We start from the raw sequence: 144179 nt of genomic DNA on the forward strand, positions 1-144179 counted from the left end.
CATAGGTAGCTCATCCCAGTCTTCAATACTCTTAATCTTAAAAAAAAAAAAAAAAAGACAATTCACTAAGTGGTCATCCTTGAATACACTACTGATCCTGAATGCATTTTTACCAAATAAAGTCGCCCAATAGCTATAAACCAAAAGCCAACAACAGGCTTACCCACCTAATATTACACTCAGCCCCGAAATACTGAGCAGTTTCATCAGTTCCTCAGAATGTAACTATGCTGTGAGGACTAACGATAGGACTGCCCATATTTTAATTATCAATACACTGCACAGCTAATAAAGCAGATGCTGTCTCTGGCCCACAAAAGGAAACAGTTTCCCTGCAAGGTTAACCACAATCGGGAGACATTTTGCACCTGATGGAACCCACAGCAGGACAGCCTTGAGCCGGCTCCTCTGCTCCCCTTTGACCTTCGTTCCTGGATGGGCCTGAGACCACACACAGGAGGTGCCACCAGTCACCTGTGTCTCCCTGTCCACCTGCAATGCTCCTGGGAGGCAGGTGCCACAGAACAGTGATTTGTTCCATGATTGTCACTGTGCGAGGTCAGCCCATCATGAGAAAATGACCATGGACTCGAATGAGATATCAACCGCAGAAGCACTGCCCCCAGCAGCAGTGCAGGAGGGTGGATGACGGAAGGCACAGCATGGCCAGGATCTCTAGGGACCCCGCAGGACTCTGCTGCCTTGGATGCCTAGAACAGGCAGCTGCACGAGGGCCCAGTGTGACTCCAGTGCCCTCCTACCAAGCCCTTCCCCCATCTGCCCATGCAGACCACACAGATGCTGCATCAGTGAGCAAATCAGCACCACACACTTGGTTTTCCTGCTGAGACTTGACCTTCATTGCTTCCCCAAGTGCAGCACATGCTGCAAGCCTCAGCCAGTAGGGCTGGTGGGAGAGGTGGATGGTCGCACTCATCAGGTCTGTCTCTTCTTCTCCTGCCCCTCCTGACTCTCGGGCCACCACCTGCGTTCTAGCCCCAAGGTACGAAATGGCCAGGAACCTAACACCACCCACATCACCTGCACACACCACAACTACCAGCTGCCCACCAATGACCACTGCCTTTATAGCCAGCCCAGCATGGGGCAGGTCTGGCAATGCCAGTCCTGCCCCAGGGCAGTGAGGATTGGCCCGAGGCCCACCACCGAGCCGAGCCTGAGCTGCCCTGCAGCAGATTCTGGAAGCAAGGGAGCTGCTGATGGCTGAGGCCCTGGCTCAGAGCACACTTAGGGAGACCCCATGCCCGGCAAGGGTGCTGGGGCCCTGGACTTTCCCAGGCTGCAGTCCTAGGGTAGAGGCTGGCTTGGCCCTTCTTCCCCCAGCCCTGCCTGCAGGTGGAGTGGGGTTCCCACGAGGTCATCTTCCTTTGTGGGAGAGCGGGTGAACCCCAAATGCCGCGACTCCCGGTGCTGGGTGCTGGCCTGCAGTCTTCTGGGAGGGAGTAGGAGACAGTGACTTTGTGCGGAGGTGACACTTGAGCTGGGCCTGTATTTTGGGTTAGCTCTGGACGCACATCCCAGTGCACCTGGACCTGCAGGGCTGCTGCAGGCCTCCTGGAGGCTCAGGGAGCTGGGCATCCTGGTGGCAAGGGCAGGAGGGTGGGAGGTCAAGGTGCTGAGCTCCCACTGGGTGCACCAGGCACTTTGGAGCTGTTCAGAGTAAGGAGTCGAGGTCACCTCCTGAACCACTCCAGGTCCCAAACTCCCGGTTTGGGATTTGCCAGAACCCTGAATTAGGGGTGTGGTGGGGGTGGTAGTGGTTGGTTTCGATGCACTTTATTTGTGAATTCTTCAAACACAACTTCTCCCTACACCTGCAGGCTTTCAGGTGATTGATGAGGACAGAGTCCCTCAGCTGCAAAGTGACTGAATTTTGCAAATTACGTCCAGAACTTCACAGTATGTTATTTAGGTGGTCATCCTTCAAGCCTGCAGGTGGACAGCAAGAGCAACAGTAAGACATTAATTACTGTAGATACTCTCCTTTCTTTCCGGTAGACCCACCAAAAGAGAATGGGAGATGAGTACTTGAACCTTGGAAGCAGTCAGCATGCTAGGGTGAGCTGCCAGTACTTGCAGCTCAGGAGTGGACATGGAGAGCAAAACATGCATTGTTACCAAAGATGACAGTTAGGTATTTTACTGTGAAAAGGGAAATCATTTAGATGTGAGCAAGACACCTTAAGAAAAGGTCTGTATATTTATTTTTGTTTATTTGCAAGGCAGAGAGAGCCCTTCCATTTACTGCTCATTCCTCAAATGTCTGCACCGACCAGAGCTGGGTCAGGCTGAAGTCAGGAACTCAGTGTGGGTCCCCCACATAGGTGGCAGGGACTCAAGTAGTTGAGCCATCAGCTGCTGCCTCCCAGGGTTCTGTTAGCAGGAAGCCAGAAGCAGAAGCAGTGCTAGGGCTTGAGCCCCGGGCATTCTGACTGGGATGTGGAAGGCTTTACCACTATGCCAAACACATGCTCCAGTAAGGTGTTTCAACACGTTTGCAAAATGTAAGAACGTGGTTTTAAATATATGCTCTTCATCTTAAAAATTTGCATAATCTTATATTCAGTTTTATATGATTCAATACTTATTAAATACAAGTAACATTTAGACACATGCTTTACTCACCAATACAAACCTCAGTAACTTTTTCACTTGGAACCTTGAATATTAGCATTCATTCAGACTGAAGTTCACACATAGGCTGGGAATTCTGACAAAGAGACAGTAGGGAAAAAAATCTAGATGTGTATCTGATACCTAATAAGATTCTGAACCTGACTGATAGAATCTGAGTAACTGTTCGAAGAGTCACTTCATACCTCTCCCCTCTGTAATGAGAAGACTGTGTCCTTTGGCCACTTTCACATGATGTTATGTAAATCCTACCTGAAAAGCCTTTTATAAATTCTGAAGTACCATACAGAAGCATATTATGCATTTCCATATGTGTGAAAAAAGGCAATGTCAAAGGCATAGCTATTCCAGAGAAAAGTTAGGAGGATTCGCTCAGTTTGTAAGTGTGTAAGTACCATTAAATATCAACATATTTGAAACAGATTTATAGAGTGTGGAGTTCATGATAGATATTTAATAAATGCACTCTGGATAATAAGCAAATATCAGAAATAACGCCACACCCATCAGTGTTTAAACTCTTCAGACAGCTCCATGCCAGGGAAGTGCAGTGATCCCTGTAAATTAACAAAAATCAATCTGTGTATACCCATGGAAGCAACTGGTTTATATGCAGCCTATACTAGAGGTTTTTGTGTTTAGTAAAATTACTTGATTTTTTTAATGAATGCTTTCAGACTGATACCTGATGCTGAGTGGCAGACAATTTTTTCTGAAAAGTATGTGGTTGAGAAATATAAATATAAATCAGTTTATAATTTTTGTGTCTGAATATTTTTATGCATTGAGACAATACCTGCAATAATCTTTTCCTCAAAAAGTTGCTATATTGATGCATTTTCATTTATTTATGTAATGTATGTTTAGGAAAAAGGAAGAGAGAGCGAGAGAGAGAGAGAGAGAGAGATCTCTATCTTTCATCTGCTGGCTCACTTCCAGATGGCCACAATAGGTGGGGCTGAGCCAGGCTGAAGCCAGGACCCTGGAACTCTGTCCCAGTCCCCCATGTGGGTAAAGGAACCCAAACTCTTGGGCAATCTTTGCTGCTTTCCCAAGAAAAGAGCTGGATGAGAAGTGAAGGAAGTGAGTCTCAAAGCAGTGCCATAAGGCATGCTGCTGTTGCAGTTGGCAACTTACCCCTTTGTGCCACAATGCTGGCCCTGGGTTGATGACATATTTAAGTGCTGCCACTGGCTTTTGGCTAAATAGGATGACTTAACATGTTTTCCACTCTGTGGAAGAGGAACAAATAAGGCAGTTTGTTGTAAAAGTTGCCCATGGAAACCACAGCCTGAGAAAGATGAATCAACTCACCTTGCATTTTCCATGTTGCATCTACACCACCCTTTTCTGGACAAACATCTGATTGTATAACCTTGTGATGGAGGTTCTCAGGGTGCTGGAACTTTTTGTAATTTTTTAAAAATATAGATTAAGAAGAAGGCAAATAAACAAAAAGTTACAAACTGCTGCCAATACCAAGAAGAGATTATTGAGAGTAAAAGGTCACCTGTTGGGGCCAGCACTGTGGCACATCAGGTTAAAGCCTTGGCCTGAAATACAGGCATCTCATATGAGTGCTGGTAGAGTCCCGGCTGCTCCACTTCCAGTCCAGCCTCCTGCTAATGCACCTGGGAAAGCAGTAGAGGATGGCCCAAATCCTTGGGCCCTTTCGCTCATGTGGGAGACCCAGAAGAAGTTCCTGGATCCTGGCTTCAGATCAGCTCAGCTCTGTCCATTGTAGCCATTTGGGGAGTGAACCAGCAGACAGAAGATTCTCTCTCTCTCTCTCTCTCTCTCTCTCTCTCTTTCTACCTCACTCTCTACCTCTCTATATAACTTTTTCAAATAAATAAAATATTTTTTTAAAAGATATCCTGCCATACTTCTTTCTTCCCTGTTAATTACTAGGAATTAAAAATTGTTATGGGGCCAGCACTGTGGCAAAATGGGTTATACCAACACCTGCAGCACTAGCATCCTCTATGGGCACCAATTGCATGTTCTACTTCTAATCCAGCTCCCTGATAACATATCTGGGAAAGGAGCAGAATATGGTACAAATCCTTGGGTCTTGCACCCAAGTGAGAGACCTGGATGAAATTTCCCTGACTCCTGGCTTTTTTTTTTTAAAGATTTATTTATTTATTTGAAAGAGTTACACACACACACACACACACACACAGGGGGGGGGGGATGTCTTCCATCCGATGGTTTACTCCCCAACTGGTTGCAATGGCTGGAGCTATGCTGATCGGAAGCCAGGAACCAGGAGCTTCTTCCAGGTCTCCCACTTAGGTACAGGGGCCCAAGGACTTAGGCCATCTCCTACTGCTTTCCCAGGCCATAAGCTGAAAGCTCGATCAGAAGTGGAGCAGCTGGGTCTTGAACCAGCGCCCTTATGGAATGCTAGTGCTTCAGGCCAGGGCGTTAATCAGCTTTGCCATAGCACTGGCGCCTACTCCTGGCTTTGCCCTGGCCCAGCCCCAGGTTTTCAGTAATTTGGGGAGTGAACAGGCAGATGGAAGACCTTTCTCAAGTAAATAAAATAAATCTTAAAAATATATAAATATATTTATGTAATAATCATGTTCATGGTTTAGAAATTTAGGGACCAAAATATATGCTTTTAAAAACCCACTCAATATCATTCTGTATATTGCTCTTTGCTTTTATTTTTTCAATCATTAAGATGTTTTAGGTCCTGAATTTATCAGTGCTGTAAGCTTCTTTCTTATATACCTTTGAAAGTTTAAGTGGTTTTTATTTTTATTTTTTAAAGGAAGATTCATGCACGTATTTGAAAATGTAGCAGAGTGGAAGAGACAGATTATCTATCTGCTGGTTTACTCCTCAGGTGGCTGCAGTGGCCTGGGCTGGGCCAGACTGAAGATAGGAACTTCACCTGGGTGTCCCATGTGGGTGGTAGGGCCCCAGTTATCTTCTGTTGCTTTTCTGGGACCATTAGCAGGAAGCTGGATTAGAAGGGTGCTGCCAGGACTCAGCTAGCATCCATATGGGATACCAGCATTGCAGGCAGCGTCTTACCTCATGCTATAGCACTGGCACCAAGTGGTCATATTTTACCTAGGGAAAAGAAAAATTAAAACCTAGGAAATTAAATTACATGGTTAAATGCCATGGGCAAAGGATGTGGTGAGTGGAAACAATGAAAACTTTTAGTACCTAGTGGTTGGTCATATGAAAGAAGTGGGACACTTACCTATATTATTACCTTTAGTCCAGTTTGAGTGTCTTTTTTTTTTTTTACTTAATTGGGAGGCAGAGGGAGAGAGAATGAAAATGCACTCTGATTCTCTGGTTTACTCCCCAAAATGCCTGCAACAGCCAGAACTGGGTCAGGCTGAAGCCAGGAGTGTGAACTCAATATTTTTTTTAATTTTTTTGACAGGTAGAGATAAAGATAGTGAGAGAAACAGAAGAAAGATCTTCCATCCCCAAATGTCCACTATAGCTGGCACTATGCCAATTCAAAGCCAGGAGCTAGGTGCTTCTTCTTGGTCTCCCATGAGACCATCTTCCTGGGCCACAGCAGAGAGCTGGACTGGAAGAAGAATAACCAGAACTAGAACCCGGCACCCAAATGGGATGCCAGTGCTGCAGGCAGAGGATTAACCAAGTGAGCCATGGCGCCAGCCCATGAACTCAATCTTAATCTCCCATGTGTGGGCAGAAACCTGAATATTTGAGTCATCAGTGCTGCCTTATAGGATCGGTATTTACAGGAAGCTGGAGTTAGGAACTAGAGCTAGGCACTGAACCCCAGTACTCTGATGTAAGACTTGGACATCTTTTTTTTTTTTTTTTCCAAAGATTTATTTATTTATTTGAAAGGCAGAGTTACATAGAGAGAAGTCTTCCATCTGCTGGTTCACTTTCCTGGCTGGAGCCAGGCTCATCTGAAGCCAGGAGCCAGGAGCTTCAAGGTCTCCCATGCATGTGCATGGGCCCAGGCACTTGGGCCATTTTCTACTGCTTTCCCAGGCCATAGCAAGGAGCTGGATCAGAAGTGGAGCAGCAAGGACTCGAACCAGTGCCCATATGGGATGCCCATCATGTTTGCTTTAATTGGAGAAATGTTCCTTTGATAGAATGAGCGTATGACCCCACAATATTCTCTACTTACTCATAATAGGGTCTGAGATGTAAAAGTCATGATTAATTTCTTAGAATAAAATTTACATACCCAGAAGCAAAGAGAGAAAATTAACCTTTTATTTTTCTCATGAATGAATCAAAATTTAAAAACTAATACTTTACTTGTATTTTAGAGGAGTTAATGACTTAACCAACTCTTCTATTGTGGGGATCAACTCGGACTAGACTAAGTTACTGGAATTAAGACTTATTCTATGCATCTGCTCTCCCACAATATGGCGCTGGGAGAGGAGGAAACAGCTTCTACTCAGCTGCCTCCAGTTCAACCAATAAACAGCAGGACCTGCTCCTGATTGGAGGAGAGCAGTGTACTCGGCGTGTGGGTAGCAGAGTTGGGATTGGTGGAAGAGGACTATAAAGGAGGAGAGAGACAACATGCACCAGGAACATCTATCCGAATAACATCTGAGCAGCCCCCGAGAGAGCCGGCCGGCGGTGTGCCGCTCCCCCACGGAAGTGGGGAAAGTGGCAGGGGGAACCGCCCTTCCATGGAGGTGGAAGGGTCGGTAGCCAACCTGGGAAGAACCAGCAGCAAACCCGGGAAGGGCCGAGCAGACGAAAGAACAATGCAGGGTCCTGTGTCATTCCTCCACGAATACAGGGAGCGACATCTATTAGAAATACTACGTTGTGGCCAGTGCTGTGGCACAGCTGGTTAAAGCACTGGCCTGAAGTGCCAGCATCCCATATGGGTTCCAGTTCTAGTCCCGGCTGCTCCTCTTCTGATCCAGCTCTCTGCTATGGCCTGGGAAAGCAGTAGAAGATGGCCCAAGTCTTTGGGCTGTTCTGAGGCTCTTAGCGTAGTGAAGATATCTTAGATTCTCATTAGTGAAATCTTTAGAAATGTCAGAAAGCATGTAACTTTCTTTAACAATCTGAAACAGAGATGAGATCCATAAGGGCAGAACTGCTCAGCAGCCACACTGCAGGAATATGTATCTTTCTGACGATATCTTCATCTGCTTCTTGCAGTTGCAGCCGGTCTATGAGCTCTTGGTCTGTTTTCTGCCCTTGGGAGGGCCTAGGGTGCTCTATATTATCTGCAAGGATTCAAAATTTGTTGTATATTAGTGTCTAATCATAAAATTTCCAAAGTGACAAGCTGGATGTAATAAACTATGCCAGACTGCAAAAAAAAAAAAAATACAAACATAGTGTACTGTCTGTAAAGTACAGCGGTACATCTGTATTATAGAGATACACATCTCTACACAATTCTCTGTTTCTTTCACTCTGAAAGTCTACATTCAGCTCTCGATGTTATGATTACTTAGGAATAGATTTCATATACTTACTTTCATAATCAGTGAACTCGGAATTGTTATTGTAGTATTGAGGATTGTACTGACTAAAACACTATGTTTATTCCATGTTAAGTAACATCATCGTATCTTTGGATTCCATTTGTCCTGCTACTGATGTATTCACAGGAGAGGGGAGGTGGGAGGAAAACCCAAGATCCATCAGGGTGGAGGAGGAATGTCAGAGGCTGTGGTTCTATTGTACTGCAGCTTTGGTTCTGGAAGGACACATTAATGGACCCAGATGGTTTGAAGCTAACTGAGGGCCTGTGTTCTGTACACTTGTCTGTGGTACTGCATTTTCATTAATGTAAAATTTATTTTCTTCAAGTAATATATTAATTCGGATGAAAATGAAGATGTTAAGGAATTTTCAGAATGGGTCTGTTTAACCCTCATTGGCTTTGATTTTAGGCACTTACCTCAGAAAAGAAAAGATAGAAAAATACATTTTGGGTTCTCTTCATCTCTACCACGGCACTCTTTGGTTAAGATTTGTCATTTTGTCATATTTGATTCTCTAGACTCCCTGAAAAATCCCCTACTTCATTAGATGGAGTCCGTGTCTCACCATGGTAGTGAAAAGTTTAAAATGTTCCAGCTTTGCATTTAGCTAGATCATGAACACATGCCATGGCACTTGCCAGCCAATTGTGTCAGGGGCATCATCTGAATCAGAATTACTTGCATGAAAAAAAAGGAGTTGCAGATTCTTCCAGTGAAAGTGGAGAGGAGCAGGAGCTGCAGAACATTGCCAGGGGTGAGTGTGCCATGGGATGCCATGTGGTGGCTGGTGTCTGGGGTGCTGGTTCTGCAGAAGATAGTGCTTATGGGGGCTGGTGCTGTGGTGTAGCAGGTAAGGCTGCCCCCTGCAGTGCCAGCATCCCATATGGTCACCGGTTCGAGTCCCGGCTGCTCCACATCCGACCCAGCTGTGCAATGGCCTGAGAAAGCAACAGAAGATGGTCCACATCCTTGGACCCCTGAACCCACATGGGAGACCAGTAAGAAGTTCCTAGCTCCTGGCTTTGGATCAGCTCAGCTCTGGCCATTGCATCCAATTGGGAGTAAACCAGCAGATGGAAGATTCCCTCTCTCTCTCTCTCTCTCTCTCTCTCCCTGCCTCTCCTCTCTCTGTGTAACTTTGACTTTCAAATAAATAAATCTTTTTTTTTAAAAGAGCTTATGCTTATGGGTAGTGGTCATGGAAAATGTATGGCACATTTTGCAGCAAGATTTTGGATGAATTTTTCAACCCCTGAATCTCCTAGAGATTAGAATAGACTTCTAATGCATAACTTCCTTTTATGCTTAATTAGGTTTTTGTTTTGAATTGTTTTTGATGAAACAGCAAGGAATTCTGAGTTTAATGGGATGGTTTAATGTGCGCAAAACAATCAATGTGATACAGCACATTAACAGACTGCAGAAGAAAAACCATATGATTATCTCAATAGACGCCGAGAAAGCATTTGATAAAATACAACACCCGTTCATGATGAAAACTCTAAGCAAACTGGGTTTGGAAGGAACATTCCTCAATACAATCAAAGCAATCTATGAAAAACCCACAGCCAACATCCTATGGAATGGGGAAAAGTTGGAAGCATTTCCACTGAGATCTGGTACCAGACAGGGATGGCCACTCTCACCACTGCTATTCAATATAGTTCTGGAAGTTCTAGCCAGAGCTATTAGGCAAGAAAAAGAAATTAAAGGGATACAAATTGGGAAGGAAGAACTCAAACTATCCCTCTTTGCAGATGATATGATTCTTTATTTAGGGGACCCCAAGAACTCTACTAAGAGACTATTGGAACTCATAGAAGAGTTTGGCAAAGTAGCAGGATATAAAATCAATGCACAAAAATCAACAGCCTTTGTATACACAGGCAATGCCATGGCTGAGGAAGAACTTCTAAGATCAATCCCATTCACAATAGCTACAAAAACAATCAAATACCTTGGAATAAACTTAACCAAGGACGTTAAAGATCTCTACGATGAAAATTAAAAAACCTTAAAGAAAGAAATAGAAGAGGATACCAAGAAATGGAAAAATCTTCCATGCTCATGGATTGGAAGAATCAATATCATCAAAATGTCCATTCTCCCAAAAGCAATTTATAAATTCAATGCAATACCAATCAAGATACTGAAGACCTTCTTCTCAGATCTAGAAAAAATGATGCTGAAATTTATATGGAGGCACAAGAGACCTCGAATAGCTAAAGCAATCTTGTACAACAAAAACAAAGCCAGAGGCATCACAATACCAGATTTCAGGACATACTACAGGGCAGTTGTAATCAAAACAGCATGGTACTGGTACAGAAACAGATGGATAGACCAATGGAACAGAATTGAAACACCAGAAATCAACCCAAACATCTACAGCCAACTTATATTTGATCAAGGATCTAAAACTAATTCCTGGAGCAAGGACAGTCTATTCAATAAATGGTGCTGGGAAAATTGGATTTCCACATGCAGAATCATGAAGCAAGACCCCTACCTTACACAAAAATCCACTCAACATGGATGAAAGACCTAAATCTACGACCTGACACCATCAAGTTACTAGAGAACATTGGAGAAACCCTTCAAGATATTGGCACAGGCAAAGAATTTCTGGAAAAGACCCAGGAGGCACAGACAGTCAAAGCCAAAATCAACTATTGGGATTGCATCAAATTGAGAAGTTTCTGTACTGCAAAAGAAACAGTCAGGAGAGTGAAGAGACAACCGACAGAATGGGAAAAAATATTTGCAAACTATGCAACAGATAAAGGGTTAATAACCAGAATCTACAAAGAGATCAAGAAACTCCACAAAAACAAAACCAACAATCCACTTAAGAGATGGGCCAAGGACCTCAATAGACATTTTTCAAAAGAGGAAATCCAAAGGGCAAACAGGCACATGAAAAAATGTTCAAGGTCATTAGTAATCAGGGAAATGCAAATCAAAACCACAATGAGGTTTCACCTCACCCGGTTAGAATGGCTCACATGCAGAAATCTACCAACAACAGATGCTGGCGAGGATGTGGGGAAAAAGGGACACTAACCCACTGTTGGTGGGAATGCAAACTGGTCAAGCCACTATGGAAGTCAGTCTGGAGATTCCTCAGAAACCTGAAGATAACCCTACCGTTCAACCCAGCAATCCCAAACTCCTTGGAATTTACCCAAAGGAATTTAAATTGGCAAACAAAAAAGAGGTCTGCAGCCTAATGTTTATTGCAGCTCAATTCACAATAGCTAAGACCTGGAACCGACCTAAATGCCCATCAACGGTAGACTGGATAAAGAAATTATGGGATATGTACTCTTTAGAATACTATACCGCAATAAGAAACAACGAAATCCAGTCATTTGCAACAAAATGGAGGAATCTGGAACACATCATGCTGAGTGAAATAAGCCAATCCCAAACGGACAAATACCATATGTTCTCCCTGATCTGTGACAACTGACTGAACACCAAAAAGGAAACCTGTTGAAGTGAAATGGACACTATGGGAAACGGTGACTTGATCAGCATAGCCCTGACTGTTAATGAACAACTTAACACATTATCTCTCTTAGTAGTTTTTTTGTCTGTTCTACTTAATATGACTGGTTTAATTCTGTAATTAATACACAGTTATTCTTAAGTGTTGAAAATTAACTGAAATGTGATCCCTGTTAAACATAAGAGTGGGAATAAGAGAGGGAAGAGATGTATAATTTGGGACATGCTCAAGCTGACTTGCCCCAAATGGTAGAGTTAGAAACATACCAGGGGATTCCAATTCAATCCCATCAAGGTGGAATGTACCAATGCCATCTCACTAGTCCAAGTGATCAATTTCAGTTCACAATTGATCATAATGAAAGGACTAAGAGTCAAAGGGAGCACATAAACAAGTCTAGTACCTGCTAACACTAACCGATAGAATAAATAAAGGGGAGAGTGATCCAACATGGGAAGTGAGATACTTAGCAGACTCATAGAATGGCAGATGTCCTAAATAGCACTCTGGCCTCAGAATCAGCCCTAAAGGAATTCGGATCTGGCTGAAAAGCTCATGAGAGTATTTCAGGCATGGAAAGCCAAGACACTCTGACAAAAGATCTCTGTGAGTGAGATCCCAGTGGAAAGAACAGGTCTTCAAAGAAGGAGGTACCTTTCTCTGAAGGGAGGCGAGAACCTCCACTTTGAATATGACCTTGTCTAAACAAGATAAGAATCAGAGAACTCAGAGGGCTTCCGTAGCCTTGGAAACTCATGACTGGAGCATAGAGAGATTACGGATGCCATAGACAGGAGTGTCAATTGGTAAAGTCAACAACAGGAGTCACTGTGCACTTACTCCTCATGTAGGATCTCTGTCCTTAATGTGCTGTGCATTGAGATTTAATGCTATAACGAGTACTCAAACAATATATTTCACTTTGTGTTTCTATGGGGGTGCAAACTGTTGAAATCTTTACTTAATGCATACTAAACTGATCCTCTGTAAAAAAATAAAAAGAAATTATCAACTCCCAACTTGACTCTCACTGGGATTAAACATGACAATAGGTCTGATCTGATTTCATCATCATTTTAAAAAAATCATCTATTATTTTTCACTTTATGTTTCTGTGTGGGAGCAAACTGTTGAAATCCTTACTTAATGTATACTAAGCTGATCTTCTGTATATTAAGATAATCAAAAATGAATCTTGATATGAATGGCACGGGAGAGGGAGTGGGAAAGGGAAGGGTTGTGGGTGGGAGGGACGGTATTGGGGGGAAGCCATTGTAATCCATAAATCGTACTTTGGAAATTTATATTCATTAAATAAAAGTTAAAAAAAAGAAAAAATAATATTCTGAATCCCAGTGAAAACTATCTTTAATAACATATGGGAATCTGAATTTCCCTTAAAATTAATAAAATAATTTTAAAATAAACTCTAATTAATCTAAAAAAAAAAAAGAAAGAAAATGGCCAAAGTCTTTGGGCCCCTGCACCTGCATGGAGACCTGGAAAATGCTCCTGACCCTTGGATTCAGATCAACACAGCACCGGCCATTGTGGCCATTTGGGGAGTAACCAGTGGATGGAAGACCTCTCTCTCTCTGCCTCTACCTCTCTGTAACTCTGCCTTTCAAATAAATAAACTGCAAAAAAAAAGAAGAAGTGTTAGCACTGATATAATAACACACACATAGTTCAATGGAAAGGAATAAGTAGCATAGAAATAAACCCACATTTCTACCAGCAACTCATATTTAACAAAGGAACTAAAATGAACTGGAGAAAGAAGAATCTCTTTCACAAGTGGTGCAGAGGAACTTGATTATCCATATGTAGAAGCCTGAAAATAGACTCCAACATCTCTTACACTCTGTGAAAGTGAACTCACAGCGAATTAAAAATGTAATCATAAGACCAAAACCCAAGTAAACATAGGGAAACTCTATATATAAATCAGAACACAATATCAGTCTCCAACACCTGTGGGAGAATACAGCGCTCAGGTTTTTATGTGTGCAGCAAGTGGGTTTAGAGGACCCTGTTCACCTCTGGAGAGCAGAGTCCACAGGGAGGTAAAGAAACCTTACTGCTTTCCTAATGGTCTTATTAAGTTCTCGACAAGTGCCTGTTAGTCTTGCCACAAACTTTCTAGTCTCACTACTTTCCTTCTTCTTCCTCTTCTCTGTGACTTGTAAAATAGTATACATTCTATATACTGTGGATACTTTTGATTTATTTTATTCCTTCGGTCTCTTATGAAGTTCCTCCACAAAAGCACAGCCCTCACAATACTCATTCATTTATGCAGTCTGCAGATTTCATGAGCTACTAAATTCCAAGTAGTATGTCAAAGGCAAGATCTAGGCCTAAGAGAAAAGTGGTCTGAATTCTGTGCCTAGAAGAGGATTTGGGACATAGTAGAACTTCAATGAAGTGCTATGTGAATGACATACACTCAGTAAATGAGTAATCTAAAGCATACACTGCAGTTAAGCAACACAGCAGCCCTACTCACCTCAGGTAGAGCAATTGAGAAGAATAATGTGAACAAAAATAAAACATCAGTAAGTTGAATAATAACAGAGAAGAAACAAAATGAGATAGATGCCAACATTACTGACCTATTTTTGATTAATTAAATTGATCGAGGGGCTGGCATTGTGGCTAAGTGGGGTAAGCTGCAATCTGTGAGGCCAGCATATCATGTGAGTTCCACTTTGAGTTTAGGAATCTCCACTTCCAATTTAGCTCACTGCTAAACACCTGGGAAACCAGCAGAAGATGGACGAAGGACTTGGGTCCTTGCCACTCACGTGGGAGACTTGGATGAAGCTCCTGACTTCAGCATGCCCCAGGCTCAATTGTTGAAACTCTCTGGGGTGTGAGCCAGCAGATGAAAGCTATCTTTGTCTTTCCCTCTTGCTCTAAATCCACCTTTCAAATAAACAATATTTAATAAATAAATTAACTGATTTCAAAATACACAAAAACATGAACAATAACTATATCATCTTTATGCCAAAATGATAAAAAATAACAAATGTTAGAGAGCATATGGGAAAAGAAAACCTTCATATATGGTGGGTGAAAACACAAATTAGTACAGATGTTATGGAGAACAGTATGGTCATTCCTTAAAAAGGATAAAAATTGGGGCTGGTGCTGTTGTGCAGTGGGTTAAAGCCCTGGCCTGAAGGGCCAGCATCCCATTTGGGTGCCAGTTCTAGTTCCAGCTGCTCTTCTTCCAATCCAGTTCTCTGCTATCTCCTGGGATAGCAGTAGAAGATGGCCCAAGTCCTTGGACCCATGCACCCATGTGGGAGACCCAGAGGAAGCTCCTGTCTCCAGGCTTCAGAATGGCATAGCTCTGGCCTTTGTAGTCATCTGTAGAGTGAACCAGCTAATGGAGGACCTCTCTGTGTCTCTACCTCTACTGTAACTCTTTCAAATAAATAACAAAAATTTAAAATAAAGATAAAAATTGACCTACCATTTGAAAGTTATCTTGCTCTTGGCTATATATAATAAGGAAATTTTATTAGAAGGAAAGCAGAAGAGCATATCAAAGATACAGCAATTTTCCCATAACACAGCCACTATAACACAGTTCACTGCAGCCATGATTTGAAACCAATCTAGCTTTCCATCAATGAAAAAGAAATGGACAGGGGAACTTCATTTAGATACAAAAAAGAACAAAATATTATTAAATTAATGGAAATAAGCCAGAAACAGGAACACAAATGTCACCTGGTCCTTGTCACATGTGGAAGTGAAAGAAAATAATGGATCTGAACACAGAACTGTGATTACTAGCAGCTGAGAAGGGAAGCAGCTAGGGATAGAGGGGGATTGGATAATAGGTAACAAAATACAAAGAGGCAGAAAGAACTTCTGGTGTTCCATAATATCATGAGATGACTACATTCAACCATATTAGGTTCTGTGTAAAGAACTGAAAGAGAGGAGCTGGTAGTCTCAAATCATGGAGAAGAATTAGAAACTATAGTTGCTTGGGGGCCAGCATTGTGGCAGAGTGGGCTAACGCCCTGGCCTGAAACACCAGCATCCCATGTGGGTACCAGTTCTAGTCCTGGCTGCTCCTCTTCTGATCCAACTCTCTGCTATGGCTTGGGAAAGCAGTAGAAGATGGCCCAGATCCTTGGGTCCCTGCACCCAAGTGGGAGATCTGGAAGAAGCTCCTGGTTCCTGGCATCAGATTGGCAGAGCTCCAGCCATTGCAGCCATCTGGGGAGTGAACGAGCAGAGGAAGACCTCTCTCTCTCTCTGCTGCTACTTCTCTCTGTAACTCTGTCTTTCAAATAAATAAATCTTTAAAAAATTAAGAAAACTGTAGTTGCTTAGCTTGATCAGTTTTTACTGCATAAATGTGTGCAAGTATTGCACTACACCCTGTAATAATGCATGGCTAGTACACATTAATCACAAATTATTTAAATGAAATTTTAAAAATTAGAAGCATTTCTTTATATTAACAATGAACTATTTGAAAATGAAATTAGAAAAACATTTCCATGCATAGCAGCATAAGAACCAGGAACCAATGTCTTCAGTGTTATCAGTGATGAATCAGATTCACAGCCCTCAGCACTCAGTTTTTGCCATAGACCTTACCATGGCAATTGTGGGCTTATAGTAGTAAATCAATGAACAGGAATCCTTTGTCTCTAAATCTGTTAAATAAATAAATAAGGAATTCATCAAAGAAAAAGAGATATCAATTTTGATGCCTGGTCACAAAAACACATGCACTTGAGCTATCCTCCCCTTTGTGATGCCAACAAATCTTTCAGACATGTTACATTTTCAGAGACTTTTCTGTAATCTTGCTAAGCTTTCTGGAAATCTGCCTTATAGCAAAGGGTCTCCCAGTTCCATTACTCTCATGATTTTTCTTTTGTGTGAGTTATTAGTTTACCATCTAGAGATAATTTACGGTACAAAACTTTTCTATGCATGCATGTTTTCTCATTTGTGAGTCTATTCATGGGAATTGAAGACTGATTTATAGCAGAAATACTTTTTCCAAATTCATTGCATAGACTTTTGTTCCTTATAAATTCTCTGAAGTCTATTGATGTCTAATTCCTGGCTAAAGGTTTTATCCTATTTACAGCATGCAAAGAATATCACCTTTTGTGAATTCTATATCTATACAAGCCTGAAATAAAGAAAATGTTTCTACACAATCATTACACTCCTAAGAAACCACCTGTGTCACTTCTCTGATGTACCATTGACTTCTGACAAACAACATTTTCACACTAATAATATTTATAAGCTTTCTCCTTTACATGAGTCTCTGTTGGATAGGATGTGATTTCCAGCAAAAGGTTTTGTCACAATACTTACACGAATTTTGGAGAAAAGCTCTTCCACATTCATTATATTGTTAAGGTCTCTCCCTTGTTCAAATTCCATGATGGATTATGAGGCATTACCTATGTGAAATGACTTTCTCACATTTATTTCATTCATTAGATATATGTGTTGTGCATTCTGATATAAGGAGAGATTTGGGCAGAGCTTTCCAACACTCACTACACCCATAAGGTTTCTCTCCCATGTGAATTCCCTGTTGTCTTATGAGGTATGGCTTCTAATTAAAGGGATTTTACTTTCAAAGGAGTTTTTCCCTATATGAATTTGATGATGTACAATGAGGGCTGAATTATGGTAAAAGGCTCTGAGTCATTACATTCATAAAATTTCTCCCCATGAGAATTCTTTTATGTTTGATGAGGTCTGATTTGCACCACAAAGGCTTATTCACATTTATTACATTCATGCATTTCTCCCCTTGGTGAATTCTCTAATATTTCATGAGATATAACTTGCACAAAAAGGTCATGTAGAAATTTCCCTGTGTTAATTCTGTGATATCTTATGAGTTATGAATCACAGCAAAGAGGCTTTCCACTATCCTTACATCCATAAAACCTACCTAAATTGAGCAACAAAGATATAGAAAACCTAAACACACACAGAACCAGATGGAAATGATATCAGTAATAAAGACCCTCGCTGCAAAGAAAATCCCAGGACTGGATGGCTTCACTGCTGAATTCTAACAGACATTTAAAGAACGAACTACAATTCTTCTCAAGTTATAAAAAGCAATTGAGAGAGAGGCGATTCTCCCAAATTCTTTCTATGAAACCAGCATCACCTTCATTCCTAAACCTGAAAAAAGTGCAACAAAGAAAGTAATTATAGACCAATTTCCCTGATGAACATACATGCAAAGATCTACAACAAGATTCTGGCCAATTGAATCCAACAATGCATCAGAAAGATCATCCACCCAGACCAAGTGGGATTTATCCTTGGTATGCAAGGATGGGACCAAAGGCTTTTCCACAGTCATTTCATTTATAAGCTTTCTCCATGGTGTGAAGTCTCTGATACTTTCTGAGGGTTGACTTCTCAGCAAAGGTTTTTTCACAGTTATTGCATTCATAAGGTTCCCCCCCAGTACAAATTGTCTGATGCTTTGTGAGGTTTGACTTCTCAGCAAAGACTTTTCCAGTCATTACATTCATAAGGTTTCTCCCCTGTGTGAATTCTCTGATGCATTTTGAGTTGTGATTTCTGGCCAAAGGTTTTTCCACAGTCATTGCATTCATAAGGCTTATCCCCTGTGTGAATTCTCTGATGATTTATGAGGTGTGGCTTCTGGCCAAAGGCTTTTCCACAGTCATTGCACTCATAACACTTATCCCCTGTGTGAATTCTCTGATGCTTTCTGAGGTTTGAATTCTGGCCAAAGGCTTTTCCACAGTCATTGCATTCATAAAGTTTCTCCCCTGTGTGACCTCTCTGATGATTTACGAGGTTTGACTTCTGGCCAAAGGCTTTTCCACAATGATTACATTCATAAGGCTTACCCTCTGTGTGAATTCTCTGATGATTTATGAGGTTTGCCTTCTGGCCAAAGGATTTTCCAGTCATTACATTCATAAGGTTTCTCACCTGTGTGAATTCGCTGATGATTTATGAGGTGTTTCTTCTGGCCAAAGAACTTCCCACAGTCATTACATTTATAAGATTTCAACCCTGTGTGAATTCTCTGATGTCTAATGAGGTCTGACTTCTGGTGAGTGGTTTCTCCACAATCATTACACACATGAGGGTTTTCTACTATATGAGTACTGTGATGGAGGGTATGGCAGAATTTAATACTGAATGACTTCCCACAAGGTTTACATGCATAGGATTTCTTCCCTATATTTGGTCTATGATTCATTCTAACATGTGATTGGTAAATGATAGGTTCCACAGGCCCAATATACTTAAAAATGTTCTCTCTTTTGGGACTTTGTTTATGTATACTAAGGTTAGAATTCTTATGGAAATCTTGCACTATTTGAGTTGTCTTGCCAAAAGTGGCAGTTGACTTATTACAGGTTTCTACCATAAAAAGCTTCTCAGATTCACAGAATATATTCTTCCTTTTGAAGACTTTCCCTTGTCCAATTTGTTCAAGTGCCTGCTCCATGGTCTGAATTTTGTGCTGTTGATTAAGAGGTTCACAGAACTGGAGAGTGTTCCCAGCTACCTTAGTAGCATGAAATTTCTCTCCAGCTTGTAGTTGATCAGGCCCACAATGGGGACACACATTGTGACATATACTGCATTCTTCAGATTTTATTCCTGAATAGTTACCCTTTTTGATACTCAGTTTGGGAATATGGCTTATACTTAAATTAAGGGTTTTTCTGAATTCAACTCCCTTGGGAGTTAATGTCTTATTATTTTTCATAACATCCTGATTCAGATTTTTCTCCAGACTTTTCTGGTTGGTCTTAATAAACTCATCCAGTTTCATGGCAACTGAAGTGAGAAAAAAAATGATGTCAGTAAATCAAATACAATTGTTTCTTCTAGCATACTCATGTAAAAGGAATGAAGTTACTTGTATTTAAGAGGGATAAGATGTTAGGAAAAGGTCTGCATTGGTGCCTCCTCACACAAGGCACCAAAGAGTTGTAGAATAGAGGAGAAAGTGTATGAATTTACAGCCAGATAGAATTTATTCAGAGAAAATTAATCCACAGAGGTGGGTGACCAACTGCCTGTGCGTACAAGATGGAGCATGAAGGCCTCAACTCCCAGGGGCCAGACCTTTTTAAGAAGGGCTAAGGCTGGGCATGAGGGTAGGGGGCAGCAGTGGAGGGGAATTCCAGGAACTGGGTGGGGGCCTTAGGAACCTAGAAAATAGTGCAGGGTGGGGTATGAAGGCAATAGGCTGTGAGACCCAATTGAGTTTCAAAGGGCAAGGAATACATTCCAAAGTTTATCTACTTTGGGCAATAAGGGAGAATGGCTCAGGCTTATATCCTCGTTCCATCATTTTTTAAAAAATGATTAGAAGATACATATTTATGAATATACAGGTTTTCTCCATAATACATTAATATATTCAATTGTATCCATAGATTTTCCAATGTTCATCCATGATCCTATTTACTACCAGAATTTTTTTCAAGTATGATTGAATGGTTTTTGTGGTAAGATGACTTAAGTCACTGCTTGGGATGCCTGTATCTCAAAACAGTGCCAGTTTAAGCCGAGGCTACTCTGCTTCCAATACAGCTCTGAGATAATAGATACTGGAAAGCAGCAGATAATGGTTCATGTGCTTGGGACCCTGTGATAGAGATGAGTAGGTGAAATTCCAGGCTTCTGGCTTCAGATTAGTCATAACTGTTGATAGTATTTGGGGAGAGAGTTAATAGAAAATCTATTTCTCACTGTTTCTCACTTTCTACTTTCACAAAAATGAATAAGACTTCCCTGAATTGATACTCAATAGGAATTTTAGAAGAATTCCAAAATATGTATCAGAATAAAAATAAATACTTTACTTGGTACACCTCATTTTAACTATACTATTGTCTAAATTTCCAATTGTCAGATGTACTAAAAAAATCCCAGAAGCAGCAGAGTTGGTCCAACATGATGAGAAATAAAATAAAGTTTTTCAGTTACAACTTGCCTAGAGAAAATGAGAATTCGCAGATCCCAGATTAAAATAACCAAGAAGGCCCAATAAAAGAAAACTCAATGTCTTCATACACTAACATTTATAACCTCAGATTTATTTAACAAAAAGGTGATTATTCCAGCTATATCCCATTAGGTATCCCAATTTTACCTGCTGAATCCAGTAAAAAAAAAAAAAGCACCTCATGATATATTACTAAAATCATATTGCTATATGCCATCCACCATGTCCACTGTACCTTATACCTAATGTTAACAGATCTGATGAAAATCAATAGATAAATGATGTGTCTTAACCAAGTGTGGCAAGTGTGTTTTGTTCAAAGCTTTTCGAAAAACCCCTAAGTCTCAGTTTACCTTCACCTTGAAAAGACACTTCTGAGGTTTACAAATCAGTCCAGCTTCTTTGGGCCTCCCTCCAATGAAAGGGGCTAAAATCCACCAAAATAAACTCTAGGCACTGTCCTTGTGCTCCCAGTGACTTTTTCACTCTAGGGGCTCACAAACCTTCTAAATTCTTTACATCACCTGTGATGTCCATTAGTTCTCAAAGACTATGATGCAAGTAATTTCCCCTCTTGGAACCTTGTTACTAACTGTGCTGTATGAGAAATGAAGTCTCCTACACACCTTGTGCTTACGATTCTCCAAACCATGTTGTCTGCTAGGACTTTGGCCATGAATATAGGACAGCAATACCTGAACATGATTACTGAGATCTCCTTAATAAAGGATAGACTGGGGCCAGCACCGTGGTGCAGTGGTGTAATTCTTTACCTGCAGTGCTGGCACCCCTTATGTGCACCAGTTCTAGTCCCCATTTCTCCTTTTCCCATCCAGCTCTCTGCAATAGCCTGGGAAAGCAGTAGAAGCTGTTCCAAGTGCTTTGGTCCCTGCCAAAATGTGGGAGAACTGGAAGCTCCTAGCTCAGATTGGCCCAGCTCCAGACATTGCAGTCATTAGGGGAGTAAATGAGCATATGGAAGACCTTTCTCTCTGTCTCTTCCTCTCACTGTCTGTAAGCACACCTGTCAAATAAATAAATAAATTCTTTATATATATATATTTACATTTATTTCTCTATATTTATGCATATAAATATATTCGTATATAAAATATATTATAATTTATAATATATTATATAATATATAATAATTATAAACAGATAATATTATATAATTTATTATATGTATTATATATATGTAATATATATATATATATATATTATTGAGATGACTTCAATAGCCAGAGTGTGGCCAGGTTGAAGCCAGGAGCTTCTCCTCCGATGTGTGTGGCAGCAACCCAGGCACTTGGACCATCTTTCACTGCTTTTTCAATCCATTGGTAAGGAGCTGGATCAGAAATAATTATATATTTAGATATAAATAATAAATTTATATGTAATAATTTTATATAATTATATATTATATATTTATAATAATTATATGTAATTCTATATTATATATAGAAATATATAATATAATATGTATTATAATATATAAATATATATATATATATGATGGACCAAAATGTGGCATTCTCCATTTGGCAGAAGGAACAGGCTCCAATATCTACTGTCTATGTCAGTATGTCAGTATAATGCAGGAGGTAACCCCTCTACCAAATAAGAAAAGCTATTTCAGTTCAGCTGGACATCATTCTGCTGACTGTTGACCTTAGTACTGTTAGTCTGGATGCTTTCATTGGTCGCAATCCAGAGACCCAATTTTCCCATAGATATAAACATCAGCAAACATGACAATTTGGTAAGAAAAGCTTAAACTGAGAGTTATGATTAATAACTATTTTAACAAAATTTGTCAGAACCCATCTGATCCAAACCTTGGGCAATTGGAAGCTGTTGTACTTGGCCCACCCATAATCAAAATGGATTCTAAATCCTTTAACTGCAAGGAGAGTATCATAGACATTAATGCTCCAAACTGATCCAGTTCCCTGCTAATGTGTCTGGAAAAGCAGCACAGGATGACTCAAATATTGGGGCTCCTGCACCCATGTGAGAGACTTGGAAGAAGCCCCTGGCTCCTGATATCAGTCTGGCCTAGCCACAGTCATTGCAGCCATTTGAGGAGTGACCAAACCAGGAGGAAGATCAATCTCTTCCACTCTCTCTTTCTAGTGCTGCCTTTCAAATTCATAAATAGATCTTTAAGAAAGTAGATCACTTCGGGGGGACGAGGCAAGATGGCGGAATAGGAAGGGAGCACACTGATAGTCAGGGGAGAGATAGTTTAATAAAAGTGGAGATACTGCAGATTCAAGGAAGACTAGGGGAGGAAACAGCAGAAGAAACTCTTCCGGAATGCATGATTCACAGTGGACCTGCGTGGAGAGCGTGGGAGCCCACAGTTCAGGACACCAGCAGCAGACTCAACACACCAGCACTGGAATGCGAGGTGAGCCGAACCTCAATAGCCCGAGACACCAGCAGGCAAGCAGAGAGAGGAGACTAGAGGGAACAACGCCCGGGGGGGGGAGTTCACCAGGCTAACTGGAAGAGAGAGAGAGAGAGAGAGAGAGAGAGAGAGAGAGAAAGGTGACTGGTACGGACACGGGTTTCTCTCTCTCTGCTCACCTCTCAAGGGCGAGCAAGACAAAGAGCAGGCGCCATCTTGGACATACGTCATAAGCAGAGTGACCTCAGGTCTGCACCGGCCCTGAGCCTAGCAGAAAAACCTGACTCTGGGCAGGGCGAATTAACAGGAGATTAGGACCTAGTAAATTTGTGGTGCTACTGAACTGAGACTGTGAAAAAAGAGACGGTGGGGGAGAGAACTCATGGAATTCACGTGAGCACTCTCCAGAGACGCTACAATTCCATAACTTTGGCAACCCAGTGGGAGACTGAAGGAGAATCTGAGCCCACCCTGAGGGCAGAACAGATTCCCTGTAAGGTCCTTGGGAAAGAGCTTCCGATCTCTGGCTCCTGTGGATATATCATTTGCCTGCTAACTACCTCCACCTTCATTCAGCTGTGGGGAATTACTTCCCCTTTGAATCAAAAAAAGAAAGAAAGAGAGAATGAGAGGTCTATCACGCCTTACCTGGGAGTGTCACCTTTGGCACACCAAACAGAGCTCTCAGGCCACACCCATCTCAAGCCTCTAAGGCTCCATCAAAAACAGACAGTCCACTTAATCTAGAGTCATAGTATAACAAGAAAAAGCACCACAGTGAAGAAACCAAATATCTCCAATATGCCAAATAACAAACGCAAAAACCGAGATAATAGAAACAAGGAAGTCACCATGACGCCCCCAAATGAAAAACACACCCCCATTCAAGATTATGAAGATGATGAGATAGAAGAAATGCAAGAAGCAGATCTCAAAAAATTGATAAGAACATTAAGAAGTTCTCAAAAACAAATTCTTGAACTACAGAAATCCTTAATGGACAAGGTAGAAAATCTCTCTAGTGAAAATGAAATATTAAGGAGGAATCAAAATGAAACAAAACAACAAGTACAACAGGAAACTGTTATAGTGAAGAGAAATCATAATGATGTGAAGAATTCAATAGATCAAATGAAAAACACAAGAGAGAGCCTTACAAACAGAATGGGTGAAGCAGAAGAGAGAATATCGGACTTAGAAGACAGAGAACAGGAAAGGATACAGTCAGACCAAAGAAAAGAAGAGGAAATTAGAAATCTAAAGCATATTGTCGGGAATCTGCAGGATACTATTAAAAAACCCAACATTCGGGCTCTAGGAGTTCCTGAAAGCATGGAGAGGGAGAAAGGATTAGAAGGCCTTTTTAGTGAGATATTAGCAGAAAATTTCCCAGGTTTGGAGAAGGACAGAGAAATCCTAGTACAGGAAGCTCACAGAACCCCTAATAAACACAACCAAAAGAGATCCTCACCACGACACGTTGTAATTAAACTCTCCACAGTGAAACATAAAGAAAAGATCCTAAAATGTGAAAGAGAGAAATGTCAAATTACTCTCAGAGGATCTCCAATCAGACTCACAGCTGACTTCTCATCAGAAACCCTACAAGCTAGGAGGGAATGGCGAGATATAGTCCAGGTACTAAGAGAGAACAACTGCCAGCCCAGAATATTATATCCTGCAGAGCCATCATTTGTGAATGAAGGTGAAATAAAGACTTTTCATAGCAAACAGAAATTGAAAGAATTTGTTGCCACTCGTCCAGCCCTGCAAAAGATGCTTAAAGATGTGTTACACACAGAAACACGGTCATCAATGTGAAAGAAGGTAAAGGAAGGAAAGCTCACAGCAAAAGATCACAGGGAATTCAAAGCATATATTAGAACTTATCTTTGGCAAATGGCAGGGCAAAGTTACCACTTATCATTAGTCACATTGAACGTGAATGGCCTGAACTGTCCAGTTAAAAGACACCGATTGACTGATTGGGTTAAGGAACAAAACCCATCTAGTTGCTGCTTACAAGAAACACATCTTTCCAACAAAGATCCACACAGACTGAAAGTGAAAGGCTGGAAAAAGATATACTATGCCAACAGAAATGAAAAAAGAGAGGGCGTGTCCCAAATTATATATCTCTTCCCTCTCTTATTCCTACTCTTATGTTTAACAGGGATCACAATTCAGTTAAATTTCAACACTTAAGAATAACTGTGTATTAATTACAGAATTAAATCAGTCATATTAAGTAGAACAGACAAAAAAACTACTAAGAGGGATAATGTATTAAGTTGTTCATTAACAGTCAGGGCTATGCTGATCAATTCACCATTTCCCATAGTGTCCCTTTCACTTCAACAAGTTTCCTTTTTGGTGTTCAGTCAGTTGTCACCGATCAGGGAGAACATATGGTATTTGTCCCTTTGGGACTGGCTTATTTCACTCAGCATGATGTGTTCCAGATTCCTCCATTTTGTTGCAAATGACTGGATTTCGTTGTTTCTTACTGCAGTATAGTATTCTAAAGAGTACATATCCCATAATTTCTTTATCCAGTCTACCGTTGATGGGCATTTAGGTTGGTTCCAGGTCTTAGCTATTGTGAATTGTGCTGCAATAAACATTAGGCTGCAGACCGCTTTTTTGTTTGCCAATTTAAATTCCTTTGGGTAAATTCCAAGGAGTGGGATGGCTGGGTCTTCAAAGAAGGAGGTACCTTTCTCTGAAGGGAGGAGAGAACCTCCACTTTGACTATGACCTTGTCTAAACAAGATAAGAGTCGGAGAACTCAAGGGGCTTCCATAGCCTTGGAAACTCATGACTGGAGCATAGGGAGATTACTGATGCCATAGACAGGAGTGTCAATTGGTAAAGTCAACAACAGGAGTCACTGTGCACTTACTCCTCATGTAGGATCTCTGTCCTTAATGTGCTGTGCATTGAGATTTAATGCTATAATGAGTACTCAAATAATATATTTCACTTTGTGTTTCTATGGGGGTGCAAACTGTTGAAATCTTTACTTAATGCATACTAAACTGATCCTCTGTAAAAAAAAAAAAAAAAAAAAAAAAAAAAAAAAAGAAAAGAAAAGAAACTATCAACTCCCAACTTGACTCTCACTGGGATTAAACATGACAATAGGTCTGATCTGATTTCATCATCATTAAAAAAAATCATCTATTATTTTTCACTTTATGTTTCTGTGTGGGAGCAAACTGTTGAAAGCCTTACTTAATGTATACTAAGCTGATCTTCTGTATATTAAGATAATCGAAAATGAATCTTGATGTGAATGGAAGGGGAGAGGGAGTGGGAAAGGGGAGGGTTGTGGGTGGGAGGGACGGTATGGGGGGGAAGCCATTGTAATCCATAAATCGTACTTTGGAAATTTATATTCATTATATAAAAGTTAAAAAAAAATAAAAAATAAATAAAAAATTAAAAAAAAAAAAAGAGAGGGCGTGGTCATCTTAATATCGGACAACATAAACTTTACCACAAAAACTGTTAAGAGTGTCAAAGAGGGACACTATATAATGATTAAGGGATCAATACAACAAGAAGATATAACAATTATCAATGTATATGCACCTAACTACAGGGCACCGGTTTATCTAAAAGATTTGTTAACAGACTTAAAGGGAGACTTAGACCCCAATACAATAGTACTGGGGGACTTCAATACTCCACTCTCAGAAATAGACAGATCAATAGGACAGAAGAACAACAAGGATACAGTAGATTTAAATGACACTATAGCCCAAATGGATCTAACAGATATATACAGAACTTTCAATCCTACAGCTAAAGATTTTACATTCTTCTCAGCAGTACATGGAACCTTCTCTAGGATTGACCACATACTAGGCCATAAAGCAAGTCTCAGCAAATTCAAAAGAATTAGAATCATACCATGCAGCTTCTCAGACCTTAAAGGAATGAAGTTGGAAATTAAGCAGTGTTAAGAGGAAAGTTTATATCAATAGGTGCCTACATCAAGAAATTGGAAAGGCACCAAACAGATGAGCTTTCAATTCACCTCAAGGATCTAGAAAACCTACAGCAAACCAGACCCAAATCTAGTAGGAGAAGAGAAATAATTAAAATCAGAGAAGAAATCAACAGGATTGAATCAAGAAAAACATTACAAAAAATCAGCCAAACGAGGAGCTGGTTTTTTGAAAAAATAAACAAAATTGACACCCCATTGGCCCAACTAACTAAAAAAAGAAGAGAAAAGATCCAAATCAATAAAATCAGAGATGAAAAAGGAAACGTAACAACAGACACCACAGAAATAAAAAGAATCATCAGAAATTACTACAAGGACTTGTATGCCAGCAAACAGGGAAACCTATCAGAAATGGATAGATTCCTGGACACATGCAACCTACCTAAATTGAACCAGGAAGACATCGAAAACCTAAACAGACCCATAACTGAGACAGAAATTGAAACAGTAATAAAGGCCCTCCCAACAAAGAAAAGCCCAGGACCAGATGGATTCACTGCTGAATTCTACCAGACATTTAAAGAAGAACTGACTCCAATTCTTCTCAAACTATTCAGAACAATCGAAAAAGAGGGAGTCCTCCCAAATTCTTTCTATGAAGCCAGCATCACCTTAATTCCTAAGCCAGAAAAAGATGCAGCATTAAAAGAGAATTACAGACCAATATCCCTGATGAACATAGACGCAAAAATCCTCAATAAAATTCTCGCCAATAGAATGCAACAACACATCAGAAAGATCATCCACCCAGACCAAGTGGGATTTATCCCTGGTATGCAGGGATGGTTTAATGTGCGCAAAACAATCAATGTGATACAGCACATTAACAGACTGCAGAAGAAAAACCATATGATTATCTCAATAGATGCCGAGAAAGCATTTGATAAAATACAACACCCGTTCATGATGAAAACTCTAAGCAAACTGGGTTTGGAAGGAACATTCCTCAATACAATCAAAGCAATCTATGAAAAACCCACAGCCAACATCCTATGGAATGGGGAAAAGTTGGAAGCATTTCCACTGAGATCTGGTACCAGACAGGGATGCCCACTCTCACCATTGCTATTCAATATAGTTCTGGAGGTTCTAGCCAGAACTATTAGGCAAGAAAAAGAAATTAAAGGGATACAAATTGGGAAGGAAGAACTCAAACTATCCCTCTTTGCAGATGACATGATTCTGTATTTAGGGGACCCAAAGAACTCTACTAAGAGACTATTGGAACTCATAGAAGATTTTGGCAAAGTAGCAGGGTATAAAATCAATGCACAAAAATCAACAGCCTTTGTATACACAAGCAATGCCACGGCTGAGAAACAACTGCTAAGATCAATCCCATTCACAATAGCTACAAAAACAATCAAATACCTTGGAATAAACATAACCAAGGACATTAAAGATCTTTACGATGAAAATTACAAAACCTTAAAGAAAGAAATAGAAGAGGATACCAAGAAATGGAAAAATCTTCCATGCTCATGGATTGGAAGAATCAATATCATCAAAATGTCCATTCTCCCAAAAGCAATTTATAGATTCAATGCAATCCCAATCAAGATACCAAAGACCTTCTTCTCAGATCTAGAAAAAATGATGCTGAAATTTATATGGAGGCACAAGAGACCTCGAATAGCTAAAGCAATCTTGTACAACAAAAACAAAGCCGGAGGCATCACAATACCAGATTTCAGGACATACTACAGGGCAGGTGTAATCAAAACAGCATGGTACTGGTACAGAAACAGATGGATAGACCAATGGAACAGAATTGAAACACCGGAAATCAATCCAAACATCTACAGCCAACTTATATTTGATCAAGGATCTAAAACTAATTCCTGGAGCAAGGACAGTCTATTCAATAAATGGTGCTGGGAAAATTGGATTTCCACGTGCAGAACACATCATGCTGAGTGAAATAAGCCAGTCCCAAAGGGACAAATACCATATGTTCGCCCTGATCGGTGACAACTGACTGAACACCAAAAAGGAAACCTGTTGAAGTGAAATGGACACTATGGGAAACGGTGACTTGATCAGCATAGCCCTGACTGTTAATGAACAACTTAATACATTATCCCTCTTAGTAGTTTTTTTGTCTGTTCTACTTAATATGACTGGTTTAATTCTGTAATTAATACACAGTTATTCTTAAGTGTTGAAATTTAACTGAAATGTGATCCCTGTTAAACATAAGAGTAGGAATAAGAGAGGGAAGAGATGTACAATTTGGGACATGCTCAAGCTGACTTGCCCCAAATGGTAGAGTTAGAAACATACCAGGGGACTCCGATTTAATCCCATCAAGGTGGCATGTACCAATGCCATCTCACTGTTCCAGGTGATCAGTTTCAGTTCACAATTGATCATAATGAAAGGACTAAGAGTCTCAAAGGGATCACATAAACAAGTCTAGTACCTACTAATACTAACCAATAGACTAAATAAAGGGGGCCGGCGCCGTGGCTCAATAGGCTAATCCTCCACCTTGCGGCGCCGGCACACCGGGTTCTAGTCCCGGTCGGGGCACCGGATTCTGTCCCGGTTGCCCCTCTTCCAGGCCAGCTCTCTGCTATGGCCAGGGAGTGCAGTGGAGGATGGCCCAGGTGCTTGGGCCCTGCACCCCATGGGAGACCAGGAAAAGCACCTGGCTCCTGGCTCCTGCCATGGGATCAGCGCGGTGCACCGGCTGCAGCGGCGGCCATTGGAGGGTGAACCAGCGGCAAGGGAAGACCTTTCTCTCTCTGTCTCTCTCTCACTGTCCACTCTGCCTGTCAAAAAAAAAAAAAAAAGAATAAATAAAGGGGAGAGTGATCCAACATGGGAAGCGAGATACTCAGCAGACTCATAGAATGGCGGATGTCCTAAACAGCACTCTGGCCTCAGAATCAGCCCTAAAGGCATTCTGATCTGCTGAAAAGCCCATGAGAGTATTTCAGGCATGGAAAGCCAAGATACTCTGGCAAAAAAAAAAACCAAAAACCCTAAATGAAAGATCTCCGTGAGTGAGATCCCAGTGGAAAGAACAGGTCTTCAAAGAAGGAGGTACCTTTCTCTGAAGGGAGGAGAGAACTTCCACTTTGACTATGACCTTGTCTAAACAAGATAAGAGTCGGAGAACTCAGGGGGCTTCCATAGCTTGGGAAACTCATGACTGGTGCATAGGGAGATTACTGATGCCATAAACAGGAGTGTCAATTTGTAAAGTCAACAACAGGAGTCACTGTGCACTTACTCCTCATGTAGGATCTCTGTCCTAAATGTGCTGTACATTGAGACTTAATGCTATAATGAGTACTCAAACAGTGTATTTCGCTTTGTGTTTCTATGGGGGTGCAAACTGTTGAAATCTTTACTTAATGTATACTAAACTGATCTTCTGTGAAAAAAAAAAGAAATTATTAATTCCCAACTTGACTCTCGCTGGGATTAAACATGACAATAGGTCTGATCTGATTTCATCATCATTTAAAAAATCATCTATTATTTTTCACTTTATGTTTGTGTGGGAGGTAACTGTTGAAATCTTTACTTAATGTATGCTAAACTGATCTTCTGTATATAAAGAGAATCAAAAGTGAATCCTCATGTGAATGGAAGGGGAGAGGGAGTGGGAAAGGGGAGGGATGCAGGTGGGAGAGACGATATGGGGGGGAAGCCATTGTAATCCATAAGCCGTACTTTGGAAATTTATATTCATTAAATAAAAGTTAAAAAAAAAGTATCAATTTCATGCGAGAAATTTTCTTTCATTTCATGTATGTATTTCATTAATTCATGCATCTTCCTGTGATTACCTCTAAGTAATCCTATGATCAATGTTTTTAATTCCATTTCAGATATTTCTTCAATCTCATCATCCTCACAATCTAGTACTGAAGTGTTGTGTTCTTTCAGTGGTTTCACATTGTCTTCCTTATTCATTTTTTTTTGAAAGATGTATTTCTTTCTTTTTTCTTTTTTTTTTTTTTTTGACAGGCAGAGTGGACAGTGAGAGAGAGAGACAGAGAGAAAGGTCTTCCTTTTTGCCATTGGTTCATCCTCCAATGGCCGCCGCAGCCGGCGCACCACGCTGATCCGATGGCAGGAGCCAGGAGCCAGGTGCTTTTCCTGGTCTCCCATGGGGTGCAGGGCCCAAGCACCTGGGCCATCCTCCACTGCACTCCCTGGCCACAGCAGAGAGCTGGCCTGGAAGAGGGGCAACCGGGACAGAATCCAGTGCCCCAACCGGGACTAGAACCCGGTGTGCCGGCGCCGCTAGGCGGAGGATTAGCCTAGTGAGCCACGGCGCCGGCCCGAAAGATGTATTTATTTCTTTAAAAGTCAATGTTACACACAGAGAGAAAGAGGTGCTGAGAGAGAGAGAGAGAGAGAGAAAGAGAGAAAGGTCTTCCATCTGCTGGTTCACTCCCCAATTGGCCACAACAATTGGAGTTGTGCTGATCTGAAGTTAGGAGCCAGGAGATTCTTGCAGGTCTTCCACGTGGGTGCAGGGGCCCAAGGGCTTGGGGCATCTACTGCTTTCCAAGGCCATAGCAGAGAGCTGGATCAGAAGTGGTGCAGCTGGGATGCAAACTGGCACTCACATGGAATGCTGGCACTGCAGACAGCTGCTTTACCTGCTATGCCACAGTGCCATTCTTCCTTATTGCTTCTTGAATTGATGCATTTGTTATTTGGCATTTGTGGAGATAATCACTGTTTTCTTCTTTGTTTTTTTTTGTTTGTTTTGTTTTGTTTTGTTTTTGCTGCGGCAGCTTTTATCTTTGGACCATGTCTGAGTGGATTAGTAGAGTGTCTGCTTTCAGGGAATAACTAGAGGCATATGGTGAGTGTGGCTAGGGATCTTGTTCAGTGCTCCAAGATGGAAGTTGTTTCTGAGGTGACACATCCTGGTAAACCTCCTTTTTTCTTCTTAGCAGGGTGGGGATTTTCTTCTGTCTGTTGGTGTAGACCAGCTGAGTACCTCTCTTTGAAGGAGACCAGTGCCTGGGCATATTATTTATCTACTCTGCCACAAGCACCACACAAAGGTTCTGTGCAGTCCTCAGGGTAAGCTAAGATTCCCCAGCAATGTCCCTTTCCAAGTAACCAGAAAGCCCTGATCATGTGGAGCCTCCCATGGTGACTGCCTAATGTCCCAGCTGCACCCTGAGTTCTGCTGCACAGCCTGAGTTTTCACAGTCCTGGCACACAAGCCTCCCACATTCCCAAGCACCCCGCATCCTGTCTGTTGTCCCCACTAGACTCAGGAGAATCTGCTTGGCTCATTGCTGGGTGGGGACACCAGCTGGTGCAGCTGTTATGAATGTCTCATAATGGTGCATGCTATCTCTCAGCTTGTTACAGCATGCTGTTGCAGGGTGATCAGGGAGAGAGAAATATGCCTTCCCCCTTATTTTTTCTCTAGTGTTATGGGTACACTATTCTCCACAGGGCTCCAAATGGATTCCCTCTATCCTCTTCCTGCAGCTTTTTTTGCCAGTGGATTGGGCTGCTGCAGTCTGGTCTCTCCTCACTCTCCAACCCTGTTGTGGAGGCTCTTGGCTGTTAGTCCTAAGCTCTGCACATCCTCACCTTCCATGTAGATCCAGTTTGTTCCTCCAATTTGTGTAGAGTTCCTCTGTTGTTCTCGCCCTAACTCTTCCCTGAGACTCCATTCTATCCACCTTTTTAAGCTCTATCTTCTAGATTAGTGCAACAAGCTCCCTCCCTACTCCACCATCCTAGAACTATGGTCTTTGGAAGGTAATTAGGTTTTGATGAGGTCATGAAGATAGAATTGCCATAATGGGATTAATTTCAGTTTTATTTCATACATATTTATTATAACATATCTTTAGATGTAGTTTCTTTTTTTAAGAAACATATTACTTAAGTTATACAAACTTCAGGAATTTCATAGATACACATTTAGAAACAAAGTGTTTCTTTCAACCCACCCTCCCTCCCACCAGCACTCCCATCCTTCTTGCTACTCCTCTCCTATTCTCATTTATATTTTATACAAAGATGTATTTCTTTTTTATAGATTTATTTATTTATTTGAAAGAGTTATACAGAGAGACGAGAGGCAGAGACAGGGAGAGAGAGGTCTTCCATCTGATGGTTCACTCCCCAATTGGCTGCAATGGCCGGAGCTGTTCCTGTCTGAAGCCAGGAGCCAGGAGCTTCTTCCAGGTTTCCCTCATGGGTGCTGGGGCCCAAGGACATGGGCCATCTTCTACTGCTTTCCTAGGCCATGGCAGAGAGCTGTCGCTCCCCCTCTTCACGGAGGAACGACACTAAACCCTGCCTAGGCTTCATATCCGAGTCACGGCACCATTATGTCGCTCCCCCTCTTCGTGGAGGAACGACACAGGACCCTGCGCTGTTCTTTCGTCTGCTCGGTCCTTCCCGGGTTTGCTGCTGGTTCTTCCCGGGTTGGCTACCGGCCCTTCCACCTCCGTGGAAGGGCGGTTCCCCCTAGCCACTTTCCCCACTTCCGCGGGGGAGCGGCACACCACCGGCCGGCTCTCTCGGGGGCTGCACAGGTGTTCCCTCAGATGTTCCTCTTAGATGTTCCTGGCGCATGTTGTCTCTCTCCTCCTTTATAGTCCTCTTCCACCAATCCCAACTCTGCTACCCACACGCCGAGTACGCTGCTCTCCTCCAATCAGGAGCAGGTCCTACAGTTTATTGGTTGAACTGGAGGCAGCTGTGTAGAAGCTGTTACTCCCTTCTCAGCGCCATATTGTGGGAGAGCAGATGCATAGAATAAGTCTTAATTCCAGTAACAGTCTAGTCCGAGTTGCTCCCCACAGAGAGCTGTATTGGAAGAGGAGCAGCTGAGACTTGAACTGGCACCCATATGGGGTGTCAACACATCAGACTACTCTGTTAACCTGCTGTGCCACAGCGCTGGCCCCCAAAGATCTATTTCAATTAACATAATACTCATAAGATTAAACCCACATTAAGAGTTCAACAAAATAGCACGGAAAAATTTTTTAGAAATCTATTCCTCAATAGTCAATTCAAGGGCTGTTCAAAAACATTTTATCTCAAAGTGTCAATATAACTTTTTTAGATGGCATTTTAGGTACTCTATTCGTTAGCCAAATCAGAGAGAATATATGGTATTTGTCTCTTTGGGACTGGCTTATTTCACAAAGTATAATGGTTACCAGTTGCCTTTATTTTCCTGCAAATGACAAAATTTCATTCTTTTTTTTTATTTTTATTTTTTATTTTTTTTATTTTATTTTTTTTGACAGAGTGGACAGTGAGAGAGAGAGACAGAGAGAAAGGTCTTCCTTTGCCGTTGGTTCACCCTCCAATGGCCGCTGCGGCCAGCGCGCTGTGGCCGGCGCACCACGCTGATCCGATGGCAGGAGCCAGGAGCCAGGTGCTTTTCCTGGTCTCCCATGGGTCTCCCATGGGTGCAGGGCCCAAGCACCTGGGCCATCCTCCACTGCACTCCCTGGCCACAGAGAGCTGGCCTGGAAGAGGGGAAACCAGGACAGAATCCGGCGCCCCAACTGGGACTAGAACCTGGTGTGCCGGCGCCGCTAGGCGGAGGATTAGCCTAGTGAGCCGCGGCGCCGGCCCATTCTTTTTTTTTAATCACTGTGCAGTGTACATGGTATTTCTGTCATAACTTCTTTATCCCATTTTCAGTTGATGGATATCTGGGTTGATGCCATATCTTAGCTATTGTGAATTGAGCAGCAATAAACATAGGGAAAAATATATTTCTTTCATATGAGAGTTTCAACTCCCTTGGGTAAATTCCCAGGCATAGGATGGCTTGCGTCATAAGGGAGGTGTATATTCAGATTTCTGTCTTCAACAGTGACTACACCAATTTAATTCCCACCAGTAGTGGATTAGGGTACATTTTATTCACATCTCCAGCATTTGTTATTTGTTGATTTCTGTATGAAAGTCATTCTGACTTGGGTGAAGTGAAGCATCATTGTGGTTTTTTTGCATTTCCCTGATGGCTAATGATCCTGACCATTTTTTTGTGTGTCTGTTGACCATTGGCTTTTCCTGTTTTGAAAAATGCCTGTTAAAGTCCTTTGCTCATTTTTTAACTGGGCCATTTATATTATTGTTGTGAGTTTCTTGAGCTCTTTATAGATTCTGTGTATTAATCCATTATCAGTTGCATCAGTTGCAAATATTTTCTTCCATTCTGTCATTTGCCTTTTACAGAGCGTTTCTGTTGCAGTGCAGAGCTTCTCAGCTTGATGTAATCCCATTTGTCAATTTTTGTTTTGATTGACTGTGCTTCTGGAATCTTTTCCATGAAATCTTGGGATATGCCAATTTCTTGCAGGGTTTTCCGCATGATCTCTAATAATTTGATGGTATCAGGTGGTAGATTTAGGTGTTTTATCTATTTTGAATGGATTTTTGTGTAGGTGTAAGGTAGGGATCTTGCTTCATAATTCTGCCTGTAGAGATCCAGTTCTCCCATCACCATTTGTTGAAGAGATTGACCTTGATCCAGGGATTATTTTAGATCCTTTTTCAAAGATAAATTGATTGTAGGGCTAGCACTGTGGCATAGGGGCTAAAGCCACCAACTGCAGTGCTGGGATCCCATATGGGCTCTGGTTTATGTCCCGGCTGCTCCATTTCTGATCCAACTTCCTGCTAATGTGCCTGGGAAAGCAGCAACAGAGGACTCAAGTCCTTGGGCTTCTGCACCCAGATAGGTAACCTGGAAGAAATTCCAGGATCCTGGCTCATGTCCCTCTCTGTGTCTTTGCCTCTCTGTAAATCTGCCTTTCAAATAAATAAATAAATCTTTAAAAATAAGTTGGTTGAAGATGCATGGATTGATTTCTGGAGATTCTATCTGTTATATTGAAATACACATCTGCCTTTTTGCCAATACCATGCTGTTTTGGTTACAATTGCCTTCTAGTATGTCTTGAAATTGAGCATTGTGATGCCATTGGCTTTGTTTTTGTACTATAATTTGATTTAGTTATTCTAGTTCTGAGAAGAATGTCATTGGTAATTATATCAGGATCACATTGGATCTGTAAATTGCTTTGGGTTGTATGGACATTTTGTTGATATTGATTCTTCCAATCCATGAACATGGAAGATTTTTCTATTTTTTTAAAACTTTTTAAAAGATTGATTTATTTTACTTGAAATTCACAGTTAAACAGAGAGAGAAGGAGAGGCAGAGAAGGGAGAGAGAGAGAAAGGGAGAAAGAGAGAAAGGGAGAGAGAGAGAGAGAAAGAGAGGTCTTCTATCCACTGGTTCGCACCCAAAATGGCCATGACACCTAGAGCTGTGCCGATCTGAAGCCAGGAACCAGGAGCTTCTTCCAGGTCTCCCATGTGAGTACAGGAGCCCAAGGTTTTGGGCCATCTTCTACTGCTTTTCTAGGCCATATCAGAGAGCTGGATAGGAAGTGCAGTAGTCAGGAATTGAACCGCCACCCATATGATATGCTGGCACTGCCAGGAGCAGCTGTACCCATTATGCCACAGCAACGGCCCCAGTTTTTCTATTTTTAATGTCTTCTATTTCTTTCTTTAATGCTTTGTAATTTTCATTGTAGAGAACTTTTAATCCTTGGTTAAATTTCTTCCAAGACATTTAAATCATTTTAGCAATTGTTAATGAGATTGATCTTTTTTGTTTGTTTGTAAGATTTATTTATTTTTTTAAAACTTTTATTTAGTAAATAAAATTTCCAAAGTACAGTTTATGGATTACAATGGCTCCCCCCCCCATAACTTCCCTCCCACCTGCAACCCTCCCATCTCCCATTCCCTCTCCCATTCCATTCACATCCAGATTCCTTTTCTTTTCTTTTCTTTCTTTCTTTTCTTTTCTTTTTTTTTTTTTTGACAGGCAGAGTGGATAGTGAGAGACAGAGACAGAGAGAAAGGTCTTTCTTCCTTTTGCCATTGGTTCATCCTCCAATGGCCGCCACGGCTGGCGTGCTGCAGCCGGCACACCGCGCTGATCTGAAGGCAGGAGACAGGTGCTTCTCCTGGTCTCCCATGGGGTGCAGGGCCCAAGCACTTGGGCCATCCTCCACTGCCTTCCTGGGCCACAGCAGAGAGCTGGCCTGGAAGAGGGGCAACAGGGAAACAATCCGGCGCCCTGACCGGGATGAGAACCCAGTGTGCCGGCACCACTAGGTGGAGGATTAGCCTATTGAGCTGCAGCGCTGGCCAAGATTCATTTTCAATTATCTTTATATACAGAAGATAAATTTAGTATATATTAAGTAAAGATTTCATCAGTTTGCACCCACACAGAACATAAAGTGTAAAATACTGTTTCAGTACTAGTTATAGCATTAATTCACATTGGACAGCACATTAAGGACAGAGATCCTACAAGAGGAGTAATTACACAGTGATTCCTGTTGTTGACTTAACAATTTGACACTCTTGTTTATGCCATCAGTAATCTCCCTAGGCTCCAGTCATGAGTTGCCAAGGCTATGGAAGCCTCTTGAGTTTGCTGACTTTGATCTTATTTAGACAAGATCATAGTCAAAGCGGAAGTTCTTTCCTCCCTTCAGAGAAAGGTACCTCCTTCTTTGATGGTCTATTCTTTCTACTGGGATCTCACTCACAGAGATCTTTCATTTAGGTTGTTTTTTTTTTTTTTTCCAGAGTGTCTTGGCTTGCCATGCCTAAAATACTCTCGTGGGCTTTTCAGCTGGATCTGAATGCCTTAAGGGCTGATTCTGAAGCCAGAGTGCTATTTAGGACATCTGCCATTCTATGAGTCTGCTGTGTATCCCGCTTCCCATGTTGGATTGTTCTTTCCCTTTTTTATTCTATCAGTTAGTATTAGCAGACAGTAGTCTTGTTTGTGTGATCCCTTTGATTCTTAGACCTATCAGTATGATCAATTGTGAACTGAAATTGAGAGATTGATCTTAAAAGTTCTTTCTCAGCCATGGCATTGTCTGTCTTTATAATTGCCATTGATTTTTGTGTGTTAATTTTGTATCCTGCCATTTTACCAAACTCTTTTATGAGTTCCAATAGTCTCTCAGTGGAGTCTTTTGGATTCCCTGCACATAGAATCATGTCACCTGCAAATGGCTAGTTTGATGCAGGCTTCATAGAAGGAGTTTGGGAAGATTTCCTCCTTTTCAATTGTTTTGAACCACTTGAGAAGAATTGGAATTGGTTCTATAAATGTCTGATAGAATTCAGCAGTGAAGCTGTCCAATTCTTGGATTTTCTTTGTTGGTAGAGCCTTTATTGCTGACTCAGTCTCAATCCTAATTATTGGTCTGTTTAAGTTCTCTATGTCTTCATGGATCAATTTTTTAGGATACATGTGTCCAGGAATCTATGTATTTCTTCTATGTTTACTAATTTGTTGGAATACTACTCTTTGTAGTATTTCTGCTGTTTAGTTTAGTTCAGTTCAGTTCGGTTTAATTTTATTTCTCTTCATACTATTCTCTGAACTCCTTTTATTAGAGTAGGGTTGGCTATATGATCACTAAGTAAACTGATAATGGATCATTGTAAAAATCAATAATGGGAATCTGAGTGGGAGGGGTTTGAATGTGGGCAGGAGGGAGGAGAAGCCCCACTTTGTTCCTAAATGTGTATATATGGAATATATTAAACTAATATAAATTAAATAAAATTAAAAAATACCTTCAACAGTATCATTTATGTGCAGATTTCTGAACTATGCCATTTCTCTACTCTCTGAAAAATTTATCTGTCATAAAACAAGTCTTGTGAAACATATTACTTCAATTTTTCTTTTTCTGAGAAACTCATTTCTTCTTCATTTTTGAGGGATATAATTTCACTGGATAAAGAATTCCAAAAATGGTGGCTTTTTTCACCTTTATTTCTTCTTCACTTTAAAAATTGTGTTAGCTCTCCCATTTTCTTTTTTGAATAAAGATTTATTTAGACGTCAGAGTTACATGGAAGGTAGGTAGAGGCAGAAACAGAGAGAGAGAGACAGAAGAGAGAAAGATATCTTCCATCTGCTGGATCAGTCCACAAATGGTTGCACGAACAGGGGCTGGGGTAAGTAGAAGCCAGGAGCCAAAAGCTTTATTTGGGTCTCCCACATGGTTGTAGGACCCCAAGGATTTGGGCCATCTTCTACTGCTTTTGCAGATGCATTAGCAGGGAGCTTGATTGGAAATGGAGGAACTGGGACTGGAACTGGCACACATAGAGAATGCTGGCACTACAGGCAGCAGCTTTACCCACTATCCCACAGCCTGGCACCTCTCCTTCCCTTTTTAAGGATAATTTCATGGGACACAAATTTCATTATTGGAATTTTTCTCTCTGTAAGCATGTTAAATGTTCTCCTCTACTCTCTACCCTCTTGTATGGCTTCCAAGGAGAAATCAGATAAAAGTTTCACATTTCTACCTCTGTAACATTGTTTCAGTTTTGAATTCCATCAAGATTTTTTTTAGTGAATTTACTTTAACTTTTATTTAGTAAATATAAATTTCCAAAGTACAGTTTATGGATTACAATGGATTGCCCCCCATAACTTCCCTCCCACCCGCAACCCTCCCATCTTCCATTTCCTCTCTCATTCCATTCACATCAAGATTCATTTTCAATTCTTTATATACAGAAGATAAATTTAGTATATATTAAGTAAAGATTTCATCAGTTTGCACCCACACAGAACATAAAGTGTACTAGTGTACTAGTTATAGCATTAAATCACAATGTACAGCACATAAAGGACAGAGATCCCACATGAGGAGTAAGTACACAGTGACTCCTGTTGTTAACTTAACAATTTGCCACTCTTGTTTATGGCGTCAGTAATCTCCCTAGGCTCTAGTCATGAGTTGCCAAGGCTATGGAAGCCTTTTGAGTCTTGTTTGTGTGATCCCTTTGACTCTTAGACCTATCAGTGTGATCAGTTGTGAACTGAAATTGATCACTTGGACTAGTGAGATGGCATTGGTACATGCCACCTTGATGGGATTATATTGGAATCCCCTGGCATGTTTCTAACTCCACCATTTGGGGCAAGTCTGATTGAGCATGTCCCAAATTATACATCTCTTCCCTCTCTTATTCCCACTCATATTTAACAGAGATCACTTTTCAGTTAAATTTAAACACCTAAGAATAATTCTGTGTTAATTACAGAGTTCAACCAATAGTATTAAGTAGAACAAAAAAATACTAAAAGGGATAAAGTATTACATTGTACATCAATAGTCATGACAAGGGCTGATCAAGTCAATGTTTCTCATAGTGTCCATTTCACTTCAACAGGTTTCTTCTTGGTGCTAAGTTAGTTGTCACTAATCAGGAAGAACATATGATATTTGTCCCATTGGGGCTAGCTTAATACAATCAACATGATGCTTTCCAGATTCCTCCATTTTGTTGCAGATGACCGGATTTCAGAGGAGCTCTGCCTCCTCTGCATTGCAATGGTAGATCCCTTGGATAAGAACTGTCATTGTTTTTGTATTCAGTTCTAACCCTTGAACATAGATTGTCATTCTGCTTGGGTGTGTCTTCTGTTACTATTTTAAGCAAATTTTGTTTAGTTTTCTTTTCTCAAGGGAGATGTTAAATAACACACACACACATACATTCTTGGTGTATAAAATGATACTGTTTTTGCATTGATTACATAACCTTGATTTTAATGAATCAATGTATCAGTTCTAAGTGCTTTTGGGTGGCCTGTTTAGCTTATTTGACATTGAATATCTTGTCATCTGCAAGAATGCATATTTTGACTTCCTCCTTTCTAATTTTGATGTTTTTTTCTTTTTTCTCCACCATAATTTTTCTTACTAATACTTCCAATGCTATAATGAATAAAAGTTGTGATAGTGGATATCCTCATCTTGTTCCACATCTGAGGAGAAATGTTTTCTCTTTGTCCATTCAGTATGATATTGGATGGCAGTTTGTCCTACATAGCTTTATAATTTTGATTTTTGTTCCTTCCATAACTAATTTGGGGAGCTTTTATCATAAAGAGATGTAGGCTTCACAGACCTCCTTCTACTTCTCACTCATCCTTTCTCAAGCACATGGTGGACACATCAGGCAGACCCCATGCTCTGTCAGCTCCTTATGCCCTGCCTTAGTCTGGTTTCCTTGAGACAGCCAAGGTGCACTTGCTACCTGGAATGAATGCTCTGGTGAATGCTTTTGCAGGATATTTTAAAAATACCTATCAGGAATTTTCCTTTGTACAATTAAAACATTTCAAAGAACCATAACTGAGACTTGCCCTGGCATGCACCTCTTTGTACAGAAGCTTAATCATGGCGGTACATTGGTGCCACTCTGTGATGAGAACACTGCACTGCAGCTTAGACATCAGTGAGCAGGAAGGTGAGAGAGGCTCTGTCGCAAATCCACCCCAGTCGCTTTCTGTGATCATGGTATAAAGCACAGCATTCCCAGTGTGTGCAGACTGAGGGCCTCCTGCTAGAAAGTGCAGCTCTTCATTTGCTAAAGAGAAAGCTCTGTGTGAGAGGAAAATGATCATTTCTACTTTTTTTGCTTTCAGTCCTTGGGATAAATAGCCAGAAAAATCTAAGGCAAAAATGGTTCTTAATAATCTTTGTGGCCCACCTTTGCTCTCATTATGACAATGTTTCCATGAAATGCATTATGTATTTATTATTTATTTATGGGGGGGGGGAGAGAGAGAGAGAGAGAGAGAGAGAGAGAGAGGAAGATAACAGGAAAAAAGCAAATAAGTGCATTCCTAGGGGTACAGCTGGAGAGCAGTTTGCCATGGAAATTCTACAGAAAGCAGAGAGACACCAGGGAGTTCCGTGGACAGTACAGACATGCGGCAGTGAGCAGAGACAGCACCAGTGACTGCTGCAGCTGGAGGCTGGAGGAGACAGTGACTTCTGAGAACAAGGTGAGAGCAGACTGTGGCAGCCGCTGTCACTGGTGATACTGCCTGGGGGAGAACCTTGCATAAGTGGTTGTAGCCACTGTGGACTCACCCCAAGCATTGATCACACTGAGAGAGGTGGTGAGGCTGTTATTTTGCCAGAAGACATGATCATACAACAGAGGAAATCTACCATGTCAAATTCAGGTGTCACCTGGATTCTCACCCTGCCCTCCAGCGCTGATCAGAGCTGTCTGGCCCTACCCATCAAACTCCTCTGGATATTCACTGAAGGAAGGGACACTCCATGATGCCATATAGACATGGTTCAAAGATAAAACACATCAGTGGAGAAAACAAACAAATGTTTCCACAAATGTCTAAAAATCAATGTAGAAATACAAGAAATAAGAACAAGGAAGACATGACTCCCCCAAAAGAACACAACAGCACTTCAACATTGGAATGCAAAGGTGAAGAGATTGATGAAATACCTTTAAAAGAATTCAAAAAAATAATAGGATTAGTCAGAAGGAATGAGGAGCAAATTAATGAGTTAAAGAAATCCACACATGACAGGAATGAAAAATTTCCCATGAGATAGAGATATTGAAAAGAAATATAAAATCAACACACAAAAATCAATGACCTTTGTATATACAGAAAATTCTATGGCTGAGAAAGAAGTTGTGAGATCACTCCCATTCACAATAGCTACAAAAATTTAAATACCTTGGAATAATGTAACCCAGGATGCCAAAGATCTCTATATTGAAAATCACAAAGCATTAAAGAAATAGAAGACAGCATAAATTGGAAAAATCTTCCATGTTCACTGATTAGAAGGATTAATATCATCAATGTGTCCATACTATCGAAAGCAATTTACAATTTCACACTGATTTTCAATTTAAAAAAAAAATTGGGGTGCTGCCTCTGTGTCGTTCTAGGTAATGCTGCTACCTACAGTGCTGGTAGCCCATATGAGTGCCAGTTTGAGGGCTCGCTGCTCCACTTTCTAGCTAGCTCTCTGTTACAGCTTGGAAAAGCAGTATAAGATGGCTCAAGTCCTTGGGCCCTTGTACCCATGTGGGAGAACCAGAAGCTCCTGGCTCCTGGCTCTGGATCAGCTCAGCTCTGACTGTTGCGGCGATTTGGGGAGTTACCCAGTGGTTTGAAGAACTCTCTCTCTCTTTCTCTCTCTCTCTCTTTTGCTCTCTCTCTCTCTCTGACTCTTACTCTTTTTCACTTGAATGTGGTTATGTCCAGTGCCCAGCACCCAGCCCCAGCCCCAGCCCTAAGTAATTAGCACATGTATGATTTCTTCATCTATGTGTTTCCTATTCCTCATATTCCAGATAAATAGGATCATATATTTGGTGTTTACTGTCTGACTTCTTTTACCTAATATGATGCTTTCAAGACCCATCCATACTGTTAATGTGCTTCAGAATATAACTCATTTTAACACCTGAAAAGTGCTTTATTGTTGGTTTGTCCACCCAGCTGTTGATGAACATTTGGGTTGTTTCCAGGTTTTGGCTATTTTGCATAAAATTCATGGGTGTACCAGTCTTCCTGGCAACATAATAGGTTTTCAATCTTGGGGGTGTGTACCTGAAGGTGGGCTTGCCAGGTATAATGGGAACTTGAGGAGATACCAGACTGTTTTTATGATCCCAGCATTATTAATTTTAAAGATCTCTTTATTTATCTGTAAGTCAGAGTTACAGACACAGAGACAGATGCAGAGACAGAAACAGGAAAGGGATCTTCCATCTGCTGGTTCACTCAAAAAATGGCCACAGGAACGGGGACAGAGCCAGCCAGGCAGAAGCCAGGAGCCACTTCAACGAGGTCTCCCACGTGGATGGCAGGGGCCTAAACATTTTGGCCATCCTTCAGTGCATTCCCAGGGAAAACCACTAGCAGGGAGCTGGATCTGGAGCAGAGCTGGCAGAGGAAAAGGAGGCGGCTTTAACCCTGAGCCATAAGGGCAACCCCCAGACCTGCCTTTCTTGACCACTGGTTTCATCAGTTGTTAACTGGGGTCTATACTGTGCTTTCTACTTTCTGTAATTAGTAAGCTTTCTAAAGAGGAGGTGGTTGGCTTTTACCAAAAGGCAGGCAACAGAGCACAATTGGGACGCATGTCTAGCGTGAAGAACTCGAGCCCAGGCGTCACTGTTGCCAAGGAAACCTGACGTCATCACGGCGTCTGTGACGACTTTTTAATAGAGGCCCAAGTGGCCTGGTGAGAGGAACAGAGTCCCGCATTAGGGTCCGGGCACAGCTGAGGGTCTGGGTGCCTGCGAAGGAGGCACAGACCCTCCCTGAGGTGCAGGAGGCGAATGGGTCCCAGTTCTGAGTCTCCTCATTCCTGCCTTGAGACTCCATGCCCAGGTATTGTGTGAGGAAGACAGAGGTAGGATCTTCCCGCCCCTGCCCGACTCCCCTCAGCCCCACCAGCGAGGGTGACGCCCTGCTCCGGAGTGCCCTGGAGCTCCTTCCCCCGCAAAGACACGCGTGGCAGGGTAAGAGGGTGACGACTCAGAGTCCAGCGTCCTGCTGTCAAGTGGGGAGGAGAACGCTGCACCTTCAGTGCTCACATTTGCAATTTGGCCTCTGAGGGTCACCAAAGAATCTCCATGTACTAGGATTTCCTGAGTGGGGAAGTTGATGAGCGGGTGAGATTGCATCCCACCCAGAGCTACATGCTTTGTTGCTGCCCTTGATGCCAGTCTGAGAGATGTCCTCTTTGCATGCAGTGAGCTGCCTGGAAGATTATGTAATTTTAACTTGCAGTAAATAGACACACATTTTACTGTCTATATTCATAGTGATCTGAGGCCCCCATGTATCTCTGACAGCTGTTGAAATACGCAGTTAGCTGAAAGGTATTCCTTGCAAGAGATTATAGATTGTAATATGGATTCTTTGTTGGTAACCATAGTTTTATCCATTGTATCAGTTTTATCCATTGATGAGTTTTATCCTTCATTTAGCCATTGATGAGTTTTGAAAAATCACAATTTTCCAATGTATGTGAACTTAGAATTACATAAAATAATAATTATCTATCATTTTCACTATTATAATGATTTCTAATAAAGTTCTGTATATTAACTAGAGCCTGCTGAACATTTCTGTGTCTGTATTTCTACACTCAGATTTGTACCCAGAGCAGCCTCCCCTCACCGTGTTCTATCCCCAGAAAATAAATGTTCTGAAAAGCAGATCAGGTTTGATTTCCTATAATTTTATGCAAAAAGAATCATAGAAGTTGTGTTGGGGAAATGAAAGTGTGTGGACTGGATTGTCTTATTCAGTCTCTGTGTACTTTATAAAAGTTTCTTTATTAGGAGGAATAGATGAAGCAAGAGACACTTTATTTCTGAACACTTGGGAAAAAATTGTTGGATATTCAATACATAGTATGTGCTGGGGAAAAGCTTATGTTTTAGAAACATGATTACCAAGTATTTTTTGAAACTATAGTAGAAATGCCTAGAGATTTTTCTTCATAGGATTTTAATAGTTATTTAATAGGTGAAGTGATGAAACATTCCCAACACAGATGCTATGAACTGAAAATTTGTGCTTTACAGACCCCATCCCCAGCTAATTTATATGTGAAATCATTAATTTTCCATTTAATTGTTGAGAACTGGGGTCTTATTTTCTTCCCCAAAGAAACCTTTTATTTAATGAGTACAAATTTCATAAGTAGGACTTTAGTGATTCTTCTCACCATACCTGCCCTACAACACCCACAACCATCATACCTCCTCCCTCTCCCAACTCATTCACATTCACCATTAAGAAAAAAAAAAAAAACTGTCCCTTGGCAGCCAAGAAAAGAACTATTCAAGTCATTGCTTCTCAAAGTATCAATTATACTTCTACAGACTTCCTTTTGGGTGCTCTGTCATCACAGAGGGGGAGCGGGAGGGAAAGGGAGGGGGAGAGGGAGAGGGAGAGGGAGAGGGAGAGGGAGAGGGAGAGGGAGAGGGAGAGGGAGAGGGAGAGGGAGAGGGAAATCTACCTGCTGGTTAATTCCCCAATTGGCCACAACATTTGGAGATGTGCTGATCTGAAGTTGGGAGCCAGTAGCTTCTTGCAGGTCTCCCATGTGGGTGCAGGTGCCCAAGGACTTGTGCCATCCTCTACTACTTTCCCTACCCATAGCAGAGCGCTGGATCAAAAGTGGTGCAGCTGGGGTGCAAACCAGCACCCTTATGGGATGCTGGCACTACAGGCAGCTCCTTTACCTGCTACACCACAGCTCCAGCCCTGTCTTCCTTTTTCTTGCTTCTTGAATTGATGCATTTGTTATCTGGCATTTGTGGAGATACTCATTGTTTTCTTCTATTTTGTTTTTGTTTTTGCTGTGGCACTTTTATCTTTGTACTATGAGCGGATTCATAGAGTGTCTACTGTAGAGAACAACTAGAGGCATATGGTGGATGTGGCCACAGAGCTCTGTTCAGTGTCCAAGATGAAAGGTGTTTCTGAGGTGACACATTCTGTTAAACCTCCTGTTTATCAGGGTAGGCGTTTTCTTCTTGTCTGTTAGTGTAGACTCAGCTGAACTCCTCTCCTTGAAGGATACCAGTGCCTGGGCATATTATTCATCCACTCTGCCACAAGCACCACACAAAGGTTCCGTGTAGTCCTCACTGTAAACTCAGATTCCCCAGCAATGTCCCTTGTCAGGAATCCAGAAAGCTCTGATTGTGTGCAGCCTCCCACAGTGACTGCCCAATATCCCAGCTGCACTCTGATTTCTCCCATGCAGCCTGTGTTTTCACAGTCCTGGTGTACAAGCCTCCTATAGTCCTAAGCACACAGCCCCCTGTCTGTTCTCCCCACCAGATTCAGGTGTCTCTGCTTGCCTCATTGCTGGGCTTGGACGCCAGCTGGTGCAGCTGTTATGAATGTCTAAAATGGCGCCTGCTCTTATCAGCTTGTTATAGGATTCTGTTGTAGGCTTTGGTATTTTTACTGGTATCACATTGATTCTGTACATTGTTTTCGGTAGTGTGGACATTCTGATGATATCAGTTCTTCCAACCCAAAACATAGATTTTTCTATTTTTTGTGTTATCTTCTATTTATATTTTCAATGTTTTGTAATTCTTATTGTGGAGATCTTTGATGTCCTTTGTTAAATTTATTCCAAGGTAGTTGATTTTTTGTAGGAATTGTGAATGGGATTGATCTTAGAGTTTCTTTCTCAGCCATGGCATTGTCTGTGTATATTGTTTGTTGATTTTATATCCTGCCACTTTACCAAAGTATTTTATAAGTTCCAAAAGTCTCTAAGTGGAGTACTTTGTATCCCCTATATATAGAATCATGTCCTCTGAAAATAGGATAGTTTGACTTCCTCCTTCTCAATTTGTATCCTTTTGGTTTCTTTCTTTTATTTATTTATTTTTGGCCTAATGGCTCTGGCTAAAACTTCCTGGACTATATTTAGTAGCAATGGTGAGAGTGGCCATCCTTGTCTGGTTCTGGTTCTTAGTGAGAAGGCTTCCAACTTTTCTCCATTCCATAGGATGCTGGCTGTGTGTTCATTGTAAATTGCCTTGATCGTGTTAAGGAATGTTTTTTCTGTACCCAATTGGGTTAAGGGTTTCTTTTTTAATCAGGAAAGGGTGTTGTATTATGCTTTCTCTGCATATGTTGAGATAATCATATGGCTATTCCCCAGCAGTTTGTTTATGTGATATATCACATTGATTGATTTGTGAATGTTGAACCACTACATAACAGGCATTAATGACAGTTGGCCCACATGAATGATCTTCGTGATGTGTTGTTGGATTTGTTTGACCAGTATTTTGGGAGGATTTTTGTGCCTGTGATCACCAGGGAAATTGGCCTATAGTTCTCTTTCTCTGTTGTACTTTTTTTTAAGATGAGGAATTAAGATGATGCTGGCTTCATTAAAGGAGTTTTGAGGGATTCCCAACCGTTCAATTGTTTTGAATCACTTGAGAAGAATTGAAATTAGTTCTTTAAATGTCTGGTAGAATTCAACCGTGAAGCCTTCTGGTCCTCGGCTTTTCTTTGTTTGGAGGGTCTTCATTTCCAATTTAATCTCTGTCTTGGTTACGCATCTGCTTAGGTATTCTATATCTTCATTACTCAATTTTTGATGGATTGTATGATTCTAGGAATCTATCCAATTCTTCCAGGTTTCCTAATTTGTTGACATTCAGCTCTTTATAATAATTTCTGATATTTTTATGATTTCTGTGGTAGCTGTTGTTATATTTCCTTTTTGTCTTTGATTTTATTTAGGTCTTTTCTTCAATTTTTGGTTAGTTGTGCAAAAGATGTACGATTTTTTTTTAACTTCAAAACCAGCTTTTCATTTCACAGATTGTGTTTGGTACATTTTCATTTCATTTTTTATTTATTTCTTCCCCAGTTTTATTTTTAAAGTTTTATGTATTTATTTGGAAGTCAGATTTACAGAGAGAAAAAAGAGTCAGAGAGAGAGGAGTTCCATCTGCTGGTTCACTCCCCAGATGGCTGTATTGGCCAGCGCTGTGTTGATCCAGAGTCAGGAGCCAGGAGCTTCTTCCAGGTGTCCCACGTGAGTCCAAGAGCCCAAGGACTTGGGCCATCTTCTATCATTTTCCCAGGCCATAGCAGAAACCTGGATCAGAAGTGGAGCAGCTGGGACTTGAACCAGTGCCCAAATGGGATGCCAGAAGTACAGGTGATGTCTGTATGTGGTGTGCCACACTGCAGGAATTTCTATAATTTTAATAATTTCTTTTCTCCTGCTAGTTTGGGGTTTGGCTTATTGTTTATGTTCTAGAAAGGTCCTTAAGATACACTGATGGATTATTTATTTGGTATCTTTCCTGTTTCTTAATGTTGGCACTGATTACTATGAATTTTTCTCTTAACACTACTTTTGCTATATCCCATAGGTTTTGGTATGAGGTACTGTCATCTTCATTTGTTTCCAGAAATATTTTGACTTCTATTTTTATTTCTTCTATGGCTCACTGTTCATTCAGGAGCATACTGTTCAGTCTCCATGTATTTACATATGTTCTAGAGATTCTTGAGTTGTTGATTTCTAGAGAAGATGCATGGGATGATTTCTAACTTTTTTTTTCAATTTGCTGAGACTCGCTTTATGGCCTAGTATGTGTTCCACCCTATAAAAAGTTCCATGCACTGGTAAGAAGAAGAATTGTATTATGTAACTGTAGGATGAAAAGTTCTGTAGTTATCCATTTGGATAACTAATATCCATTCGTTGTAGTTATCCATTAGGCCTACCCATTGTTCTATAGTGTCAATTCACTCTATTGTTCCCTTGCTGATTTTTTGTCTGGTTGATCTGTCCATTGCTGAAAGTGGGGTATTGGAGTCCCACATTACTATTGTATTGTATACTATTGTATTTAGCTCCATTAACATTTCTTTCAACTAGACAGGTACCCTGTAATTAGGTGCATATACATTTATTATAGTCACATATTCCTGTTGAATTAATCCCGTAATCATTACATAGTGCCTTTCTTCACCTCTTTTAATGTTTTTGTGTTAAAGTCTATTTTGTCTGATACTAGGATGGCTACATCAGCCCTTTTTTGGTTTCTGTTAACTTAGAATATGTTTTCCATCCTTTCACTTTCAGTCTGTATGTATCTTTGTTGGTGAAATGTGTTTCTTGTAGGCAGCAATTAGGTGAGTCTTATTTTTGAATACGTTAATCCAGTCTATCTTTTAACTGAAGAGCTGAGGCAAATTAAATTCTTTTTTTAAAGAAAACTTTTATTTAATAAATATAAATTTCAAAAATTCAACTTTTGGTTTATAGTGGTTTTTCCCCCTCCATAACCACCCACCCACCCGCAAACTATCCCATCTCCTGCTCCCTCTCCCATCCCATTCTTCAGTAAGATTCATTTTTGACTATCTTTATGCACAGAAGATCAACTTAATATATACTAAGTAAAGATTTCATTGGTTTTCACCCACACAGACACACAAAGAATAAAGTACTGTTTGAATACTAGTTTTACCATTAATTCTCATAGTATAACACATTAAGGACAGAGATCCTACATGGGTTTAAATGCACAGTGACTCCTGTTGTCCGTTTAACAATTAATACTCTTATTTATGATGTCAGTAATCATCCAATGCACTTGTCATGAGCTTCCAAGGCTATGAAAGCCTCTTGAGTGCACAAACTTTGACCTTATTTAGACAAGACCCTAATCAAAGTGGAAGTTCTCTCCTCTCTTCAGAGAAAGGGACCTCCTTCTTTGATGGCCCATTTTTCCACTGGGATCTCACTCCCAGAGATCTTTCATTTAAGTCATTCTTTGCCACACTGTCTTGGCTTTCCATGCCTGAGAAACTCTCATTGGCTTTTTAGCCAGATCTGAATGTCTTAAGGGTTGATTCTTAGAGGCCATTTACATTCAAGGTGCTTATTGGTAAGTAATGACTTGGCCCTGTGATTTTTCCATAATAATTCCTAATGCTTACTTTGTCTTTTGCTTCTACTTTTACTGGAAGATTATCTGCCATTACCGCCTTTCATAGTGATTACCATGTTTCTCTGTTTCTGTCCTAAGCACATCCTTATCTTTTGTAAGTCTAGACAAGTGATGATAAATTCTTTCAATTTCTGTTTCTTGTGGAAAGTCTTTATTTCACCTTCATTCATAAATGAGAGCTTTGTGGGGTACATTATTCTGAGTTCCCATTTTTTTTTCTCTTAAGACTTGGAACATATCTTATCATACTCTCCTTGCCTTTAAGGTTTCTGATGGGAAGTCTGCTGTGAGTCAATTGGAGTTCCTCTGAAAGTTATCACTTTTCTCTCATGCACATTTTAGAAATTTTTCTTTATGTTTTACTGTGGAAAGTTTGACTACAACATGTCGTGGTGACGATTGTTTCTGGTCATGTCTATTAGGAGTTTTATGGGCTTCCAGTATTTGGACGCCTCTTTCTCCAAATTAGGGAAGTTCTCTGGAGTTATTTCATCAAAATGACTTTCTAATTCAATCTCTCTTTCCACACCTTCATGAACTCTTAAGGCCTGTACACTGGGTCACTTGATAGTATCCCATAAACATCCAATATTGTTTTTTAGTTTTCTAATTTCTTCTTCCTTTTTTTTTTTATTGGTCTGACTGTAAAATTTCCAGAGTTTTGTCTTCTTATTCAGATATTCTTTCTTTTACCTCACCAAGTCTGTTAAGGCTTTCCACTGCATTTGTAATTTGATCTATTGAACTCTTTATTTCCAGTATTTCATTTTGATTTCTCTTTAAAATCTCAATTTCAATTGAAACATTTTCATTCATGTCATGTATGGATCTCTTTAATTCATGAATTTTCTTCTGATTACTTTAAAAAAAAGAGTATTTGTTTGAAAGGCAGAGTTACAGAGAGGCAGAGGCAGAGAGAAAGGTCTTCCATCCCCTGGTTCACTCCCCAAATGACCACAATGGTCAGAGCTGCACCAATCTGAAGCCAGGAGCAAGGAGCTTCTTCTGGGTCTCCCATGTTAGTGCAGAGGCTTGAGAATCTTGGTCACCATCTGATGCTTTCCTAGGCCATAGTAGAGATCTGTATTGGCAGCAGAGGATCTGGGACTTGAACTGGCACACATATGGGATGCCAGCACTGCAGGCAGCAGTTTTACCTGCTATGCCACAGTACCAGCCCCCTTTCTGATTAATTCTAAATAATCCTATTATCATTCTTTTCAATTCCAATTCTGGCATTTTTTCAGTCTCTTCATTTTCATATTCTGGAGTTGAAGTGTTTTGGTGTTCTTTTGGGGGCATGATGTTGTATTTCTTATTCTTGTGTCTTAAATTGCTACACCAAATATTTATTGGTATAGATATTTTCAGTTTTTTATTTCCCTGTGATGGCTTTTATCTTCTGACTATGCCTCTGTAGCTTAGTAGAGTGTCTGCTCTTTCAGTAATACCCAGACGTGTTTGGTGGTTGTGGCCAGGAAGCTCTCTGTTCAGTGTTCAAGGGTGAGGGGAGTTACAGCATCACCCAAGGTGACACGGAAGGTGTGTGTGTGAAATCTCTTTTATTTTATTAGAGGTGACTTTTGATCAGCTCTGCTGGTTTAGTCTCACAATCACCTCCTCTCCTCCAAGAAACCAATGCCTGTAGTGCTAGCCCCAGTGGGTGCAATATTCATTCATACTGCCACATGAACCACACAAAGGATCTCTGCAGTCCTCAGTGTGAGCACGTATCCCACAGCAATGACCCACACCAAGGAATTAGGGAGCCCTGAGCATGTAGAGCCACCCACAGTGACTTCCCAAAGACACAGCCATACTCTGTACCCTCCCATGCAGCCCCAGTGTTTTGCAGTCCATGAACACAAGGCTCCCTCAGTTGAACACCTGGCTCCCTGTTCATTCTCAGCCAAACTCAAGCTTCTCTTCTTGGCTAGTTGCTGGGTGTGCAGACATAAATGGGTGCAGCTGTTATACATATCCAAAATGGCACCCACCTTCTCTTGGCTAGTTAAAGGATGCTGGTGTTGGGTGCTTTGGGAGAGAGAATCCTGCCCCCTTTTTTCCCTCTAGGTTGGCAGGTACACTGACCCCAACAGGGTTCCAATCTACACTCATGCTAGGCTTTTTCCTCAGCTTTATTGCCAGTGGCTTGTAGCTTGGCTGCTGCAGTCTGTTCTTACCTCTCTCCCCAAAGCTGATATTGAGTTTCTCGGCTGCTGGGATTCTGAGTTGTGCATGTCCACAGCTTCCATGTAGATCCACAGTGTTCCTCTAATATGTGTGGAGATTCCTGTGCAGTTTTTCTCTTCCCTGAGATTGCACTTTCTATATTTTTTAAACTACCTTTCTCTAGTGCATAGTGGTAAGTTCCTTCCCTATTCTGCCATCTTTATAGGATTTCTTATATCATTTCTTTCTGTTTTTAGTCTACATTAAGTTGTTCTCATTTGAGATAGCTTGTTGTAGCCAAAAGAAAGTTGTAAACCTCATGGTAGCCACAAATCAAGAAATTTTAACTGACAAAAAATAATAAAGAATCTAATAACATCAATAGAGTAAATCTTGATTGGGCCGGCACCGCAGCTCACTAGGTTAATCCTCCACCTGCGGCACCAGCAACCTGGGTTTTAGTTCCGGTTGGGGCACCAGATTCTGTTCCGGTTGCTCCTCTTCCAGTCCAGCTCTCTGCTGTGGCCCAGGAAGGCAGTGGAGGATGGTCCAAGTGCTTGGGCCCTGCACCTGCATGGGAGACCAGGAGGAAGCATCTGGCTCCTGGCTTCAGATCGGCGCAGCATGCTGGCCATAGCAGCCATTTGGGGGGGGTGAACCAACGGAAGGAAGACCTTTCTCTCTGTCTCTCTCTGTGTCTAACTCTGCCTGTCAAAAAAAATAAATAAATAAAAATCTTGATCCACAAATGAAGATAGAAATACAGAAAAAGACAAAGCAAGGGTACTACAGTGAAAAGTATAAAACAATATCAAAATGGCAGTAGTAAAACCCTATCTATCAGTAAATATTTTACATTTTAGTGGAATAAATGGGTTAAATAGTAACACTCACCTATATGCTGCTTACACAAAATTCATTTCACTTCTAAGCACAAACATAGACTGAAAGAGAAAGGACATTCCAGGTAAATGCAAACCCAAAGAAAATGGAAGTAGCCATCATTGTATTGGGTAAAATAAATTTTAAATAAAAATGAGTAAAAATAGACCAGGACTGTCATTTTATCAAGAATTGGGCTCAATCCAGGAATAACATAATAAAGGTCATGTATAATAAGGCAACAGCTAACAGCATATTGAATGGGGAAGAGCCACGGGCTTTCTCTCTAAAATCTGGAACAAGACAGGAATGCACAATTTCATCATTTTTAGTCAACATATACTGAGAGATGTAGCAAGAGGAATTAGCCAAGGGAATGAAACAAAGGACAATCCAAAATGAAAAGAAGAAATCAAGTTGGGCTGGCACGGTGGCACACTAGGTTAATCATCTGCCTGCGGCGCAGGCATCTCTAGTCCCAGTTGCTCCTCTTCCAGTCCAGCTCTCTGCTGTGGCCCAGGAAGGCAGAGGAGGATGGCCCAAGTGCTTGAGGCCTGCACCCGCATGGGAGACCAGGAAGAAGCACCTGGCTCCCGGCTTCAGATTGGCACAGCACTGGCCGTTGCGGCCATCTGGGGAGTGAACCAACGGAAGGAAGACCTTTCTCTATCTCTCTCTCTCTCTCACTGTAACTCTACCTGTCAAATAATAAATTTAAAAAATCTTTTAAAAAAAGAAATAAGAAAGTCAGCAAAGGTGTAGTGTACAAAGTAAATGCACAAAAGTCAATGTTGTCATTCATCAATAGTGAATCATATGAAAAAGAAATCAAGAAACAATCCTATTTCGTGTAGCTAGAAAATAAATAAAACAGCCGGGACTGAATTTAACCAAAGATATGAAAGACCTCTGCAATCAAATCTATAAATCACTGATGAAATAAATTTAAGAGAACACAAAACAGTAGGAAGACATCCCTTATAAATATCCTGAAGAATCAACACTAAGATTTGCATGCTACCCAAAGTAGTGAACAGATTCAGTGTAATCCCACCAAAATTCCAAAGATATTTTCACAGAACAAGGAAAAACACTTCTAAAATTTGCATGTAACCATGAAATAGCCTAAATATTCAAAGGAAAAATGATATTCTTAAGGACAATGGATAAAGCAGAAGAGATTAAATTAATTCAGTTAGTTATAAATCGGGAGGGCGGAGCCAAGATGGCGGAATAGTAAGGGCGCGCACCGATAGTCTGGGAAAATATAGTTTAATAAAAGTGGAGTTACTGTAGCCTCAGGAAAAAGATCAGGAAAAAATTGAGAGGAAACTCTTCCAGAGCTAGTGGATGTGACACGGAGGACCTACAGGGCGATCAAGGTCACCGACCACGTGGAAGCCGAGCCACGGGAGCCGAGCCACAGAAGCCAAGCCACAGAAGCCAAGCTGCAGAGTCTGCGCGCCAGCGCTGGAAGGGGAGGTGAGACAAAAACCTCGGTAACCCGAGACATTGGCAGAGAAAGGCAGAAAGAGCCTAGAGGGAATGAAGCCTGAAGCCCCACTGGGGAAAGTTCACCAGGCTGACTGGAAGAGAGAAAAAAACTAATAAATAAGGGGACGTTAATGCATGGACATTAGCCTCTCTCTCCACTCACCTTACAAAGCTGAGCAAGACAAAGAGCAGGCGACATTTTACGTATGTAAAAATCTTCCATGCTCATGGATTGGAAGAATCAACATCATCAAAATGCCCATTCTCCCAAAAGCAATTTATACATTCAATGCGATACCAATCAAGATACCGAAGACCTTCTTCTCAGATCTGGAAAAAAATGATGCTGAAATTCATATGGAGACACAGGAGACCTCAAATAGCTAAAGCAATCTTGACAACAAAAACAAAGCCTGAGGCATCACAATACCAGATTTCAGGACATACTACAGGGCAGTTGTTATCAAAACAGCAAGGTACTGGTACAGAAACAGATGGATAGACCAATGGAACAGAATAGAAACACCAGAAATCAATCCAAACATCTACAGCCAACTTATATTTGATCAAGGATCCAAAACCAATCCCTGGAGTAAGGACAGTCTATTCAATAAATGGTGCTGGGAAAATTGGATTTCCACATGCAGAATCATGAAGCAAGACCCCTACCTTTCACCTTACACAAAAATTCACTCAACATGGATTAAAGACTTAAATCTACGACCCGACACCATCAAATTCTTAGAGAGCATTGGAGAAACCCTGCAAGATATAGGTACCGGCAAAGACTTCCTAGAAAAGACCCCAGAAGCACAGGCAGTCAAAGCCACAATTAACATTTGGGATTGCATCAAATTGAGAAGTTTCTGTACTTCAAAAGATACAGTTAGGAAAGTGAAGAGGCAACCAACAGAATGGGAAAAAATATTTGCAAACTATGCAACAGATAAAGGGTTGATAACCAGAATCTACAAAGAAATCAAGAAACTCCACAACATCAAAACAAACAACCCACTTAAGAGATGGGCCAAGGACCTCAATAGACATTTTTCAAAAGAGGAAATCCAAAGGGCCAACAGACACATAAAAAAATGTTCAAGATCACTAGAAATCAGGGAAATGCAAATCAAAACCACAATGAGGTTTCACCTCACCCCGGTTAGAATGGCTCACATTCAGAAATCTACGAACAACAGATGCTGTCGAGGATGTGGGGAAAAACAAACACTAATCCACTGTTGGTGGGAATGCAAACTGGTTAAGCCACTATGGAAGTCAGTCTGGAGATTCCTCAGAAACCTGAATATAACCCTACCATACAACCCAGCCATACCACTCCTTGGAATTTACCCAAAGGAAATTAAATTGGCAAACAAAAAGCTGTCTGAACATTAATGTTTATTGCAGCTGAATTCACAGTAGCTAAGACCTGGAACTAACCCAAATGCCCATCAACAGTAGACTGGGGCCTGGCTCCCCTCCCCGGCCCCGACGGGCGGGCGGGCTGCCCTGAGGAGGCGGGGAGGGGAGGACTGGGCCGGCCGGCGGGCAGGCGACAATGCCGAACTTCTGCGCGGCCCCTAACTGCACGCGGAAGAGCACACAGTCGGATCTGGCCTTCTTCAGGTTCCCGCGGGATCCGGCCAGATGTCAGAAGTGGGTGGAGAATTGTAGGAGAGCCGACTTAGAAGATAAAACACCTGATCAACTAAATAAGCATTATCGATTGTGTGCCAAACACTTTGAGACCTCTATGATCTGTAGAACTAGTCCTTATAGAACAGTTCTTCGAGATAACGCAATACCAACAATATTTGATCTTACCAGTCATTTGAACAATCCTCACAGCAGACACAGAAAACGAATAAAAGGATTGAGTGAAGATGAAATCAGGACACTGAAACAGAAAAAAATTGATGAAACTTCTGAACAGGAACAAAGACATAAAGAAACAAACAACAGCAGTGTTCAGAACCCCAGTGCAGAAGAAGGGGGTGATGAGCAAGATGAAGACATTTTACCGTTAACCCTTGAGGAGAAGGAAAACAAAGAATACTTAAAATCTTTGTTTGAAATTTTGATTCTCATGGGCAAGCAAAACATACCTCTGGATGGACACGAGGCTGATGAGATCCCCGAAGGTCTCTTTACTCCCGATAATTTCCAGGCCCTGCTGGAGTGCCGGATAAATTCTGGTGAAGAGGTCCTGAGGAAGCGCTTTGAGAGCACGGCCGTCAACACGCTGTTCTGCTCGAAGGCGCAGCAGAAGCAGATGCTGGAGATCTGTGAGAGCTGCATTCGTGAGGAAACACTCAGGGAAGTGAGGGACTCTCACTTCTTCTCCATCATCACTGACGACGTGGTGGACATAGCAGGGGAAGAGCACCTGCCCGTGTTGGTGAGGTTTGTTGATGACTCCCATAACCTGCAAGAGGAGTTTGTGGGCTTCCTGCCTTATGAAGCTGATGCAGAAATTCTGGCTGTGAAATTTCACACTATGATAACCGAGAAGTGGGGGCTGAATATGGAATATTGCCGTGGCCAGGCTTACATCGTGTCCAGTGGATTTTCTTCCAAAATGAAAGTTGTTGCTTCGAGACTTTTAGAGAAATATCCCCAAGCCGTCTGCACACTCTGCTCTTCCTGTGCCTTAAATATGTGGTTGGCAAAATCAGTTCCTGTTATGGGAGTATCTGTTGCATTGGGAACAATCGAGGAAGTTTGTTCTTTTTTCCATCGATCACCTCAGTTGCTTCTGGAACTTGACAATGTAATTTCCGTTCTTTTTCAGAACAGTGAAGAAAGAGGCAAGGAACTGAAGGAAATTTGCCACTCTGAGTGGACAGTCAGGCATGACGCGTTTGAAATTCTCGTGGACCTTCTGCAAGCACTTGTTTTGTGTTTAGATGGTATAAACAGTGACACAAACATTAGGTGGAGTAACTGCATAGCTGGCCGAGCGTTTGTACTCTGTAGTGCAGTCACAGATTTTGATTTCATTGTCACCATTGTTGTTCTTAAAAATGTCTTGTCTTTTACAAGAGCCTTTGGGAAAAATCTCCAGGGCCAAACTTCTGATGTCTTCTTTGCAGCCAGTAGCTTGACCGCAGTCCTGCATTCGCTGAATGAAGTCATGGAAAATATTGAAGTGTATCATGAATTTTGGTTTGAGGAAGCCACAAACTTGGCAACCAAGCTTGATATTCAAATGAAGCTCCCTGGGAAATTCCGCAGGGCGCAGCAAGGCAACCTGGAGTCTCAGCTAACTTCTGAGAGTTACTATAAGGAAACCCTGAGTGTTCCAACAGTGGAGCACATTATTCAGGAACTTAAAGATATATTCTCCGAGCAGCACCTCAAAGCTCTTAAATGCTTATTTCTGGTACCGTCAGTCATGGGACAGCTGAAATTCAACACATCAGAGGAGCTCCATGCTGACATGTACAGAAGTGATCTACCCAACCCCAACACTCTCTCAGCAGAGCTTCATTGTTGGAGGATAAAATGGAAACACAGAGGCAAAGATATAGAGCTTCCATCCACCATTTATGAAGCTCTCCATCTGCCTGACATCAAATTTTTTCCTAATGTGTATGCCTTACTGAAGGTGCTGTGTATCCTTCCTGTGATGAAGGTGGAGAACGAGCGCTATGAAAATGGACGAAAGCGTCTCAAAGCGTACTTGAGGAACACTTTAACAGACCAAAGGTCGAGTAACTTGGCTTTGCTTAATATAAATTTTGATATAAAACATGATCTAGATTTAATGGTGGATACATACATCAAACTCTACACATCTAAATCAGAGCTTCCTACAGATAATTCAGAACCCATTGAAAATACTTAAGAGACTTTAAAAACAGACTTTCTCTTGTAGGTCACTTAATCAATGAATACCTTTGCCTGTAGGCCTCCCATTGAATAGGTTAGCCATTGATAATCTCCCTAATTAAATGGCTCCTGTTAAACTCCCATGTTCGGACAACCTCTTAGTTCTTCCAGAAGGTAGCATTGGAAGTGCCACGTTCCACCTCTGTGTCTCTGGTAGTGGCACCTGGAATTGTTTCAATTAAGTCATTTTACAAATAGCATTTATTATCACTGTTGAATTAGCAATGTTTTGAAGAAATAAATTTTCAGGATGTGTGGGAGAAAGGAATAGATTTTAAGAAATTTACAATGATGCCCACAATTGACCTTTGACAAAGAGTTTTGACTAATAGGAGTTAGTTAACTCTGAAATGGACAATTACGCGAGAGAAGTTCGTGATCTTACCACACAAGGATTTCAGTGTAAATTTTGTCTTGATCAAATGAATCCTAAAGGAGTAAGTTAGCAGTGGAAGGACCTGCCATTGTCATTCCACATCTGGGTGTTGCTGTTTACATTCCTTTGTTGAGCCTACATCTTGTTTGCAGGTTTATGTCAAACACTCGTGTTTAATGGTCAAGACAGTGTCAGAGGCCGTGGATACTGAAAACTGACTCACCTGTTTTCTTCTGACTTCTTCCGTGACTACTGCCTTGTCTTGATTTATAAGCAAAACCTGGAAAACCTACAAAAATAAGTGTTTTGTGGTTTATCTAGAAATAATACAGAAAATATTGCTGTTATTTTTGGTGAAGAAAAATCGATTTTGTATAGTTTATTTGAATCTAAATAAAATGTGAATTTTGTTTAAAAAAACAGTAGACTGGATAAAGAAATTATGGGACATGTACTCTATAGAATACTATACAGCAGTCAAAAACAATGAAATCCAGTCATTTGCAACAAGATGGAGGAATCTGGAAAACATTATGCTGAGTGAATTAAGCCAGTACCAAAGGGACAAATATCATATGTTCTTCCTGATCAGCGACAACTAACTGAGCACCAAAGGGGAAACCTGTTGAAGTGAAATGGACACTATGAGAAACAGTGACTTGATCAGCTCTTGTCCTGACTGTTGATGTACAATGTAATACTTTATCCATTTTAGTATTTTTTTTGTTCTAGTACTATTGGTTGAACTCTGTAATTAACACAGAATTATTCTTAGGTGTTTAAATTTTTACAGAAAAGTGATCCCTGTTAGGAATCTCGAAAACATTATGCTGAGTGAAATAAGCCAGTCCCAAAGGGACAAATATCATATGTTCTCCCTGATGGTGACAGCTAACTGAGCACCAAAAAGGAAACCTGTTGAAGTGAAATGAACACTATGAGAAACGGTGACTTGATCAGCCCTTGCCCTGACTGTTGATGAACAACTTAATACGTTATCCCTCTTAGTATTCTTTTTGTATGTTCTACTTAATACTTTTGGTTGAATTTTGTAATCAATACACAGTTATTCTTAAGTGTTGAAACTTAACTGAAAAGTGATCTTTGTTAAATATAAGAGCTGGAATAAGAGTGGGAATAGATGTACAATTTGGGACATGCTCAAGCTTACTTGCCCCAAACGGCAGAGATAGAAACATACCAGGGGATTCCATTTCAATCCCATCAAGGTGGCATGTACCAATGCCATCTCACTAGTCCAAGTGATCAATTTCTGCTCACAATTGATCATAATAATAGGACTAAGAGTCAAAGGGATCACATAAACAAGACTAGTGTCTGAAAATACTAACCGATACAATAAAAAAGGGAAAGAACGATCCAACATGGGAAGCGGGATACACAGCAGACTCATAGAATGGCGGATGTCCTAAACAGCACTCTGGCCTCAGAATCAGCCCATAAAGCATGCGGATCTGGCTGAAAAGCCCATGAGAGTATTTCAGGCATGGAAAGCCAAGACACTCTGGCAAAAAAAAAAAAAAATGACCTAAATGAAAGATCTCCGCGAGTGAGATCCCAGTGGAAAGAACAGGTCATCAAAGAAGGAGGTACCTTTCTCTGAAGGGAGGAAAGAACTTCCACTTTCATTATGACCTTGTCTAAATATGATCAGAGTCGTGAACTCAAAAGGCTTCCATAGCCTTGACAACTCATGACAAGAGCCTAGGGTGATTCCTGATGCCATAAACAAGAGTGTCAATTTGTTAAGTCAACAACAGGAGTCACTGTGCACTTGCTCCTCATGTAGGATCTCTGTCCTTAACATGCTGTACATAGTGATTTAATGGTATAACTAGTACTCAAACAGTATTTTTCACTCTGTGTTTCTATGTGGGTGCAAACTGTTGAAACCTTTACTTAATATATGCTAAACTGATCTTCTGTATATGAAGAGAATTGAAAATGAATCTTGATATCAATGGAAGGGGACAGGGAGCAGGAAAGGGGAGGGTTGTGGGTGGGAGGGAAGTTATGGGGGGGGAAGCCATTGTAATCCATAAGCTGTACTTTGGAAATTTATATTCATTAAATAAAAGTTAAAAAAATAAATTAATTCAGTTATTATAATCCTTACAATATTTCCTTGGGATTGGCAAGCATTTTTAAGACCACAGTCCCAAAACTCAGGAAATAAAAGCAAAAAATGGTTAAATTAGATTATATAAAAATAAAGTATCTACAGAATGGAAGCAAAGCATTTCCAACTGTATACTCAACAAGGAGTTAATATCCAAATATATATGTAATTTAAACAACTTATTTGGAAAATAAGCACAAATAGTCTAATTAAAAATTGGCAGTACTCCTAGACATTTATCAAAAAATAAATACAAATGGAAACAGGTACATGAAGAAACAATTACTAATCATCAGGCAACTGTGACTCAAAACCACAATGAGATATACTTCACTGTTATTAGGTTGGCCATTATTAAAAAGACAAAAGATAGCAAGAGTTGATGAGGATTTAGAAAGTGTAAATTAGTACAGTTTTAGTGGGAATGTAAATTAGTACAACCATTGTGGAAAATTGCAAGGAAGCACCACAAAAAGTAAAAAGCAGAACCACATGATCCAGCAGTCTCACTCTTTGGTATGACAAACTCATCTAAAGAAACATGTGCATTCAGATGTCTATTGCAGCACTATTTACAATAGCCAAAAAAATGGAAGCAACCTTAGTGTACATCCACCAATAAATGAACAATGAAATCTGTAGATGCAGCTAATTGACTTTTACTCATCCACAAAAAGCTTGAAATCCTTTCATTTGCAACAAAATTCATGGAACTGGAGATCACTGTGTTAAGTGCAATAAGCCAAGCACAGGAAGACAAACATCACTTGATCTCACTGACATGGAGTCTGAAAATTAGGTGCTCTCATATAATTTAAAACTCTAGTAGGGATACCAGAGGCTGTTGGGGGACAGGTGGGAGTGGAATAGAGTAGTGGGGAAGTTTATAGTCACATAGGGTTAAACTTGGTAGGGTTAAGAGGTTTTACTAGGTAGGGTTAAGCTAGATAGGTATATAGCTACATAGGGTAAAAGGTTTGGTATTCTGGATCATATGCCATATAATCCAGAAATCTCACCCAATAGACTTGAACACGATGTATCAAAGGGATACCTTCAGCACCATATTTATATTAGCACCATTCACAGTAGCTAAAATTTGGAATCAACCAAATGTCCATCACCAGATCAATGGATAAAGAAAATGTGTTATATATACACAGCGGAATATTACCCAGCTATTAAAAATTGAAATTCTGAAGCAGGCAGAGCCAAGATGGCAGAATAGTGAGGGCGCACACTGATAGTCCGGGAAAAGATAGTTTAATAAAAGTGGAGTTATGGTAGCCTCAGGAAAAAATTGCAGAGGAAACTCTTCCGGATCTAGTGGATGTGACACAGAGGACCTACGGGGAGAACAAGGTTGCCCACCACGTGGAAGCCGAGCTGCGGGAGCCTCGGGAGCCGCGCCGCATAGTCTGTGCTCCAGCGCTGGAAGGGGAGGTGAGACGAAGACCTCAGTAACCCGAGACATTGGCAGGGAAAGGCAGAAAGAGCTTGCAGAGAATGAGGCCTAAAACCCCACTGGGGAAAGTTCACCAGGCTGACTGGAGGAGAGAAAAAATCGAATAAATAAGGGGAACCAGCACGGACATTAACCTCTCTCTCCACTCACCTTACAAAGCCAAAAGGGCAGGCGCCATTTTACGTATGTAAGGCGGCACGTGCCATTTTGCATATGTAAAGCGGTGCCCCTCATTAGCCAAGCAGAAAAACCTGACTCTGGTGGGGAGCAATAAAAGGAGGTTAACACCTAATGAAAGTGTGGAGCTAACAAGACTGTGAAAAACTGAGAGGGGCGAGAGAACTCACCGAGTACACAAACTCAGTAACCTGGGGCAATCTAGTGAGAGACTGCAGAGAAATTTGAGACCACACTGAGGGCTGCATAAACTCTGTGTGGTCCCAGCGGTAAGCAGACGAATACCCACAGGAGCCAGATTTCATACATCAACTACTCTCAATTCCACTCAGCTGTGTGGAATTACTTCCCAACTGAGTCAAAAAGAGAGAGAGAGAGCAAGAGAACAATCTGGGTGAATCACCTTTGGCACACCCTTAACCCTGAAGAACCAAACAGAGTTCTCTGGCCACACCCATCACAGCCTCTAAGGATCCATCAAAAGCAGACAGTCCACTTAATCTAGAGTCACAGTATAATGAGAAAAAACACCACACCGAAGAAACCAAAGAATATCTCCAATATGCCAAACAACAAATGCAAAAACCGAGGTAACAAGAACAAGGAAGACACTATGACACCCCCAAATGAAATAGAAACCCCAATTCAAGATTATGAAGATGATGACATAGAAGAAATGCAAGAAGCAGATCTCAAAAAATTGATAAGAACATTAAGAAGTTCTCAAAAACAAATTCTCGAACTACAGAAATCCTTAATGGACAACATAGAAAATCTCTCTCGTGAAAATGAAATATTAAGGAGGAATCAAAATTAAATGAAACAACTAGTAGGACATGAAACTGTGATAGTGATGAGAAATCATAATGAAATGAATTCAATAGATCAAATGACAAACACATTAGAGAGCCTTAAAAACAGAATGGGTGAAGCAGAAGAGAGAATATCAGACTTAGAAGACAGAGCACAGGAAAATATACAGTCAAACCAAAGAAAAGAAGAGGAAATTAGAAATCTAAAAAATATTCATGGGAATCTTCAGGATACTATTAAAAAACCCAACATTCGGGTTCTAGGAGTTCCTGAAGGCATGGAGAGGGAGAAAGGATTAGAAGGCCTTTTTAGTGAGATATTAGCAGAAAATTTCCCTGGTTTGGAGAAGGACAGAGACATCCTAGTACAGGAAGCTCATAGAACCCCTAATAAACACGACCAAAAGAGATCCTCACCATGACACGTTGTAATTAAATTCACCTCAGTGAAACATAAAGAAAAGATCCTAAAGTGTGCAAGAGAGAAACGTCAGATTACTCTCAGAGGATCTCCAATCAGACTCACAGCTGACTTCTCATCAGAAACCCTACAATTAGGAGGGAATGGTGAGATATAGCCCAGGTACTAAGAGAGAAAAACTGACAGCCCAGAATATTATATCCTGCAAAGCTCTCATTTGTGAATGAAGGTGAAATAAAGACCTTTCACAGCAAACAGAAATTGAAAGAATTTGTTGCCTCTCATCCAGCCCTGCAAAAGATGCTTAAAGATGTGTTACACACAGAAACACAGAAACACGGTCACCAATATGAAAGAAGGTAAATGAAGGAAACCTCACAGCAAAAGATCACAGGAAGTTCAAAACATATATTAGAAAATATCTTTGGCAAATGGCAGGGCAAAGTTACCACTTATCAATAGTCACATTGAACATTAATGGCCAGAACTGTCCAGTTAAAAGACACCAATTGGCTGATTGGGTTAAGAAACAAAACCCATCTATTTGCTGCTTACAAGAAACACATCTTTCCAATGAAGATGCATACAGACTGAACGTGAAAGGCTGGAAAAAGATATACCATGCCAACAGAAATGAAAAAAGAGCAGGCATAGCCATATTAATATCGGACAACATAAACTTTACCACAAAAACTGTTAGGATAGACAAAGAGGGGCACTATATAATGATTAAGGGATCAATTCAACAGGAAGATATAACGATTATCAATGTATATGCACCTAATTACAGGGCACTGGTTTATTTAAAAGATTTGTTAATGGACTTAAAGAGAGACTTAGACCCCAATACAATAGTACTGGGGGACTTCAATACCCAACTCTCAGAAATAGACAGATCAACAGGACAGAAGATCAACAAGGAGACAGTAGATTTAAATGACACTATAGCCCAAATGGATCTAACAGATATCTACAGAACTTTTCATCCTACACAGAAAGAATTTACATTCTTTTCAGCAGTACATGGAACCTTCTCTAGGATTGACCACATACTGGGCCATAAAGCAAGTCTAAGCAAATTCAAAAGAATTAGAATCATACCATGCAGCTTCTCAGACCATAAAGGAATGAAGTTGGAAATTAGCAACTCAGGAATCCCTAGAGCATATGCAAACACATGGAGATTGAACAACATGCTCCTGAATGAACACTGGGTCATAGAAGAAATCAAAAGAGAAATCAAAAATTTTCTGGAAGTAAATGAGGATAACAGCACAACATACCAAAACTTATGGGACGCAGCAAAAGCAGTGTTAAGCGTAAAGTTTATATCAATAGGTGCCTACATCAAGAAATTGGAAAGGCACCAAACAGATGAGCTTTCAATTCATCTCAAGGATCTAGAAAATCTGCAGCAAACCAGGCCCAAATCTAGTAGGAGAAGAGAAATAATTAAAATCAGAGAAGAAATCAACAGGATTGAATCCAAAAAAAAATTACAAAAAATCAGCCAAACTAGGAGCTGGTTTTTTTGAAGAAATAAACAAAATTGATACCCCATTGGCCAAATAACTAAAAAAAGAAGAGAAAAGACCCAAATCAATAAAATCAGAGATGAAAAAGGAAATGTAACAACAGACACCACAGAAATAAAAAGAATCATCAGAAATTACTACAAGGACTTGTATGCCAGCAAACAGGGAAACCTATCAGAAATGGACACATGCAACCTACCTAAATTGAACCAGGAAGACATCGAAAACCTAAACAGACCCATAACTGAGACAGAAATTGAAACAGTAATAAAGGCCCTCCCAACAAAGAAAAGCCCAGGACCAGATGGATTCACTGCTGAATTCTACCAGACATTTAAAGAAGAACTAACTCCAATTCTTCTCAAACTATTCAGAACAATCGAAGAAGAGGGAATCCTCCCAAATTCTTTCTATGAAGCCAGCATCACCTTAATTCCTAAGCCGGAAAAAGATGCAGCATTGAAAGAGAATTACAGACCAATTTCCCTGATGAACATAGATGCAAAAATCCTCAATAACATTCTGGCCAATAGAATGCAACAACACATCAGAAAGATCATCCACCCAGACCAAGTGGGATTTATCCCTGGTATGCAGGGATGGTTTAATGTGCGCAAGACAATCAATGTGATACACCACATTAACAGACTGCAGAAGAAAAACCATATGATTATCTCAATAGAGGCAGAGAAAGCATTTGATAAAATACAACACCCTTTCATGATGAAAACTCTAAGCAAACTGGGTTTGGAAGGAACATTCCTCAATACAATCAAAGCAATCTATGAAAAACCCACGGCCAACATCCTATTGAACGGGGAAAAGTTGAAAGCATTTCCATTGAGATCTGTTACCAGACAGGGATGCCCACTCTCACCACTGCTATTCAATATAGTTCTGGAAATTTTAGCCTGAACTATTAGGCAAGATAAAGAAATTAAAGGGATACAAATTGGGAAGGAAAAAGTCAAACTATCCCTCTTTGCAGATGATATGATTCTTTATTTAGGGGATCCAAAGAACTCTACTAAGAGACTATTGGAACTCATAGAAGAGTTTGGCAAAGAGCAGGATATAAAATCAATGCACAAAAATCAACAGCCTTTGTATACACAGACAATGCCACGGCTGAGGAAGAACTTCTAAGATGAATCCCATTCACAATAGCCACAAAAACAATCAAATACTGTTGCTCCCCCTCTTCGTGGAGGAATGACACTAAACCCTGCCTAGGCTTCATATCTGAGTCACGGCACCATTATGTCACTCCCCGTCTTCGTGGAGGAACGACACAGGACCCTGCGCTGTTCTTTTGTCTGCTCGGCCCTCCCCGGGTTTGCTGCTGGTTCTTCCCGGGTTGGCTACCGTCCCCTCCACCTCCGTGGAAGGGTGGTTCCCCCTAGCCACTTTCCCCACTTCCGCGGGGGAGTGGCACACCGCCGGCCGGCTCTCTTGGGGGCTGCTCAGGTGTTCCTTCAGATGTTCCTGGTGCATGTTGTCTCTCTCCTCCTTTATAGTCCTCTTCCACCAATCCCAACTCTGCTATCCACACGCTCAGTATGCTGCTCTCCTCCAATCAGGAGCAAGTCCTACAGTTTATTGGTCGAACTGGAGGCAGCTGTGTAGAAGCTGTTGCCTCCTCTCCCAGCGCCATATTGTGGGAGAGCAGATGCTTAGAATAAGTCTTAATTCCAGTAACTTAGTCTAGTCCAGAGTTGCTCCCAGTTGCTCCCCACAGTTCCCCTTTCTTTTTATTTTTGGCGTTGATACGCGCCTGTCTTCGGTGCCCCACGGCACACACTCTGCTCTGCTTGCTAGAGTTGCCCACAGGTGCTTACAAGCCCTACCCATCAGGCAAACCAAATCCGGGTCCTCTCTTCACCATGTTGTGAGGAGGTTTTTAGGCGCTGATGCATGCCTGTGTTCGGTGCCCTGCAGCGCATGCTCTGCTCTGCTTGAACTGCCTGCAGGTGCTTACAAGCCCTAGCAATCAGGCAAACCGAATCCAAGCCCTCTCATTGCCATCTTGTGGGGAGACTTATTGGTGTTAATAACGTGCCTGTCTTCGGTGACCTGCAGCCACCCACAGGTGCTTATCATCTTACTAATCAGGCAGACCGAATCCAAGCTCTCTCATTGCCGTGTTGTGGGGACGCCTTATTTTTCTCTATTCTCTATCTCCGGGCATTCCTATTTCTCCTATTTTACTTCTATCTGCCAGCATTCCTATTTCTCTCATTTTACTTCTAAACTTCTGTTTCTCTTATCTTCGCGGCTTCCCGGCGCCCACCCCGAGGCTGCTTCTCAGTGGCTTCCCGGCTCCGAGCCGCTTCAGCCCACGCTTCTCTCATCTGCGCGGCTTCCCGGCTTCGCACGCGCACTCCGCGGTCTCCGCGCCCCTTCGCGCCCGCACCATGGCCTCGCACTAGCCCCACGTTCCCTATCTATTCACGCCCCGTGCTCTCTCTGCACGCGGCGGCTTCTGCGAATCACACAGCCTAGCTCACGTTTCCGCCACCGGCATTCAATCCAAGTTCCCCGGGCTAACCTGGCGAATTCAACCTAGCGGCCCACGTCTCTGCCTCTGGTTCCAGATTTTCGCCTTTTGCTCCCCGGGCTGACTTGAAGAATTCCAAGATAGCTTACGTCTCCACCTCGGCCTGCCCCCGCGGCTTCAATTTCCCTAACATTTTTCTCTACCTGGTATGTTTCCCTAACTTTTCTTCCAACAACAATATTCCCCTCTCATTTCTCCCGGTTTCTCCCCACAGTCCGCATCCGAGTCCAAGCCTCCTCCAGGTTTCACTTTCGCTTTCAGTCTCCTAGCTTCCCCGCCATAGTCCGCATCCGAGTCTATGAAAGCTTTCACTTTCGCTTTCAATCCTAACTTCTTTCCCACAGTCCATATCCGAGTCTATGCCTAGGCTTTCAATAGCTTCTTCCGGCACCTTTTCCATCCGGCTTTCCCTAGGCTCTTTGCTAGTCTCTCTCTCCGGAATTTTCCCACTTCTTCCCGTTTCTTCCCTCTTAAGTTTCCTATCTGAGTCACGGCACCATTATGTCGCTCCCCCTCTTCGTGGAGGAACGACACTAAACCCTGCCTAGGCTTCATATCCGAGTCACGGCACCATTATGTCACTCCCCGTCTTCGTGGAGGAACGACACAGGACCCTGCGCTGTTCTTTTGTCTGCTCGGCCCTCCCCGGGTTTGCTGCTGGTTCTTCCCGGGTTGGCTACCGTCCCTTCCACCTCCGTGGAAGGGCGGTTCCCCCTAGCCACTTTCCCCACTTCCGCGGGGGAGCGGCACACCGCCAGCCGGCTCTCTCGGGGGCTGCTCAGGTGTTCCTTCAGATGTTCCTGGTGCATGTTGTCTCTCTCCTCCTTTATAGTCCTCTTCCACCAATCCCAACTCTGCTACCCACACGCTGAGTACACTGCTCTCCTCCAATCAGGAGCAAGTCCTACAGTTTATTGGTCGAACTGGAGGCAGCTGTGTAGAAGCTGTTGCCTCCTCTCCCAGCGCCATATTGTGGGAGAGCAGATGCATAGAATAAGTCTTAATTCCAGTAACTTAGTCTAGTCCAGAGTTGCTCCCAGTTGCTCCCCACAAAATACCTTGCAATAAACTTAACCAAGGACATTAAGGATCTCTATGATGAAAATTACAAAACCTTAAAGAAAGAAATAGAAGAGGATACCAAGAAATGGAAAAATCTTCCATGCTCATGGATTGGAAGAATCAATATCATCAAAATGTCCATTCTCCCAAAAGCAATTTATACATTCAATGCGATACCAATCAAGATACCGAAGACCTTCTTCTCAGATCTGGAAAAAATGATGCTGAAATTCATATGGAGACACAGGAGACCTCGAATAGCTAAAGCAATCTTGACAACAAAAACAAAGCCTGAGGCATCACAATACCAGATTTCAGGACATACTACAGGGCAGTTGTTATCAAAACATCATGGATAGAATTCTAAGACTACAGTGATATTCTATTCCTCAGTCCCTCTGTACCGCTCTTCTGCCCCCTGTCTGCTCTCCCTCCTCTCCCTTCCTCTCCCTTCCTCTCCTTCTCCCTTTCCTTCTTTTTAAGTTTTGAGATAATATTTTAAAATTACATTGCAGTAAAAAAGACTAAAGAATTCACTAAATAAATCATTTAAGAAGTAAAAGGCAAACATTCCCTAGTGGTCCAGTGCCATTGCGCAGTGGGTTAGCACCCTGGCCTGAAGCGACAGCATCCCATATGGGCGCCGTTTTGAGACCTGGCTGCTCCACTTCCAATAAGAAGACAAAACTCTGGAAATTTTACAGTTAGACCAAAAGAAAAAGAAGGAGAAATTAGAAAACTAAAAAACAATATTAAAGGTTTGTGGGATACTAAAAAAACAAGACTCATCTAATTGCTGCCTACAAGAAACACATTTCACCAACAAAGATAGACACAGACTGAAAGTGAAAGGATGGAAAACATATTCTAAGTTAACAGAAACCAAAAAAGGGCTGATGTAGCCATCCTAGTATCAGACAAAATAGACTTTAACACAAAAACATTAAAAGAGGTGAAGAAAGGCACTATGTAATGATTATGGGATTAATTCAACAGGAATATGTGACTATAATAAATGTATATGCACCTAATTTCAGGGTACCTGGCTAGTTGAAAGAAATGTTAATGGAGCTAAATACAATAGTATACAATACAATAGTAATGTGGGACTCCAATACCCCACTTTCAGCAATGAACAGATCAACCAGACAAAAAATTAGCAAGGGAACAATAGAGTGAATTGACACCATAGACCAATGGATAGGCCTAATGGATAACTACAATGAATGGATATTAGTTATCCTAATGGATAACTACAGAACTTTTCAACCTATGGTTACATAATACAATTCTTCTTCTTCTCACCAGTGCATGAAACTTTTTCTAGGATAGACCACATGCTAGGCCATAAAGCGGGTCTCAGCAAATTGAAAAAAAAAATTTAGAAATCATCCCATGAATCTTCTCTAGAAATCAACAACTCAAGAATTTCTAGAACATATGTAAGTACATGGAGACTGAACAGCATTCTCCTGAATGAACAGTGCATCATAGAAGAAATAGAAATAAAAATATATCTGGAACTAACCGAGCACCAAAAAGAAAACCTGTTGAAGTGAAATGGACGCCATGAGAAACAGTGAATTGATCAGCCCTTGCCCTGAGTGTTGATGAACAACTTAATACTTTATCCCTTTTAGTATTTTTTTTTGTTCTACTTAATACTATTGGTTGAACTCTGTAATTAATACACAATTATTCTTCAGTGCTGAAACATAAATGAAAAGTGATCCCTGTTAAATATAAGAGCTGGAATAAGAGTGGGAATAGATGTACAATTTGGGACATGCTCAATCGGACTTGCCCCAAATGGTAGAGTTAGAAATGTGCCAGGGGATTCCATTTCAATCCCATCAAGGTGGCATGTACCAATGCCATCTCACTAGTCCAAGTGATCAATTTCTGTTCACAATTGATCATAATGATAGGACTAAGAGTCAAAGGGATCACATAAACAAGACTAGTGTCTGAAAATACTAACTGATAGAATCAAAAAGGGAGAGACGATCAGACATGGGAAGCGGGATATACAGCAGACTCATAGAATGGCAAATGTCCCAAACAGCACTCTGGCCTCAGAATCAGCCCTTAAGGCATTTGGATCTGGCTGAAAAGCCCATGAGAGTATTTCAGGCATGGAAAGTCAAGACACTCTGGCAAGAAAAAAAAATGACCTAAATGAAATATCTCTACATGGCTGGCGCTGCGACTCAATAGGCTAATCCTTCGCCTGTGGCTCCTGCACACTGGGTTCTAGTCCCTGTCTGGGCACCAGATTCTGTTCTGGTTGCTCATCTTCCTGTCCAGCTCTCTGCTGTGGCCCGGGAGTGCAATGGAGAATGGCCCAGGTCCTTGGGCCCTGCACCCGCATGGGAGACCAGGAGAAGCACCTGGCTCCTGGCTTCGGATTGGTGTGGTGTGCTGGCCGCAGCGCACCACCAGAGCAGCCGTTGGGGGGTAAACCAATGGAAAAGGAATACCTTTCTCTCTGTCTCTTTCTCTCACTGTCCACTCTGCCTGTCCAAAAAAAAAAAAAAAAATCTCCGCGAGTGAGATCCCAGTGGATCTCTGTTTTGTTGCATATATCAATTTTATTATTTTTTGCAGAGTGGTATCTTATAAATGGAAATGAAATAATTTGTTTTATCAGTTTATTTTTGAGAAATAGTTTAGGTAGTTTCCAGTTAAAATCCCTTGGTAATAAACTTGCTATGATCGTTGGTACATAAGTCTGCCTGGTTGGATGCTTTGTTCCCACTTTCAGTATGTGAGTTCCATCTTCCTCAGATTCGCCAACACTTGCTAGGGTCAAGCCTTTTAAGTTTAGCTGACCTTAGAGAGATGTAGTGGTATGACACAATAGTTTTAATTTCATTTTTCTAAGAACTAATGATGATAACCATATGTTCATAGACTTATTTTCTGCTTCTAGGTCTTTGATGAAGTATGTCTTCAAATCTGTGTCATTTAATCTTTTGGGGTGTTTGTTTCTTCTTATGACTTCTAAGAAATTTCCCATATTTTCTATATAAGTCCCTCACAAGGTATATACTTTCAAATTTTTTTATCCAATGGCTTATTCTTTAACTTTTAGTAGTTATTGTGGAAGAGCATAGACTTTTAACTCTGAGGAAGTTTAATTTTTGTATTTGTTCACTAACAGCTTCTGTTTGTACATGTCTCAGCTAAAAATCTTCACCTAAGTCATGATCAAAAGGATTTCCATTATGTTTGATCCTGCAGATTTTATACTTTTAGGCTCTACATTTTGTTATGTTTTCGAACTTGATTTATTTTGTAATGGGGAGAGATAGAGATCACAAGCAAGAGAGAGAGAGAGAGAGAGAGAGAGAGAGACTTCCCATTCACTGGGTTACTTGCCAAATGTTTGCAATAGCCTATTATGGGCTAAGACAAAGCCAGTAGCCAGGAACTTCTGATGGCAGGGGATCAAGTATGTGACCATGATTGGTTGCCTCCCCAGGTACATTAGTAGAAAGCTGAGTCAGAAGTTGAGCAGCTGGCACTCAAATTGGCATTCTGAAACAGGATGTGCATGTCACAAGTGGCAGCTTAACCCACTGTGCCACAATGCTAAGCATCTTTAGGAATTTGATCCATTTTGAGTTAAGATTTGTATATGGTGCCACATATTGTTTATGGTCCATATTATTGCAAATGATGCTCATATTCCCCCAACAATCTTATTTGAATAGTTATGGAATCCACTGAATTGCTTTTGCACCTTTTTTGAAACTCAGTTATCAATAAATGTGTGGGGCTATTTCTGGATGTTTTATACTGTCCCTATGATCTTCTTGACGATGTTGTCACTAGTAGCATTTTATTTATACTCTAGGTTTACAATGAGTGTTAAAAGCAGATACTACTTGTCCAAATTTGCTATTCCTTTTTCAATGTGTTTCTCAGAGCACAGGAAAGTATGAGGTCAATCCAAAGACAAGAAGAGTAAGTTAGAAATCTGAAGAACACTGTTAGGCATCTATGGGATACTATAAAAAAAAAAACAACATTTGGATTCTGGAATTTGCTGAAGGCATGGAGAGAGATGATTAGAAGGCCTTTTTAGTGAAATGTTAGCAGAAAACTTCCCAGATTTGGAGAAAGAAAGAGATTCTAGGTACAGGAAGAACACAAAATTCCCAATAGCCATGACCAGAGAAGATCCTCACCATGACACATTGTAATCAAACTCACCACAGTGAAACATGAAGAAATGATTCTAAAATGTGCAAGAGAGAAACGCCAGATTACTTTCAGAGGATCTCCAATTAGACTCACAGCAGACTGCTCAGCAGAAACCATGCAGGTTAGGAGAGAATGATGAGATATAACCCAAATCTTAAGAGAAAAAACTGTCATCCCAGATTATACCATGAAAAGCTCTCATTTATAAGTGAAGGTGAAATAAGGCCTTTCATAACAAACAGAAATTAAAAGAATTTGTAACCACTCCTAAGCCCTGCAAAAGATAGTTAAATGTTTTACACACAAAAACACAGAAACATGGTGATCAATATGAAAGCAGGTAAAGGAAGAAAATCTCCAGTTAAAAATCAAAGAAAGTTCAAAGTATAAATTTGGATATCTTTGGAAAAATGGCAGGGCAAAGTCATTACTTATCAATGGTCACATTGAATGTAAATGGCCTCAACACTCCATTTAAAAGGCCCATACTGGCTCAATGGATTAAAAAACCAAACCCATCTATTTGCTGCTTCCAAGAAACATAGAGAAACACATCTTTCCAACAAAGGTGCATGCAGCCTGAAAGTGAAAGGTTGGAAAAAGATATTCCATGCCAACAGAAACCAAAAAAGGTCTGGCATAGCCATCTTAATATCAGACAAAAAAGACTTTATCACAAAAACTGTTAAAAGAGACAAAGAAGGGCACTATATAATGATTGAGGGATCAATTCAACAGGAAGATGTATCTATTATAAACGTATATGCACCTAATTATAGGGAACCTATCTAGTTGAAAGAAATGTTAAGGGATTTAAAGAGAGACATAGACTCCAATACAATAGTATTGGGGGACTTCAGTACTCCACATTCAGCAAGGGACAGATCAACTAGACAGAAAAATCAACAACAACAACAAAAAAAACCCAGCCGATTTACTTGACACTATGAACTAAATGGACCTAACAGATATCTACAGAACTTTCCATTCTACAGTTGCAGAATACATTCTTCTCAGCAGTGCATGGAACATTCTCCTGGACTGAGCACATATCTGGCCATAAAGCAAATCTCAGAAAATTCAAAAAAATAAAAATCATACCAGGCATCTTCAGGGACCAGAATGGAATTAAGCTGCAAATCAGCAACTCAGGAATCTCTAAAACATATGCAAACACATGGAGACTGAACAACATGCTCCTGAATGAAGTGGGTCATAGAAGAAAACAAAACATAAATTGAATACTTTCTGGAAGCATATGAAGGTAACAACACAACATATCAAAACTTATGGGATACAGCAAAAGCGGTGTTAAGAGGACTGTTTATAGTAATAGGTGCCTACATCAAGAAACTGGAAAGGCACTAAATAAAAGAGCTATCAATGTATTTCAAAGTTCTAGAACAACTACAGCAAACCATACCCAAAATTATTAGGAGCAAAGAAATAATCAAAATTAGAGAAGAAATAAAAAAATTGAATTTAAAAAAATTACAAAGAACCAGCAAAATGAAGAGCTAATTTTTGAAAAAAATAAACAAAATTGACACACCATTGGCCCAACTAACAAAAAAGGAGAGAGAAGACCCAAATTAATGAAATTAGTGATGAAAAAGGGAATGTAACAACAGACACCACCAAAATAAATGGAGGCAGCTGAAGTTACTACAAAGAGTTGTATGCCAACAAACTGGGAAATTTATCAGAAATGGATAGATTCCTGGACACATACAACCTACATAAATTGAACCATGAAGACATAGAAAACCTAAACAGACCCATAACCAAGACAGAAATTGAATCAGTAAAAAAGGCCCTCCCAACAAAGAAAAGCCCAGGACCAGATGAATAATATGCTGAGTTCTAAAAGAATTTATAGAAGAACTAACTCCAATTCTTCTCAGACTATTCAAAATAATTGAAAGAGAGGGAATCCTCCCATTTTCTTTCTATGAAGCCAGCATCACTTTAATTCCTAAACCTGAAAAAGATACAGCAGAGAAAGTTAATTACAGACCAATTTCCCTGATGAACATAGACGCAAAAATGCTCAACAGAATTCTAGCCACTATTTTGCAACAACACATCAGAAAGATCTGCTAATAATAATTGATAGAATTAAAAGGAGGGAACCATCCATCATGGGAAGCAGGACACCAGCAGAATCAGAGTATGACAAATGTCCTAGATATCACTGTGCCTCAGAATCAGCCCTTAAGGCATTCAGATCCAGTTAAAAAGACCATGAGAGCATTTCAGGCATGGAAACCTAACACACTCATAAAAAAATGACCTACATGAAAGATCTCTTGTGAGTGACATCCTGGTGGAAAGAAGGAGCTATCAAAGAAGGAAGTACCTTTCTCTGAAGGGAGGAAAGAACTTCCAGTTTTATTATGGCCTTGTCTAAATAACGTTGGAGTTTGTGAACTCAAGAGGCTTCCATGGCCTTGGCAGCTCATGACAAGAGCCTCAGGTGATCACTGACATCATAAATGAGTGTCAATTGTTAAATGAACAACAGGAGTCACTATGCACTTACTCCCCATGTAGGACCTCTGTCTTTAATGTGTTATACTATGTGAATTAATGGTAAAACTAGTATTCAGACAGTACTTTATACTTTGTGTGTCTGTGTGGGTGCATACTGTTGAACTCTTTACTTACTATTGAGTTGATCTTGTGTATATAAAGATAATTAACAATGAATCTTACTGAAGAATGGGATGGGAAAGGGAGTAGGAGGTGAGATGGTTTGTGGGTGGGAATGCGGGTATGGGGCGAAGAACCTCTAATCCAAAAGTTGTACTTATGAAATTTATTAAGTAAAAGCTTTCTATAAAAAAGAAAAAGAAAATCAAGGAAAAAACTTTTTGTCTAGAATTGTTAATTATTCATTCTGTCTGATGTGAGCTGTTATATAACTTGATTAATTCACAATATGGTTATCTGTACTGAAAATCTGGATATTTTCCATTTTTTCACTTATGAGAAATGGTGTTATGAATCTTAGTCTTTCTGTGTTGTGAATGGAAAATATTTTCATTTCTCTGGTAACGTACTTAGAGTGACATTTCTGAATGTATGTTCACCTTAGTAGATCCTTCAAAGGAATTTTTTAATGTGGTGTTTCAGTCTACATTCACTCCATCAGACTGTGTTTCCCTTGATCTACATACTTTACAGCACTTAGCTTTTTCCTTTTTATTCTATTTGGTATTTTATGGTATGTTATTATAGCTCTAAGTGTAACTTCTATGAATATGTCATCTTTTTAAAGACCTACTTCATTAATTTGAAAGACATAGTTACAGAGAGAGTGAGACATACCTGCCCTCATCCACACCACACACACACAGAGGGAGGAAGGGAGAGAGAGAGAGAGACAGAAGGTGAGGGTGGGGTTTCCATCCACTAGTTCACTCTCCAACTGACTGCAAAGGCTGGGGTTGGGCCAGGCTGAAGCCAGGAGCCAGGAGCTTCAACAAGGTCTCCTACATGCATTCAGATGTCCAAGCACTTGGGACATTCTCCACTGCTTTCTCAGGTGCCTTAACAGGGAGCAGGATACTGCTGAGTAGCCAGAACTTGAACCAGTACCCATTAGGGATGCAGGTGCTGCAGACAACATCCTAAACTATTATGCCACAATGCCAGCCCTGAGATCAACTTTTTTAATTAAAAGAAATGGAAGACCTCTCTCTCTCTCTCTCTCTCTCTCTCTCTCCCCCCTACTCCCTCCCCCTCTTCTTTCCCCCTCTCTCTCTCCTCCCCATTTTTGCATTATTAAGAAATAATTCCATTAAGAGAATCTAATATCTGTCTATCTAATCTATCATCTGTATATGTATCTGTCTTAGGCTGATCACAGGGAATAAGGTTGACTAAGAGGCTCCAGAGACAAATTCCCACTGAGACGCCAATGTGAACAGCTGTGCACACACAACAAGTCACCTTCACAAGAGCTAGGTGTTATAATCATCAGAAGAGTCTCATTGAAAGAAAGCAAGAAGAGAAGAGTTGCCAATATCACCCCTCTTCTAACTCCTAGGATGTTCGTTTGGAAAGATGCCTCTGGCTTGAGAGAGGTAGAATGAATTGAGTCCTAGGGCCAGTACCAAAATGTAGAAAACCAGACTGGGCCTCCTGCTCTGAACCCCTCATTTCTATCTGGGAGTGAATATTTCTACATTCAGTGGCCTCTGACATCTCATCCCCAAATGCTGGGAAAAAGCAAAGCTCTAGCCTCACACTGAGGCCAGGAGAGAAAGCTCAGAACCATACTTTAGAACTCAGAGCCTGGTCTACCTTGCAAATACTCAGCACCTTTTAAAACCTGACAGCCTCTAACCCTGGATGGTGGTCACATATTGAGGCTGTAGACTTTCCCAGCAATAAGCAGAACCTGTGTTCCAGGGACAAGGACAGAGATAATTTTGGTGTGTGTCACTGGCAGAGTGCTGGACTTGTCAAACACCTGTGGGATCTATGACTGTGGGAACCAGTTGTGAACAGTCTGGGGTTAAACAGGTTTAAGAAGATTCTCTAAGCTGCAAGAGAAAAACAGCAAATAGCCAATAAAGGAAATCCCAGTTCACCTGACTGAAGACTTCTTAACAGGAACCTCAGAGGCCAGAAGGGAATGGAATGAGACTTTTTCAGTACTGAAGGAAAAAGTGCCACCCAAGTATACGACACACAGCAAAGCTATTCTTCACATATGAGGGAGAGATAGTGACATTGCCAGACAAAAGCTGAGTGAATTTATCTCCACTGGAATTTGTTGCATGATATGCTAAAATGGGAGTACCTCAAGCCTAAAGGAAGAAATGCTAACAAGTAAAAAGAAAATGCTAGAAGGTAGAAAACTCACAGGTAATAGTACCTTTACAAATCAAAATTCTCTAATATTATATGCTTTGTGTGTATGCCATTTATATTTTGTTATAAAGAATAAAAATTGTTAAAACCGCATTAGAATGTTAAGACAGGCTATATTTGAAGAGGTCAAGTTTAACATAGAAATTCAAAAAGTTGCATGAATGGGGCAGAAATGTACTTTATATGATTTCTTTATTTCCCTGAAAACTTCTATATAAGGTATACAAATTTCATGTGTTTCATAAATACAACTTTAGAAACATAGTGATTCTTCTTGTTTATTACTAAGACCTATTTTCAATTAACTTCATATGCATTAAATTGACTCTGTACTAAATAAAGAGTTAAACAAATAGTATTAAAAACTGTCCCTCAATAGTCAAGACAAGGGCTGTTCAAAGTCATTGCATCTCAATGTGTTAATTTCACTTCTTTAGAGTACATTTTAGGTGCTATATTAGTTACCACAGATCAGGGAGAACAAATGATATTTGTCTTTTTTGACTATCTTATTTGACTAAGTATGATGTATTATCCATTTTGATGCTAACAGCAGGATTTCTTTTTTTTAACCACTGGGTAGTATTCTTTGGTGTAAATATCCCATAATATCTTATCCAGTCTTCATTTGTTGGACATTTGGATTGATTCCATATCTTAGCCATTGTGAATTGAGCTGCAATAAGCATGGGGGCTACAGATAACACTTTCATATGCTGAGTTCATTTCCATTGGGTAAATTTCCAGGTGTGCAATGACAGGATCATATGGCATGTCTATATTTAGATTTCAAAGTTATTTCCATACTGTCTTCCACAGTGGCTGGACCAGTTTACATTCCTGTCAGCAGTACCTTTTTCCCATGTCCTTGCCAGCATTTGTTGTTTGTTGATTTATGTATGAGAGCCACTGGGGTGAGGTGAAATCTCATTGTGGTTTTCATGTGCATTTCCCTGGCAGCTAATGATCCTGAGCACCTTTTGATGTGTCTGTTAGCATTTGAATTACCTACTTTTAAGAATGACTGTTTAATGCCCATTTCTTAACTGTGTTGTTGCTGAGTTTCTTGAACTCTTTATATATATTCTGGATGTCAATCTTTTATCAGCTGCATAATTTTCAAATTTTTTCCACTAAGTAGTGTGTCCTTTGAACTTTCCACAGTGTTTATTTTGTAGTGCAGAAGCTTCTCAATTTGAAAAAAATCCCGTTAGTCGATTTTGGCTTTGATTGCCCGTGCCTGTGGGGGCTGTTCCATGAGACATAGACATTGTCTATGCCAATGTCTTGCAGGGTTTCTCTAATCTACTGTAATAATTTGATGGTATCAGGTCTTAGATTTATGTGTTTGATCCATTTTGAGTGGATTTTTGAGTAAGGGCCAAAAAATCTTGCTTCATACTTCTGCATGTTGATATCCAGTTTTACCTGCATCATTTGTTGAAGAGACTGTCCTTATTCCAGGGATCAATTTTAACTCTTTTGTCAAAGAAAAGTTGGTTGTAGATGCATCAGTGGGTTTCTGGCCTTTTTAATCTGTTCATTGTTCTACCCATCTGTATCTGTGCCAGTACCATGCTGTTTTGATGATAAATGTCCTGGAGTATGTCTTGAAATCTGGCATTGTGTTGCCCACAACTTTGTTTTTATTTATAAGATTGCTCTAGCTATTTGAGGTCTACTGTGTTTCCATATGAAATTCAGCACAGTTTTTTTTTCTATCTGAGTAGAATGTCCTTGGTATTTTTATTGGTATCACATTGTGTCTGTACACTGCTTTCAGCAGTATGGACATTTTGATGACATCAGTTCTCCCAATCCATGAACATGTAGATTTTTTGTGTGTTATATTCAATTTTTTTAATGTTTTGTAATTCTTATTGCAGAGATCTTTGATATCCTTGGTTAAATTTATTTCAAGGTAGTTGATTTTTTTTTAGGAATTGTGAATGGGATTGATCTTAGAATTTCTTTCTCGAATGGGCCATCAAGGAAGGAGGTACCTTTCTCTGAAGGGAGGAGAGAACTTCCACTTTGACTATGGCCTTGTCTAAATAAGATCGGATTTGGCAAACTCAAGAGGCTTCCATAGCCTTGGCAACTCATGACAAGAGCCTCTGGTGATTAATGATGTCATAAATAAGGTGTCAACTGTTGAGTCAACAACAGGAGTCACTGTGCGTTTACTCCCCATGTAGGATCTCTTTCCTTAATGTGTTGTACTATGTGAATTAACAGTATAACTAGTACTCAAACAGTACTTTATACTTTGTGTTTCTGTGTGGTTGCAAACTGTTGATATCTTTACTTAGTATACACTAGATTGATCTTATGTATATAAAGATAATTGAAAATGAATTTTGATGAAGAATGGGATGGGAGAAGGAGTGGGAGATGGGATGGTTGCAGGTGGGAGGATGGTTATGGGGGAAAATGCCATTATAATTCAAAACTTGTGCTTTGGAAATTTATATTTATTAAATAAAAGTTAAAAAATACAATTTAAAACAAAAAATATAAATGTCTGGTAGAATTCTCAACATTGAAACCATCTGGTCCTCATCTTTCCTTTGCTTGGAGGGTCTTTATTACTAATTCTGTCTCAGTCTTGGTTTCTCATCTGGTTATGTTTTCTATATCTTTGTTACTCAATTTTGGTAGATTGTATGTTTCTATGAATCTATCCATTTCTACCAGGTTTCCTAATTTGTTGGCATTCAGCTCTTTGTAATAATTCCTGATGATTTTTATGATTTCTGGAGTAGCTGTTATTACATTTCCCTTTTGTGTCTTTTTTTTATTGATTTGGGTCTTTTCCTTCATATTTGGTTGGTTTTGCAAAAGATATATTAAATTTTTTTTGTACTTCAAAATACCAGTTTTTCATTTCACTGATTTTTTTGGTATATTTATTGGTTTCAATTTTGCATATTTCTTCCCCAAATTTATTTTTTAAAGATTTATTTATTTACTTGGAAGTCAGAGTTACACAGCGAGAAAACAAGAGTCAGAGAGAGACGAGTTTCATCTGCTGGTATACTCCCCACTTGGCTGCAATGTCCAGAGCTGTGATGATCCAGAGCCAGGAGCCAGGAGCTTCTTCCAGGTCTCCCACATGAGTGCAAGGGCCAAGGACTTCGGCCATCTTTTACTATTTTCCCAGGCCACAGCAGAGAGCTGAATCAGAAGTGGAGCATCTGGGACTTGAACTGGTGTCCATATGGTATTCAGGCAGTGCAGGTGATGGCTTTACTTGGTATGCCACAGTGCAGGATCTTCTTCTCTAATTTTAATAATTTCTATTCTCCTGCTAGTTTGGGGTTTGGTTTGTTGTTGATATTCTAGGTTCTTGAGATACATTGGTAGATCATTTATTTGGGTTCTTTCCAGTTTCTTCATGTTGGCACTGATTGCTATGAATTTCCCTCTTAACACTACTTTTGCTGTATCCCATACATTTTGATATGATGTACTGTCGTCATCATTTGTTTCCAGATATATTTTTTATTTTTATTTCTTTTATGACCCACTGTTCATTCAGGTGCATGCTATTCAGTCTCCATGTGTTTCCATATGTTCTAGAGATTGTTGAGTTGTTGATTTCTAGAGAAGATGCATGGGATGATTTCTAATTTTTTTCCAATTTACTGAGACTCACTTTATGACCTAGCATGGTCCATCCTGGAAAATGTTCTATGCACTGGTGAGAAGAAGAAGAACTGTATTATGTAACTGTAGGATGAAAAGTTCTGTAGTTATCCATTAGGATAATTAATATTCATTCATTGTAGTTATCCATTAGGCTTATCCCTTGGTCTATAGTGTCAATTCACTCTGTTGTCCCCTTGTTAATTTTTTTGTGTGTGTGCAAAGTTTCGTATACTAGGTTGCCTTTTTTTTTTAACTTTTATTTAATGAATATAGATTTCCAAAGTACAGCTTATGGATTACAGTGGTTCCCCCCCCCCATAACTTCCCTCCCACCTGCAACCCTCCCCTTTCTCACTCCCTCTCCCCTTCCATTCACATCAAGATTCATTTTCAACTCTCTTTATATACAGAAGATCAGTTTAGTATATATTAAGTAAAGATTTCAACAGTTTGCACCCACATAGAAACACAAAGTGAAAAAAAACCTGTTTGAGTACTAGTTATACCATTAAATCACTATGTACAGCATGTTAAGGACAGATCCTACATGAGGAGTAAGTGCACAGTGACTCCTGTTGTTGACTTAACAAATTGACACTCTTGTTTATGGCATCAGGAATCACCCTAGGCTCTTGGCATGAGTTGTCAAGGCTATGAAAGCCTTTTGAATTCACCAACTCTGATCATACTTAGACAAGGTCACAGTCAAAGTGGAAGTTCTCTCCTCCCTTCAGAGAAAGGTACCTCCTTCTTTGATGACCTGTTCTTTCCACTGGGATCTCACTCGCGGAGATCTTTCATTTAGGTCATTTTTTTTTTTTTTTTGCCAGAGTGTCTTGGCTTTCCATGCCTGAAATACTCTCATGGGCTTTTCAGCCGGATCCGCATGCCTTAAGGGCTGATTCTGAGGCCAGAGTGCTGTTTAGGACATCCACCATTCTATGAGTCTGCTGTGTATCCCGCTTCCCATGTTGGATCGTTCTCTCCCTTTTTTATTGTATCGGTTAGTATTTTCAGGCACTAGTCTTGTTTATGTGATCCCTTTGACTCTTAGTCCTATAATTATGATCAATTGTGAACAGAAATTGATCACTTGGACTAGTGAGATGGCATTGGTACATGCCACCTTGATGGGATTGAATTGGAATCCCCTGGTATGTTTCTAACTCTACCATTTGGGGCAAGTCAGTTTGCCCCTTGTTGATTTTTGTCTGGTTGATCTGTCCATTGCTGAAAGTGAGATATTGAAGTCTGCACTACTATTGCATTGTATACTATTGTATTTAGATCCATTACCATTTCTTTTAAGTAGCCAGGTGCCCTGTAATTAGGTGCATATAAATTTATTATAGTCACGTATTCCTGTTGAATTAATCCCGTAATCATTACATAGTGCCCTTCTTCACCGCTTTTAATGTTTTCTTTTTGTGTGTGTGTGTGTGTGTGTGTGTTAAAGTCTATTTTGTCTGATACTAGGATGGCTACATCAGCCCTTTTTGGGTTTCTGTTTACTTAGAATATGTTTTCCATCCTTTCACTTTCAGTCTGTGTCTATCTTCGTTGGTGAAATGTGTTTCTTGTTGGCAGCAATTAGATGAGTCTTGTTTTTGAATACATTAATCCAGTCTGTATTTTTTAACTGAAGAGTTGAGGCCATTTATATTAAAGGTGACTATTGATAAGTAATGAATTTACCCTGCCATTTTTCCATAAGTATTCCTATTGTTTACTTTGTATTTCATTTGTACTTTTACTGGGAGAGTTTCTGCCATTACCTCCTTTCATAGTGATTATCATGTTTCTCTGTTTCTCTGCATAGCACATCGTTAATCATCTGTTGTACCTAGACAGTGGTGATAAATTATTTCAATTTCTGTTTCTTGTGGAAAGTCTTTATTTCACCTTCATTCATAAATGAGAGCTTTGCAGTGTACCGTATTCTGAGTTCTCAATTTTTTCTCTTAATCTTGGAACATATCGTTTCATACCTCCTTGCCTTTAGGGTTTCTGATGGGAAGTCTGCTGTGGGTCTAATTGGAGATCCTCTGAAAGTTATCACTTTTCTTTCATGCACATTTTAGAAACTTTTCTTTACGATTTACTGAGGAAAGTTTAACTACAACATGTCATGGGGAAGATTGTTTCTGGGCATGTCTATTAGGAGTTTTATGTGCTTCCTCTATTTGGACGTGCTTTCTTTCTCCAAATTAAGGAAGTTTTATGTAATTATTTCACTAAAACGACTTTCTAATTCATTCTCTCTTTCCATACCTTCATAAACTCTTAAGACATGTATACTGCGTCACTTTATAGTATCCCACAACTCTCCAATTTTTTTTTTAGTTTTCTAATTTCTTCTTCTTTTTTTTTTGGTCTGACTGTAAAATTTCAAGATTTGCCTTCTATTTCAGATACTTGTTAGTCTCACCAGTTTAAGGCTTTCCACTGCATTTTTAATTGGATCTATTGAGTTCTTTATTTCCAATATTTCATTTTGACTTCTCATTAAAATCTCAATTTCAGTTGAAACATTTTCATTCATGTCATTTACGGATATCTTTAATTCATGGATTTTCTCCTGATTACTTCTTTTTTTAAAAAAACATTTATTTGAAAGGCAGAGTTACAGAGAGGCAGAGGCAGAGAGAAAGGTCTTCCATCCCCTGGTACACTTCCCAAATGACCACAATGGCCAGAGCTGCACCAATCTGAAGCCAGGAGCAAGGAGCTTCTTCTGGGTCTCCCATGTGGGTGCAGAGGCCTGAGGACAAAGACTGCCTTCTGCTGTTTCCCAGGCCATAGCAGAGAGCTGTTTTGGAAGCAGAGAATCTGGGACTTGAACTGGCACACATATGGGATGCCAGCACTGCAGGCAGCAATTTTATCTGCTTGCCACAGCACCAGCCCGCCTTCTGATTACTTCTAAATAATCCTATGATAAATTTTATGAATTCTGAGTCTGGCATTTCTTCAGTCTCTTCATTTTCACATTCTACTGTTGAAGTGTTTTTGTGTTCTTTTGGGGGCATAATGTTCTCATTCTTATTCTTGTATCTTGAATTGCTGTGTTTATTTATAGGATTGTTGTAGATATTTTCAGTTTTTTATTTCTCTGTTATATAAAGACAAAACAATGTGAAAAAAAAAAACAAAGAAATGAGATGTGGCTTTCAAAAATAAAAATAAAAGCTGTTAAACCCTTGTATAGGGTAACAAGAGGGAAGACTCAAATACATTAAAGTTGACATAAAAATGGAAGCGTTTATGACACCAAGAAATTAAATAAAGAGAAATAAGTTAGAGATTACTGTGAACAATTTTGTGCCAACAAATTTGATAAATGAAATAAATGGAAATAAGTTTTGGTACACATATACCTTATACAAATGAGGAAATAGATTTCTTAAGCAGATAACTATTGAGTAGCAAGATTGAAACAGTAACAGATTCTCCCATTAAAGAAAAGCCCAGGATAAGTGGCTTCACTGCTGAATTTTACCAAAAATTAAGAATTAACATCAGTCCATCTTAACTTGTTTAAAAAAATACAAGAGGATGAAATTCATTCAAATTCATTCTGTGAGGCCAGAATTAACTTGATGGCAAAACCAGACAGGCACACAACAAAGAAAGCTGCAGGCCCATATCCTTGATGAGCCTAGATACAAAAATCCTTAACAAAACACACTTTAAACAGATCATTCACCACAATTAAGTGAGGGTCAGCCTAGGGATACAAACATGGTTCTGCTTACATAAATTAATAAATGTGATGCAACACATCAACAGAGTGAAGAACAAAAATTATGATAATCACAATGGATACAGAAAAGACATTTCTGCTTTTGTTTTTGTTTTAGAAAACTTTTATTTAATAAATATAAATTTTTAAATTACACCTTTTGGAGATTAGTAGTTTTCCTCCCATAACCACACTCCCACCCCCAAACCATCCCATCTCCTACTCCCTCTTCCATCCCATTCTTCATTAAGAATCATTTTAATTGTTTTTGTATACACAAGATCAACTCAGTATATACTAAGTAAAGATTTCAACAGTTTGCACCCACATGGAAACACAAAGTATAATGTACTGTTTGCATACTAGTTTTACTATTAATTAAGGACAGAGATCCTACATGGGGAGTAAGTGCACAGTGACTCCTGTTGTTCATTTAACAATTGAAACTCTTATTTATGATGTCAGTAATCACCTGATGCTCTTGTCATGAGCTGTCAAGGCTATGGAAGCCTCTTGAATTCACAAACTCCAACCTTATTAAGACAAGGCCATAATCAAAGTGGAAGTTCTCTCCTCCCTTCAGAGAAAGGTATCTCCTTCTTTGTTGGTCCGTTCTTTCAACCGGGATTTCACTCACAGAGATCTTTCATTAAGTCATTTTTTGCCACAGTGTCTTGGCTTTACATGCCTGAGAAACTCTGATGGGCTTTTTAGCCAGATCCAAATTTCTTAAGGGCTGATTCAGAGGCCAGAGTGCTGTTTAGGGCATTTGATATTTTATGAGTCTGCTATGTATCCTGCTTCCCATGTAAGAACATTCTCTCCTTTTTAATTCTATCAACTAATATTAACAGGCACTGGTCTTATTTATGTATTCCCTTGACACTTAATCCTATCTTTATGATCAATTATGAACTTAAACTGATCACTTTAACTAGTAAGATGACATTTGTACCTGCCAACTTAATGGGATTTGGAGTCCCATACCATGTTTCTAGCTTTACCCTTAGGAATAAGTCCGAATGAGCATGTGCTGAACTATATATCTCCTCTCTTATTCCCGTTCCTATTTTTAACAGGGATCAATTTTCAGTTGGAATTAAACTCCTAAGAATAACTGAGTGTTTATTAAAGAATTCATCCAATGGGATTAAGTGGAAAAGAAAATACTAAAAATTATAAAATAGTAAGCTGTTAACATCTCAACAATCAGGACAAGGGCTGATCAAGTCATTGTTTCTCGTAGTGTTTGTTTCACTTCAACAGGTTTCCCTTTAAGGTCATCAGTTAATTGTCACAGTTCATGTATAACGTAAGATATTTGTCCCTTTGGGACTGGCTTATTTCACTCAGCATGATGTTTTCCAGATTCCTCCATTTTGTTGCAAATGACTGGATTTAATTTTTTTTACTGCTGTGTAGTATTCTATAGAGTACATACCCCATAATTTCTTTCTCCAGTCTTCTTTTGATGGGCATTTAGGTTGATCCCATGTCTTAGCCATTGGGAATTGAGCTGCAATAAACACTGAAGTGCAGATAGCACTATTATTTGCCAAATGAATTTCCCTTGGGTAATTTCTGAGGAGTGGGATGGCCGAGTCATGTGGTAGGGCTATATTCAGGTTTCTGAGGAATCTCCAAACTGTCTCCTAGAGTGGTTTTACCAGTTTGCATTCCCACTAACAGTGGGTTAGTTTGCCTTTTTTCCCACATCCAAGCCAGCATCTGTTGTTAGTTGATTTCTGTATGTAAGCCTTTGTAACTGGAGTGAGGTGAAACCTCATTGTGGTTTTGATTTGTATTTCCCTGATGGCTAATGATCCTGAACATTTTTTCACGTGTCTATTGGCCGTTTAGTTTTTCACTTTTGAAAAATGTCTATTTAGGTCCTTTGCCCATCTCTTAAGTGTGTTTTTTGTTTTGTTGTTGTGGAGTTTCTTGATCTCTTTGTAGATTCTGGTCATTAATCCTTTATCAGTTGCATTATTTACAAATATTTTCTCCCATTCTGTTGGTTTCCTCTTCACTTTCCTGACTGTTTTATTGTAGTACAGAAACTTCTCAATTTGAGGTAATCCCAATTGTTAATTTGGCTTTGACTGCCTATGGTTCAATTCATGGTCCAATTTAACTAGGTTGTATGAGTCGATGAATCTATCCATTTCTGCTAGATTTCCCAGTTTGTTGGCATACAACTCTTTTTAGTAACTTCAGATGACTCTTTTTATGTCTGTGGTGTCTGTTGTTACATTCCCTTTTTCATCTCTAATTTTATTGATTTGGATCTTCTGTCTCCTTTTTGTGGTTAGTTGGGACAATGGTGTGTCAATTTTACTTATTTTTTCAAAAAATTAGCTTTTTGTTTTACAGAATGTCTATAATTTTTTGGATTCAATTTCCTCTCTAATTTGGATTATTTCTTTTTGCCTACTAGTATTGGGTTTGGTTTGCTGTAGTTTTTCTATTTACTTGAAATGCATTGATATTTCAGCAGTAAGCTCCCTCCCTACTCCGCAATCATGGAGCCCTACCAATAAAAGTTAATATTACACCAATATGTGGATTGGAGAGAGTCAGCCACAGAAGAATACAGCTTGTGTGATTACAGCAAATTCTCTGCTAGCCTCTCAATGGAGTCTGAAATGGGACCAATCTAGGCAATAATTAAAAGTGAAATCTCAGTATTTATCAAATGCTAAAGAAGTCACTGAGTCAAAATGATACCTGTTCTGGCCAAGGAGAACCATGAAAAAAAGACAACAATAACATGTCTCTCCAAAATACCCTAGGAACTCCTATGACACTAACACCACACAAGTATTCCTCACAATGTATTCTGATGGCAAATTCAGAGACACAAAAATATTATCACATGTGCATATATACACACACTAAAACATATCCATGATATCATATTCTCTCTTTCTCTCTCTCTCTGTCTCTGTCTCTGTCTCTCTCTCATACTCTCTCTCTCTCTCTCTCAATAGAATCCAATACTCAGAAAGGCGGATTTTCTGGGAGCATTAAGTGAAGAATACAAAAATACATGATACGATGATATGATTCTAGCCAAAATTAGAAAGATACAGGTATCATAACTAAGCTTTCAGTGAGTTCTTTTTGGAAATGGCATGTCTAATTGTCTCTAGGTTACCTCTTTCTCTTCTCAAATGGAAAGATTATGCTTTGCTAAGATATCAGTTTCCAGAAAGTGAACTTTTGATAAAATTCTAGTAAAAATTCCACAGAAACTTTTAAGGAAATTGTCATGTGATTCACATGGAAATAAAAAAAATCTTAAACTATGAGAAATATGTTGAAAAAGGAACAGCAAATTTGGACAAATAGTATCTGCTTTTAACATTCTTTGTAATCCTAGAGTATAAATAAAATGCTACTAGTGACAACGTCATCAAGAAGAACATAGGAACAGTATGAAACATCCAGAAATAGCCCCACACATTTATTGATAACTGAGTTTCAACAAAAGTGCAAAATAGATTCAGTGGATTCCATAATCTATTGAACTATGGTTGTTGGGGCAAATGAGCATCATTTGCAATAATATGGACCATAAACAATATGTGGCACCATATACAAAGCTTAACTCAAAATGGATCAAAAACCTAGAGATGCCTGGCATTGTGGCACAGTGGGTTAAGCTGCCTGCCACTTATGACATGCATATCCTGTATCAGAGTGCCAATTTAAGTCCCAGTGATGGTTGACATACTTGATCACCAGCCACCCATGTGGGAAACCAGGATGAAGTTCCTGGCTCCTGGCTTTGTCTTAGCCCATAGTAGGTTATTGCAAACATTTGGCAAGTGAACCAGTGGATGGAAGATCTCTCTGTCTCTCCTTCTCTCTCTCGATTGCTATCTCTATCTCTATCTCTCCCCATTACAAAATAAATCTAGTTCCAAAACATAACAAAATATAGAGCCTAAAAGCATAAAATTTGCAGAAGCAAACATAATGGAAATTCTTTTGATCATGGTTTAGGTGAAGATTTTTAGATGAGACATGAACAGAAGCTACTAGTGAACAAATGCAGAGATTACACTTCTTCAGAGTTAAAAGTCTATGCTATTCCAAAGTAACTACTAAAAGCTAAAAGATAAGCCAATGAATAAAAAAAATTGAAATTATATACCTTGTGAGGGACTTCCATAGAAAATATGGGAAATCTCTCAGAAGTCATAAGAAAAAGCAAACACCCCAAAGGATTAAATGACAAAGATTTGAAAACATACAACACCAAAGACCTAGAATCAGAAAATAAGTCTATGAACATATGGTTGTCACCATTAGTTATTAGAAAAATGAAATTAAAACTATTGTATCATACCACTACAGTTCTGCAAAGGTTATCTAAATTTAAATAGATGGATACTAGGAAGTGTTGGCAAATCTGAGGAAGGTGGGACTCACACACTGAAGATGGGAACAAGGCATCCATCCAGGCAGATGTACCAGTGATCACAGCAGGTTTATTTTCCAAACGAACCAAACTGGAAACAACCTAAAATGTTCCTCAAGAAGTAAAATGATGAAACAAATTATTTCATATCCATATTATAAGATATGACCCAGCAAAAAAATTTTTAAAAATTGATACATGCAATGGAACAGATAATTCAAAAAATGAGCATCAATTTCCATACTGATGTGCAGGGAGGATGTAAATTATCACTCCATTCTAATAACAAATAAAAATATGAGCAAACAATCAACACTTCTAATTAAATCTATCAAAGAAGTGAGACAAAGGGAAAACAACTGCTTCCAAATCGGACCATCAGATGGTAAATATACAGAATCATAGCCACATCAAACAGAAACCTAAGCTCAGAATCCTCCAGGGGACTAATATCGGAGTAAAAAACTCAAACTGTAATGAATAGGTCTCTGGAGACTCAGTGTGAGAAAATCTGAGAATGAAAATTCCGGGTGTGCACACTGGGCTTTACACCAACAGCTCCTCCAGGGTCTCCTAGTGAATGATAGATGCCCATCCCATTCTGCTTCCTGTGGGAGAAGAAGAAACAACCACTGTGAAATGCACCAGAGAATTCTATGCTTAGAGGGTCCTGCCCTTAACAGAAACTACTACCAAAGTCTAACCCAGTAGAGGTTTATCAGAACTGAACTGACCTAAGGGAAGGACAAACCAATTCTGGCCTGCTGAAGCCATCTATGTGGGATAAGAGATGTAATACTCAGTGGTGCCCTCCATCTCTGACCAATCTGCCCCAGAATTGAGAAGCACTTGTGAATTCTGAACCCAGAGATTCAGGCTCGCTGAAAGCCTGAGAGCAATCATAGGGGTGTAGGATGCATTCCTTCCCCCAAAATTACCACCACACACTAGTGTTCTACTTAATGGAGCTCCTTTTACACAGTGCAACATCTTCAACTTTCTCCAGAAAATTGTAAGGTATAATAAGAAGCAGAAGTCATACTTTTAAGGAACAAAATAAGCAAAAGACCTAGACTCACAATATGATAGGGATAATGGAATTATAAGGCCTGGAGTTTCAGAAACCTATTATGGGGATGCTAAAAGTTCTTATGGATAATGTAGAAAACATACAAGAAGAGATGAGCAAATATTAGCAGTACATTGAAGCATAATAAACCAAATGGGATGCTAGATATCAAAAACACAGCTGTAACAGAAGAGAAGAATGTGTAGAATTGGATCACTGGTAGAACAAGAATTGTCAGCTAAAACAATTACTGAATTTCAGCATCTGTCAACAGAAACATCAAAAACCTAAAAGCAAACATAGGAAAAGGAATAAAATTTTTGAAAATAAAGAAAACATACAATAAATACAGGACAATTACAATAAGTATAGCATTCTTACAGGTAATTGCTGGAGAAGAATGAAAGAAATAAGAGCAATATTTGAGGCCATAATAAGGGAGAATTTCAGGCCGGCGCCGCGGCTCACTAGGCTAATCCTCCGCCTAGCGGCGCCGGCACACCGAGTTCTAGTCCCAGTCGGGGCGCCGGATTCTGTCCCGGTTGCCCCTCTTCCAGGCCAGCTCTCTGCTGTGGCCAGGGAGTGCAGTGGAGGATGGCCCAGGTGCTTGGGCCCTGTACCCCATGGGAGACCAGGAAAAGCACCTGGCTCCTGGCTCCTGCCATCGGATCAGCGCGGTGCGCCGGCCGCAGCGCGCGTGGCCGCGGCGGCCATTGGAGGGTGAACCAACGGCAAAGGAAGACCTTTCTCTCTGTCTCTCTCTCTCACTGTCCACTCTGCCTGTCAAAAAAAAAAAGGGAGAATTTCTGCAATTTAATATTAAGCACCATATTTGAACTTCATAAAATTAAAGAAAACAAAAATATCTTGAAAGAATTCAAAACTGAAACAATCTTTCAGAGGTGGAAATGTGAAAGTTTTATCTGATTTCTCCTCAGAAGCCATACAAGATGGTAGAGAGTCAAGGACAACCTTTAACATGATAACAGAAGAAAAAATTCCAGTAATGAACTTTGTGTCCCATGAAATTATCTTTAAAAAGGGAAGGAGAGGTGCCAGGCTGTGGAAGAGTGGGTAAAGCTGCTGCCTGTAGTCCCAACATTCCCTGTGGGTGCAATTCCAATCCCAGCTGCTCCATTTCCATTCAAGCTCCCTGCTAATGCATCTACAAAAGCAGTACAATGGCCGAAGTCCTTGGGGCCCTACATCCACATGGGAGACCCAAATGAAACTTTTGACTCCTGGTTTCTACTTAGCCCAGCCCCCGCCAATACAAACATTTGTGGAATGGACCAGCAGATGGAAGATATAATTTTCTCTCTTCTGTCTCTCTCTCTCTTTCTACCTCTGCCTCTCCTTCCATGTAACTCTGACTTTCAAATAAATCTTTATTCAAGAAAGAAAGAAAATGGGGGGAGCTAATACAAAATTTTTTAAGGTAAAGGAGAAATAAAGATGAAATAAGCCACCATTTTTGGAATTCTTGATCAAGTGAAATAATATCCCTCAAAAATGAAGAAGAAATGAGTTTCTCAGAAAAAGAAAAATTGAAGTAATTTGTTGTTGCAAGACTTGTCTTATGACAGATAACAAAAGAATTTTTCAGAGAGAAGAGAAATGGCATAGTTCAGAAATCTGCACATAAATGATACTGTTGAAGGTATATTTTTAATTTTATTTAATTTATATTAGTTTAATATATTCCATATATACACATTTAGGAACAAAGTAGGGCTTCCCCTCCCTTCTGCCCACATTCCAACCATTCCCCACTCAGATTTACATTACTTATTTTTATAATGATCCATTATCAGTTTACTTAGTGATCATATAGCCAACCATACTCTAAGAAAAAGAGTTCAGAGAATAGTATGAAGAGAAATTAAACTAAACTAAACAGCAGGGAATACTACAAAGTATAGTATTCCAACAAATCAGTAAACATAGAAGAAATACGTAAATTCCTGGACACATACATCCTAAAAAATTGATCCATGAAGACAGAGAGAACTTAAACAGACCAATAATTAACACTGAGACTGAGTCAGTAATAAAGGCTCTACCTACAAAGAAAATCCAAGAATTGGAAAGTTTTACTGCTGAATTCTACCAGACATTTATAGAACCAAATCCAATTCTTCTCACATGATTCAGAACAATTGAAAGGGAAGAAATCCACCCAATCTCCTTTTATGAAGCCTGCATCACTCTAATTTCTAAACCAGGAAAAGATACAACAGAGGAAGAGAACTATAGATCAATTTCCCTAGTGAACATAGACACAAAAATCCTCAATAAAATACTAGCCTATCAAATCCAGCAACACATCACAAAGATCATTAACCCAGACCAAGTGGGATTGATCCCTGGCATGGCAAGGATGGTTCAACATTTACAAATCAATCAATGTGATACATAACATCAACAAATAAGAACAAAAACCATATGAATATTTCAACAGATGGCAGAGAAAGCTTCTGACAAAACATTCTTTCATGATAAAAACTTTAAACAAATTGGGTATAGAAGGGACATTCCTTGATACAAGGCAATTTGTGGCAAACTCACAGCCATACATTATAGAATGGGGAAAAGCTGGAAGCATTTCCAATAAGATCAGGAACCAGACAAGGATGCCCACTCTCACCACTACTTTTCAAATAGTCCTAGAAGTTTTAGACAGGACCATGAGGCAAGAAAAAGAAATCAAAGGGATACAAACTGGAAAGGAGAATCCAAACTTACCTGTTTGCAGATGACATGATTCTATGTGCAGTGGATCCAAAAGACTCCACTGAGAGACTCTTTAAAATCCTAAAAGAGTTTGGTAAAGTAACAAGGTACAAAATTAACACACAAAATCAATGGCATTTATAGACATCCAATGCCATGGCTGAGAAAGAACTTTTAAGATCAATCTCATTTACAATAGCTAAAAATGATTTAAATGACTTGGAAGTAATTTAAGCACGGATGTCAAAGTTCTCTACAATGAAAATTACAAGCATGAAAGAAATAGAAGACATTAAAAATAGAAAAATTGGGGCTGGTGCTGTGGCATAATGGGTAAAGCCGCTGCCTGCAGTGCTGGCATCCATATGGGTGCTGGTGGGAGTTCTGGTCCCTCCACTCCCTATCCAGCTCTCTGCTATGGGCTAGGAAAGCAGCAGAGATGGCCCAAGTCCTTGGGCTCCTGCACCCATGAGGGAGACCCGAGAGAAGCTCCTGGTTCCTGGCTTCAGATCAGCACAGCTCTGGGCATTGTGGCCATTTGGGGAGTGAACCAATGGATGGAAGACCTCTCTCTCTCTCTCTCTCTCTCTCTCTCTCTTCTCTGCCTCTCCTCTCTCTGTGTAACTATGACTTTCAAGTAAAATAAATCAATCTCTAAAAATTAAAAAAATAGAAAAATCTTCCATATTCATAGATTGGAAAAATCAATATCATCAAAATGTCCATACAACCCAAAGCAATTTACAGATCCAATGTGATCCTGATATAATTACCAATGACATTCTTCTCAGATCTAGAAAAAAAATGATTATGAAAAACATATGGAAACACAAGATACTCTGAATAACTAAATCAAATTATACTACAAAAACAAAGCCAACTGCATCACAATGCTCAATTTAAAGACATACTAGAGGGCAATTATAACCAAAACAGCATGGTATTGGCAAAAAGGCAGATGTGTATTTCAATATAACAGAATAGAATCTCCAGAAATAAATCCATGCATCTTCAACCAACTTATTTTTGTTTTTTTTTTAACTTTTATTTAATGAATATAGATTTCCAAAGTACAGCTTATGGATTACAGTGGTTTCCCCCCCCCATAACGTCCCTCCCACCCGCAACCCTCCTCTTTCCCGCTCCCTCTCCCCTTCCATTCACATCAAGATTCATTTTCAATTCTCTCTATATACAGAAGATCAGTTTGGCATACATTAAGTAAAGATTTCAACAGTTTGCATCCACATAGAAACACAAAGTGAAAAATACTGTTTGAGTACTAGTTATAGCATTAAATCGCAATGTACAGCACATTAAGGACAGAGATCCTACATGAGGAGTAAGTGCACAGTGACTCCTGTTGTTGACTTAACAAATTGACACTCTTGTTTATGGCCTCAGTAATCACCCTAGGCTCTTGTCATGAGCTGCCAAGGCTATGGAAGCCCCCTGAGTTCACCGACTCTGATCATATTTAGACAAGGTCACAGTCAAAGTGGAAGTTCTCTCCTCCCTTCAGAGAAAGGTACCTCCTTCTTTGATGACCCGTTCTTTCCACTGGGATCTCACTCGTGGAGATCTTTCATTTAGGCTTTTTGTAAAGATTTATTTATTTTATTTGAAAGGCAGAGTTACAGAGAGGCAAAGACACATAGAGGGATATGAGTCAGGGTCCTGGAGCTTCTTCCACGTCACCTATCTGGGTGCAGGGGCCCAAGGACTTGAGTCATCTGCTGCTGCTTTCCCAGGCACATTAGCAGGGAGTTGGATCAGAAATGGAGTAGCTGGGACACGAACCAAAGCCCATATGGGATCCCAGCACTGTAGCTGGCGGCTTTACCCCCTATGCCACAGTGCTAGCCCTACAACCAATTTATCTTTGTAAAAGGATCTAAAATAATCCCTGGATCAAGATCAATCTCTTCAACAAATGGTGATGTAAGAACTGGATCTCTACAGGCAGAAATATGAAGCAAGACCCCTATTTTACACAATCAAGCCTTCCTGGTTACCTGGCAAGGGACATTGCTGGGGAATCTGAGTTTACACTGAAGACTGCACAGAACTTTTGTGTGGTTCTTATGGCAGAGAGGAACTCAAAGAGAGGAACTCAGCTGGTCTACACCAACAGACAGAAGAAAACCCCTACTCTGGTAAAAAGAAAAAAGGAGGATTACCAGGATGTCACTTCAGAAATACCTTCCATCTTGGAGCACTGATCAAGCTCCCTAGCCACACTCACCATATGCCTCTAGTTATTCCCTGAAAGCAGACACTCCACTAACCCACTCTGACATAGTCCAAAGATAAAAGCTGCCATAGCAAAAACAAAAAAAAGTAGAAAACAATGAGTATCTTCACAAATGCCAAATAACAAATGCATCAATTCAAGAAACAAGAATAAAGAAGACAGGGCTGGCACTGTGGTGTAGCAGGTAAAGCAGCTGTCTGCAGTGCCGGCATCCCATACGGATGCCAGTTTACATCAAAGCTGCATCACTTCTGATCCAGATCTCTGCTATGGCCTGGGAAAGCAGTAGAAGATGGCCCAAGTCCTTGGGCCCCTGCACCCATGTGAGAGACCTGCAAGAAGTTCCTGGCTCCTAACTTCAGATCAGCACAGCTCCAGTGTTACTGCCAACTGGGGAATGAACTAGCAGATAGATTTCCCTCCCCACCCCTTTTCTCTCTGTGTGTAACTCTGACTTTAAAAGATATAAATACCTCTTTCAAAAAAAAGAAAAAGGAAGACAATGTGAACCCCCCAAAAGAATACAACACTTAATACCAGATTGTGAGTATGATGAGTTTGAAGAAATGTCTGAAAAGGAATTAAAAACATTGATCATAGGATTACTTAGAGGTATTCACAGGAAGATGCATGAATTAATGAAATCCATACATGAAAGGAAAGAAAATTTTGTGCATGAAATTGAGATCTTAAAGAGAAATCAAGATGAAATCTTGGATATGAAGATTTCAATAGAACAAATAAAAAATACAGTGGAAAGCCTTAACAACAAAACCAGTGAAGCAGAATAAAGAATATCCAAATTAGAAGAAAAAGCACAGGAAATCATAGTGAGACCAAACACAAGAGGAAGAAATTAGAAAACTAAAAAACACTGTTGGGAATCTATAGGATACTATCAAATGACTCAACATATGGGTACTAGGATTTCCTGAAGGCCTGGAAAGAGAGAAAGGATTAGAAGGCCTTTTTAGATGAATACTAAGAGAAAATTTCCCAATTTGGAGAAATAAAGGGACATCCAAGTACAGAAAGCACAAAGAACCCCTAATAGACATGACCAGAAAAGATCTACACAACACTTTGTAATCAAAATCACTGCAGTAAAACATAGAAAAGATTGTAAAATGTGCAAGAGAAGAATGCAAGATTACATTCACAGGATATCCAATTACTCAATGCAGACTTCTCATCAGACACACTACAGGGCAGGAGAGAATGGTGAGATATATTCCAAGTATTAAGAGAAAAAATCTGTCAACTCAGAGTACTATACTCTGAAAATCTCTCATATGAACAAAGGTGAAATAAAGACCTTTCATGACAAACAGAAACTGAAAGAATTTGTCACCACCTGTCCAGCCCTGCAAAGATGCTTAAGGATGTAAGCACACAGATACACAAAAACATGATCATCACTACAGAAGATGGTAAAGGAAGAAAATCTCCCACTAAGAGTACAAAGGAAATCAAAAGTAAAAACTAGGAATCTTTATGGAAAAATGTCAGGGCAAAGTCATTATTTATTATCAGTCACCTTGAATGTAAATAGATCTAACTCTCCAGTTAAAAGACACAGAATGGCTGAATGGATTGAAAAAACAACACCCATCTACTTACTGCCTAAAATAAATACATCTCACCAACAAAGATGCACTCAGACTGAAAGGAAAAGGATGGAAAAAGATAATCCATGCTAACAGAAACCAAAAAAGAGCTGGTGTAGCCATCTTAATAGCAGACAAAATAGACTTTTATACAAAACTGTTAAAAGAGACAAAGAAAGACACTGTGTAATGATTAAGGGATCAATTCAACAGGAAGATGTAATTATTATATATGTATATGCACCTCATTAAAGGGCACCTAGCAATTTCAAAGGAATGTTAAGGGATGTAAAGGAAGACATAGACTCCAAAATGATATTAATGGGGGATTTCAACCCCACTTTCACCAATGGACAGATGAACTTCACAGAAAAATCTGCAAGGAAACAGCAGAGTGAGTTGACACCATAGACCAAATGAACCTAACAGATATCTAAAGAATTTTACATACTGTGTTTGCATAACACACATTCTTCTCACCAATGCATGTAACTAACCTCCAAGATGGACCACATGATAAGCCATAAAGCAAGTCCCAGCAAATTCAAAAAAAAAATTGAAATCATACCATGCATCTTCTCAGACCACAATGCAATGAAGCTGGAAATCAGCAACTCAGAAATCTCTAGAACATATGCAAACACATGGAGACTGAAGAACATATTCCTAAATGAATAGTGGATCTTTGAAAAAGTGAAAAGAGAAATCAAAAAAATTATGGAAACAAAGAAAGATGGCAATATCACATATTGAAACTTATGGATACAGCAAAAGCAGTTTAAGAGGAAAGTCTATAGCAAAGAGTGCCAACATCAAGAAATTGGAAAGGTACCAAATAAATCTGCTATCAATGCAGCTCAAGTAAATAGAAAAACAAGAGGAATCCAAACCCAAAACATGGGGGAGAATAGAAATAATTAAAATTAGAGAAGAAATAAAGCAAATTGAATCCAAAAAGTAATACTAAAAATCAGCAAAATGAAGAGCTGGTTTTTTTTTAAAAAATAAACAAAATTGACACACCATTGGCCAAACTACACAAAAAAAGGTGAGAGAAAATCCAAATTATTTAATTAGAGGAGAAAAAGAAAATGTAAAAACAGAAAACAAAATAATCATCAGCAATTAGTACAAAAAGCTGTATGCCAACCAACCATGAAACCAAGAAGAAATGGACAGATAACTGGAAACATTCAAAACACCTACATTGAACCATGAGCACATAGAGAACCTAAACAGACCCATGACCAAGACAGAAATTGAATCAGTAATAAAGGCCCTTCCAAAAAAGAAAAGCTGAGGACCAGATGGATTCATTGCTGAATTCTACCAGACATGTAAGGAAGAACTAACTCCAATTCTCAAACTACTCAGAACAATTGGAAGGGGGAATCCTCCCAAATTCTATCTATGAAGGCAGCATCACCTTAATTCCTAAACTCAGAAAAGGTGCAGCAGAGAAAGAAAACTACAGACCAGTTTCCCTGATGAACAAAAAAAGAAGCAAAAACCCTCAACAAAATTCTGGGCAATCAAATCCAACAGCACATCAGAAAGATCATCCACCCAGACCAAGTGACATTTATCCTCAATATGCAGATACGTTTCAGCATTCACAATCAATCATTGTGATACATCACATTAACAAACTGAAGAACAAAGCCATATGATTATCTCAATAGATTCAGAGAAACATTTGATGAAATACAACACCCTTTCATGAGGAGAGCTCTAAGCAAATTGGGAATAAAACAAACATTCCTCAACACAATCAATGCAATCTAAAGCAAACCAATGGCCTGCATCCTATTGAATGGGGAAACGTTAGCAGCATTCCTACTGAGATTCAGAATCAGACAAGGATGCCGACTGTCACCACTGCTATTCAATAGCATCCTGGAAGTTTCAGCCAGAGTCATTAGGCAAGAAAAGGAAATCAAAGGGATACAAATGGGAAGGAAAAAGTCAAACTATCATTTTTGCAGATGATCCCCTTTAATTAGGGGATCCAAAGAACTCCACCAAAAGACTATTGGAACTCATAGAAGAGTTTGGGAAAGTAACAGGATGTAAAATCAATGCATAATAATCAAGAAAGCCTTGGTATACAAAGAAAATGCCATGGCTGAGATAGAACTTCTTATATCTACCCCGTTCACAATAGCTACAAAAGAAATCAAATACCTTGGAATAAATTTAACCAAGGATGTAAAAGATCTGTATGATGACAATGACAAGACATTAAAGGAAGAAATAGAAGATACAAAAAAAAATGGAAAAATCTTCCATGTTCATAGATTGGATTAATCAATATCAAAATGTCCATACTTACAAAAGCAATTTACAAATTTAATGCAATACCAATAAAAATACCAAGGATATTCTTTTCAGATATAGAAGAAATGATGCTGAAATTCATATGGGAACACAGGAGTCTCTGAAAAGCTAAAGCAATCTTATAGAACAAAACAAAACCAGATTCATCAGAATACCATATTTCAAATCACACTACAGGGCAGTTATAATCAAAACAGCATCAAGGCTGGCACCATGGCTCACTTGGTTAATCCTCCACCTGTGGTACCAGCATCCCATATAGGCGCCAGGTTCTAGTCCCGGTTGCTCCTTTTCCAGTCCAGCTCTCTGCTATGGCCCGGGAGGGCAGTGGAGGATGGCTTAGGTGCTTGGGCATCTGCACCTGCATGGGAGACCAGGAAGAAGTACCTGGCTCCTGGTTTCGGATCGGTGCAGCACTGGCAGTGGTGGCCATTTGGGTAGTGAACCAATGGAAGGAAGACATTTCTCTCTGACTCTCTGTCTATAACTCTACCTGTCAAATAAATTTTTAAAAAAATCCTGGTACTAGTACATATGGATAGAACAATGAAACAGAATTGAAGTGCCAGAAATCAGTCCAAGCATCTACAACCAACTTATATTTGACTGAATCAAAACCCTACTTTACACCTTACACAAAAATCCATTCAGAATGAATTAAGGAGCTAAAACTATGACCTGATACCAGTGAATTATTAGGGAACATTGAGAAACCTTGAAACACATTGGCACAGGCAAAGAGTTCTTGGAAAAGACCACAGAGACACAGACAATCAAAGCTGAAATTAACACATGTGATTGAGAAGCTTCTGTACTTTAAAAGAAATTCTCAGGAAAGTAAAGAGGCAACCAACAGAATGGGAGAAATCATTTGCAAAAAATGCAACTGATAAAGGATTAACAACCAGAATATATAAAGAGATCAAGAAACTCAACAACAACAAAACGAACAACCCAGTGAAGAAATGGGCAAAAGACTTAACAGATGTTTTTCAAAAGAGGAAATGCAAATGCCAACGGACACATGAATATATGTTCAGCATCACTAGTCATCAGGTTAATGCAAATTTAAACCACAATGAGGTTTCAACTACCACAGTTAAAATGGCTTTCACATAGAAATCAACAAACAAATGCTGGTGATGATATGTGGAAAAAGGTACCCTAGGTCACTGTTGATGGGAAAGTAAACTAGTAAAACCACTATGGAAATCAGTTTGGAGATAAATTAGAAATCTGAATATAAAACTACCAGAGACCCAGCCATCTCACTCGTGGGAATTTACCCAAGGGAAACAGTAACAGCATATGAAAGTGTTATGTGCATCCCCATGTTTATTGCACCTTAATTCACAACAATTAAAACATGGAATCAACCTAAATGCCCACCAACTGAAGACTGGATAAAGAAATTATGAGATATGTACTCTCTGGAATACTACATAGAGGTAATATATATGAAATGTAGTCATTTGCAACAAAATGGATGAAATGGAAAATATCATACTTAGTGAAGTAAGCCAGTCCCAAAGGAACAAATACGATATGTTCTCCCTTATGGAATAACAGAGCACCTAAAAGGAAATCTGTAGAAGTGTAATTGACACTTTGAAAAGCAATGAATTGAATAGTTCTTGTCTTAACTCCCGAGGAACAGTTTTTTTTTCTTAATGGTGAATGTGACTATTGGGAGAAGGAGGAGGAAGTGTGATGGGAGGGTGGATATGGTAGGAAGAATCACTATATTCCTAAAGTTGTATTTATGAAATTTGTAGTTATGAAATAAAAGGTTTATTTGGGGAAAAAATAAGACCCCAGGAACGCTTTCACATATAAATTTGCTGGGGATGGGGTCTGTTAGGCACAAACTTTCAGTTCACAGCATCTGTGTTGGGAATGTTTTATCACTTCAACATGTTGTATTCACCTATTAAATAACTATTAAAATCCTATGAAGAAAAATCTCTAGGCATATCTTCTTCCGTTTAGTGTTTCGCATAATACTTGGTAATCTCCATGTTCCAAAACAAGCTTTTTCCCAGAATATATTATGTATTGAATATTCAAAAAGGTTTTTCCCAAGTGTTCAGAAATAATGTCTCTTCTGGGGTGATTACTGATGTCATAAATAAGAGTGTCAGGATTCATTGTGCACCTACTCCCCATGTAGGATCTCTGTCCTTAATGTGTTGTATTATGTGAATTAACAGTAAAACTACTACTCAGACAGTACTCTGTGTGGGTGCAAACTGTAGAAATCTTTACTTAGTATATACTAAGTTGATCTTCTGTATAAAAAGATAATTGAAAATGAATCTTGATGAAGAATGGGATGGGAGAGGGATTGGGACATGGGATGGTTGCAGGTGGAAGGGAGGTTATGGGGGAAAACTGCTATAATTCAGAAGTTGTACTTTGGAAATTTATATTCATTAAAAAAAAGTTGGAAAAATAAATAAATAAGAGTGTCAGTTGTTAAATGAACAACAGGAGTCACTGTGCACTTACTCCCCATGTAGGATCTCTGTCCTTAATGTGTTGTATGATGCAAATTAATGGTAAAACTAGTATTCAAACAGTACTTTATACTTTCTGTGTCTCTGTGGGTGCAAACTGTTGAAATCTTTACTTAGTATGTACTAAGTTGATCTTCTGTATATAAAGATAATTAAAAATGAATCTTAATGAAGAATGGGATGGGAGAGGGACTAGGAGATGGGATGATTTGTGGGTGGGAGGGTGGTTATGGGGGGAAATCTGCTATAATCCAAAAGTTGTACTTTTGAAATTTATATTTATCAAATAAAAGTTTTCTTAAAAAAAGTAAGTATTCAGGTTGGGAAATACACACAGACATGCAAATACATACACCATTACTCATAATATGGTAAATTTCCTCCAAATTCTCTTAGCTGAAATACTAGTACATATAAATCAAGATGTCATATACAGCACATTTTATAGAATTCTGAGTCTAGTATTTTAAAATCTATTATCAGTCATGCTTTTTAAAGTCTCATTATAGTATATATACAAGAAATATATAAGTAGCTTCCAAAAAATTCCATTAGTGTCCAACACTGTGGCATAGTGAACTAAGCCTCAGCATGCAGAGCCAGCATCCCCTATGGGCGACAGTAATAGTCCCAGCTGCTCCTCTTCCAATACAGCATTGGGAAAACATTAGAAGATGGCCCAAGTACATGGGCCTCTGCACCCACATGGGAGACCTGGAGGAACCTCCTGCCTCCTGGCTCCGGACTCCTGGCTTCAGATCAGGTCAGTTTTGGCTGTGGCTGCCATTTGGGGAGTTAACCAGTGGATGGAAGACCTCTCTCTCTCTCTCTCTCTTTCTTTCTGTCTCTGCCTCTCTGTAACTCTGCCTTTTGAATAAATAAATAAGCCTTTTAAAAAATTCATGGGTAAATGGAACCAAGAAATGTTTATTTTGGTGTACAAAATTTTGTGACACAATCCTAATTTTTATCTTTATTTTTATTTTTATGTAAATAAACAGATTTCATGTTGTTCATATGTACAGTGTTAAGCCCATAAGGATACTTCACTCCCTCCTTTCCTCCTGCTTCCTTCCTATTTTTTCTTTCTTTTTTTTTTTTAATTTGACAGGTAGAGTCATAGACAGTGAGAGAGAGACAGAGAGAAAGGTCTTCCTTCCATTGGTTCACTACCCAAATGGCTGCTACGGCTAGCATTGCATTGATCCAAAGCCAGGAGCCAGGTGCTTCCTCCAGGTCTCCCATGCGAGTGCAGGAGCCAAGCACTTGGGCCATCTTCCACTGCCCTCCTGGGCCACAGCAAGGAGCTGGACTGGAAGAGGAACAACCAGGACTAGAACCCCACACCCATATGGGATGCCAACCCCACAGGCAGAGGATTAACCAAGTGAGCCACGGTGCCGGCCCCCCTATTTCTTTTAATTTTTGATAACATCTTTTCAATTTACTTGATTAAGTGGGTTGCATGGCTTGGTCCAAATAACCTAATAAACTATTTAAAAATGTATTGGATCTCAAAAACAAAAGAATGCATTGGGTCTCTAGGAAGCACATGACAATGGAAAGATACAAAAGTTCTGTCAAAGTCCCTGACTTTAGACTGATGACAAGGACAATGGAATGCTTTTACAAATAACGAAAACAAATGTTCATGAAATGATCCTCAGATCAACAGAAATGTATCAAATTGTATTCCTTCATGCTAAGCAGTTATGTATTTTCTTGATGACTCCATATGCAATTTTATAATACAAATATCACTAAAACAATAGCTATTTTAACATAATTGCTTTTGTAGATATTTTTAAAGGCTTACATGAATCATGAAGCAATGTGAGAAAAATAGTCATGTACAAGATACACGAAAATGTAAAACCAAAAACCCTGATTTAATCCAACAAAGAAAAAAATATATATATAGAAAAGAAACAATGTCTCCTTTGCTTCATCTATTCGTATTAATAACATAACTTCTAAAAAGTACACAAGACTGAATAAGACAAACCAGTCCACACACTTTCAGTTCCCCCAATACAACTTCTATGATTCTGTTTCATAAAATTATGGGAAATCAAACCTGATCTACTTTTCAGAGTGTTTGGTTCCTGGGGATAGGGCATGATGAGGGGAGGCTGCTCCACATACAGACATGAGTGTAGGAATACAGTCACAGAAATATTCAGCAGGCTCTAGTTAATATGCATAACCTTGCTAGACATAATTAACATAGTGAAAATGACAGTTATTATTTTATGTAACTCTAAGACTTTATAAATAGTATACTTCACATATACTTTGGAAAATTGTGATTTTTATAAAAGCTTGTCCATGGATAAATGATGGATAAAACTCATACAATGAATAAAACTATGGTTACCAACAAAGAATCCATATTACAATCTATAATCTCTTGCGAGGAATACCTTTCCACTAACTGCGTATTTCAACAGCTGTCGGAGATACATGAGGGCCTCGGATCACCATGAATATAGACAGTAAAATGTGTGTCTATTTACTGCAAGTTCAGATCACATTTGCTTCCGGACAGCTCACTGCACGCAAAGAGGACATCTCTTAGACTGGCATCAAGGGCCGCAACAAAGCATGTAGCTCTGGGTGGGATGCAATCTCACCCGCTCATCAACTTCCCCACTCAGGAAATCCTAGTATATGGAGATTCTTTGGTGACCCTCAGAGGCCAAATTGCAAATGTGAGCACTGAAGGTGCAGCGTTCTCCTCCCCACTTGACAGCAGGACGCTGGACTCTGAGTCCACCCTCTTACCCTGCCACGCGTGTCTTTGCGGGGGAAGGAGCTCCAGGGCACTCCGGAGCAGGGCGTCACCCTCGCTGGTGGGGCTGAGGGGAGTCGGGCAGGGGCGGGAAGATCCTACCTCTGTCTGCCTCACGCAGCACCTGGGCACGGAGTCTCCGGGCAGGAACGAGGCGACTCAGAACTGGGACCCATTCGCCTCCTGCACCTCACGGAGGGTCTGTGCCTCCGCAGGCACCCAGAGCCTCAGCTGCGCCCGGACCCTAATGCGGGACTCTGCTCCTCTCACCAGGCCGCTTGGGCCTCTGTTAAAAATTCGTCACAGTCGCCGTGATGACGTCAGGTTGCCAGGGCAACGAGGAGGCCTGGGCATGCGTCCTTCACGCGAGACAAGCGTTAGAATGGCACTCTGTTGCCTACCTTTAGAATGGCACTCTGGTACCTACCTTTTGGTAAAAGCCAACCACCATTACTCCTCAGACCACCTCTTCAGAAAGCTTACTAATTACTGAAAGTCAAAAGCACAGTGTCGACCCCAGTTATCAACTGATGAAACCAGTAGTCAAGAAAGGCAGGGCTGGGGGCTGCCCTTATGGCTCAGGGTAAAGCCGCCTCCTGTTCCTCTGCCAGCTCTCTGCTAGTGGTTCTCCCTGGGAATGCACTAAGGTGGCAGAAGCATTTGGGCCCCTGCCATCCACGTGGAAGGCTTCTGGCTACTGCACGGCCGGCCCTGTCCTTGTTGTTGTGGACGTTTGGGGAGTGAACCAGCAGATGAAAGATCCCTTGCCTGTTCTGATTCTGTATCTGTCTCTCTGTGTCTCTGTAACACTTACAAATAAATAAAGAGATCTTTACAAATAATAATATCAGGGTCATAAAAACAGCCTGGCATCTCCTCAAGTTCCCATTATACCTGGCAGTTCCACCTACAGGTACACACCCCCAAGAAATGAAAAGCTATGTTGCCAGGAAGACTGGTATACCATGATTTTATGCAAAAAAGCCAAAAACTGGAAACAACCTAAATGCCCATCAACAGATGCATGCATAATCCAACAATAAAGCACTTTTCAGGTGTTAAAAGGAATGATATTCTGAAGCACATTAACAGTGTGGATGGGTTTGAAAGCATCATATTAGGTAAAAGAAATCAGACATTAAATTTCAAATATATGATCCCATTTATCTGCAATATCAGGAATAGGAAACATCTAGATGAAGAAAACTTACATGTGCTTACTTAGAGCTGGGGCTGGGTGCCAGGTGCTGGGCTTGATCACATTCAAGTGGGAAAGAACCGTGTGAGATGATGGAAATGCCTGAAACTGGAGTAAATGGTACACAATTTGACCCATTTACTAAAACTCAAATAATTGTACCCTTAAAATGCATGAAATCCATTGTCCGTAAATTATATTACATGAAAACTCTGGCCTCAGAATCAGCCCTTAAGGCACGCGGATCTGGCTGAAAAGCCCATGAGGGTATTACAGGCATGGAAAGCCAAAACACTCAGGAAAAAAAAAAAAAAACACCTAAATGAAAGATCTCCACGAGTGAGATCCCGGTGGAAAGAACAGGTCATCAAAGAAGGAGGTACCTTTCTCTGAAGGGAGGAGAGAACTTCCACTTTGACTATGACCTTGTCTAAATATGATCAGAGTTGGTGAACTCAGGGGGCTTCCATAGCCTTGGCAGCTCATGACAAGAGCCTAGAGTGATTACTGAGGCCATAAACAAGAGTGTCAATTTGTTAAGTCAACAACAGGAGTCACTGTGCACTTACTCCTCATGTAGGATCTCTGTCCTTAATGTGCTGTACATTGTGATTTAATGCTATAACTAGTACTCAAACAGTATTTTTCACTTTGTGTTTCTATGTGGATGCAAACTGTTGAAATCTTTACTTAATATATACTAAACTGATCTTCTGTATATAAAGAGTTGAAAATGAATCTTGATGTCAATGGAAGGGGGGAGGGAGAGGGAAAGGGGAGGGTTGTGGGTGGGAGGGAAGTTATGGGGGGGGAGCCATTGTAATCCATAAGCTGTACTTTGGAAATTTATATTCATTAAATAAAAGTTAAAAATAAAATAAAATATATGATTTTGGCCTCACTTCTGTTGTAACTCAGGGATTATCCAGTTTTGTTTTGTGTTTATTTGAAAGGCAGAGCTCCAGAGAGGCGGGGGGGGGGGGGGGGGGGGCTTCCATCCTCTGGTACACTTCCCAAATTTCCCAAATGGCCACTACATCCAGAGCTGGCCGATCTGAAGCCAGGTTCCAGGAGCTTCTTCCAGGTCCCCACATGAGTGCAAGGGCCCAAAGACTTGGGCCATCTTCTACTGCTTTCCCAGGCTACAGCAGAGAGCTGGATTGGAAGTGGAGCAGCCAGGACTCGAACTGACACACATAGGGTGCCACTCCAGGCAATCAGGGAGCTCTGAGCCTCTGAGGCCAGACACAGTGATTGCCCAGAGACCCAGCTACACATCAACCCTATTTTTTTTTTTTTTTTTGGACAGGCAGAGTGGACAGTGAGAGAGAGAGACAGAGAGAAAGGTCTTCCTTTGCCATTGGTTCACCCTCCAATGGCCACCGCGGCCAGCGCACCGCGCTGACCCGATGGCAGGAGCCAGGTACTTCTCCTGGTCTCCCATGGGGTGCAGGGCCCAAGCACTTGGGCCATCCTCCACTGCACTCCCTGGCCACAGCAGAGAGCTGGCCTGGAAGAGGGGCAACCGGGACAGAATCCGGTGCCCCGACCTGGACTAGAACCTGGAGTGCCGGCGCCGCAAGGTGGAGCATTAGTCTAGAGAGCCGCAGCGCTGCAACATCACACCCTATTGTGTAGTCACCGAATTCCCACAGCCTTAGCACACAAGGCTCCCACAGTCACCGGGAGCAGGGGATCCACTCTGTACTGCATGCCTGTGGGTGCTCCACCTTGGCAGTCTGAGCCCAGACCCCATGGTAGGGTGGAGGCGATGGCTGTTCCCCACAGTCTTGAGTACCCAACCTCAAACCTACTTTGGAGGCCAGACTCCAAGTCAGTGGGAATGCAGAGTTTTCCCTCTGATAAAATCCCCTAATTACACATGTGAGAGCCACCGCAGCCTCTACTGGATTATCTTTTTAATGTTTACTTGTTTATTTGAAAGCAGGTTTACAGAGCCAGAGGCAGGGAGAGGAGAAGTCTTCAATCTGCTCTTTCACTCCCCAGATAGCCAAACGGCCGGAGTTACACCGATCTGAAACAAGCGCCAGGAGCTTCTTGCAGGGCTCCCATATGGGTGGTAGGGTCTAAGGACTTGGACATCTTCTGCTGCTTTTCCAGGCCACAGCATAGCGCTGGATCAGAACTGAAGCAACTGGAACTCGAACCAGTGCCCATATGGGATGCCTGCACTGCAAGCAGCGGCTTTAACCTCCATGCCACAGCACCAGCCCCTCTACTGGCTTTAATGTGGCTCTTTCTCCCTGTGGGTCGCTGGATGCCCTCCTGGGAGATGGAGAGAAGGAAATGTGCTTTTCTTTCCTGGGGTACCAATAGGACTCAATACCAGACTCAAAGTCACTGTGGTCTGCAAGGTTCTCCCCCAGGCAGTTTCCCCAGTGACAGCGGCTGCCACAGTCTGCTCTCACCTTGTTCTCAGAAGTCACTGTCTCCTCCAGCCTCCAGCTGCAGCAGTCACTGGTGCTGTCTCTGCTCACTGCCGCATGTCTGTACTGTCCACGGAACTCCCTGGTGTCTCTCTGCTTTCTGTAGAAGTTCCCTGGCAAACTTCTCTCCAGCTGTACCCCTAGGAATGCACTTCTTTGCTTTTCTTCTGTTATCTTCCCCTCTCCCTCTCCCTCTCTCATAAATAAATAAATAAATAAGGAAATCAATAAACAAATGCATTTCATGGAAACATAGTCATAATAAGAGCTAATATGGGCCACAAAGATCATTAAGAAGCATTTTTACCTTCGTAGTTTTCTCGCTATTTATCCAAAGGACTGAAAGCAAAAAAAAAAGTAGAAATGATCACTTTTCCTCTCACACAGAGCTTTCTCTTTAGCAAACGAAGAGCTGCACTTTCTAGCAGGAGGCCCTCAGTCTGCACACACTGGGAATGCTGTGCTTTATACCATGATCACAGAAAGCGACTGGGGTGGATTTGCGACAGAGCCTCTCTCACCTTCCTGCTCACTGATGTCTAAGCTGCAGTGCAGTGTTCTCATCACAGAGTGGCACCAATGTACCACCATGATTAAGCTTCTGTACAAAAAGGTGTATGCCATAGCAAACCCTAGTTTACGGTTCTTTGAAATATTTTAATTGTACCAGGGAAAAAAACCTGACAGATGTTGTTAAAAAATACTGCAAAATTTAGGCGGCATTGTGGCGCAGTGGGTTAAAGCCCTGTCCTGAAGCACCAGCATCCCATATGGGCACTTCAAAATATGCATGCTTGCAGATGATACGATATTCTATGTTGAACAAATTAAACACTCCACCAAAAAGCTCCTAGAACTGATAAATTGATTCATTAAAATCAAGGTTATGGAATCAACACACAGGAACAGTATTAAACACCAAGAATGTGTGTGTGTGTGTGTGTGTGTGTGATTTAACATCTCCATCCAGAAAACAAAACAAAATTTGCTTAGAACAGTAAGAGAAGACACACCTAAGCAGAATGACAATCCATGCTCAAGGGTTAGAACTGAATACAATATGAGGACAGTTCTTCTCCAAGGGACCTACCATTGCAATGCAGAGAAGGCTGAGCTCCTGCAGGGCAGGCAGCTGGAGTGGCCTGCAAGGGTGAAGAAGGTGTCCAAGGGGCACAGGGTGCGCTCTCTCACTCCCTGCACCTGGCTGCTGCCTCTGCAGGTCTCTGGGCAGTGTTTGGGGCTGCAATCCGGGCAGGAGAGTAGTGCCCCACTGGGCAGGGCTGCCTGTGGTAACTCCCAGAGCCTGAGAGAAATGGAGGGGAAATTCTGAGCCAGTGACCGAGACTGCAGGGAGGGTCCCAGGGCAGCAGGTGCTTGCTTGGGTCATGGGGGAGACAGCAAAGCAAGTGGTGGAAGAGTCTGGATTGTAGGGGCCAGCAGAGAGCCCTGTGCCAGCTATGCCTAGCACCTCCACCCTGCAGTACCCTGTGTCTCTTGATGCTCAGCACAGGCTCTGTCTCTCTCAGCTGGTGCAGGGCAGGGCAGCTGGCAGTGTCAGGCAGTGGGAGAGCAGGATAGTGGAGCACAGTGCCCACCTCTCATTTTTGGTCCCAAAGTTCACTCCACACAGACCACAGGGAGCCTGCTGTATGTGGGATGGCACGTACAGTTGGAGTACCTTAGGGGACCCTAAGTCCCTTCCTCAGAGGCCAGTAAACACGTGGTGCTCGAGGAGGTGGCCTTCCATGGGCTGAGTGATCAGGAACCTCTTCCTCATCCTCAGGGACACTCCTATCCTCATCTCTCCTTCCAGCCTAGGGGACTGGGGTGGTGAAAGTGGCCAAGCCAGGAGGCTACTAAGACCTACTCTCCTCCATCCCAGTCTCCAGTCCACCTCCCTCCACACCCACACAAGCCCTTCCACACTGACCAGGCACACGGGCCCTGTACCCTCTCCCTCAGGGCTGCTGGACACTCTCCCCAAGGTGCCCTCACCTGCTGCACAGGGTTCCCCAGGGGCTGCCTGGCCCCCCAAAGCACAGAAAATTCCAGGTGGGAAAGGAAGGCACAAGCTCACATCCCGAACTTCTCTTCGCATCCCAGGTGCCAGCCTGGCAGGGCCACTCTCTGGGGTCGTTAGTGTCAAATGGCAGAAATGGCCATGGGGGCACAGGTCACCAAGGGAAGTCCCTCCTGGAAGAGGAGGAATCTGTCCAGGCTCAAAAGCTGACGGTGGGGGTTTGATCCACAAACTTGCCTTTTTGGCCTCCCTGAGCCTCCCTCTGAGGAAGCAGACAGGGTACAGGCTCAGCCTGATCAGTGTCCCTTTGAGGGCTGCTCTGGGAACTTAACTTTTCAGAAAAATGTAAAAAAAATTAATTGCTAAATTGTTAAAGGCCCAAACAACATAAATCTGTCTGTTTCCTACTGGCACTGATACACAAGTTTAATTATGGCAAGGAACACCTGCCTATCATGTATTCTGTATCTATTTATCTTTATAGATTTATTTATCAATTAATCAGTCTCAGTATCTGTATATTTATCTATCCATCCATGCATCAACTGTTAATCTTCTACCAAATAATCAATCGCCCAGTTCGCCATTTGTCAACTACCAATCATCTGTGTAGCATGCAGGATACCCACCTGCCATGGTTAAGAGTCCCCTCCATCCTCCAGGTTGCTATGCCATATCTCTGCCTATATAATTTTCCTGTTCCTGAGCTGTTGTGGACTTTGATGGGTTTTCTATTTTGTTATAATAATCTGCAGTATTTTGTAATTTTACATAAATCCTTTTCTCCCTTTCAAGGTCTTGCCCACACTGGAATCATTGCATCTGTGGTACAAGCTGCCTGAAGTTTGGCAAGGAATTCTAGGCCCCAGGCAGCCATGGGGCCATGGACTCTGCCCAATATCGATGCTGTGTGAGGCTCTAGCACTTGCCTGGGCTCTTGCTGGTTAGTGCATGCACGGGGTACCCACACTTGCTTCATGTGCCCGGATGTCAGCCCCTCTGCCTTTTTCTAGGTGATGACATAGATATTTGGATTCAGCCCCCTTCCTGTGGAGCCTGCATGTAACCCACTCAGGCCAGTTCCATCAGGTTCTCATTGATGTTTCCAGGCTCAGTCTCTGCAAAACTTTCATCTCATCTTTGCCTTGGTGCTCAGCCTCCACCAGGCAGAGGGCAGGATCTGGCCCTCTCTGGGCTCCTACTCACCAGGGACGTGGTGCTGGAGCCTGGCCCACAGTGATAACCAGGTTGACACAGCACTTGGCCATGGCAGCCAGGACACACGCACGAGAGGAAGAACAACATTTCCACAGACCCTAAGTGCTGCACTGGAAAACTCCCACCCCATGAGGAATGCTGTGATTAGAACCTCTGCCCAGCAGACCCCAGCTACAAGGGACAGGGGGATGGTGACTAGGTCATGATAGTGGTTGTGTCTTGGGAGGAGAAGTCACAACTGAGCAGACTGAGGGGGGGTTGCACTGAAGGGAGCTCACCAGCTCTCCCAAGCCCCTGAGCCCCTCCGCCTCCCTCTTCCTTTCCTCCCATAGGGGTAGGGTCCACTGCTCTCAGGACCTCTGGTCAACCTCCCTATTAGAAACCAGCTGGTGGAACATGAGTGTGGGAGGAGGTGGAGCTGGATGTGGCCGTGTCACAGCAGAGGGATGCCCGGCTGATGGGTCCAGAGCCTTCCCATGTGGAAACCCAGACCCAGGTGCAGGGCCTGTTGGCAGTCTCACCTGGGGACAGGGGATGAACAGCAGGCCAGCAACTGGGCAGTAGTGCCCAGGAGGACAAGCACGGGGCCAGCTATTCTCCTTCAGCTGCAGAGATTTCCTCTTGGGCACTGCTGGACATTGGAAAGGGGTTGGTTGTGGGGAGCAACTCGGACTAGACTAAGTTACTGGAATTAAGACTTATTCTATGCATCTGCTCTCCCACAATATGGCGCTGGGAGAGGAGAAAGCAGCTTCTACGCAGCTGCCTCTTGCCAACTTGAGTGATGACCTCCAGGAGCTGATCCTGCTCCTGATTGGAGGAGAGCAGCATACTCGGTGTGTGGGCAGCCGAGTTGGGATTGGCGGAGGAGGACTATAAAGGAGGAGAGAGACGGCATGCACCAGGAACATCTAAGGGGAACATCTATCTGAAGGAACACCTGTGCAGCCCCCGAGAGAGCCGGCCGTCAGTGTGCCGCTCCCTGCGGAAGTGGGGAAAGTGGCCAGGGGGAACCGCCCTTCCACGGAGGTGGAAGGGACAGTAGCCAACCCGGGAAGAACCAGCAGCAAACCCGGGGAGGGCCGAGCAGACAAAAGAACAGCGCAGGGTCCTGTGTCGTTCCTCCATGAAGACGGGGAGCGACAGTTGGTCTTCAAGGTCAGATCTTTTTCACACCTTTAACACCTAGTTAGACTCTGGCCAGGGACAGGGGCTCAGGACAATGTGAGTCTGAGTTGGGATTTGCTGGCCAGGCCCTGCATTCTGTGCATTTACCTTCCTCCTGAAGAGGGCAGAGGCTGGAGGAACCAGGTACTCTCTGAGCATCCAGCCTGGCCAAGGATTGCTGCTGCCTGGAGGAGGGGGACCTGGATTGAGAAACTGAGAGTCCCTGTGGAGGCTTCCAGGAGCCCCTCCATGGAAAGCAGGTGGCCAAGAAAGCACTAGCAGAGCATTTCCAAATGGAAATGCATGAGCTCTCATTTCAAATGTAGAGGAAGCAAGTGCACCTGGGGCAGTAGAAAGAGGCACCCATTGCTACTCCAAAATGGCACACAATGGGCTCCTGCTCTTACCTGGGGGGCAGGGTTTGATGTCTCCATCACCTGTAGCTTCCTGCAGTGGGAGCCAAGGGTGACACCCACTCCAGCCAGGATCAGCACAGTGACACTGCCTGGGAGGCAGAAGTCAGCACAGGAAGCTTTGTGCAAGTTCCCAGGAGGTCTCTGAGACCCCACCCAGGACCCTTCTTTCCTGTCCCTGGCCACCAGTAGGCAAGGTCTGGTGTGGCTGCAAGTGGAGTCCAAGCCAGGCTGGGGCAGCTCCCTCCTGAGCAGAGAGCAGTGCTGCCTCTGTCCAGAGTCCCTGTCACAGGGTGGGTAGATGTGGGCACAGTCCTGCACAGCTCCCTAGGGCCACTCCAATGCTCCCTCCTTCCCTTCCTTTCAGGAGAACCTTTTTCTCCTCTACACCCATAGTGGAGCCCCGGGCTGGCCCAGGAGGAAATTCCACACCAGTCTTCCCACTCCCTCCCCTCTGTGCTGGAGGAAGCAGTTGGTCTTTCCAGGCCCTGGGTTCCTCCTGGAGGTGGCAGTCACCCTGTTGCCTGCTCCCTCCTTGCCTGGAGGTGAGCTCTGGAGTCACCAGACAGAATTCTCAAGGACCCCCACCCACCCACCTGTGGGATTTTCCCACTTTTGAACCCTCTAGGGATGGAATGTGTCTCAGGGACACTTAAGAGAAACTACCAGCCACACAGGGCTATAGTGTGATGGTCCCTGTCTCAGGGCAGTATTGGCCTGAAGGGAGCAGGCCTCAACTAACCTTGCATCTGCATTTTAGCAGTAGTTTCCCCTGGAGGAGTAGCAGAGAGCTGAGAGTGCCACAGCCTTCAGTGGGGCGCCCCGACACCTGAGGTTATGGTTTCTTCAAGATCAGGAACATTTTTGTCCCTAGACTTCTCTCAGGCCCCAGCCCTCCATAGTCCCTCAGCTGGCCCTGGGTGGGACATGGCAGTGTGATGGTTTTAAAGACAGACTAGGGGACCGGCACTGTGGCTTAGTGGGTAAAGCTGCCACCAGAAGTGCCAGCATCCATATGGGCACCGCTTCAAGTCCAGGCTGCTCTACTTCTGATCCAGCTCTCTGTTGTGGCCTGCGAAAGCAGCAGAGGACAGCCTATGTCCTTGTGCCCCTTCATACATGTAGAAGACCTGGAAGAAGCTTCTGGCCCCTGGCTTCAGATTAGCCCAGCTCTGGCCATATCAGCTATTTGGGATTGAATCAGTGGATGGAAGATCTCTCCCCTTCTGCCTCTGCCTCTCTCTAACCCTGCCTTTCAAATAAATAAATAAATCTTTTAAAAATAACAGGTACTTAACAGAATTATTGATAGAGTAGTTGAAATAGCATTCACACAAAATCTGCAAAAAATAAGTCTCCAAGTAATGGCTGTCATCATCAACATCATTGTCACCACCACTGATATCCCTTAGGGCTAAGTTATAAATGATAGGAGGAAATTACCACTTTCCCTCCTCAAGAAACTAATCTGGTCTTGGCAAACCTCAACTTTAGAATGATCAGGTGTTTTACAGGTGGACATGAGTCACACTGGGCTGGCTGAAGGCTCATTCCAGTGGTGAGCTCCACCTTTATAAAGAGCTACGAGTCTTTCCTAGGCTGGAGCTAGAATTGGACTCTGCACATAAACAGCAATCACATTCTCAACTTCACTTTCTCACATAGCAAGCCAAAGACCCATCACTACAACACCAAATCTCCACCCTCATGCAAACATGGAATGCACGGGACATCCACAAACATACCTGGCAACTTAGTGCGCATGCACACCTGCTCCCTTTTGAATATGCATAAACCTCTGGGAACTTACTGAAATTTAGTGACTATGTAGGCCTTGCCAGGAAGTGAAGTTGATAAAACTTGCAACCACTCATTACTCAGGTATCTTGGGTATTTATTTATATATTTATTTGAAAGTCAGAGTTAAACAGAGAGGAGAGGCAGAGAGAGAGAGGTCTTCCATCCGATGGTTCCCTCCCCAGATGGCTGCAATGGCCGGAGATGCACCGATCTTAGGACAGGAGCCAAGAGCTTTTTCCAGGCCTCCAAAGTGAGTGCAGGGGCTCAAGGACTTGGGCCTTCTTCTACTGCTTTCCCAGGCCATGGCAGAGAGCTTGATTGGAAGAGGAGCAGCCAGGACTAGAACCGGCACCCATATGGGATGCCGGTGCTTCAGGCCAGGCTTTAACCTGCTGTGCCACAGCGCTGGTCCCATGGATCATTGGTTTTGTCATGAAACAGACTTCATTCAAGCTTGCACAAATCATTCTATTCCTTCTGGCTTACTGCTCAAATATATGAGTTGCTATTGGTGTGTGTGTTAGATAGAAACCCTCTGGTACTCTTCTCCATTACAAAACTCAGATCTGACCTGCCATGCAAGACTCTCCCAGATTCTAGGGGAGGACAGCTGGGGGTGTGGGCAGCCAGTGGACTGCATTTTCAATTTCCCTTTTAGTATACTCTAGCAGTTGGCTTTCTTGTTAGCAGTAATGAAATATAGCTCCTGATGTACACATTCGGAGAAAAGTAGTGAGATTCTGGCAGACGCCCTGGAAACTGATGGCTAAGAAGCTTCTCTACTCTTGACTCAGTGGGCTTGGGAAACAACAGCTCAGTTTCCCTCTGGACACTTGATGGACAGGCAATGACTGTTGAACTGCCATTGGTTCACTCCTCAAATGGCTAAAATGGCTGGAGCTGTACCAGTCTGAAGTCAGGAGCCTAAAGCTTCTTCCTGGTCTCCTGCGTGGGTGCAGGAATCTAAGCACTTGGGCCATCTTCAACTGCTTTCCCAGGCCACAGCAGAGAGATTGATTGGAAGAGGTGCAGCTGGGACTAGAACTGGTGCCCATATGGGATGCCAGAGCCACAGGCAGAGGATTAACCTACTGCACCACTGTGCCAGCCCCTAAATTTTATGCTTATACTGTTAATATTGAGGCTTAAGTTTAAACTCCTTATACTAAATTTGCTTAAGTCATTTTAACCACCATACAAGATTTCTACTATCTTTTTCCCCCACTTTCTATATCCATTTGTGTTATTTTAAAGATTTATTTTTTGTATTTGAAAGGCAGATTTACAGAGAAGCAGAGGCAGAGATAGAGAGAGAGATCTTTCATCCACTGGTTCACTCCTCAAATGGCTGCAATGGCCAGAGCTGAGCCAACCCAAAGCCAGGAGCCAGAAGCTTCCTCTGGGTTCCCAAACATGTGCAGGGGCCCAAGGATTTGGGACATCCTCTGCTGCCTTCGCAGGCCATGAAAGAGAGTTGGATCAGAAATGGAGCAGCCAGGGCTCCAACTGGTGCCCATATGGGATGCCAGCACTGCAGGCTGCATATTTGTATTTAATATATAGCATTCATTTTTTATTTCTTTATTTCAAAACAATCTTTAACCTTCCAGATAAAATCACCTTTCCTTGAACAAAAACCTTGTATTTATGCTTTTCTTATACTATTTTTCCAAAACATATCTGTGTGTAATGTAGTATTATCTTAATCCTTAACCATTGTAAACCAGCATTTTGTAGACTAACACCATTTCATAATTTATAAAATGTGCCGGCCTGCGGCACAATGAACTGGGTCTTCCTGAAACAGAGAGTGGGAATGCGGGGACAAGGACGCAAAGAATGGAGCCAAGACAAGTCCTGATCAAGGCTCGTTTATTGAATAAATGCAGTAGTATTTAAACATGACCAGTTGTTTACAAGGAGGAGCACAAAAGATTTACATATCAAAACGGCTCTTAAGGTTACAATAAAAACACTTAGGTGATAAATGAAGGTTACAGGTGTGACTGATTATTTGTATCATCTCTTGTGAAAGGTTTAGGTTCCTCCTGCCTCTTCCCGGAATCTCCCCTAGCCTAATTGTCTCCATTCATATGTTTAAGTGTAAACAAAGGGAGTGACTACCTGTGGCTGCCCACAATAAAAAATATTTTCAAATAAAGAAATAAGAAATTGTGTTACTAGAACCAAATACATCTTGCCTTTCTCAAACTTGAAGAGACGAGACCTAAAATAAATGTACTTGAACATATGTTTAGCCATATTTTATCTTATTTGGAAATATTCTGGATACTTAACAAATAGCCATCATTTAATTGATCTTAATAAAGCTAAATGAATGTAGTTATCAAAGAGGTTACAGAAAACTTTTTGAAGACAACATTTTATAAAACATAATTGCTTAAAATATATTTATAAGTTCTAATCCCATTTAGTTACTTGATTTATTCTTATTTTAAAATGACATTTTTGTGATGTTAAATATATTAAAGAAATAAATTTTTTTCCTTTTTTATTTTTTTTATTTTTTATTTTTTATTTTTTATTTTATTTTTTATTTTTTTAAACTTTTATTTAATGAATATAAATTTCCAAAGTACGACTTATGGATTACAATGGCTTCCCCCCCATACCGTCCTTCCCACCCACAACCCTCCCCTTTCCCACTCCCTCTCCCCTTCCATTCACATCAAGATTCATTTTCGATTATCTTAATATACAGAAGATCAGCTTAGTATACATCAAGTATGGATTTCAACAGTTTGCTCCCACACAGAAACATAAAGTGAAAAATAATAGATGATTTTTTTTAAATGATGATGAAATCAGAGCAGACCTATTGTCATGTTTAATCCCAGTGAGAGTCAAGTTGGGAATTGATAATTTCTTTTTTTTTTTTTCACAGAGGATCAGTTCAGTATGCATTAAGTAAGGATTTCAACAGTTTGCACCCCCATAGAAACACAAAGTGAAATATATTGTTTGAGTATTCGTTATAGCATTAAATCTCAATGTACAGCACATTAAGGATACAGATCCTACACGAGGAGTAAGTGCACAGTGACTCCTGTTGTTGACTTTACCAATTGACACTCCTGTCTATGGCATCAGTAATCTCCCTATGCTCCAGTCATGAGTTTCCAAGGCTATGGAAGCCCTCTGAGTTCTCCGACTCTTATCTTGTTTAGACAAGGTCATAGTCAAAGTGGAGGTTCTCTCCTCCCTTCAGAGAAAGGTACCTCCTTCTTTGATGACCTGTTCTTTCCAGTGGGATCTCACTTGCAGAGATCTTTTGCCAGAGTGTCTTGGCTTTCCATGCCTGAAATACTCTCATGAGCTTTTCAGCCAGCTCCGAATGCCTTTAGGGCTGATTCTGAGGCCAGAGTGCTATTTAGGACATCTGCCATTCTATGAGTCTGCTGAGTATCTCACTTCCCATGTTGGATCACTCTCCCCTTTATTTACTCCATTGGTTAGCGTTAGCAGGTACTAGACTTGTCTATGTGCTCCCTTTGACTCCCAGTCCCTTCACCATGACCAACTGTGAACTGAAACTGATCACCTGGAACAGTGAGATGGCATTGGTACATGCCACCTCGATGGGATTGAATTGGAATCCCCTGGTATGCTTCCAACTCCACCACTTGGGGCAAGTCAGCCTGAGCATGTCCCAAATTATACATCTCTTCCCTCTCCCATTCCCACTCCCATGTTCAACAGGGATCACATTTCAGTTAATTTTCAACACTTAAGAATAACTGTGCATCAATTACAGAACTAAACCAGTCATATTAAGTAGAACAGATAAAAAAAACTACTAAGAGGGATAATGTATTAAGTTGTTCATTAACAGTCAAAAAAAAAAAGAAATAAATTTGTATGTATGACCTATATTCAATGCTGGTACACATATCTGTTTTAATTAATACAGCAATATCAAGTCATGTGAATTGAAAAAACAGCTAAGTTAGTGATTTAATTTACAAACACTTTAAGCCAATTGACACCATTCAGAGAAAACATAATATACTACACAATGTACACATTTATATACATAAATATATACATATAAATCCAGAGAGATAAAAATAAAGATCTTACTATTTCATTCTAAAATCTTAGTGGTAAGAGAAGTTCTAATATTTACTGATTTATAAAGATAATTGGATCCAATAGACAAAATAGAACTGAAAAAACACAAATAGATCCTGAATATCTGCTTCTAATGAAACTAAATTGACCACAGAGTTCTTTTTAAAACTCCTCTTCAGTATCTCATTATCAGGGATCGGCTGGGACAAAAGAGCCCCAGGGGAAGTTTCAGTCCTTGTGTGCCATCTCCTGAGGAGAAATTTGAGCCTTTCTCAGCAGATGGCTCCTCAGCCTCCTTGGCAGCACCAGCAATTGGCAAGCCACCCACATGCTGCAGGAGGATCGCTCTGCTGGTTGTAGATCCTAGCGCTCCTTACTGTCTCCTCCAGCAGCTTGGTGCTGTAACGTTTGTATCAAGGAGCCACCTTCTGGGTCTCCAAGGATTTAGATTCGTCCTCCCTGTTTATTGATATTTTTTCGCCAACATCTTATACTGTCTTTGCAAATTCTGTTATAAAACAATGTTATAAAATCTTCCGCATAGGGAATTTCATCCCATTTGCCTTTTCTTTTACAAAGCCAAGCAAACTGTAATGCACTGTTATAAGAAAAGGATCCATTTTCAGACAACTCAGCTTACTGTGGCCACTCAGGGTTACCAGATAAAAACCTTCTTCTTCATCGCATCAAATACAAAAAGACTCCAGTTCTTTAAAATAAGCCAGAAAGGACTGTAATCTGCAACATTTCATTGATTAGCCTTAATCATACACAATTAATTTTTTAAGATGTGTTGTATTTCTTTGAAAGACAGAATGATGGAGGAGAGAGAGAGAGAGAGAGAGAGAGAGAGAATCTTCTATCTGCTGGTTCACTCCTCGAAAGGCCACATTGGTTGGGGCTATGCCAGGAGCCAGGAGCTCCATCCAGGTCTCCCACATGGGTGGCAGTTGGCCAAGTACTTGTTCACCTGGCAAAATACCTGGTTACTCTTGGAGCCAGCATTGTGGCACAATGGGTTAAGCCACCAGCTGTGACACTGGCATCCCATATGAGCAACTGTTCAAATCCCAGCTGCTCTACTTCCAATTCAGCTCCCTGCTAATGCACCTTGGGAAGAAGCACAAGATAGCCTGAGTCTGTGGGTACCTGCTGCCCATGTGGGAGATGCAGATGGAGTTCCAGGCACCTGGTTTCACAGGCCAGCCCTGGCAATTGCAGGCATCTAGGGAGTGAAGCAGCAGGTGCAAGACAACCTCTCACTCTCTGTGTGTCTCTCCCACTCTCTCTGTAACTCTGCCTTCCAAATAAATAAGTAAATCTTAAGAACACACACCACCCCCCCGCAAAGAAAAGAATTCCTGGTTTAATCCAGGTTAGGTTGCTAGTCCTGGTGGTGGTGGAGGAATTCACTGCAGAATCAGAGGCCTGAAAACCACACAGGCACTGGAGTTCTGACAGGAAACCCAGTCGGCTTGTTCTGTTCTCTTCAGGCTGTGCTCTTTCGTCGGCTCCCACACATGAACACACCTTTCCTCCTGTGTCCAAACCTTTGCTAGGCAGTCTTGGTTCCCAGCTTCCCCCTGCCATATGCTGATTCAGCTGTAACTGGCATTCCGCCTATAATGCAAAACACTTGTCATGCAGAAGGAAGTGCATACAGCTTGGTTCTTGTGGGGAAAGCTCACTGGCCTTTATCTAGTGCAGCAAATGTGGCCATACTGACTGTGAGGCAGAGGCAGGATGGTGTGGGGCACAGAGAGCAGAGACAGGGGTGCTTGCAACCTCAATCTTCACTCAGGACATCTGTTCCAGGGCAGAAGCCAGAGCTGAGCTCACTGCAGGCCTCTGTTGAGAAGGTGGAGACTGGGGCAGGTGTTGGGATGACTGGCCCCCAGGTGGCCCCAGCATGAGCAGTGTCCATCTGAGTTTATAAGGGTAAGCTCAGGGTACTCACCTCCCTTCTAGTCCTGCCTCTCATTGTGTGACCTAGAGCAAATCAATTCACCTCTCTGTGCCTTTGTTTATCCATCAGACAATGAGAGGTTTAAGGCAGATCTGTGGGTTTTGCACTGTTCACTTTGAGCCTTGGAGTGTAAGCTGGGGACATCAGAGGCTTCTGGCCCCTTCTTTCCTCCTCTATGCAGGCCATCTCTTTCATGTACTGGCATCTGTGCCAGCCTGGAAAATAACCTACTGCAGCTAACAGAGATGGTGCAATGGGGTATTTCTCCCTCCTTCACTTCTTTCCCAAGTATCTCCCTGATGCCTACTAGGTGCCAGGTGCTTTGGCACACACTGGGACCACAGAGGGAAGACAAAGCAGGTGCCTTCACCTGTGGGCTTGGGATCCAGTAGGGAGAGAGCAACAATCTGTGAACACATAGATAAGATAGCAAGCAATGATATAGCAGGCATACCTGGGATGGAAATGGGTTGGGGGGTACAGAGAGAGTCCTCTGTTGTTCAGGTAGGTGACACTGAAACAGAAATGTAACATGGCTCTTGGGTGAGAGGGATGGAAGTGCAAACTTGTGGCTGGATGCAAGGATGAGGGAGAGTTGTATGACTGTGATGGGAATAGTGAAACCCAAGGCATGGGGTCCCTGAGGGTCCCCAAGCCCCTGCCTGCACTGAGGGCTTTTACTCAGCAGCCACAGTCAGCAGTACACCCACCCCGATCGCTGTTGAGGGGATGTCCTCACCCAGTCTGGCCTCACTTGGCCCTGGAGAGAAGCAGAGCCTCTATTCCTAAGGCCTGTGGCATGGACTTGATCAAGCCCCAATTGCTCTGTCTTCAGTATGGACCTTACAAGTCAACTCCCCACTAAAGTTTAGCTCATGAAATTAAGGGAGTGGTACAATGGTCAGGGTGGCCCTCCAGGAGCCCAGATCACCATGGCCAGCATAGTGGCACTATGGTTAAGGTGCTGCTTACAATGCCAGCATCCCACAAGGCTGCCAGATCAACTCCCTCCTGCTCCACTTTCAAACCAGCTACCTGCTGGTTTGTGCCTGGGAAGAGAGTGGATGGTGGTCCAAGTACGTGGTCCCCTGCTGCTCATGTGGGAGGCTAGGATGCAGTCCCTAGTTCTGTCTTTTTTTTTTTTTTTTTTTTTTTTTTTTTTTTGACAGGCAGAGTGGACAGTGAGAGAGAGAGACAGAGAGAAAGGTCTTCCTTTGCCGTTGGTTCACCCTCCAATGGCCGCCGCGGCCGGTGCGCTGCGGCCGGCGCACCGCGCTGATCCGATGGCAGGAGCCAGGAGCCAGGTGCTTTTCCTGGTCTCCCATGGGGTGCAGGGCCCAAGCACCTGGGCCATCCTCCACTGCACGCCCTGGCCACAGCAGAGGGCTGGCCTGGAAGAGGGGCAACCGGGACAGAATCCGGCGCCCCAACCGGGACTAGAACCCGGTGTGCCGGCGCCGCTAGGCGGAGGATTAGCCTAGTGAGCCGCGGCGCCGGCCCCTAGTTCTGTCTTAAGCCTGGCCCAGACTTGGCTGTTGCTGCCATTTGGAGAGTGAACTAGCAGGTAGAAGATCTCTCTGTGTCTCCCTCTCTGTCACTCTGCCTTCCAAATAAATCTTTAAAAAGCAAATCCTAGAGTTCAATTTCCATCTCCATAGTTAACATTCTGATGATGGACTGTGTTCTGAGAGGCTTCACAGGAACTCCAGGTCCTGATCAAACAAATACCCCGTCTGCTCTAGACCCCAGTCAGACAGGAGCCCATGTTGCTGTGCCAGAATCTTCAGAACATGCTTCGCTCTTCTCCCTGACCATTCCAAGGAAGGCCACGAGCCCTGTTTACCAACCAGGACACACAGAAGCTTACGATACCCTGCTCAATCTATTTAAATACAATTTTTAAAAAATGTATTTATTTTCAAGGCACAGAGACAAACAGAAAGAGACAACAAAGAGTGTTCACTCCTCAGTGCCCGCAAGAACCAGAGATGGGCCAGTAAAAGCTGGAAACCAAGAACTCCATCCAGAGCCCCGACTGTGCCAGGACCCACATTCCTGAGCCAGCACTAGGTGCATATCATCAGGAAGCTGGATATGGGAACAGAGCAGGGAGGCAACCTAACTCGCATTTTAGCTGTGCGTCCAAATGTCCACTCCTAGCCCTACTTTAACCTATAAGATTCACCACCCTTAATCTGTAAGAGAGTTTGGAAACTGAGTGATAGTTGCCCGACTCTTGATCCCCACACTGCAAAATACTTTCTTGCACCACCCTGGTGTCAGTGATTCGTATACTGTGTGTTGGGTGAGCAGACTCAGGTTCTGGGGAGTTCTACAGAGGAGGGGCCACTACCATGTGGCAGCTTCAAAGACTGCTGTCCTGGTACCTAAAAAGATAGGGACATCTATAACCATGCCTGGGTACTGCACGTCCAGGTGAGTGGGTGAGCCCAGCTTCACGTAGGACCTGTGCTGAGCTACCAGCGATGCCTCCACCAAGATGACAGCCCTGGCTGCAGTTGCTGAGAAAGTACCTGGAACTGCAAATGGGAAGACACCAAGCCTGGAGCCTGGCCCATTGTGGGCCACAGGAATGGCAGCTGGCTGTGTTCCCTGGGGTCAAGTCTGGGGCAGTAAGGTGAGCCCTTAGGACAGGGGTCTTTTGCTCTTGACAGGAGAGCCATTCAGAGATGCCCTACATTAAGTCACAGGCCTGAGAATGGGCAGAAGGAAGAAATACATGGAGTTTATATCAAAAAGACATATTTAGGATGAAAGACGAGATGAAGTTGCTGCACACTCCTTTCTTCTCAGCTGGAGATCGGCCATGTGGTGGTGCCACATCCTGCCTGCAGAACAAGTGAGCCCAGCAGCAGCAAGAACTCCCCTTCAGGACCGCCCCCATCCCAGGACTTGGCCCACTTTGTGTTGTCCCATCCCTCTCACTCATAGCCAGTGTAGGTCCAATGTAAACAATTTATGCTTTCTTATCACATTTACATTATTAAATACCCTGGCTTTGTAGTCAATGAATGGTTTTCCAAATGTTGCTGGTGGTTTTAGAAAATTTGTCCCAGAAGCACCCTCTATTAGTCTTTTGCAAATAAATCATTTATTATTTATTTGAAAGATAGAGTTACAAAGATAGAGGGGGAGAGCAAGTGAGAGATGTACCGTCCACTGGTTCACTCTAGATGGTTGCAATGGCTGGGACTGGGCCAAGTCGAAGCCAGGAGACTAGAACTCTTCCTAGGTCTTCCTTGTGGGTGGCACAGGCCCTAACACTTGGGCCATCTTCTGCTGCTTTCCCAGGTGCATTAGCAGGGAGCTGGATTGGAAATGAAGCAGCCTGAACACAAACCTATGCTCATAGGGATGACAGCCTGGAAGGCAGCAGGCTTAGCCTGCTGCACCACAATGCTGGCCCCAGTTCCTTATTTTGGCCAGCATCTGTAGCCTCTCAATAAAACCCTCTCATTTCAGAGATAGTGGATTCTACATTTTCATTTTAGCAATCTTTATCTTGCTGAAAAAACAGTGGGTGCCCAATCCTGCACCAAAGCATGGACTAGGAGTCTTATTGAGGGCTTGCGTATAGACTCCCCTGGCTCTCCCTAGAGGGGCTTCTCTCCTCGCCGCCTCTTGACAGACAAGGAAATTAACACAGAAAGGGGGGCTGGCGCCGTGGCTCAACTGGCTAATCCTCCGCCTTGTGGCGCCAGCACACCGGGTTCTAGTCCCGGTCGGGGCGCCGGATTCTGTCCCAGTTGCCCCTCTTCCAGGCCAGCTCTCTGCTATGGCCCAGGAGTGCAGTGGAGGATGGCCCAAATGCTTGGGCCCTGCACCCGCATGGGAGACCAGGAGAAGCACCTGGCTCCTGGCTTCGGATCAGTGCAATGCGCTGGCCGCAGCACGCCGGCCGCGGCAGCGGCAGCCATTGGAGGGTGAACCAACGGCAAAGGAAGACCTTTCTCTCTGTCTCTCTCTCTCTCTCTCACTGTCCACTGCCTCACTGATGCTGAGGGCCTGCGTATGGACTCCCCTGGCTCTCCCTAGTGGGACCTCTTTCCTCGCTGCCTCTTGACAGACAAGGAAATTAAGACAGAAAGGGAACAAGTTAATTCCAGTATCGCACAGCTGTGGTCTCCCCAGGGACCAGCGCCTGGCGGTCTGCCCTGGCATGCTCTTCTGGATGGACCCAAGGCCAGGGGAGTGGAAGGGAGAGCAGCACCACCCCCACACCCTGGCTCTCAGGGAAGCCATAGCTCCCAGGGGCCTCTGGGATGGTGGTGTGTATTTGTGTTGCAGGGGGAGGGTGTTATGCTCCTGGGTCAGGTTGCAGCAGGCTGAGTCACATGCTCCAGACCAGGCAAGCCTAGATTCCGGCAGGTTCTCTGGTCAGCTTTTCCTGGGTGGTGCTCCAACATGGAACAGCCTGGGCCCTGGCTGGCCCTGGTCCCTCTGCTGGGCATTGTCAGCACAGGTGAGTAAGAATGAGGTCAGTCAAATACCGCCCTGCATGTCTGCTGTGTATGGGATCCACCTACATTCTGTTAGCTACTCCTCAGCTCTACTCAATTGATGTGATGAAGACACAGCTCAGAGAGGTAAGTCCCCTGGCCAAGGTCACTGGTAAGTGCCAGGGCCGGGGAAGAAGCTCAAGTGTGGTGTTCATTGCCTCCAGGTGTGCTCTGAAACAGGGGCAGGAGGAGCAGGTACCACCAACCTCTTCTCCTGAGTCTCTCTGTTCCCCTCTCCCTGTCCCAGGGGGAGCACCTGCTGCACACTGCCTGCTGGTTCTCAGGGATCTCCATCTCTGGTCTCCTCCTCTCCCTCTGTGCCTCCTCCCAGGGCCCTGAATGGCAGGCTGCCTTGAGTGCTTCCCCTTGCCCTAATATCTCCCTGGGACTTCTGTCTCCATTGTGTCAGGGAACCACGCTGGGCCTCCTGTGAAACACGTTTGCTTTCTCAAACTGCAAGGATACATCAGAAAGTTCATGGAAAGCAGAATTAAAAGATAAGTTTCTTTTAGTGCAAAAAGTTTTGAAATCCTTTCTACGTAAGCATTTCCATGAACTTTGTACAATCTCTCAAATATTATATACATAATCCTTTGATTTATTGCCCACAATTCCTTTTCACGTATAGTCCACAATTCTCAGAGGTAGGGATTGTGTTGGAGTTTCAAACGTGATAAAGCTTGAGGCTGAGGGAAGAGCTGGGATTTGAGCCAAGTATGTCTATTCCCCAAACTCATAACCTCCCAGCTAGAGCCCAGGATATCCAGGTGCCCCTTTAAGGATGTACTGGGTGGTTCTAAGGTCAAGTTCAAGCAGCACTTATTTGGCCTTCAGCCCCAAAGAAGTCCTTAGTGCCAGCACAGCTTTGGTTTAAGAGGGAAGGGCTGGAGCAGGTGGGGTATGTGCACCCCAGGCCGGCTAAACTGCAGGCCACTGGGAGTCCTGACTCAGAGCCTCGCCTGCGCCAATCCCCCTGCCCCGACCAGGGCCCGAGATGGCTTTGGCCATCCTGCACCCTCTCCAGGCCTACTTTCCCCCACGTAAAATGAGAGGGCTAATGTGCAGACAGATGAAATGTCAGCTCTGCTCTTCCGTAGTGCTGACTGCATGTCACACTGAGCTCCTAGAAATTCTAGGAGCCAGGTGCAGACAGGGGCCATTGTGGCTTCCTCAAAGCATCAGGTTTCCAGGGTCCTGGGGGGCCTCTCTCACCTGTGGCCCTTGATACAGGATCTCTGAGCTTTTCTCTTCCTGGACCCATGCCACTGTCTCCAAGGCAGCCCTGCTCAGCACCAGCCACACACATTCTGGGGTGGGCAAGGCTTTCGTAACTGCTCAGTGCAGGCATGGCTTTTCCTGGGCTGCAGCTCCATGGCAGACACAGTCGCAGAGTGGGCTCTGCAACAACAGGAGACGGGCACTCATACCCTTCCTTTGCACTCCACAGGGACAGCAAACATTTCCTCCCCAGGCGGGACCGACAGCCTCTGCCTGTGCCTCGTCGCCTGCCTGCCTGGTCAACCATCCATGGCTGGGTACCGCCTGCAGTGCCCCTCAGGCTTCTAGTAAGGGGAGCCACTGTGCCCCAAAAGGAAAGAGGGTGGCAAGGGGGAGCATGGGACTGCCCTCACTCTGGGGAAAGCCCAGCAAGTCCGTTCTGTGATGGCCATGAGTGCCCAGGACCACGGTGGCCTGAGACCCCAGAGCCCGGGCAGGAAGCAGTCTATGCAAATTTTGAACTTGATGAAGAGAGGGACTAGGAGAAGGAAGCTCTGGTGGGGCTCTGCCTCCTTCCTGTCCCCGAACTGGGCAAGTCCTTCCCTGGGCGAGCTGCATTGCCCCCAAAGGATGCCTTCTGCTCACAGTCAAGGCTGCTGCTGCTGGGGAGCTTCCTCGTGGAGATCACACTTGAGCTCATGACCCCACAGCTCCTGCCCCTTCTCCCCAGTGGCCCAGGGTGAGCCTTCAGTTGTCAGCCTGGTCTGGGGAGCGTGCACTCACACCCCAAGGCAGGGCTTGTCCTGACCTATCCCCAGGACCCTCAGCACTGACCATCAGCTCTGATGTGTCCAACTGGGGACAAGTGGCCTTCTCCACCCAGCCATTCCTAGTGGGCACAGCAGAGAGAGGGTCAGGCAGTGAGCTGGGCAACAGCACCCCCTGACTGAGGGGAGGGTCACAGGACCATCTCTGCTGCCACCCAGGCCCAGCTGTCCCATAGCTGGGTGATTTCTCTGGTATGCAAGGCCTTTCCTAGTCCTCAGTCTCCTTTGGCCTTTACAGCAGCCTCGTTGTCACCACAGGGCTGTGGCCATACCACATGGGAACATGCAGAGGGAGCCTAAGACTTGCAAGCGGCACAGACTGTCAGGTGAGCAGGGGGATGGGGACAGCTCCTTTTTTCAGTTGTTCCTTCCTGAGGGTAGCAGGGGGCAGCGGGGGTTGCAGGAATGACTCCAGAAGAGGACGAATCTGTAGAGGTCAGGACCAAGCCCATACTCCCTGACCTGTATGTCAGGTGTTGATGCTGTTCCTGGGAAGCAGCCTCCACTCCTGTCCCGACCTGACTCCAAACCCCAGGGATGTGCCTAGCCAGTAAAACCTGGAAGCAAGTTCAGCTCACACGGAGGGCTGCTGTGGGAACCAATGAGGTGATGCCTGTGCACCTGCCAGGAGACTCGGAGTTGCCATTGCCACGTGGCACACCGTTGCAAGAGAAGCCAGGGAGATACAGGGCCAGCAGAGATGTGACCACCCCTTTGGCTTGGCCAGTTCCTCATGTACCTGACGCTGCTGCACACTGTGTCTGGTGCTGGGCTTTGGGTCGTCAGAGCTGTCCTGGCAGTGCCTGCTGTGTGCCACTGCAGATCTACCAGACATTCTAGACGGAGGAACCTCCATGTAGCCTCAAAGCTCCCGGACCACGTAAGTGGCTCTTCCTCCCACAACATATGGAGGTCATGTCCTTTCTTGAAAGCACTGGAGGAGCAGACAGGTTAAGGGAGCTACAAAGACACTCACAAGGCCAATACCGGAGAGGAGGCTCCAATTCAGCAGTGTCCGGTGTGGGTGTCAGTCACAACACAGCTGCCCTTTGGTTTCCTTGTGCCCCAGCAGTGTCCCCCTGAACAGAAGCTAAGCCCTCAGCATGCTGGCTGTGTCTTCTGCCCTGTGGGCTACTTCTTCTCGGGCTGCAGCCCTGGCTGCTGGTCCTGCACCCCAGGTAAGAGAGACTGGGCTGGGGGACCTGATGACATCCAGGTGGGCTAGAAGGGACCGGGAGCCATGCCTTGGTCAGTTTCACATTGCTGTGACAAAGTCCCTGAGGCTGGGAAACCTATAAAGAAAGGAAAGGGGTTCATTTAGCTCCCAGTTTCAGAAGCCCCATTTGTCTAATGGCATCGTGATTAGAGAGCATGCGAGAGAGATCATGTGGCGAGACAGGGAGCCAGGAGCAATGCAGGGGTCATGTGTGCCACTGGGGCCCCACGAGCTCTCCATGACCCCTGCCCAGCACAGTGCCCCAGTGCTCCAATAAACGAAAGGTTTGAAATGAATCCAGAGTGGGGGAGGCCTTTCCCAGAGCTCTTAGGAGCACAGCAGATGCTTAGACAAGAAAGCCAGGCACATCCCAGATCTGCTATCTAGAGGATAGCCAGGCACACTGGACTCTCCAGGAGGACAGTCCTGAGGGGGAGGGGCCTACCCTGCAGGTCCCAGGGGTCGGAGCATGAGAGACCAAGCCCTGTCAGACACTCGCTTCACTTTTGAGGGCAGCAGCTTCCCCATCTGGGCCTGCAGAACCAGATGTGGAAGCAGGTGGGGCAGGAATAGGTCTACAGGGCAGGGGCATGCAGGTTGGGTATGAGCTGGGCAGCCTGAGATTGCCCCTCTTCCAGGGTCTGCTCGTGGTGAGATTGGTGCTCTCCCAGGCTTGTCGTGTGCCCTGTGCTCAGAGCCTTGGCGCCTTAGACAACATGGTATTCAGTCCTCTCAGCCAGGTTCAGAGCAGGTGTTGTGATGAACCCATTTTACAGATGGGGAAACAGGGGCTTGAGCAGATGGGAGAGTTCCCATCACAGCCACCCCTGGGCTGTGCTTCTGAGTGAGGCCAAACCAAGTGCAGGACAGTGAGGCTGCATGGAATGGGAGCTGGCCACTGTGGAGTGAGGACAGGCCCAGTTCTGCACTCGACTCCCTCCCACTGCCCAAATGAAATAGCCTTGGGGTGGGAGGAACTGCTGACCCCTCAACACCCCAAGCCAACGCAAAGCTCCAACTGCTGTCCCTTCTACCTGCCAGGGGAGGTAGCTGGAGCAGGTCAGCTCCCTCTGGGCCTAGTCCAGGTCCATTTGTAGGAAACAGGGACCCCAGCTGTTCCTTCATATTTGCCCAGCTGGCCACTACAGTCCCCCAGGCACCAAGGGGCCAACCCACTTCCAGTGGCCCCTAGGTAGCTGGAGTAATTGGACAGGATGGACCAGGAGCCAGGAGTGTGCACCCTGTCCCAAGGGCTGGTTCTGTGTCAGTGGAGCCCAAGCAAACCTCAGGGACAAGCAGAGCTGGGCATTACTGTCCCCAGGATGAGGGACTAGGGCTCTAACTTGGGCAAGATCACAGGCAAATGCCAGAGGTGTGAAAGGAGAATGCCCCTGGCCCATCCCCTCCTCTGCAGCAGATGACGTGGCAGGCGAGAGGCATTAAGGCCTCCTGGGAGGAGGAGGAATGGAAGGAGCAGGTCTCCAGCAGCATGAGACTGGAGGGGCCATGCCAGCTGCTGAGCACCCTGAGGCTTGGCATCCTGAAGGGGACCATGGGGCCTCTCAGCCCAGACAAGGGTGGGTCCTGTGGATGGGTTCAGGGGAGCAGGCCCCTTGCTCCTGCCATTCCTACACAGGTCTGAGCCCCCTCCCTTCTCTGATGTTTCCTCTCTCTGAAGCAGGCACAAAGTTGGGCACCCAGCTCCTCTGTCCTGCAGGCACCTACAGCCCCAAGACAGGCAGTGCCCAGCTGGAGGACTGTGCACCCTGCCCCCCAGGAGCATTCTGCCCTGATGGAACCACAGAGCCCGTGCCCTGCCCACGGTAAGAGAGCCCAGGCACTGGGGCTGTCCGGAAGCCAAGTCCTCATCTTCCCTCGCGTCCCCACCATAGCCCAACTCTGTTCCAGAAATGTATAGAGAGGGGTGCACCCAGCCTGCCTGTAGGACACAGCAGCCTGGTGGAAGCAGAAACCTCCGGAATGGTCTGAGCTAGGCCAGGGTTCCAGGTGCAGCAGGTGCCGGGCACCACCATGACCCACATACTGAAGGAGCAAGAACCTGGCCTGGGCTGCAGGAGCTGGGCAAGGCACGAGGTGCCCTTCTGCCTTCACTGATGGCCAGAATCGGGGCTGGGTGGGAAGGGCATCCTCCTACCACCCTGTCCACTCACCTGCCTGATGAGGAAGCTGTCCCTCAGCTGCCAGCCCAGAGCCCAGCACCTCAGGCCTGTGCTTCCCAGTGCTCAGCAGAGCTCTGCCATTCTCTGTGGATTCGACTGTTTCATTCAGATGTGCCTTCTGTTCCTCTGGGCAAAAAGAAGGCTTCAGAGTTTTGTTTTTAAGAAAAACCATCCACATTCTTCATGTAAAAGGTGAAAACAGGGGTGCATTTGTCCTAGCAGCAAAGGTGCCCACCTCCCACAGGGGGAGCCCTTGGGCTCAATGCGCACCTCTGACCCCTGCCTCCAGCTTCAGGCTGATGCAGATCCTTGGAGGCAGCAGGGGATGGCTCAGGTTGGGTCCCAGCCACCCATGTGGAAGACGTGGACTGAGTTCTCGGCTCAGCCCAGGCTATGGTGGGAATTTGGGGAGGGAATCAGCAGGTGGGAGCTCTCCCGCTCTGTCTCTCTGCCCCCTCAAATCTTAAAAAAAGTAGAAATAGCATTCATCAAAATAAATTTTATATCAAGTATAGATAGACTTCAACGGGGAAAAACACACAATCAGACAATGTAAGGGATATGTATTGAATTTGAGAGAATGGCGAAACCTCAGCATGGCAGAAAGGCAGAAAGGGTGAAGCAGAGCAGGCAGAGACTGAAACAGGACCTCACACCACAGCCCTGCCTGGGCTTCATGAGCAAACCGCCAGGCTGACGGCAAGGAGTGGGGTATTTGCAGCATGAACAACAGGCCCAGCATGCGTCTCCCGACTGCCTTGTCATAGAAAGACGCCTTACAAATAGGTCAGAGTAGGGAAAGACAGACACAGAGACAGAGGCGGAGAGATAGAAACAGACACAAGACAGAAAGAGAGAGAGACAGAGACAAACACCAAGAGGAGAGCAGAAGCAAGGAGAAGCCCAGGAAACTCAGCAGGAGCCAGTTAGCCTGGTTTTCGTGTCTTGGATACAGTCCTGACCCCCCAGGGCCAGTGAAGGGGCATGGGGGAGGGGCACTGAGGGGAGGCTGGGGTAGGGAGGACCCCTGACCTTGCAGACAGGGCAACCCTTGTGACAGGGCTCCACCTCTGCCAAGGCTGTGACACTCTGCTCTTCCTCCAGGGGAACCTACTGCCAAGGAGCAGGTGCGAGGATGGCCGCAGCTTGTGCCCCATGCCCCGAGGGTCACCACTGTCCTGAGCCAGGAACCGTCATGCCACAGCCCTGCCATGCTGGCAGTTTCTCTGTAAGTGTGCCTGAGACACATCCATCCCCAGAGGGCCCAGGAGGCTCCTATGGGCAAGAGAGAAAAGAGAGTTCCCTGGGGAGCCCACGCCAGGGAGGATATAGCCATGTCGGTGACTCCCCTGAGCTCAGCTCCAGGCTAGCAGACAGCATGCCACTGAGGGACTGTCACCTCCAGGAGGATCCTAGGGCCTGGGCAGACCCCCAGCCACTTCCTCCAGCCAGAGGGGAGGGAGTGGGAAGACTGGTGTGGAATCTCCTCCTGGGCCAGCCTGGGATCCATCGTGGGTGTGGGGGAGAAAATGCTTCTCCTGAAAGGATGGGAAAGAGGGAGGACTGGAGTGGCCTGGGGAGCTGTGCAGGACCATGTCCACGTCCACCCACCCCATGACAGGGACTCTGGACAGAGGTAGCACTGCTCTCTGCTCAGGAGGGAGCTGCCCCAGCCTGGCTTGGACTTCACCTACAGCCGCATCACACCCTGCCCACTGGTGGCCAGGGACAGGAAAGAAGGGTCCTGGGTGGGGTCTCAGAGACCTCCTCGGAACTTGCACAAAGCTTCCTGTGCTGACTTCTGCCTCCCAGGCAGTGTCACTGTGTTGATCCTGCCTGAGGTGGGTGTCACCCTTGGCTCCCTCTGCAGGAAGTTACAGGTGGTGGGGACATCAAACCTTCATTTTACCCCCTAACACCAGGGACTAAAAAATGAGGAGGAGCCTACTATGTGCAGGCCTAGAGGAACAATGGGAGTCTTCTCCACTGCCCAGCTACACCTGCTTCCTGCACAATTGAAATGAGAGTGCCTGCATTTCTGTTTCTAGGGGAAGTCGCATTACATAAATACCACACTGTTCTGCTAGCAACCTCATGCCCAGCTTCTCTTTATGGAGGGACCTGGTGATTGCACAAAGTGACCTGAACTCGTGGACTCTCAGTGTCTCAATCCCAAGCCCCCCTCCTCCAGGCAGCAGTAATCCTTGACCAAGCTGGATGCTCTCAGAGCACCTGGTTCCTCCAGCCTCTGCCTTCCTCAGGAGGGAGGTGCCCACACAGAACTCAGGGCCTAGCCAGCAAATCCCAACTCACACTCACACATTCCTGAGCCCCGTCCCTGGCCAGAATCTATCTAGAAGCTTGATGGCCAACCCCGTTCCAGGGTCCAGGAAGTCTCCAGTGCCAGGACTGCCCAGGAGGAAATCTCTGCAACCGAACGAGAATGGCAGGTCCCACGGCGTGTCCTCCTGGGCACTACTGCCCAGCCCCCGGCCCACTGTCCATCCCCTGCCCCCAGGTGAGACCGCCCACAGGCCCTGCAGCTGGGTCTGGGTTTCCACATGGGAAGGCTCTGGACCCCTCAGCCGGGCATCCCTCTGCTCTGACACGGCCACATCCAGCTCCACCATGTGTGGGAGGACCACAACTCATGTTCCTGCAGCTGGTTTCTGATAGGGAGGTTGACCAGAGGTCCTGAGAGCAGTGGACCCTACCCCTATGGGAGGAAGGGAAGAGGGAGGTGGAGGGGCTCAGGGGATTGGGAGAGCAGGCATAGGTGGAGCTTCCTGCGGGGGCAGCCTCCCCAGCTGTGACACCCCCTTCTCCCTGTGCAGTTGCAGCTGGGGCCCTGTCCCCTGCAGCCAGCCGGGGTCTGCTGGGCAGCAGTTCTAATTACAGCATTCCTCACTGGGTGGGCATTTTGCAGTCCAGCACTTAGGGTCTGTGGACTTGTCTGTCCTCCCTAATGTGTGTGTCATGGGGGCTGTCCTTGGACAGAACTAACCTGTCTCCTCCCACTATGTGTCCAAGGGGAGTGGATGAGCCTGCTTCACTGCCCCCCCCCCAAGAGAGAGATTGGGCTGCCCAGTGGCAGTCCCACTCTGTCCTCAGGATCATGACCTCAGTGGATCCTTCTCCCTGTCCAGGGTACTTTCCGAGAGGCTCCTGGGGCTGCCCGCCTGGAGGACTGCCAGATGTGCCCCCCTGGGGCTTTCTGTGGCAGGACTGGTCTGACCAAGCCCCAAGGGCTGTGCAACCCTGGCTATCACTGTGGGCCTGGCTCCACCATCGCATCCCCGGTGAGTAGGACTCCAGAGAGGGACCAGATCCTGCCCTTGGCCTGGTGGAGGCAGAGCAGCTTGGCAAAGATGGACTGAAATTCCAGCAGCAGAGAAATGCAGGCAGTAAACCTGGGTAATGAGGAGATGCTGGGCCCAGTGGCTGATGTGCAGGCTCCCCTGCAAGGGGGAGGAATATCAATGGTGTGATGTCAGCTAGGAAAAGTCACAGGAAGCAATGCCATGTGGGTACCCTGTGCATTCACTAACCAGGGAGCGTCCAGGCACGTGCTGGAGCCACCCACTACATCGATATCGGGCAGAGTCCACGCCCCCTGCAGCAGCCTGGGGCCTAGAATTCCTTGCAAAACTCTCAGACATCAATGTAATAATAATTCCAACTTGGGAGAGAACCTGAATGGAAGAAAAATGTTCAAAATACTGCAAATTTTCATAAAGAAAACAACACAAAGGACCAGTAATGGGAAAGTAACCAGACAGAGACACAGCAGATCAACCTGGGGGATACTAGGCGATGGTTAACTGTGTCATGTGGGAATGCTGTTTGCTATGTAGATGACTGGTAGGTGATAAATGGCAGATATGCATATTGATTGCTTAGATGATTGATGATGGATGGATAAATAATCGATAAATAGATTGATAAAGACAGATGGTAGATAGATACATAGATGGGTACATGGGTGTCCCTTACCACAATTAAAGCTGTATAACAATAGTTGAGATTGTTTTGACTGAAAAACAATTTAACATTTTTCGTTTTCCCAAAAAGTTAAATTCCCAGAGGAGACCGCAAAGGGACACTGACCTCCCGGTCAGCTTCCTTAGAAGGAGGCTCAGGGAGGCCAGGAAGGGACATTTATGGAGCAAAGCCCCTGCCCTCAGCTTTTCAGCCTGGACAGATCCCTCTTCCTCCAGGAGGGACTTCCCTTTGGTGACCTGTGCCCCCCTGGCCATTTCTGCCCTGCTGGCACCAAGGACCCCAGACAGTGGCCCTGCCCGGCTGGCACCTGGAATGCAAAGAGAGGAGCTCGGGATGTGAGCTGGTGCCTTCCTTGCCCACCTGGCCTGTTCTGTGTGTTGGAAGGCCAGGCTGCCCCTGGGGGGCTCTGTGCACCAGGTGAGGGTGCCCTGGGGAGAGTGTCCAGCAGCCCTGAGGGAGAGGGCGCAGGGCTAGCGTGCCTGGTCAGTGTGGAAACGCTTGTGTGGATATGGATAGGGGTTGACTGGATACTGACCAAGGTTGGGAGGAGTCTGACACAGCGGCCCCCTGTCACAGCCAGTTGGACCGTCCCAGCGCCCTAGGCTGGAGGGAGGCATGGGGACAGGAGTGTCCCTGAGGCCAAGGACAGGGACACTGCTCAGACCCTGGAAGGCCACCTCCTCTTGGGACCACACCTTGCCTGGGCTCAGAGGAAGGAGCTGAGGGTGCCCCGAGGGCCTCTAGGGTGGGGCGGCTCACATAGAGCAGGCTGCTTGAGTGTTGTGAACAGTTTGGTCCAGAGACAAGAAGCAGACGATGCCCTCCACCTTCCTGGCCCCCCCTCAGCCCCCCAAGACACAGGGACATAGATGTGCAGACGTGGATTTAAAGGGCCCCTGAGTGGTGAATACACTGGCAGCCCCAGAGCCTGACCCCATCATGGCCCCAGGGATGCCACAGACCCCAAGTGCTGGGAGGCAGGACTCAGGCTCCAGCCTGCAAAGCTGCCAGCCCGGGTGCTTCCTCTTCCCCAGGATCTCACTGCCCAGGAGGGGCATGCATCCCAAGACCCCCTGGGATGTTATGGGAAGACCTGGAAGACTCTTTGCGGGCCACATCCCGGATAGACAGGGAGCACAGCAAGGTCACAGGTACAGGCTGGCTCAGGGCCCAGCACAGTTGCCGTGGAAACATGGTATGCCCTGCATGGGCGGGGCATTGAAATGACCACGCCTCTTTTCTCCAGGCCAAGAGACCTACCAGGAGAAGACCTGCCCCCTTGGTCATTTCTGTCCCCAGGGCACATCCAGTCCCCAGCAGATCCGAGGCCAAGGCCAGGGCTGCCCCCTATGTCCTGCAGGTAAGGCAATGGAGAGGTCTGTCCCAGGGAGAACGGCTTGAGGAGAGTGGCTCCCTGGAAATCTGCTGACCGGCCTGGTGAGTGAGGGTGGGGCCTTTGGTGAAAGGGGGCAGAGCCAGCTTCCTGTGTGTGGGAGATCTCTCACCTCAGCCATCCCAGGGGTCCTTCCTCCTAGAGCCAAGGTGGATATTAAATAAGACGAGGCACAGAAGGGCAGCAAATAAACATGTGTCCTCCCAAGGCAGAAGAGAGCTCCATGGGAGGATCAGGCAGGCGTGGACATCAGCCACGGGGGCTGCTCTTTCTGCAGCCTTCCAGCTCTGCCCAATTCTTCCAGGATATCCTCCTGCAGAGCAGGTGGGGAGGGGAGGCTGGGGCAGGGAAGGGCTGCCTGTGGTTCACCCCCTCCTGTCTGGCAGGAACCAAGGTCACCCACCCTGATGGAGGTGTCCCTGAGACTGCAGGGGGGCCCTGCCCCCCAGGCCACTTCTGTCCAGTGGGCACGGGGGTGCCCCTCCCTTGCCCTGTGGGCACCTTCTCAGACAGGTGAGTGCTTGGCCTGGGAACACAGCCTTGGCCTAGAGTGGGATTCTTCCAGGCTCTCCTACTGATCACCCAACCAACCATGCCTCAAGCTGGTCCTCAGAGAGCAGAGGGCAGCCTGGTCCTCAGAGAGCAGGATGCCCACCTGGCCTGGAAGGGCAGAAATCTTCAGCGTGGGGGTGGTGGGAGGAGCATGGAGAGAGTGGGAAAGAATGAGGGATGCATACGTGGCCCAATGCATGGCATGGCTGGAAAAGCAAAGTCCAGGAATCCCTGAGTCTTGTTCGAGAGCAGACCCCATATCAATTTCGGGACCCTCCAGCCCCCAAGAGAACACAGCCTGAAGCAAGGGGAGAACCACGGGGTCCATGACTGCAGGGCTGTTGGATGCTCTGGTTGTCACTGCCTGCTCCCAGGAGGCTGCACCCAGGACAGCCTGAGCTTGTTTTAGGGGTTCAGATGGAAAAGACCAGGTGTAACCAAGTGCCTGTCTCAGAGGGGACAGACACAGAGGCACAGAGACAGAAGGAAGGAACTTGCCACACTTTCCTCCGGGCATCTGCAGGACTCTCCCTGTATCCACCACCAGCAGGAGGGGCAGCAGGGAGCCTAAAGGAAGAGAGACAGAAAGGCAGCCACTGGCAAGACCCAGGTGCCCCCCCAACACACCCACCAGGGACAGGCACACACCTTCCCATCTCCCACCCTCCCTGACCCAAATCCTGGGTTTCTTTTTCCTGCAAGCTGTATTTATTTATATTTCCTTAAGATTTATTCATTTCCTTTAAGATGTATTTATTTATAAGAAAGGCAGAATGAAAGAGAATGGGAGAAACAGAGAGAGAGAGAGAGACAAAGAGAGAAAGATTCCATGGTCTGGTTCATCCCCCAAATAGCCACAACAACCAGGGCCGGGTTAGGAGAAGACAGGAGCCAGGAACTCCATCCAGGTCTCCCATGTGGGTGCAGGGGCCTGAGCTCGTGGGCCACCTTCCTCTGCTTTCCCAGGCACAGCAGCAGGGAGATGGATGAGATGCAGAGCAGCCACACTCAATGCAGCACTCTGATATGGGATGCCAGTTTCGCAAGCAGTGGTTTAAGCCACTGCACAACGCTGGCCCTCAAGTGTCAGGTTCCTCTGTGTCTTCCAGGATGTTTCTCTCCATGGCCTCTGAGTGCATGTCCTGCCCCCCTGGCCATTTCTGTGCTGCCTCTGGCCTCACTGCCCCCTCTGGACCCTGCTCCCCAGGCTACTTCTGTCTGACTGGAGTCTCCTCCCCAACCCCAACAGGTAGGGGCCTCTCAGGGTGGGCACAGCCCTGCACTGACCGGATGCCTGTTGTGGGGGAGACTCATGGTGGGGGCTTTGATGACTGGGGGTGCCCTGGGGCTGTGCAGCATGAGGACAGAGGGCATGTGGGAAACCAGAGATGGGGCATGAGTTGCTGTACCCAGGTCGCACCTGTAGTTCCCAGACCCACTCAGTCAGCAACAAATTTGCCAGGAGGTGAGCAGATAGGACAGGGCCTTGCTGTCAGTGAGTACCACAATGATGCCCAAAGGCTGAGCCAAACATGAACCTCATCCTCCATGGAGGCCAGATACTTCGCCTTGTGAGGAGATGGGGTCCAAGGCCAAAGCCTCCGAGGCAAACACCATTCACTCTCCATGAGTCATGGAGAATGCGAGGGGTCTTGCCTGGAGGCCAAGCCCAGGATTCCTGGCACCCTCTAGAGGACATTGGCGTCTTCTGGAGCTGGCTCCTTGCATGACCCAGTCCTGCCAGCAGGGGTGGGTGTAGGTAGAGTCCCAGTCCCTCAGGAAAGTCTGATGGGGAGGACATTCCTGAAATGCACCAGTGATGCAGGTAGCAGACCCGGCCAGGCCCTGCCACCACTCTTCTGTCAAATCCATTGCTCAGAAAACATCCCCGGCAAAAGCCTATATCCCAAATGGAGGGTTGGGTTCTGAGGGTCTGGGGCAAGGAGCTGGGGGCAGGAACCAAGTCCATTTCCAGCTGCTGAGCCAAGACACTGGACCGTGACAGAGCCGGCCTTCTGCTCAAGTCTCCCTCAGTGTTACTGAGAAATGAGCAATCACAGGGCAGATCCTGGGACGGGCACTAGGGGGTGCTCACCAGCAGCTCCAAGCCTGGACGCTGCACAGAGCATGAGTGCTGGCATGAGTGCTTCATCTCCATTCCCACCCACAGTCCAGAAGGCTGTTCTGAGGCTGGACACTGCACCCTGCGTGTAAACCATGTCCTTTCCGACTGTGAGGTGCAGAGCAAGTGCTAGTGACAGCCTTTTTCTTGAGATCCTTGCACCTCTGACCCAATGCTGGCCACCATTTGACCCTGGTGGCCACACACAGCTGGCTCAGGTCCCAGCATGATATGTTTGACTGCACCCCTCACTCAGTGTCCTTCCTCCCTCAGGTCGCTCAGAGCAGGGGGGACCCTGTCCCCCAGGCCACTTCTGCTCCCAGGGTACCAGCTTCCCACAGCCCTGCCCTGCCGGCTCCTACAGCTCCCTGCCTGGCCAAGCCTCCTGCTTCCCCTGCCCTGCTGGCTACTACTGCCCTGAGAACACCACCCACTACCTCAGATTACCCTGCCCCGCTGGCTTCTACTGCCCCCGGGGTGAGTGACTGGGCCACCATCCCCAGGCTGGGCAGCGGGGTGGGCTGGTGCCCTGGCTCAGCTGGGGACGGGGGCTCTGCTCTGCAAACTGCCACAGCCACTGTGGTTTGCACAGGTGTGTCCTCTGCTTCCAGGACATTCCCACCCCCCAACCTGAGGGTCAGGGAAGGACTGGCCCCAACAGGGACTGAGCCCAAAACAAGCCAACCATGAGCACCAAATTGTATGCAAGTCACCAGCTTTATCTTTAAAATGTATGGGACTTGTACGCTCTATTCTTCAAGTATCCATGTTGGTTGGAAAATAGATTTTAAATGGTTCTGGCAATGTGTTGCACAGTTTGGAAAAACTCTGGTCCAGGAAAGTTGATCAGCAAGAGAACAGCTGAGCAAATTCTGTGCCTTTGTGGCCCCCCAACCCAGGGTCAGATTCCCCAGCATGGGGGAACCGGGAGTAGCTGTTTCAGCTCAGGGGAAGTTAACCGAGGACCAGCCCTGCAGCAGGTGCGGGGAGCATCAGCTGCACTGTGCCTCCCACCCAGTCCCTGGAGTGAGGGGCCCCAGGGAAGCAGCAAACAGGCTCCCTCCTCTGAACCTTGCTTCTCAGGCACCAAGTACGCCACCCAGTTCCCCTGTCCTCGGGGCTACTACAACCCAGAGTCTCTGACCCAGAGTCTGGACAGCTGCCTGCCCTGCCCCCCTGGCCACTACTGCGGGCAGGAGAATCTGACGCAGCCCTCAGGGCCTTGTGACCCAGGTGAGTCTCGCATCCCAAGGAGCTCCCCACTGCCATCTCTGTGACTGCATTTCCAGCCCTGGGCCTGGGTTACCTAAAGACCACCTGGAGCTGTACTGGGGGTGGGTGGGCCTGCATCCTACTGAGCTTGGGCTTTGCCTCTGAGACCACCCATCCCTATAGGCTGGTTCTGTGTGTCGGCAGCATGGTCTGCACGCCCCTTCGACCTGGACAACTACACCAGCTCCAATTGCCTGTGCCCTGCTACGGCCACAGGAGGGAAGTGCCCCGCTGGCTCCTACTGCCCCGAGGGCAGCCCAGAGCCCACGTCCTGCCCACCTGGCTCCTTCTGCGCCACCTCTGGTAAGGAGCCACTGCCCCTGCTGCCCCCAGTGGGAGAAGAAATGTGAGTGCGACTCCCAGTGATCATCTTCTCTGCAAGATGAGCATCTCCATGCCTCATAACGGATGTGGTTGTCCTCACTGTGGGGTGGCCACAGGCTGCTCACCAGAGGAGCATGGGGAGCAGCCAGGTGCACAGACAATGCTGGTCCCCAGGACCCAGGCGTGCACTCACTCTCCCTGCTCTGTGAGGCGCTCAGTTCCCCCACAGGACCTGAGAGCTCTGGGAGGTCGGGATCCAGGCTGCAGGGAGCTGAACTCCTGCTCTACAGGCAGCTCCGGGACTTTGTGACAATGACCACAGGCTGTCTGTGAACCACAGCAGTGCCTGTGACACAGGGGTGGGCAGGAAGGGAAGGTGAGATGGAACGCTTGGCTCAGACTCAGGACAAGCTCAACACAGGTCAGCCTCTGGTGGACACTCAGTCCCAGCAGGGACTTCACTCGTACCCACGTCCTCTCCAGACTGACAACCCCAGGGACCCCAGTCTGCCTCACAGCCTCCTCCACTGAGTCTACTCAGTACCCAGCCCAGCCCGCTCTCTCCCAGGCCTCTCTGCACCCAGTGGTCCTTGCCAGGCTGGCTACTTCTGTGCAGAGGGAGCAGTGTCCTCGGCTCCAGAGGACGGGGTGATGGGGGCCCCCTGCCCCCCAGGATCCTTCTGCTGTGAGTGTCTCCTTGGGTGCCCCCTCAGCTCCACCTGCCCGTGCCCCAGGACTACGAATGGATGCCCTGCTTACCCTACAGAGAGGGACGGTGGGGAGGAAGCCAGAGGGTGGGGAGATGAGCATGGAAGTTAGACCATGGTGAAGAATCTGGCAGCGGGCGTGGCTCCAGCACACACTGGCCGTTTGCTGTGGTTTCAGGGGTTCTCTGAGGCCAGTGGCAGTGGCCTGGTCTCACTGGAGCAGCTTTAGGTGCTCCGGGCCTGATGGGCCACCCTCGGCTGCAGGTGAAGGGCTGGGTCTCTGGTGCTACAGAGAGGCAGGGGTGTGGTGCATGAAGGATTGGGCAGCAGGAGACCTACAAGTCTGTGGGTTCCATGGTCATCCATGCTCTGATGGCGTGTCCACTCCCACTGCCCATGAGGAATGTCTACTCCTGGATCCATGGCCCCTCTGTGCCCTCAGTTGCAGGGTCCCACAGGCCCACGCTGTGTCCCGCGGGCACCTTCTCCAGACTCCCCAAGCAGCTGGGGCCCTCCGCATGCCAGGACTGTCCATCAGGCTTCTACTGCAAGGAGGAAGGACTCCAGGCTCCTAGTGGGCAGTGCCCAGCAGGTGAGAGGATGGAAGATGGGACCTGAAATGGGCCAGGCTAGGTGAGACCCCAGGGGCAGTGCTCTGAAACTGGGCTCCATGGCGCAGCCCCAGAGCCCCTCTGGTAGGAGACACTGCTAGGACCAGTGTCTGGGGTGGGGGCTGCTTCTTCCTCCTTCACCTCTCTCACTCCTGCCAGGCTATTACTGTGACTCCAGCGGGGGGCCCGTGCTGGACTTCAGCCTGTTCCCGTGTCCTCACGGGTACTACTGCCCCCTGGGCACAGCCAAAGCTACACGCTACAGCTGCCCAGTGGGCACTTACGGCCCTCGGAAGGGGCTGATGAGTGTCACCGAATGCCAGCTGTGCCCTGCAGGGAAATTCTGTGCCCTGGCCGGACTCACAGAACCCACAGGTACAGATGCATCAGGGTGTTCTGGGGGCAGAGAGAGCTGGAGGCAGGGGTGGGCTTTAGGGGCAGGGCCCAGGATGAGGACACGCGGCAGGGAGAGGCTCTAGCCTGATGGATAACCCACATGGTCCAGGCTTGCTAGCTATGCTTGCTCCCCAGTCCAAAAGACCCTCCCCTTGCTCATAGCGGGAGTGGGTGTGGACAGTTACTCAGCCCCCAGGGCAGAGTTGGGCCCTAGTGACTGGTGCTTCTGATGTCGCCTAGCACTGGGAGCCCTGTCACTGCCCCCTGCAGCCAAGCAGAGCTGCCCCTGTGACCACTCCCACGCTAGGTAGGTGGGAAGCACAGGTCCAGGCTCTCCTCCCCGGAGTCTCAGCATCTGTCCCCACTGATTTGTCAGTCCAGGGGAGAGAACTCGCCTACAGTGCCAGGGACTCTGCTGTGCTGACCGGTGAGGGAGAAGCAACCGCCAGCAGCTGCTGCCCCAGGGCCATGTGGCGGGCTGGCCTGGGTCAGGGACTCCTGCTGTCCACAGCCAGCCTGTGGGGAAAGCAAGAGCTACCCAACCCTATGTGGCAGCCTCCAGGGAGGAATGTGGGGGATACACTGACCACAGTCCTCTCCCACAGGAAACTGTGCCGCAGGGCACTGGTGCAAGCGAGGAGCCACCAGCAAGGACCCCACTGACGGGGCCCGGGGCCTGCTCTGCCCACCTGGGCACTACTGCCTTGAGGGTACGTCTGCAGCCTGAGGGCCACTGCAGCCTCCCAGGGTGGACAGCCCCCACCCAGGCCCCTGAGTCCTTTCCCCACCCAGGCCCTCAGCTGT

The 144179-nt window shown here is 43.4% G+C and overlaps 1 protein-coding gene, 1 long non-coding RNA gene and 1 pseudogene across 2 annotated transcripts; 1 reads left to right on the forward strand and 2 right to left on the reverse strand.

The window, feature by feature from the left end:
* Positions 1-17232: 17232 nt before the first annotated feature.
* LOC127492037 (zinc finger protein 717-like) lies at positions 17233-57307 on the reverse strand. The gene is made up of 4 exons (XM_051850064.2): positions 57168-57307; positions 56887-56959; positions 53581-53630; positions 17233-19500 (listed from the first exon to the last, which is right to left on the reverse strand). Exon 4 carries the CDS (start codon positions 19493-19495, stop codon positions 18551-18553), a length of 945 nt encoding a protein of 314 aa, XP_051706024.1. The 5' UTR covers positions 19496-19500; positions 53581-53630; positions 56887-56959; positions 57168-57307; the 3' UTR covers positions 17233-18550.
* On the forward strand, positions 56533-59168 carry LOC103349036 (52 kDa repressor of the inhibitor of the protein kinase pseudogene; annotated as a pseudogene).
* A 64763-nt stretch (positions 59169-123931) lies between these two features.
* Positions 123932-133431, reverse strand: LOC138843839 (uncharacterized). Its single transcript, XR_011378892.1, has 2 exons — positions 131988-133431; positions 123932-129892 (listed from the first exon to the last, which is right to left on the reverse strand). It is a non-coding gene; the product is annotated as an uncharacterized lncRNA (long non-coding RNA).
* Positions 133432-144179: the final 10748 nt, after the last annotated feature.

This window comes from Oryctolagus cuniculus, chromosome 9, assembly GCF_964237555.1.
Source record: "Oryctolagus cuniculus chromosome 9, mOryCun1.1, whole genome shotgun sequence".
NCBI lineage: Eukaryota > Metazoa > Chordata > Mammalia > Lagomorpha > Leporidae > Oryctolagus > Oryctolagus cuniculus.

Bases quoted from the DNA above. Each gene is read 5' to 3' on its own strand.
- LOC127492037 (XM_051850064.2), bottom strand. From the start codon at position 19,495: ATGAAACTGGATGAGTTTATTAAGACCAACCAGAAAAGTCTGGAGAAA.